Source organism: Podarcis vaucheri, assembly GCF_965113315.1.
Source record: "Podarcis vaucheri genome assembly, chromosome: 6".
NCBI classification, from domain to species: domain Eukaryota; kingdom Metazoa; phylum Chordata; class Lepidosauria; order Squamata; family Lacertidae; genus Podarcis; species Podarcis vaucheri.
This window is the reverse complement of record NC_138764.1, coordinates 83,319,806-83,463,984: the sequence shown is the minus strand read 5'-3', so window position 1 is coordinate 83,463,984 and position 144,179 is coordinate 83,319,806. Positions and strand designations below refer to the sequence as shown.

The 144,179-nt window shown below is 44.0% G+C and overlaps 3 protein-coding genes across 6 annotated transcripts; 2 read left to right on the top strand and 1 right to left on the bottom strand.

Annotated features, from left to right (window-relative positions):
* Positions 1–9,043: 9,043 nt before the first annotated feature.
* EMILIN3 (elastin microfibril interfacer 3) lies at positions 9,044–34,934 on the top strand. Its single transcript, XM_082225393.1, has 4 exons — positions 9,044–9,595; positions 20,475–20,597; positions 27,528–27,775; positions 29,798–34,934. Exons 1-4 carry the CDS (start codon positions 9,396–9,398, stop codon positions 31,690–31,692), a joined length of 2,466 nt encoding a protein of 821 aa, XP_082081519.1. The 5' UTR covers positions 9,044–9,395; the 3' UTR covers positions 31,693–34,934.
* Positions 34,935–37,502: 2,568 nt separating this feature from the next.
* On the bottom strand, positions 37,503–74,094 carry LPIN3 (lipin 3). 4 transcript variants are annotated; one of them, XM_082225907.1, is made up of 20 exons: positions 73,942–74,094; positions 63,156–63,356; positions 60,602–60,697; positions 57,539–57,789; positions 56,266–56,373; positions 54,983–55,100; positions 53,844–54,294; positions 53,101–53,200; positions 51,009–51,199; positions 49,178–49,274; positions 48,447–48,516; positions 47,342–47,434; positions 46,177–46,226; positions 44,967–45,099; positions 42,849–42,997; positions 42,230–42,316; positions 41,264–41,416; positions 39,866–39,980; positions 39,661–39,764; positions 37,503–38,916 (listed from the first exon to the last, which is right to left on the bottom strand). In XM_082225907.1, the coding sequence occupies exons 2-20, from the start codon at positions 63,345–63,347 to the stop codon at positions 38,769–38,771; spliced, it is 2,706 nt and encodes a 901-aa protein (XP_082082033.1). In that variant the 5' UTR covers positions 63,348–63,356; positions 73,942–74,094; the 3' UTR covers positions 37,503–38,768. The 4 variants fall into 4 exon arrangements, with proteins under 4 accessions (XP_082082033.1, XP_082082035.1, XP_082082034.1 ...); XM_082225909.1 differs by having other exon boundaries at positions 73,925–74,008; XM_082225908.1 differs by lacking the exon at positions 73,942–74,094 and adding an exon at positions 73,759–73,913.
* Positions 74,095–87,985: 13,891 nt separating this feature from the next.
* On the top strand, positions 87,986–143,788 carry ZHX3 (zinc fingers and homeoboxes 3). The gene is made up of 4 exons (XM_082225891.1): positions 87,986–88,195; positions 118,158–118,263; positions 132,194–135,128; positions 136,330–143,788. The coding sequence occupies exons 3-4, from the start codon at positions 132,341–132,343 to the stop codon at positions 136,338–136,340; spliced, it is 2,799 nt and encodes a 932-aa protein (XP_082082017.1). The 5' UTR covers positions 87,986–88,195; positions 118,158–118,263; positions 132,194–132,340; the 3' UTR covers positions 136,341–143,788.
* Positions 143,789–144,179: the final 391 nt, after the last annotated feature.

The window sequence follows — 144,179 nt, the reverse complement described above, 5'->3', positions numbered from 1 at the left end:
CCTTGGCCTGAAAGTGAGATGAGTGCTGCAACCCCATAGTCGCCTTTGACTGGACTTAACTGTCCAGGGCATAGCTGTCAGCATTCCCCTTTTTTTAAGGGAAATTCCTTTATTCCGAATAGGATTTATCACAAGAAAAGGGAAAAGCTGACAGGTATGGTCCAGGGGTCCTTTGCCTTTTTACCTTTCCCTAAGGACACTATTGCTTGCATTCCATCAATGCTATTATTACCTTCTAGTTCCAAAATTCATTCCCACTGATCCCGTTCATGCCTTCTGCTAGCCTCACTTCCAACCCACCACCTGGGATTTCATATTGCATTTGCCTTTTGCATCCACTTCATCCAATGTGCTGCTGCATGCTGCTACCCGAGCAATTTTGTGAATGACCATGAGAACCGTGAATAGGTTTTAATGTGGATTTGGACAGGCTCCATCCTCACTAGGACATGCAGTTAATCTTGACAAATCACAGGAGGAAGGTTTGCCAAGCCAGCGATAAGGCTGTGTGACCACCTCAAGCAGACATATTTCCCCCCATGAAGAAACAGGGGTAGGGGTGTCTTTCCTGAGGAGCTGAAATCTCTCCATCTTGAGACCCCCAGACAAACTCACATGCCTTCTGCGTGTGAGGGAGGGAGGGAGGGGGTGGCTGGCTACATATGACATGAGATGAATACTTCTCTTGTAGAGTGGCGAGCACCCATTGCATCCAGCTGCTCAGTCTTTATGGGTGTCTGTGTGTTTACATTCCTGAAAAGCGGGACTGGGCATCTATTCCAGGGTAAATCACAGAAAACCTCCCCCGTTCCCTGCTTTTTAAGCTTTCTATTGCTTGGAATGTTAGGGAACATCCCCCAAGGCTTCAAGCCAGAGGAGCTATTGGCCTGGGCCTCTCTTTCTGCCACCCACAAAGCACACAGATACCCATGAAAACAAGGCATTTATAAGGAGTATAAACATATGCTCTGTCTGTCAACGAACACTCGATTTGCACAAATAACTTGGGCATCAGCTTTGTTAACATTAACTAGCACTGTGTTCTCTGCCTGTACTGCTTAATGCCCCAGCTGTCCATTGAGAAGTCTGCACGGACAAAGTTATTTTCCCCAGATGCCACTTTTCATGAGAACATGGCATCCACACAAGGCTGAGAATAGGCTGCTGGATCAGACCAAAGGACCGTCTATTCCAGCATCATCATCCCTGAATGGCCAACCTGAAATGTCTTTGGGAAGCCTACAAGCAGGACATCAGCAAAACAGCCACCCTCCCACTGTTGTTCCTCAGAGGCAGATATTTTATTTATTTATTCAGTGTTGTTAGTTGTTTTCTCTTGCCCAAGGCAACTTGAAGCAACTTGCAACCAAACGATAAGAAGCCCATGTTGAAACATTAAAACCAAGGGGGGGGGATACATTTTAAAAAATCCCACGCACTCTAAAGGGTGACAGATAGAGGCCAAAGGCCTGGTTATAGAGAATCATAGAAACACTGAATTGTAGAGCTGGAAGAGACCCCGAGGTTTGTCTAGTCCAACCTCTCTCAATGCAGAAATCTCGACACATTTTTTCAGGAACAGAATATGAGAACAGGCAGTCCTTCAAGGTCACTGGTCCTAAGCCATGAAGGGTAGGAAAAGTCAGAACCAGCACTTTGAACTGGGCCCTGGAATCAGTGCAGCTGACATAACCCATTTGTGATATGATCATAAAGCATTCTGCACTAACCGCAGTTCCTAAACAGTCGTCAAAGGCATCCCCAAGTGAAGTGCTTTACAGTACTTCGTTTTCTGGCAAATAAGGAACACTGTGGAGATTTTTTGGGAGGCGGGAAGATGGTGCTGGTATCTTTCATCGGCTCTACAGCCGATGCAAGATAAACAAATCAATTGCCCCTGCACACACTTCCAAGAAAATATTTTACCCAGGTGGGAAGGGAGGTCAGAGCTTGCTGATTTGTTGACCCATGAAAAGAGGCAATTATTCAGGTGATTACTCTGTACAGGTGCTAATTAAAAAGCAGATCAGGGAGAGGAGGTCACTGTTTGGTGTCATTCTCTTGTGAAATTAGCCTCTAGGTGGCTTATATTGTGCCTCCTTGCACAGAAAATAACACCTTCTTGTCAAACCTCTGTAGCTGCCCTCTGTCAAACCACTGGTAATTTATAGCTCTTCTATAGCAGGGATACAGCAGCATGTAGTTTGGTGGCACCTAAGTCCATTTCTGCACAGAATCAAGCTGCCTATATTCTGACTTATGGGCTGACAGCATATTCTGATGTAGAATATTGGAAGTAGATCAGGCTATATGGCCGTCTACATGTTTAGAGATGCTCATTCTCTCCACTGCACTTCATCAAATGCATGGAATGTTGTGTTGAGTTGGCAGGCAGGTGGGCACAGGGGGTGGGGGGCAGATGGGTGGAGCCAAGGTAGCTGTGAGGTCAGAGAGAAATGAAATGCAAGAAATACAGACACCATTGAATACATAAATTGTTCAGACTGTGGCAGGAATCCACCTAGCACTCATGGGAAAATGTGACTTGATCTCTTAGAGCAATCAAATGAAACTTTAACACATGGCACGATAAAAGTCTGTGATTTTATCAGGACAAGTTACTTGTTGTTTACTGTTGTAACAATTGTTTTCTCAAAATTTATCTTCTGCACTATGAAAACAAATAAAAATGGAAAGAAAGAAAGAAAGAAAGAAAGAAAGAAAGAAAGAAAGAAAGAAAGAAAGAAAGAGAGCCATTGATAATTGTGCGAAAGGTTAAATGCACGGAATATAATTAAAGTGACCATTCACAAAGCAGTGTTGATGACAGCACAAACATACGGACATTTATGAATTAATAAATCAGCACATCAGGAAAAACTTTCTGACAGTAAGAGTTGTTCGACAGTGGAACGGTCTCCCTGGGGAAGTTGTGAACTCTCATTTTTCGGAGGTTTTTAAGCAGAGGTTGGATGGCCATCTGCCATGGATGCTTTAGCTGAGATTCCTGCATTGCAGTGGCTTGAACTAAATGGGCCTCAGGGTTCCTTCCAACTCTACAATTCTATGATACTCCATGATACCTGTTGGTGGAATAACAACCCATTATCCTGATTCAGGTCACAGGTGACAGAACTGAACTCCTTAGCATAACTTGAGTCACCCTTTGAAATCCCTTTGTTCATGAATGGCCACCATAGGTCACTAACAGTGTTCTGTGAAGTAAAAATGTTCTTCTACAGGTTTCTTAAAGGGCACCAAAAGCCTCGAGTTCCTAAGCAGTCTATGAGGTTTTCGGGAACCCGGTATCCAACCCCCACCCAAAATTTAGGACTTGATTACATCACTATGCAAAGTTTGCTCACACCAACTATTTTTCTGCAGCAGCCACATCAGATGAGGCTTACATCGGCCCTGCTTCTGTCTGCACAAAGCTGGGTTAATGGCAGTGTTAGATAATTTTGCAAATGATAGTGATACAATTTTAGGCCTGTTGTTTCATTCTATTGGAATAAGAAACATGTTTCTCCCCTGTTTTCATGTTGGGGAAGGACGTTTTATTTTGGTCACAGCCAAGGGAAGACTGTTGGATGCTATAGATTTGCATTCTCCCCCCCTCCCCCATTCTTGTTTAAAAGGGAGTATTCTATAACTGGTGTGCCTCCTATTCCTTCACCTGGTGCTGCAGCTAAAGAGTGTTATCAATTCTGGCACAGACACAGCCTTCGCCCTGCTTTTCAAAATTACTCACCTTTCTGGTGATATGGAGTGACCTCTGCTGGACAAAGGAGGCGATGTTGTCCAGTGATGACTTATCCTGGGATAGCTCACTCAAAAGACCCCCTGATTGGCTGCCCTGGGGGCCATTCAAAAAAAATTACATGAAGATGGCAATCAGGTACGAGAGAGGTCACGAAGGCCTCTCTGGATTTTTGTGGAGTAAACTTGACAGCCTTCCAAACACCTATAATCAACTTTAGATGTTGACTAAAAATAGGAGGAATAGACAGATGATTGTCCAAACACAAAGCTTTATCTGAATACTTTTATTTAATTTTTGTGTGCTTTTAGCAACTTGGCTAGAGTAGGCAGGACAAGTTTTCATTAATTTGTTTCAAAGCCGTCTCTGATCCTGAAGGCTCTTGGCTTGTAAATAATATCTGAAACCTGCAATCCCATGCACACTTACTAAGAAGTAAGCCCCAGTAAACTCAACAGAATTTACCCCTGCATAAGCATGCACAGGGTTGACTGTACAGCATATAAAACAGGCATTTTAAATCAATGAAACAGATAAGCCACAATTCTTTGGCAGGTAACAGAACAAATAAGTCTACCATGTCTACTCAGAATGAAGTTGCATTGAATTCAATGAGGCTTACTCCCAGGTGCTAGGATTGCAGCCTTAGTTCTCTTCATGCTGGGGGCGGGGAGTCACTCACTGACTAAACCCATGCTAGTAGAGAAAGAAGAAAGGCTGATCTTTCTTTTGAAAAATGTTACAGTTTGGAGTGAATTCTCTTCTCTTTGGATTGCCCTGGACCAGAACCTCACTGGTAGGCCTCAAAATGGCTCAGTGTCTACCCCATGAGACAAAAAAAAAACCTAAATCAGTAGCTGCACAGTTATGGGTAGGGGAGAAATTTGACCATGAGCCTACCTAATTCTCATTCCCTGAAACAATTTATGAGCTGAAATGCAACACACTTCTGCAATTTTCTGATGGTGTTCTCCAACCGAAAAAGTGCAGAAAAATGCTTATATTAGGAGAAAGTGTGGATAAAAATGCATATATAAGTGAAAATAACATGCAAATTGCATGCAAAAAAGTGTTTGAAAGGCAAATATGCATACAAGAATGTGTATGTTAGGAGAAATTTAATTAAAACCCCAATGAATTTAGAAAAAGATAGAAACCAAAATTGACCAATTTATCAATCCAATTAGTGATTCAGTGGATACAGTGCAGTTGTACCTCAGGTTAAGTACTTAATTCGTTCTGGAGGTCCGTTCTTAACCTGAAACTGTTCTTAACCTGAAGCACCACTTTACCTAATGGGGCCTCCTGCTGCTGCCGCGCTGCCGGAGCACGATTTCTGTTCTCATCCTGAAGCGAAGTTCTTAACCTGAAGCACTATTTCTGGGTTAATGGAGTCTTTAACCTGAAGCGTATGTAACCTGAGGTACCACTGTAGTTTGGGCCTGGCTTCATATGTCTACCTTGTGTGGGCAATCTTCTTCTTCTTCTTCTTCTTCTTCTTCTTCTTCTTCTTCTTCTTCTTCTTGGTTTATTATTATTATTGGTAGTGGCACCCTCCCTGTGGAACACCCTCCCTTCAGATGGCAAGGAAATAAACAACCATCTGACTTTTAGAAGACACCTGAAGGCAGCACTGTTTAGGGAAGTTTTTTATGTTTGATGTTTTATCGTATTTTTATTATTCTGCTGGGAGCTGCCCAGAGTGGCTGGGGAAACTCAGCCAGATGGGCAGGGTACAAATAAATAATAATAATCATAATAATAATAATAGCTATGGTAGTTAAACCATTATAGAATTGTGTGTGGGAATAGCTGTCACTGTACCATTAGACCACCCAAGAGTAAATGATGACACACACACATTTCGCCAAGGTGATGGCAATGATGGGGGTGTAGTTACTTAATCATCATGTCACTGAAAGGGACATTCCTGAGCCGCTGTGAGATCAGAAATACTCATGGTGCTTTGTGAGCATGTGGGGAGCATGGGGAAACATAGAGGGAAAGGTGGACTTCTGGGTTAGTTTAGCCCACACAGGGGACACTCAAATACTGCACAACTAGGCATAGTTCTTTATATATACATATATCTTCTGCTTTGCATAATTCTATCCTTCGAGCACATAAAGATCTTGTATAGGTATTGCTGAGAAAGATCACAGAGTGCCAAGAATGCTGGAACTTCTTGGCAGTAACTGTGACAAACCATAACGGTGCACAAGGTGAGATGATGGTGTTTACCTGACCTCCTGGCAGTGGAGCCACTGCTGCTTACCAGGTGGAAGAGTGGGAGGGACAAGGTGGCAGAGAAGTCAGTGCTGTGCAAACCCACTAGCAGAGCCAATGCAGCGCTCCTGCAGATGTGCTTGCACAGTGTCAGCCTCTCTACCGCCTTGCCCCTCCTACTCTCCCTCCTAGTAAGAAGCAGCAACTTTGCTGCCAGGAGGTCAGGTAAACACCACCATTGCATTGTTCACTACTGGTGACAAGTAACCCTTCCACTGACATGACTTGCTTATTGAGCATTCAACCTGATTCATTTACATGACATTGGCACTTCAGTTATGTGTTGTTGCTGTATAATGAGCATTAATTCTGGTTGGTGTGTGCACAGGTTATACGACATTTTCAGATGTTGCTATTATCCCACACTTTGCACATGTATCTGTAGAAAGTGGAAGTGAGCATTATTTTCAATTGCTAGTGCTGCTATGCCATTTCTGCAAACCTTACAGATCCAGTCAAAAAAATACAGTGTATCTGAAGAAGTGTGCATGCACACGAAAGCTTATACCAAGAACTAACTTAGTTGGTCTTTAAGGTGCTACAGGAAGGAATTTTTTTTATTTTGACTATGGCAGACCAACACGGCTACCCATCTGTAACTTACAGATCCAGGAAATGCAAAAGCCAATTTAACTGCCCTGTCAACTTTCTCTAAGCCACATTTCAAGAAAGTTCCAAACCCCACCCAGTATGATGTGATCTCAACATACAGAACAATCAGTCAGTATATGGCACTATTGCTTTAGTAGCGCTTTTAAGTTGTACAGTACATATTCTTACCTTGTTTATCTTCACAACTTACCTGAAAGGTGATCCCCATTGTCAGCTGGGGAACTGAGGCTGAGTATTGGCCATGTTTACACATGAAAGAAGAAGCGTGATATCTATTTGCGAGAGCAAATCCCAGTTTCTGAGGACAGTAGTCAATGCTAGTCTTACCAAGAGTGGATCCACTGAAATTAATGGACATGGACATCTTATGTTGATTCATTTTCAGTTAGTCTACTCTGGTAGGGCTTAGTTGAATACAACCTTAAGGCTGCGTATGCACACCTGTTTGTTCTGCATCCAGTGCGCTACCATCACTGGTTTGGGAAAATGTGTACACACAACATAAGCCACGATCCATATCTAGCCCATTACTTCTTATTAAAAACTTCATTTTGTTGCATTTTCCCCAAAACCAGCTTCAATCCAAACTGGGGGGGGGGGGGAATCACCTACTTGTGTCTTAAGCTGGTAATGTGTACACAGTGAAAGAATTGGTGTGTTCACCACTTGCAATACATTCACTTTATGCATGTATTGGAGAGGTACTGCAGGTCTGAGTAGCTGATGACTTGAACCCAGGTCTTTTAGGTCCAAAGTCAACAATATATCTAATGTTTCAAATGGACTGAGGGGGTCAAGGAAAGGGGAAAGTTCAGAAGATCAGGTCAGTATGCAAACAATTGTGATAATTTTACCACTTTGAACGTTTTGTGGAGACTAGATCCATGGGAATGAAAAACAAGTGTGCTTCTACTAACACTTAGTATCTTAAGATGAGATCTAGCAGAGGTCCAGTCTGTCCAAACTGCACATCCATTCTGGAAGCTGTTCTATAAAAGCCATACACACCCCAAAAGGCATTGGTTGTGTTTATTTGCTCTTGGTGGGAAACAACTTTGGAGAAACTAAAAAAGAAAAATGCATGTTCTTCTTCATCGTCACTTGTGTGCTAGGCCTGTGACCTGGTCAGTGGAAACAGGCCCTCCCCTAATCTGCCACACAGGTGACAGAAGGATGTAAGGTGTTGTTGTGTTCACTGAATCAGACATCTGGCCCAGAATGCTCTCCCACTAACACTGACTGGTGGGGCTCTCAGGCTGTGCTACCTAAGAGCAGGTGATTGAATCAGGTGGTGCAGCATATGAGGTTGGAGGCATCGGATCCCTGGAATTACAATGGTGGCTTGTGCCCATTGGGAGTGGTAGGGCTGAAGATAGGAATACTGGCAGTGGGTGAAGCCACAGTCAATGACAGACAGAGGCATGCTCTGGCTGGTTGCCTGTAAGAAGCCTGCCAAGTAGGGACTGGGCAAGAGCTGTCTGAGACTGGTGTGTAGACCAGCCTCCACTGGCTATAGTGCCTAGCCACCAAAGAGCAACCCATTTCCCTACTTTGATGCTTTGAAAAAGGAATAGATGGCAAAACCCCGAAAGAGCTCTGCGTCTTTCCCCAGTGTGATCTGTGACACATCGCTCCCAGAGGAGGCAATGATGACCAACAACCTGGAGGGCTTTAAAAAAGAGTTAGACAATTTCATGGAGGATTAGGTTCTCAACCTGTGGGTCCCTAGATGTTGTTGGACTACAACTCCCATCATCCCTGAGCTCTGGCCTTGCTAGCTAGGGGTGATGGGAGTTGTAGTTCAGCAACATCTGGGGACCCACAGGTTGAGGCTGGCAATCATTAGGCTATTAGCCATGATGGCGATGCTCTTCTTCCACAGCTGGAGGAGGCAGCAGTGCTTCTGAATAGCAGTTCCTGGAAAGCCCAGGACGGGACAGTGCTCTTGTGCCTGGGTCCTACTTGCAGGTTTACCACCAGCATCTGGGTGGCCATTGTAAAAACGGGATGCTGGACCAGACCCCCCCCCGTTTGTCTGTGAGCTACTGGGGTGCCAGCTGCACATGGCAGTTTACGCGGCTCAGATGTGCTGGATCGGGGCACCAGAGGCCTAAGAAATGCACAGCCCCCGGCCAACATTCCCCGAAGCTGGCATCCTTGCCTGGGGCATCCTCCTCTTCACTTTCTCTTGTCTCTCATCCCTGCCTTTGTTTCCCTCTTCCTCTCTCTCTCTTTTTAGAAGGCATTTGTTTGATGCTGCGCTGCGGGGGTTCGTCCCCCGATTGGTAGGGGTGCGCATTTCAAAGGCCCGCCGGCTGGAGGAGGAGACGGCTGGAGTATTATGCTAATCAGGAACGAGGGACCCGCCTCCTTCTCTCCGGCCGTACTAGAGCGAGCCGAAGAGCGAGGAAAGGTACAAAAAGAGAGACTTGGCTGGCGAGCGCGGAGCTCCAGCAACAGCGGACGGAGATCGTCGCCTTCGCTTGGCCAGTCTAGGTTTGGGGAGAGGATCTTTTCCCCGCGCGCCTTAGAAAACTGGATGAAGAACTTTGCGTAAAGGAGCAAAGCGCAGCTCATCTTCTCCCCTGTAGGGTTCCCCCCTCCAGGTTTTTCCCCACTTTGGAAAGCGAAGAGCAAACTGGCTCCAGCCAAACCTCCTTCGGCGGATCCTCGGTGAGGGGGGAAAAGGGGAAGAGTTCGTCGGAGCCGCGCATCTCCCTTGCTCTCCCGGGAGAACATGAACAGGGCAAGGCGATTCTCGGCGGGAGCTTTCTCTGGCGCGTCCATCTCGCTGCTGTGCGCCCTGCTTGGCCTCGCCGATGCCAAAGGGACCTATTACCGCCACCCCGTGCCCATCCCTTACGGCAACCGATACAACCTCTACACCTCAGGATCGAGCCCCCAGCTCACGCCGGGAAAGCCCATGGGGAAGCACAAGTAAGCGCTGCGCCTCCTTCCTCGCTCCTTCGGCTCACCGAGCTTCCTCGCGCTCTCTCCCTCCTTCCTTCCGTTCCTCTCTCTTTTCTTCTTCTCAAAAAAGACCCGGGTGAGGAAAAAGGATGGCGAGGGTCTCTTTATCCGAGGGAAGTCCCTAGCACAGTGGCGTTACTGGCCAATCGCACCCGGTTTGTGGCAGTTTCACCCACGGGGCAATTCCTTGGAGGGATATACGTCTGGGCGTGTATGCACAGATGTGCGCATAGATAGATAGAAACAGACATATGCATGCCGATATAAATAGATATCATGAGATATGTCCAACGTTAGCCTTGCTGAGAGTAGAGCACTGAAAATAATGGGCATGACTAATATAGACCTATTAATTTCAGTAGATTTGCTCTAACTTAGTTGGATACGACCTCCCACTCCTCACTTTAAGGCACAGCGATGTGGGACAAATGATGGAAGTTGGTTGTTTCTGCCTCTGGGTGTAGAGACTCGATCGAAATGCTTTTTTCTTCTGGTCAGTCGCGTATATACCGTTGCCTTTCCCCCTCTCCCTCACACACCCCTTTCCATTCTTTCTTCCACGAAAAGCGGATCTGCCAAAAATTCATATGGATTTTAGCATTCTGGAATGCTCAGGGAAGGGGTGGGTCGGCGGGGAGATACTGCATTGAATGGCGGGGAGGGTGCCCCTTTTCTGGAGAGTGTGCTTTGCACTGCTTTGCTTTCTGCGCAGGAGAGCTTCTTTTGCAAAGAAAAGGAAGGATGCAGATTGCAGGACAGAAGGAGATGTTTCTCTCTCCCCAGCCACGCCCTTCCACCCATGCATCCATCGCCGATGGTTTTTCGCTTCCTCTCTCGCACACATACCGGCAGCAAAGGGAGATTTTCCGTCTGGACGCCGTGAAAACACCGGGCCGAGCACTTTGGCGTCTAACTGCAAGCCGCAGGTGGGGAAGGATGGTTTCTCCAGCCAGCGCTGCCCCGTAACCTTTTGCCTGACTGGCTAAGGACCTCTCTCTCTCTCAGAATTCCTCGGTCTGAATTCATCTCCTAGCTGGGTGGAGCCAGGCAAAGTTTGCACAGTGCTGGAGGAGGAGCGAGCGCGTTGGAGGGGGCATTTAGCCGGGATCAGATCTCTCTGCCAAAGGCGGAGGGGATCCAGGCGGTCAAATCCAGGGGAGCAGCAAACCCTGAATTGGACTTACTTTGTTAGATATGGGAACAAGATAATTCCAAGAGAAGAATGCATTTGTTTCCTGGCGTCCCCTCCCCCTTACAGTGCTCAGAATTCTTGGAAGGGGGAAAACGTGTTTCAAATGTGCTTTAAGCTGTATAGTGTGTACTCAGCCCTAGTCCTGAAGGAAGGTCCCATTGATTGTTTAAGCAGAAGTCACCAACGTGGTGCCCATGGGCACCCATGGGCCCTGAGAGCTTTCCCCAGTTCTCATGAGGTCCCCTTCTGCCACTCCCTCTCCTGATGAAATAAGGCATGAAAGCAGCATTATAGCATAGCAAATAGAATCGGCTGTGCTTGGTTTCAGTGTATCTGTGGCACCCACAACTATTTCTCTGGTTTGCAGTGCCCCCAAAGGTTGGTGATTCTGGCCTTACAGTTACCGTATTTTTCGCACTATACGACACACTTTTCCCCCTCCAAAAATGAAGGGGAAATGTGTGTGCGTCCTATGGTGCGAATGCAGGCTTTCGCTGAAGCCTGGAGAGCGAGAGGGGTCGGTGCGCACTGACCCCTCCCTCTCGCTCTCCAGGCTTCAGGAGAGCCCCACCGCCAGCCCCACAAGCTCGGGGGACAGCAGGAGAGGCGCAGCGCGCCCTTCCCGCTGTCCCCCGACTTGGTTAGAAGGCTGGCGGGGGGAGAAGCCTGCTCCTCCCCGTCGCCAGCCCCGCAAACTCGGGAGACAGCGGCAGGGGCGCAGCGCGCCCTTCCCGCTGTCCCCCGACTTGGTTAGAAGGCTGGCGGGGGGGGGAGCCTGCTCCTCCCCGTCGCCAGCCCCGCAAACTCGGGAGACAGCGGGAGAGGCGCAGCGCGCCCTTCCCGCTGTCCTCCAACTTGGCTAGAAGGCTGGCGGGGGGAGAAGCCTGCTCCTCCCCGTCGCCAGCCCCGCAAACTCGGAAGACAGCGGGAGAGGCGCAGCCTTTATTCCCCCCCCCCCAAATCTAGGTGCGTCCCATGGACCGGTGCGTCCAATAGTGCGAAAAATACGGTACTATAAGGTTAGCTGAGTGAAGTCATAGATGGAGGACCAGTTCAATTCAGTTGTTCATATTTATCACTGATTTGGCCATTTTAAACTGGAAAGTGCTTCAAAACTTCGTTGTTTTCCTCCTTGAAACTATGTGAGGTACAACATTATGCTTCTCATTTAATGGGGAACTGAGAGCACTTTCAGGGCTGAGTGGAATCAGAAGGAATAAGGAGTGGGGAGAGATTTCCAGCCTAGCTTAATAACCTACTGGTAGATATAGTCAAGATTAAATTGCAAGTGGTCGTTTATTTTGGGAGCATTTGCTGCTGCTGCTTTTTATGCCACACAGTAACTTCAGCAGCATTATCTATATCTGGACAGGACAGTCGCACGCATGCTTTTTTAAAAAAGCAAATCAAAGGGGTTTCACAGAATCATCAGCCTGGAAGAGACTTTGGAGATCATTTAGCCTCCAGATCATTTAGGATCTGTGATGAGGCGTGCAAAGGTCACATCCCCAACATACATTTAAAGCACATGGTTTCCCACTAAGAATCTTGGGAACTGTAGTTTGACCTTCCCCTCCAGAGAACTATAATTCCCAGCTGCACTCTTAACAGACTACAGATCCTATGATTCTTTCTGGGGGAGTCATGTGCTTTAAATGATTTCTAAATGTATGGCGTGGATGTGACCTCAACATCCCTGACAGGTGGACATCCAGCTTCTACTTAAATATCTCTGGCAAAGGAGATCCCATCGCATCCCAAGGCTGCCAGCTGTGTGCTCACAGAAAGCTGCCTTATGCTGACCATCAGTCCATTTGCTCAGTATTATTGCAATGGTGCTTCTCCCAGGTTTCAGACAGAAACCTGGCAATGCTAGGAACTGAACCTGGGGCTTTCTACAGACAAAAAAGGCACTGTACATTATCGCTGGCATGTAAGTCCATGTAATAATTTATAGCAATTGCTGCTCATTGTGTAGAAAGCTTGGCAGAAGTGCTGGTAGTTCTGACCCATAGTCACAAAGGGTCTGAAATGGAGTCAGGTGATAACCCCCTGCCCTCCTTAAATGTCCAATGAACATCCTGGGATGGCGGCTGAGAGGTATGGATTTGCCTAAGAGGCCGGGCAGTAAGTTCTTTGAAGGATATGAAATTGTGGTTTGGAAGAGGGCTGCTTCTTGCCTTCCTCTCTTCCTCTCCCCTCCCTCCCTCCCTCCCTCCCTCCCTCCCTCCCTCCCTCCCCCATAGTACATAGAATGTGGGGTCACCCAATGGCAAGGCATTCACCAAGTTAGGCAAACTGCACAGAATTAATTTATGGAATTTCCTGCCCTGAGATATGGTGGTAGCTTATATGGCTTAAAGGGGGATTAGAGAAAGCCATGGAGGATAGGCTAATCAATGAATACCCGTGTGCAGAGGCAGCATGTCAATGGACACCAGTTGCTGCTGGCAACTGCAAGGGTTGGGGGGGGAAGCTGTGGGTTTCCTGGAAGTATCTGCTTGGGCACTGTGGGAAATGGGATGCTGACATAGGTCTGATGCAGCAGAGCTTTTCTTAAGTCTTGAGCATGGATGGATGGAAGTTGTGGGGGTTGTTATGTGTGGATGGCGGGGGGTGGATGAGAGAGGGAGTATGCCTTTGGAGTGGCCCATCTCACTGCTGGGGCTTGATAAGAACAGGAATGAGATTTCACCCTGAGACTTCTGATTTTGAGTCTGTCCATTAGACTGCAGTAGTGGTCACTGAGAGCGCACTTCCTCCCAGTGGTGTAGCGGCAAATTCGGAAATGCAGGGTCCATTCATGACGGTCAACAACCACATCCCTTCTGAGAGTATACAGCCTAAGATTATACTCACTGCTATTTTTATGGAAAAAGTGGTGCTGGAACTCACCATGAACACCTCCCTTGTTCTCTTATAATGGCAATGGCACCCACCTGAGAGGTGCTGGAACTGAGTTCTGGCAAGTTCCGGCTGAAAAAGAAGAAGCCCTGATCATATCATCATTTTGCAAGTATACAACAATAATAATTGGGGATGCATTGCAACAATGGGGTCAGATCTCCATGTGTTGCTTTTCAACTAGATCTACTATTTTCTGTGCACATATGTGGGCAAATAATTTGGAGTGCTCTCAGATCTTTCAGAATGACTTAAGCTGTGCTTTCCTTGAAGTTCCATTATGCATAACAGGACTTGCCCACCGTTCTCTTGAAACAGAAGCACCTTGTGTTTTCAGTGTTCCTGACTACTTAGGTCCAGAGCATATCGTGCCTAAAAGGCTCCCCATTAATTTTTATTAATTGGCTCTATGATGCTGAAGACAGGAACCGCGCTGCAGATATGGAAACACATCTTCAACCTCTTGTGACCCTGGACCACGACACCATGACTTCCTCCCTGATCCTTTCAACACTGAGAAGTTTACATTGTATTTCAAACTGCAGCAGACAATAGATATAGATAATGCTGCTGAAGTTACTGTGTGGCATAAAAAGCAACAGCAAATGGGATATGAGCAGACTGTAGGCGTGTAAGCCGTGGGTAGGGCTGGGAACTGCATGAGGGTATCCACTGGAATCCATGCCCTCCCTCTGTCCTACCCAACTATCATAATATTATTCTTGTGTTCATATTCAATTTCCAGCTGTACATCAAGTCTGCTGGTAAGCATCACATCTTGTCTCCTGCTGTAACAGCTAACCTCCTAAAGGCTCAGAGTGTCTCGCCACAAAAAGTGTCACACTTAGACTGCAACAATCCCAAGCATGCTTTTGTGGAAGTAAGTCTCATTGCAGTAAGTGTGCAAAGGATTGGAATATTAAGTCCATGGTTTCAAGTAAGCATGACTTTCTATAAGAAAAGAAACAGCTGGCTATCCCCAGCCACAACTGAGGAGAAGCTGACCTTTGCAGAAACCATCAAAGCAGACAAAATGGCCAGACAGGCCAATGAATGATATGAGCTTTGTGTGCTCACCTTACCCGACTCTCCCCTTCCTACACAATGTAATATACACAGCCAAAGTAGCAGTACCAACAAGGAGAAAGCAGGGCCAAGTTGGATGAAATTTGATGTCCATTAGTCAAGTGGAGGACAAAGAGCAGAGCTCTTCTTGAGTAGAAGAATAGGATATTGTTGCAAGGGGATTGGACATTTGTAGGTGTGTTACACATCCGTGGTCTATATATGCCAGTATTATCTGCTCTGACCATCAGCAACTCACTGAGGTCATAGACCCAGGGCAGGGAGCCTGTGGTCCTCCAATTGTTGATGGAGTACGGCTCCTAGCATATCCAAGTGTACTGCTGTTGATTACGTGGTTTGTTGTTACACCATCAGCATGCATGGTGCTTTACGGAATACATTCACCCCAGGGCTGGATTCACCATGGTGCAGCATACAGAACAATCAGGGGTTGTGTGGGTATTCGGCATTCCCACTGTGGGGTTTAGAAAAACCAAGAAGCTCTCAAGGAGCTGTGTAGAAGGATGTGAGGTGGGCAAACTGGCCATACCTTGCATGCCATGATTTAAAGAACCTTAACTTAAAGTTATGAAGCAAATATATGCAAATGGACTTGATTTGCATAATTTACCCAGGTCAACAAATCCAGCTTTACCTAGCATAACTTCCAAGCCTGGTTTAGCTTCAGACCCCTGGCATACTGAAGGTTGCCACTACTTTCTTTTGCATCTCTGAGAACTTAACATTGTGGAGTGTGGGGTTCTCCTACTCTTTGGTCTCCACTCCTCAGTTCAATTACTTATATATCTCATGTTAGAAGAGTGGGAGTGAAATGAAGGAACATGTGAAGGATGTGAGGTGAGCAAACTGGCCATACCTTTAATGCCATGTGGAAGGAACAGCCTGCACTGAAAGCCCACTGTCTACATGTAAGCCTGGGCAATGTATCACTACATCGTCCACCACTGGTTTGAGGGCTGGACCGCAATGGTGTCTTGACCTGGCAGTATATCGGGTACAGGCGGTGAGGGCAGTGGCGGGGGCTTCACCCTGGTGCCTCATGGGGCAGGGGTCAATGCTCCTTCCTCTGCCCAATGCATGCTGGGTCAGTGGCGGAGGAAGCCACTGGGGTGTCTGGGGCAGCACGCCCAGGGGCAGGGCAAGCTGCCCATAGGGGTGGGGTGAGGACAGGGCGAGCTGCCCGTAGGGACAGGGCACACCACTGGGCCTCAGGAGTCTGCCTGCCTCCTCCCACTCAGCCGCCCTACAGCTGGGGGAGAGGTAGCAGGCAGGCCGTTTGGGCAGTGTGGAGCCTGCACACACCCAAGCCACTGCGCCTCTCCCAGGAGAGATGCATGGCTCAGGAGTGCTGCAGGCCCCGCGGTGAGTGCCGCCTGGTATTTTATCACCCTGCCCCTCAGCGGTGACACCCAGGGTGGCCTGCACCCACCGCACCCCCTTCCTCCGCCCCTGCCTTGGGTGCCAACAAGGGGGCTTCATGCTGGTGCTTTGTGGGACCAGGACCGAGACCAGTGCTCCTTTCTTTTCAAGATGTTGAAAACCTGATATTTTCCAGCCCTGTCTACATGCTCTGGTGGACTATAGGTTCTCTCTCTCTCTCTCTCTCTCTCTCTCTCTCTCTGTGTGTGTGTGTGTGTGCGCGCGCGCACCCACATGCATGGGGCTTTCATAGGGGTCAGCTGTAACTGGTCTGCTGAACCATCATGTGCCCCAGCCAGTCCCTGGGTCTGCACTGCTCTTTTACCTATGAGGGAATCATAGTGAGTCCAGCATGACCCTTACCGCTTATATGGCAAACTACATAAACTGGTGTAGGATGCTACTGTACTATAACATACTTAATTTTGAAAAAATATAATTTCTGTGACAGGGCAGACTGTGTATGCCACCTAACCTGCCCTAACTTGAACCCCTTAAACTAACCTGCTGATCTCAGGTGCAGCCCGATCCGTCTGATCCGTTTTTGTATGTGGAACAGAATGCATGATATCTTTGTTCCAGGCAGCAAAGTGCTTTGGGATGGTTCATGTCCTGCTTGTGAGCATCTCTTAGGCATGCCGGACTAGGCAGGTCTTTGGTCTGATCTGCCAGTCTCTCCTTATGTTCTTAGCAAATAATACCAGTCACTTTGGTTGGAGTGAGGTAAGACAGTGGAGGTGGGCTCCTGTCTTTCTGCACTGCTTGGGGGCTTTGGGGAAGAATTCTGTTGGTGACCAGTGGTCTGATCAAGACAGGGCTGCTCTTGTGTTCCCTGAAAGTCTTCTTTTACCCTGGGACACATGAGGTCATCTGCTGCCTGCCATAACTAAGGGCTACTTCCTACAGCTGGGATGGGGATCCTGGGACACCCCAGAAGTTACTGGATTCCAGCTCCTATCAGCTCAAGCCAGCATGGCTAATAGCCATAATAATGTATAATAATTTCTATTAATACCCTGCCCATCTGGCTGGGTTGTGATGGGAGCTGTTTTCCAGCTGCATCTGGAGTGTACTTGGACATGGATGCAATTGTAAATTGGTTTGTTTTTATTACACTGTACGTGGCAGCTTATACATTATAGGGATAACTAAATAACTAAATAAAAATAGCACATGTGCTGCCCATGCACGTTTTGGCATTTTCTCCTTTAAAATGCAAGTGATCCCAGCTCCAGCCATCCCTTGTGTGAAGTGGAATGCATCGACACACTCTTCCTTCTCGACAGATGGTATTTGTGTTTTGTTTTGGGGCATTCATGCCTAGTATGCACACCCACACTAAAAGGGCCCCTGAGTGCCCTGCTGCATCCTGTAACCATCCCCATCATGTCGTCTTCTACTCAGTGTCCCATCTTTCCCGTGGGTGGGGAAGACAAAGATGCTCCCTCTGAGCCTGGCTGTGGATTGTATAGTTGACTGGAGCTATTTGTCACCTGTTGAGCCCAGCCACTCAAGGCATGTGCTCATTCGCTCTCATTCTCCCTCCAGTCTGATGAACTGCTGTTTCAGCTGAAAAGTGCTTGGACTACATAAAATGAAAAGTCCAGGCTCAGTCAGTGTATGCAGCATGAGAACCTAAACCTCTCTCTCTCTCTCTCTCTCTCTCTCTCTCTCTCTCTCTCCTTGGAAACTTTTATACTTGCAGTGTAATGAGTTGATTTGTGGAGAGATAAAAAGCATGAGTGAGCCTTCATTGTGGCAGTGAGCAGATGTGAAGATTGTTCGTTCCATCTGTCTATTCTATCACTCCCTCTAACAGCAAGCTCAGGTGGTGAGCGCTGACAGACATGGAGCCACAATGAGGTCACTGAGGAGAAAGCAGGCAGTATTGACAGTGTTAAGACACCCCAAGGTTTGCAGGAGTTAAGAAAACCCAAACCCAAACCCAAACTCTCTCTCTCTCCACACACACACACGGAGCAAAATCTTTCTCCCCAAACTAGCTCAATGAGGACTGAGCATGTTCAGTAACCACAGTGGCTTAAAGCACATTTTAAGCACATGACTTCTCCGAAGGATTCCCAGGGACAGCTGTTTAGCCCTAACACAGCTACAGTTAACACACTTGGGTTCCCTGGATTCTGTGGAGGAAGCCATTTGCTCCAAATGTATGGTGAAAATGCAGTCAATTTTGTTGATGTCTGTTGTGGGGTGGGGGGAAGCAGAAAATTGGAGTGAGTAGAATACAGTGGTACCTCGGGTTAAGAACTTAATTCGTTCTGGAGGTCTGTTCTTAACCTGAAACTGTTCTTAACCTGAGGTACCACTTTAGCTAATGGGGCCTCCCGCTGCCACCATACCACCGGAGGAAAATTTCTGTTCTCATCCTGAAGCAAAATTCTTAACCCAAGGTACTATTTCTGGGTTAGCGGAGTCTGTAACCTGAAACGTCTGTAACCTGAAGTGTCTGTAACCCGAAGTACCACTGTACAATGTTTATCCTGCAGAAGGGAATAGCCGGTTTGCTGAAACCCTAAACAGTAAGACTCTTAATGGAGATGGGGATGCCCTTGTTCCATTCTTTTCCTGTCTTCAATCAGCATCCTTTTGTCCCCAGTACAGCAGCCTCCACTATCCCACTCATAGTGGGCATCTTTCTTTGCAATGGCGTCATTATATGAAGCCCACCACATTTCTTTGGTGAAGCCTGTAACTTACACTTTTGTAAGAAATGCTGGGACCAATTTTAAATGGACTGGAGTTGGAAAAAATGTCAGGAGGGGAAAATCTCACCCAGACTCATTTTATATGTGTATCTTAAGAGTTCAACCTCTAAGCTTCAAATCTATTGTGTGGACTTTGGATTTGGGAGTATATTTTTTCCATTTGGTGGATGCAGGTTTGTATAAGTGTGTAAGAACTGCCTTAGTGGATCTCATAAAAGGCCCATCTATTTTGGCAACAGTGGATGAACCCCGCTGGCATTTTTTATATATATAAACTTTTAGCTAACTTCCCGCACTCAATATTCCCCAATAAATCCACTAAAGATTTGCAGCACTTTCTAATGCCGAAGAGATGTTCAGGATTTTTTTTCCTTGTCCTTTGCTATGCATGCCAATTTTCCTTTACTTTTTTTCTTTTTAAACTGAGTTTCGTTATTATCAAATTGCAAACACATGGCATTCCACTGGCAAATTGTTACAGCGGTTGCTCCAGTATTCCTAACTAGGATTGCAATGGATTTCAGAAGATAACATTGTATGTCAAACCCTCACATTTCAGATTTCCTGTATTTCAAATCCTCAGGTGTCAGATGCACTATGTATCAGGTCTGATAAGGACTGTATTAGCATTTCCTTTCAAATGATGAGATCTCAAACAGGAGACCTGTCCCTTATTCTTACATCATTGCCTACTAGAAACAAAACTACTACATTTGACATTTCCAGTGAGATCTTACACCTTCCTCTGAATAATATCTCCACTCTCAGCATCCTGAGCTTCATCTCTTCCCATCTGCCATGTCACAGGGACCTACTATCACCATCTTTTCCCTTTATCCCTGAATTCTTTCTCCTCTCATAGTACCATCTGCTACAGCCCTGTGTCCTTAATCCTCCTTTGCAGTTTTGCCATCTTTTACTCACCGCATCCTGAATTTCTCATCATATCCCATATGTTTTCTGTTTGCATCCAGGAACGCTGGTTTGAAATCCTGTCTCAAGTCTCCATCTGTCCAGCACTATACACCTGCAGTCTTCCCTCACTGTGACCTTTCATGCAGAATCTATCCTGCCTTTGATTGCTTAAGCATAGAACCATAAAAAGCCAAAAGATGATTTAGCCCCATGCTTCTGCAGCTGGGTGTGACTTTCAATGCAACTCAGCCAATAAGAAGAACAAACATTATTTCTTTTTTCCGTGGTGTGGTAGTCAGCTAAGTCTATAGATGATAAATTATTGGACCTAATTTAGTCATGCTCATTGATTTCAGTTGGTCCCCTCTGAGTAAAAGTTAGTTGAATATCACCCATTCTCTTCCCTTTCTTTGAGTTAGTGGTATGGCATCAGTGAACTGGTTATTCCCAGAGAGCCCTTTAGCTATTTCACCCAAGGAGAGATCACCCCGGCAAATAAGTGGGCAATTGCAGGCAATGCCTGGCCTGCAGTTTTTGGAAGGGGTTTGGGAACCAGATCCAGCAATCAGATGTTTGACCAAATCTTGCTTTGTTTCAAATGCAGGAGCTACTGTGCATATGTGGTGCAGAGGAATGTAACTTGCACCCTTCAGGATGGAGCAGAGAGCTACGTGAAAGCCGAATATCACAAGTGCAGCTGGGGACCCAAGTGTCCTGGGAAAGTCCTGTAAGTAAACGTTGGGTTGCAGTTGTAGCACAGAGGACTATTAGCATCTTCTGACATGGTCAGAGGAAGCAGTTGCCTCCATAGCAACTCCTGTGGATTAAATGTCATAATAAGTAGCAGCAGATGTCCGACACGCATGAACATTTTTTTTCCATTTTCCTATCAAATCTCCTCCCCTTATGTTCTCTGCCTGTCTGACCATTGTTTCTTTGCTGCCACAAGGGGCCCCTGTTGAGCAAATGTGCCACATGTAACCTTTCTAGGCACCATTGGTTTAGCTGCTATGATGTCACAGAAGTTAAATCTAGTAAACTAATTGCTAAGCGTGGACTTGGGGAACCTTGGGAGTGGAATTCTCATCATTCAGTGCTTAAGAACTGCCTATGCGCCATGCTCATTGTAGTTGACAAGATTGATTGAGTGGCTTTAGAGCTTGCAATGGAAAACCATTGAACAGAGACAGACAGCTGACACTTGCTGCTTGTGGTATGTGATGCTTTATTTAGGGCAAACCAGGCAGCAGCTTCCCATGCTCCCATTGGGAGTTTTGATTTCCCATGTCATATATTTAAGTGACAGAAGTGCTCTTGTATCGCGCAAGCTTAAAACTTGGAAGGGTTCTTATGCTTGCCTGTTTCCAGCAAAAGGCCCATGCTAGCCAAGAGTCCAAAAACAGCTCAGCATGACCGTGTATTTCTTGGAAGTTCACCCAAATATAGCATAAATCCTTCGCATGCTGTGGAGTAGGTCCAAAGCACCGTGAGTGGAAGGAAAATAGCCGTCAGCACCATTCCACAAACACTCGCACAAGAGAGTTCAGGCAGTGCTATCAGAGGTGGGTTCAATAGCAGTTATTGTGCTTGCGCAAGAGAAAACACAGTTAGGAGAACATCTTAGGAGTTAGCTTCACCATTTTTATCATCAGGTGGAATACAGTCCTTCAGTGAGCAAGCAATGTCTTCCATATGCAGAAAGGCACTTCCCGATTGTATATTTCCAGACAAAGGAATGGCAAACAGAGCTATGAACGTGAATGTATCAACTCAGTGCTGCATATTTAAGGCTGCAATCCTATACACACTTGCTTAGGAATAAGTCCCTTGGAACTTGGTGGGACTTATGGTACTTCCAAGCAAATTTGTTTAAGGCCAGGCTTCTAACAGATGCATTTCATTAGCAGGACTGAGATAGGGGTAAAACATGCAAAGCTCTGATAGGGACTTACCAAGCTCCAAATGGCTTTCAAAGTGTCTAGGGAGAGTTTGTGGGATTTGGGTGGCACTGTGGTCTAAACCACTGAGCCTAGGGCTTGCTGATCAGAAGGTTGTCAGTTCAAATCCCCGTGACGGGGTGAGCTCCCATTGCTCGGTCCCAGCTCCTGCCAACCTAGGAGTTTGAAAGCACGCCAAAAAGTGCAAGTAGATAAATAGGTACAGCTCCGGCGGGAAGGTAAACGGCTTTTCTGGTTTCGCTAGAAGTGGCTTAGTCATGCTGGCCACATGACCCGGAAAAACTGTCTGTGACAAACGTCGGCTCCCTCGGCCAGTAAAGCGAGATGAGCGCCGCAACCCAGAGTCGTTCCTAACTGGACTTAACTGTCAGGGGTCCTTTGCCTTTTTTTTCTTAGGGAGAGTTTGGGACAAGATAGTTTTTGCCTGGTTGTGTTAAAGATGGAGGGAGCTGATTGAGAAAAGCAGATCCAAGCCAAGTTAAACACTTCTAGTTACCCATCGGTGCCACCTCTGGTTGGGCAGTTATATGTACATATGGCATGCTTCCTAACCATTTGGCTATTATTATAATAATTACTGTTATTTATATCCCACCTTTTGGGGGTAGAAGTTTGTCTATAATACATCCAATGAATTAAGCCACTGAAGAAGGAAATGGCAGTCTTTCCACCCTGGCCAGTTAGGTAATTTTAGACTCTGGAGTCTTACAGAGAAGTGAGTCTCTCTAAAAGGGAACATGTTCACTTACTTCAAGCCAGCCTTGCTGCATTGGAGCCCTCTTGCTCATTCTCCTGAGTGGGATCCTGGGCTCCTGCTCCAAAGTCCTACTACCATGGCACCACCATCTCCACCCTTTCATAACAAGCACAGGGCATTTTTTAAAAGGATGTTTTTTCGAACCAAGCGAGTCCTGCCAGTTGAACTTTCTACATAGCTTGGAAGACTGAGAAAGAGATGTAGCTTTTTCCAGCCACCAGGGCCACTGGTAACTGTTTATCCAGCTGCAATAAATACTTCCTGTTGCTGACATGTGGAGTGGAGTTTTTTGCACTTTGAAAGGACTTTTTTTTTCCTGAAAAGAAGCAGCCTCCTTTCTAAGTGAAAGCAGCACTTAAGGGCAACATGGCACGGCCGAGGCACCTCTATGCCAACTGCCTTCCCCCTTTAACCCGCAAAAGGTTCTGCTCTCTTTACAAGCCTGACTCCCTGCCAAGAGAAAGAGAGGTGGGCGGGCAGTGGCACAGATGTCTGCAGAGAGCCAAGCCGATGGCTCGCGCCAATGTTGTTGTTGACAGTGGCTCAGCTGGGCAGCTTTCTCTGGACTCAGCAAGATTTCCAAGCGGGTTTATGCGCACCAGAGCTGTTTTCTTTTTTAAACTACCGCTGTAACTTGGAGGCTTCTACAGGGAGCCATAATCTGTAAAGGCCTGCACTCTCCAATCCCACTCATCTCAATCAATGACAGAGAGAACAAACAGACATTTACGGCAGGTTCTGGTACAGCCTGGAGTTCTGTGGCAGCTTCCCAAAAGAGGGCTGCCAGAGAAGGAGCCTCTTCCAATGTCCAGTGGCTCACCGGAAAAATAACAACGACTCATCCAGTCCTAAGCACATCACCGCAAACAGTTATCATAGGAACATTACATAAGAAGGGCCCTGCTGGATCAGGTGGAAGGACTGTCTATTAAGCCAACAAACCTGTTTGACAACAGATGCCTATATGTAGGGCTGCCTCTGAAGACAGTTCAGAAACTTCAGCTAGTGTAGAACCAGGTTGCTCACTGGTGCAAGATGGTTTGAGCATATTACACCGGTCCTGGCCCAACTGCACTGGCTGCCAGTTAGTTTCCAGACCCAATTCAAAGAGCTGGTTTTGACCTATAAAGCATTAAACAGCTCAGGACTGCAATACCTCAAGGACCACCTCTCTCCACATGAATCTACCTGGACCCTGAGATCATTACCTGGGGGCTTTCTTCATATGCCTCTTCCACAAGAGGTCTGGAAGGCAGCAACACAAGACCAGGCTTTTTCTGCAGTGGCTCCCCATTGGTGGAATGCTCTCCCAGGGAGGTTCAGCTGGTGCCTTCAGTATACACCTTAGTGCACCAGGCGAAAATGTTCCTCTTTAACCAGGCATTGGGCTGATTGACATCTGATACCCTTCTAAATGTGCTGTGGAACAGGAGTCTCTTGGGTTGTCTTTTTGTTTTTATTATGTATTTTCTGGTTTTTCTGTTGTGATTTTATGTTGTGAACTGCCCTGAGATCTACGGGTATAGGGCGGTATCCAAATTTAATAAATAAAACTAATTTTTAAAAATACAGCGGAACCTCGAATGTTCTGGCTCCCAAAAACCGGAAGTAATTGTTCTGGTTTTCAAATGTTCTTTGGAAGCCGAACACCCGGCTTCCGCAGCTTCTGATTGGCTGCAGGAAGCTGCTGCAGCCAATCAGAAGCTGCGCCTTAGTTCCCAAACTGTTTCAGGAATCGAACAGACTCCCGGAATGGATTAAGTTCAGGAACCAAGGTTCCACTGTATGGGAAACCCAAAAGCAGGACATGGGTCCAACAGCACTCTCTCATATGTTCTCCAGTGACTTGTCTTCAGACAGTGGTTTGGTGCCTCTGATTCTGGATGAATAGTGGCCATTAATAGCCTTATCCCACCCCTCTCACAAATTGGTCTAATAATCCCCTTTTAAAGTCATCAGATGGGGGGTGGGGCGGGGCGGTAATTCTTGTGACAAAATCAGCACTGAGATGTAGTGGGTTAAGCCAAGCCGTGATGCCTATGAGTGTGTGACAAAGTGGTCATATTTCCATCATGAACCAGCACCACTTAATTCCTGAAAAGAATGAAATGTTGTGCATCCGATCAGGGCTACATCCAACCTAATCCACAGCATTTTCTAGAGGATTACCATTAGCCTTACAGATATGTAAAAAATTAGCTTAATAGCATGAAATATGCATGTGTGACAACAAGGAGCGCCATATAATCTGGCTCAAGGGATCTTGTCAAGGAACCGCACAGCTGATTCGTTTTGTGTTCAGCTCACATTATTATTATTACAGTGGTACCTCGGGTTACATACACTTCAGGTTACATACGCTTCAGGTTACAGACTCCACTAACCCAGAAATAGTGCTTCAAGTTAAGAACTTTCCTTCAGGATGAGAACAGAAATCGTGCTCTGGCGGCGCGGCGGCAGCGGGAGGCCCCATTAGCTAAAGTGGTGCTTCAGGTTAAGAACAGTTTCAGGTTAAGTACGGACCTCCAGAACAAATTAAGTACTTAACCCGAGGTACCACTGTATTACTTTAGATTTCTTACCTGCTCTTTGCGCCTTAAGGTTCCAGGGCAGGTTAAAACAACGTAAGGATACAATATCAAAATCGGCTAAAACAATTTGCAAGCTGAACAACAGAGTGTTGGTCCTAAAAATATGCATCTTGGGGTCAAAGGGCTGAATAAACAGGTGCATGTTCAGCTGACAGCAAAAACTGCACAATGAAGGTACCAGATGGAGGAAATTCCACAGTTTAGGGGCTTCCACAGGTAACAACCTGCTCAGGCTGCAACCCCCCTAAAAAAACTTCTGAGGTTGGTGACACTTCCATGTGTTCTTGGCATATCAGAACCAGATGTAATTGGTTCCAATCATATATCACAAGCACTTTTGGGGTCGGGAGAACCAGTCCCTCAGTATATATGCAACATGCATACACAGGTCCACGAATGTTACAATCTATGCATCTTCAAGGGCCGATTCTCACATGAATATAAATCATAAATGTGGTGATCCTAAACTGATTTATTGGCAGGTAACGCTCACTGAAAGCAATGGGGCTTCTCAGCAAACATGCTTAGGATGTCTCTGGCAGTGTCATGACACCTGGTGATCTATCACTCAAGGTCTGGTAGCGGAGCGCATGAGCTGCCTTCACAGGAAAATATGACAGTGTTTTGAAGTCATGTTACATGAGATGAAAAGCTCTGCTTTGATCAGTGATAGCTGTTTCAAAGACAAAGCTCATCGCTTGTTATTACACTCATCAGGTGATGCACTTGGATGCTTTCACTGTAATGTCCACTACAGTACATGATTGTGGATGCCCACTGCATTTTAAAATACTTCATTTTATTTTATTTTATTTTAAAAAAAATGTGTACATGAGTAGGACTAAAACCCCAAACAACCCTAACTCATTTATTTGCTGCTGTTGCAAATTTTAAGTTCTGATCATTAGATTGGCCCTTGAAAGCTGGCCTGCAACTTTTGAATAGTCAATGCAACTTAAAGACCAAAATGGCTCTGGAGTGCTGATTAATGTTGCCTGATGCCTGAGCTCAGTGGGGTTTCATATTGGACTGTAAGTGTCATTTCTGCCTTTGTAAATCTCCAGTGAATCCAAACTTCAATGTCTAAAATCCCTGGTAGAGGACAAGGATCCTGAGATCATGTTAAGGGAAGCCAAATTCTGTGCAATTGCCATAAAACTTGGAACAAGCTGTGTTATCATAATGATTAAGGCCTTAAATGATAATTTTAGGTTATATGTTAGTGACTAAGTTTTGATTTATATATATTTTTAACTGTTGCTATATCTGTATTGTCCCTGTTATACCTAATTGCAAATTCAAATGTATCCCTATCGTGTTTTATGACTTCCTTGATATTATATGTGGGCTGGAACTGGTCTGTGACCAAAATAATAAAAATTCATTCTGCCTTTGTAGATCACATTCCTTTCCCTAAGCAGTGTAAAATGTGTTAGGCTTTATGGGCAAGCTACATGCACCTATGTAGCTGTGCATTTGAGTTCAAAAGACAAAATCAATAATTCAAAATCAATAAAATATTAAACACACATACACACACAATCCCTGCATTTAAAGACATATCTATGTACCTGTATATCTTTTTATCTGGGGATTATATATTTCTCTTTAAGCTGCTTTCTCCAACCTCTGGCTTATGAATCCCAGATGATTAAGTACTACCTCTTAGAGTGTCTTGAGATTCTCCACTATAAATGCAAAAGATTATCATTACCATATTCCCTGGGCAAAGGATCAGAAGAGTGATAGTACAGGCAGGACATACAACTGCTGGGCAGCTGCTGCCCTCTAGTGCTAAAAGACAGCACTTTTAAGATTTAATATCATGCGCGGCTTAGAGTGGAGAGGCAGATACATTTCCCCTGCAGAGAATCATAGAGGGTTTGATAAGAGATCAGCAATAGATAGGGATGAGTGCATCCATCAGTTTCAGCTTATCTCAGTTTCTCATTTCTCCATCCTTAAGTTCAGTCCTCCACATTTCCACATCAGGTTGCATTTTTTTTTCTTTAAAAAAAAAAAACCCTCCTGAAAATTCACCAGCATTTTAGTTTAAATTTCTCCTAATATACAAACAATTTCTCATAATATAATGCTGGGCCTTTGATCTGATCCAGCAGGCTTATCTGATACTTCCATGTGAGGAGAGATATCATTTTCCTATACAAATTACGGTAATTATTTCTAAATTTGCTCTATACATATAAATTACCAGGTGTGCACACTTTATGCATGTGTTACCTATCACTGATGCAAATTGTGTGTGAGTGCTGCCAAGATTTCCTTGACCTACACATTATGGAAGCTGGGACGCAGAGGTACAGCTCTTAATCTTGCCTTCTTTCCTTCAGGTACCGCACGTTCTTCAGACCCAGGTACAAGATTGGCTACAAGACAGTGACTGAGATTGTGTGGAGGTGCTGCCCAGGCCTCATGGGAGAAGGATGTCATGACAGTCCCACTGACCAGCCAGGACTTCTTCCCCAGCACCCCAGTCCCAAGTTGCCTCCTACTCAGAAGATGTTCCCAGGTCCTAGAGTTCCCCCTCACCCCAAAATTCATGCGGACTCATTTCCAGGACCAAAAAAGAACCACTACGGTGAGTCGCGGCTTCATTTAGGATTGTCTGTTGAGTTCCATTCACAGAATCCAATGGCATGGCTAACTCAGGAAGCTCATGGGCTAAAGATGCAGATAAAGAACACTTCTCACCCGTCAAGAAGGTCCCTGCAGGGCAATGCTGTTTTTCTAGCAGAGGTGCTGGAACTCACCATGAACACCTCTCTTGCTCTCTTAGAATGGCAGAATTGAGTTCTGCTTGAAAAAAGTCCTGCTGCTGTACAATGTGAATCAGGCCCTTGCTGATCCTTCTACCCTAATCCTTCTCCAGATGTCACTTTCTGGCAGGACTGGGGAACTGTGCTGGGCTGGGGGGTAACCCAAGTAATGCGGTCCAGGTCCTGTCCCAAATCCAAGGGTTTCATGAGAAGTCAGTCTGACAGGGCCAAGGCAGGACACGAGGCAGGAAACAGGATCAGTCTGACAGGGCCAAGGCAGGACACGAGGTCAGATACAGGATCAAAGGCAGGTTCTGGCAAACAACAACTTTGCTCCAGCAGCCTTTTATCTCTGTCGGGGTAATGGCCGGTCCTGATCCCCCGGTGACTCACCTCCTTGTCTCACCCGCAGGCGAGCACTCCTCCTGCGAGTACTCAGGTCTCTCCTTCTCCCAGACCTGAGTCTCTGCAGCTCGGGAGAGTTTGGTGGGTTACTAGACCCAGGGGCCGCCTCAGCCTCTCCTTACCCAACTGGTAGTGGAGCAGCTGTAAGTGACTGCCCAGCTGAAGGCAACGAGGTAATCCCTGCACCTGGAGCCAGGGGAGGCTCAGGCCCCTGACTCAGCCCAGCTGGTGCTTGTTGCAGGGGAACCTGTGCAGACTGGGGCTCTTCAGAATCAGACCCCAGTAGGCTCAGCTGCCGCCTGAGGCCAAGGATCCAGTGTGGACTGGGACTCCTCTGGCTCCGAGTCCGACCCTGAGTCCCAGGCCATCACAGGAACCTTTTTGAGCCCAAGGTTCATATTCCCTCAATAATAACCTTACTGGGGCTAAATTCCAATGATGGGCTGGGCGACTGGAGTCAGTGAGCATATTGATGGAGGTGGTGCATATTTTTCTACAGTAGGCTACATTTCAAATGGAGAAGTCAGATTACCTTTATTCTCCATCCAGGCAAGCAGGATTGCAGTTCAAGGACCCATTCCAGCCAGGCAGAAGCATTTGAGGAGGACAATACTGTGTGGATGTTGTGCAAAACTTGCTACTAGCTATGATGGCTATGGGGTGCCACCATGGTTGGAGGCAGTGATGCTTCTGAATGCCAGTTGCTAGAAACTGCAGGAGGGAGTGCGCTCTTGTGCTCAGCTGCTACTTGCAGGTTTCCCACAAGGCCTAGAAACGATGCCTTATGAGGAACGGCTAAGGGAGCTGGGCATGTTTAGCCTGGAGAAGAGGAGGTTAAGGGGTGATATGATAGCCATGTTCACATATATAAAAGGATGTCACATAGAGGAGGGAGAAAGGTTGTTTTCTGCTGCTCCAGAGAAGCGGACACGGAGCAATGGATCCAAACTACAAGAAAGAAGATTCCACCTAAACATTAGGAAGAACTTCCTGACAGTAAGAGCTGTTTGACAGTGGAATTTGCTGCCAAGGAGTGTGGTGGAGTCTCCTTCTTTGGAGGTCTTTAAGCAGAGGCTTGACAACCATATGTCAGGAGTGCTCTGATGGTGTTTCCTGCTTGGCAGGGGGTTGGACTCGATGGCCCTTGTGGTCTCTTCCAACTCTATGATTCTATGATTCTATGATCTTGTTGGCCACTGTGAGAAGAGGATGTTGGACCTGATGGGCCACTGATGTGATCCAGCATAGCTGTTCATACATGTGCTTTCCACACTAAGTGTGGGTCCAGTTTGATTCCAATAGGTTTATAAGCATTTTGTAAGTAACTTTCTTCATTTGTGATGAACTGGAAAGTCTAGGCAGCCGCCACTTGAACATGCCCTCGGATAGGGAAATTGTGCCCCTGATTATAACTGAGGTTTGCTTCTTCTTGTTTATAGGTCGAAAAATGCCTAGTGTGTTTGGAGACCGACTTGATCGGCTAGAGGATGAAATCAGACGTCTCTCACAGTCCTATGACACCCTACACAACATGGTGAATGGCCTGGGGGACCATTTGCGGCTTGCCATCCAGGAGGACACCAGTAAGATGATTGGATCGCTGATGAACAGCCCAAGTGTGCCTGATTCAACCATGGGGTTTGGAGTCATTCCTGATGGGATTGTGGATGCCGCAGACAAAGCAGACCTCTCCCCTTATCCACCAGTGGGTGAGATCCTAAGCAAAGTGTCTGAGATGAGTGATTCACTGAAAACCAAGACTAACTTGCTGGACGAGGTGCATGGCATGGTGCTGGACCACGATGGACAGATCAAACACTTGCTGGAGTCAGCCCGGCCTTCTCCTCTCACCTCCATTGATATGCTAGAAGAATATGTGGACAGTAGGCTTAGCAATTTGCGGGTGGAGCTGCTGGATGGCTTTGAGAAGAAGCTGGTGAACATTCAGAGCACATGCGATTACCGGATCAAGGAAGTCCAGCAACAATGTGAGGAAGAGAAAGCTGCCAATCTCCGTCTTCAGCAGACCCTGGATGGAAAAGAGCTGGAAATCAAGAAGGAGATCTCCCAGCTGGAAACCCAGATCCAAGGGCTGACCGTTGTGGAAAGCTGCTGTAGCAACTTAAACTACCTCACCAAACGGATGGATATCCTAGAGAAGGGCTTGCACAGTATTTCTGAGTCTCAGAAGAATCTACACTCCAGGTTGGACAATGAACTTTCCACTGTTACCTTGGGGAACATAGTTGAAGGGCGCTTTGAGGACTTTGAAGCCAGGCTGAATTTTACAGAGAGGGAAATGGGAAGTTGTTGCTCCAGTGTAGAGGACAACATGAGAGGTCTGTTGGGGTCAGAGCTGGATGGCACAAGGACATTGTTTGAGGACAAAATGCGAACCTTGGAGGAAAGATTTATAACCATTGTAGGAGATGTGAACAATGTCAGCTCCACAGTGGCCATAGATGGAGCTGTAATGCCCCTCTTGGAAGGGGAGCTTGCTATTATAAGAAAGGGAACAGATGAGAAGTTGGAAGTACTCCAGAGTCGGCTGACTACCTTAGAAAGCACATGCTCACTGGGTTGCATGGCCACCTCCAAAGACGTAGAGATTTTTCGCACAGAAATTGAGGACTGCCAAAGCAAGAACCAGGATTTACTGCTCAGAATGGACAGCAACTCTGACCTGCTTCGGAAACTTAATGCTACTATCCTGGAAATCCAGAGGCGGATTGAAGAGGAAGCAGCTGAGTCCTTGCAAGGTGAGATCACTCTCTTGAAGATCAACCTGAACACCATGAGCAAGTCCTTAACTGGGCTGAAGGATTCTGTTTCTCAGTACTCGGACACGGTGCTCCACGTCAACTCCTCTCTGGATGAGCGCGAGCGCAAGATAGAAGATGAGGTCCACTCCATTCAAGAGAAGATCAACAACCAAGGCTCCCAGCTTCTGTTCAGCAACAAGCGAGTCCTCAACCTGAAAGGAGACCTTGAAAGGCTCAAGTCCAGAATCATCAGTGATTTGAGCAACTGCAAGAGTGTGGCTCATGGCCTGCAGAAGGAAGTGCTCCAGTTTGATGACCGTGTGGCCCAGGTGGAGGACATGTGTGGCAGACTGGGCATGGTAACGGGAAGCCTGGACCACATCAAAAGTGAGCTGGAAAATAACGCAGGAAGTATGTGGGGCTACATGGACCATATGAACGCAACCTTAGCTGCCCACTCTCAGGAAATAACTGTACTCAAAGATAACTTGTTGGACTGCCAGGCAAAAGTCACGGAATTAGCTGAAGACATCAGCCTCTTGGAAACTAAGCTGCAAGGCAACCAGCATTAGCTATGTCAAACCCAAAGTACAACTAACTTATATCATGCAGACTCCAATGTGATGATACCAGGATCTTGTTTTATTTTTGCGGGGTGGGGAGGTTACTAAATCTTAAAAGCTGCTATAATCCCATATCTCATTCCGCCCCTGGAAGAACAACATTTTCCCGCTACAGTTTAAGGTGTACATTTGCCGTTACTGTATTCTCTGTGGATATTTAGCAGCTGTACGTATGTAGCAAAGTGCCTTCCCATAGATGGGGTCACATTGGGTTACAATTTCCAATATGCGGTTCAGTTCAGGAAGAAACTGCAGAGGAGACAGACCTATCTATAGGATTATTTGCTTTGGGAATAATGAAAAACCTGCTATTTAAAAGCTGGGGCAAAGAAAATCGGTTCTTGGCCATTATATCTATCTACTCGATGCAAAGGTCTGGTTCAGGGACCATTCTAAGCAATACTGCCAGCTATGAGAAACACTTTGGTTTTAGCTAAGACTTTCCCCCATTTCCGTATTATACATGTGTACAAAACCTGGACTGGAATTCTTCATGGCAGCGTTGATTGATACAAGCATAAGGAACACTCAGTTCAGAAATCAACAGGTATTGCATGGGTGCATCCAGGAAGAGAACACCCTATATTCACTATCTTCTCCTCCAGTGCATTCATTGCTACAAAGTTCAGGACAGTTTTCTGACAGTTGTTGTTCTCAAGCACTGTGAGTGCAGAATGCGCTTTGTATGAAAGAACCGGGGGGGGGGGCAGGCTGAATGCACCACCTGCTTAGGACCAAGGTAGCTCCATATCTGTGTCCATAAATGCATGGGACACCTGATCTGGATTCAGTCCCTGGGAGAGGCCATGGTTCTGCCTGATCCCCCAGCTAATCTGCAATGGGGAAATGCTCCCCCCTTGAAGCAAAAGGGGAGCAAACTGCTGACACAGGAAACTTGATCCTAACTGGAAGACAAAGGGTTAATACCTTCCCACTCCCACACAGAGGCCCTCTGTGCTAGGGATTGTGCTAAATAATTGCATTAAACCTGCACTGAAGGACACAAATATGAAGCTAATGTACCATCAAGTCTGGCCCTTAGGTGGCTTCCTGTAAGCCTAGAGACTAGCAGAAGGAAGCACATGAACTTCTCCATATGGTGCTGTAGGAACACTATGCTGTCACTCCCTGCCTTTGTAGAGAAGGAAGGAGGGAGGCACACAGATCAAAAGATAAAAGACCAACCTGTTTTGAACAAAGTTCCTCTTCAGGGACACTCTTGAACACACAATGGCAGTCCTACGGTTGTATCCAACTAAGTTCTACTTAGATTAGCCCCACTGAAATTAATGAATGTGTTAGTCAGGTCCATTCATTCTTGTGAGTCTACTCTGCATATGACTAGCACTGGGTGCAGCCCTCGGTGCTCTAGAAGCACTGTGAATCATTGCACGCACATCTGATGCAGTATTAAGGCAGTTTCTTATATTCCCCTTACGGGATGGGCAAGAAGGTTGCCTTCTAGCAGGTGGTCATATAAGTAGCGGCACATTGTGAGGGGCCTCCATCATTTGGGTTCTTGCCAGGTCCAACCTGCTTTAACTTGATCTCCCTGTACCAAAGGGAGAATGTCCTTAAAATGATCAATGATCATTCATCTAGCCCAGTATGTGAGTGGCATGAGGGGGAGTGAGGATCTCTTATTGGATCTGGAGTATGTTCAAGTGAAGCTATTCATTTGTCACCATCTCAACTGCAAAGGTTTTTGTTTTTTGTTTTAAAGACGTCAGTATTTCTTTAGACAAAGCATTAAGTATTGAGAGGGTTCCTAATGCTACCCATTCTATTTCATAACCTCTACCCTCAAGCATGGCAGCTAGGTGGTAAACACGTCTACTTTGAAATGAATTCCATTGATGAAAATTATATTCTCATTCAAGGAACTGAGCGTTTATCCACACCTCCATTTTGCCCAGCTGACTTTCGCTGGGGAAACCCGATATTTAGTGCTGGACTGGAACAAACGGCAATGGCAATCCAGGGATTGTTGTTTGTTCCAATTTAAAGCTAAAAAGTGAGTTTACCAAGGGAAAGGAGCAGGAGGAAAGCTTCTCCAACCCAGTTTCTGCCCAGTATTCTGTTTTAAATTGTGGCTAACCTTATATCATAGGAAGCTCACAGATTTTCCCCAGCATCCAGAGGCATCGTGCTTCTAATAAGGGAAGCATCATTTGTTTTTCTAACCTCCCCCTTTATTCAAAAGTTCTATAAGCCAGTGGCCATCACTGAATGCTGCAACGATGGACTCTGCAATTGACTCATTTCACAAAGTGCTTTCTTATATCTATCCCAACCTCCTCAGAACCTCGGCTTGGGGTCCTTGCATGTTGAGAGATGGAGAAATAAAAGCTCTGCTGAAATAACTTGCACCCGTAACCATCTCGGATGGTGAAGCAGTTTATCCATGGGAAGATTTCATATGCACCCTGTCGTTTCAACCCACTTACTGTGTGCGTCACCCAAAACCCACATATTAGCACAGCCATATACAGCAGGTGGGGCTGGCTCAAGACATTACCCCCAGCATCCATTGTGTGCAACTGCCCCACTTTGCCTAATGGTAGCACTGGCCCTATCAGGGGTGAGGAGGAAGAAATTTGCCCCACTGCCATACTAATACTATGGGCATACAGGGCAGCACAACAGCAGGTGCATTTAAATGTGACAGGCTGTGCATTGGATGCCTACACTGGTGTTTCACTAATAGGTCCATATTACATATAAACTGGGCACCAGTTTGAGATGTGGGATAGAGATCAGACGGGCTATGCAAATCCTAAAAAAAGAAACTTATTTAAAATAGGAGTTTAAATAGTATCACAAAATCAGAAGCTAACCTAATCTACAACCTATTTCTTGTAGACTGCTGGTTGGGAGTTTTCTGTGAGCAGAGTTTGAGAAATAATGGTTATGTGACTATCTCTCAGCAATGGTGCTAATGTCTGCATTTATTTCTTAGCCGGGAACTTGAATATTTCAACATTTTTCACAGTTATCTGTTTTCTTCGTTTAAAGACTAAATCACTCTGTGGTTGCTTTCAAGAAACAGGGCATTGTGTCACGTTTGAAGAAAGACTATGACATTCAGTTGCTGGTCCTGATGGGGTTTCTGCCAATGCTGGTAACAGATCCTGTTCAGTACAGTTTGTATTTTTTTAAAAGATATTGTACATTTTGTTCAGATTGTAAAAGTTGAATGACTGTTTGTATTGTTGGGCAGGAGAGAGAAAGACTCTCACCAAGGTTTCCAAGATTGGATTACTGTATCTTCTAAACATAAAGAGCCACACACAAAAACCCCCACCTACAAAACATGAGGTTTGAGTTACTGAGAAAATCAAACAACACCCGTCTAGAGTTTGTTTTCCAGATTGCTGGTGGGATATGTGGGTTGCTATATATGGATAAACAGGTGTAGGTTCGTAGCAGTTACAGTATCTACAGCTCTTTGCGTGCAACCACTGCCCAACATTTTCACCGCTTGTGAGAATGAAATCTTTGCTGCTCCTTGAAACCTGCAAGATGCCATTTCCTGAAGCTTCTTAGGCATTCCCATCTAGGGCTCAGTTCCTTAAGAGCCAAAATCCAAATTAGCTGAATGCATGAGCACTGTTTTCAGTTGTGTAGACCCAGTACTGACCTCCATATTGGCCCAATAGAAGCATAGTTCAAATAATCTCAGCCTTTATCAGAGCAAGGATTGCAGAGGGGCTAAAGGCCAAGTTACAGATGAAGAAGGAGATTATATCTACCACCCTGGGGTTTTTGTTTTGTTGGGCTAAAAGCAGCAGGGAGATTAGAGAAGGGAGAAAAACCCATTTGGATCAGGTCTGTAGCATGGATGGGAAAGTGCTTTAATTGTTAGCAAAACAATACTGAGCTTTAATGCAAAGTTAAATGTCCATGGCCAAAAGTATTAGCCATGCAGAAGGAAAGATTAATAGCATGGCTAATGGAAGCTTTGGCAGGGTGTTTGCGTGGGTGGATCAACCAGGGGCATGACAATTGAGGAAAACGGCATTATAGTGAATGGTTAGAGATGATGGGATTTCTAATTCAGCAACATCTGACTTGTGAGTTAAGCAGAAAGACCCCACTACAAATCTCACAACCAGTTAGCCTTTGGCAAGTCACTCCTCTCAGTTGCATTTTGTCTTCTCTCTACTAAAACAGCTCTACGTACAGCAGCAAAAAACAAAAACAAAACCAAAAAAACCCAACCACATATTGGGGAAAAGAGCATGTGCTGAACACAAACTACCACTCATATCTGCTTGGAACGTGAAGGTTTGGAGGCATGCAAAAGGGCTTTGAGGTTTCTTTCTACAACCAAGAGGTATATAAATTCCATGAAATAAATTATGAAATGAAAGGGGAAAATAAGTTTGCAGATAAGAGCACTTTCCTCATGCTTGTCGTGCTTGTTCTGTGCCCGCCTGTAGCTAATTAAAGGGCCAAAGTGTTTGTCCATTAAAAAACAACCCTGAAATATTAGATTATACAGATCTCAGCAAGGAAAGATGTCTTGCTGCTTTTTTTCTGAAGCAGAGGTAAATGCAACTTGGGAGAATGGGAAGCAGAAATGTTTTCAATAGAAATATGGTGAGAGAATCAGTCTTCTGCTTCAAATTGTAGCCTCAGAGGCTTCAACAAATATGATTTGAAAAAAGAAACGACATGGAACTGTATATAATGTAGAGTTCCATTCATAGACTGGAGGTAAAGCAAGTCAACCCATCAGATTTCCTCCAGATACGCTAGGATTTTGTGATCAAGGACAGGGCTAGGTCTTTAAGCTGGGTGGGTAGCAGCTGCTTATTATGAAAGCATCTGGAGTTTTAAGGCTAAGAGAGGTGGAAAGGTAGCACATTCTTTTCATATGACACTGGCAATGAATTAAATAGGGAGGCCATTGATGGGCTGCTATACCTGCCACCAATATGGACAGCCCCCCCCCCCCAATTGCTCTTTCTCCCAGAGAAAATTTCAAACCAAATAATCCATGCTGCACGTAATCTAGTTTTAAGATATGTTGGCCCTATAAATGAGGAAGCCATGGCTCTCCCAGACACTGATAAACTCCAACTCCCAGCAACCCTAGCTACAATGGCCAATGGCCAGGGGTGATGGGAGTTGGCTCCTATTGGCACACTGAGAACCCCTAGGAGCCAAGGTCCTTTCACCTACCCAATAAAATATTTGAGGGGGCCAGGTGCCCCCAAAGTTGATGAGCTTTGCCATTCAAAATGGTGTATGTGCAAAATGGTGTGTGGGAGGGCAACACCAATTGTCCCACATCCAGAGGGCCAAAGGTCCCCCACTTCCCTGTTAATAAATAAATAAATAAATAATTTATTTGCTGCCCATGTGACTGGGTTATCTCAGCCACTCTGGGCAGCTCCCAACACTCTGGGTGGCTCCTGTTATGGTGATATAAACTATTATAAAGGAGAATGAAGTTGCAACTAAGAAATGGAAATCTGTTGCTTGGGACAGCAGCAAATGGAAAGCCACTGGTGGCGGTAAACTGAATAGTTTTAAATATGGACGCAGGAAAATATTTTACAATAAATTCGGAATATTGGTTCATTCAGCAGAGTAACATTGATTCAGATAGGCAGTGGCTCTGTGTAGTGTGTCTTGGGCAGAGGCCTTTCCCATCTGATGTTTCTCACTGGATGTGCCCAAGATTGGAGTCCCTCCCTCATAGTTGGGTGGAAACACAGATTTGATGGAAACCATGAGAGATGCACAAGATGTTTCAGACATGCAAAAAAACTTTATTGCTGTATCTGCACAGTAGAGTCCTTTGGCTCCAACTTATAGTAGCTATAGTCTAATCCACCTCTTTGTGCACTGAAGTACCATCTAGTTTCACAAAAGGAGGTACGTAAAGGTGAGGTAGAACAAGAATTGGTGCCTAAGTTTAGAGACTGTCTTCACAGCAATGTTCAGAAGGGAGGGGAGCCTGCAGAACTCCTCCAAAGTGCCCCAGAGTAACTTGACTACTTCTCTACTTCATCATCTGTCCTTATGTGTTCCCTTCCACCTTTCCCCTCCCAACTGCTAATCCAAGTACTTTAAAATGCACATTATTTTGGGGTGGGAATGGAGGAAAGCATCATCATACATCTTTGGTGCCTTCCCATGCAAAACACACCCAGCAGCAGCAACAACAACAACAAAACAAAGAACCCCATAAGCTACACACACCTTGGGGTATGAGAACAATCACACCCAGTACTTCAGGTACTATTATAACCAGCTAAAACATGGGGCTCATAGTAGCTGAGTTGTCTTAGTTTCTGTCCAACTTTCATTGCTGATCAAACTGGATGTGCTAATTTTTTGAAATGCTAAAATCAATACCTGAGAACCGAGATGCCAGTAGAAGTTGTGTACAATAGCAAAATTAGCACCTTCAGCTCTTTGGGGGAGGGAGGGACACACAGCGAGACTCAGACAGATAGACCACCCCATCAAAGATCATTAAGGCACATTAGTGTCCAGGCACATATTGATGCCATTACTGAATACTGACCACAATCCAGAGAAGAGCTATATGACAAAGCCAGAGGTATTCATTATCCCAACAGGCCGGAGCTCCTAAATGTCTATTGGGTGAGTATTCTTCTCCTGTTCTTCCATCCAAAGCTTGTGGTTTCTGCAGCCATCAACTATGCAAGTCATCAGGCAGAAACAGGAGGGGGGAGACTAGCAGCCATTATTAATATTCAGTCAAATCCACTGTCACCAACTCTTAAATGCACCCAGGTTTCAAGGTTGCAGGTAAAAAGCATTCTGTCATATGGCATAAACACATTTGTCGAACCCTGGGTTGGGAAATGTATCCCCCCCCCCCCCACAAATGGGAAATGGAGTCCTAGGTGTCCCCCCTCTCCCTGCTATCTGAATGCTCAAGTATTGCACATTGTGGAAAAGATGCTACAAGAGGTGTCTGCTGCCTGTCCGTCATACTAGAGGACCAACAGTGAAAGATGCCTTGGAATGTTGTTGGCTCTGCATCACAAGACAAAATCTTCAAAGTCAACAGTAGCCAATGGAGGTCTCCAGTAAGAGAACTGGCTGAATTCTGGGGAAGCCAATGAAATGCTCACATCCTTGCCAATAGGTGGAAACAGGAGCTCTACCACCTCACTCAGTCGGTCATATCTAGAAAAAATAGAATATAAAGGATTAAAGACAGCAAGCCTCCTTCCTTGCACTCTCGCCCACTGCCCTGGAAGCACACATCTCCCTTGAATTTCAGTAAGGCAACACACACAGTTTTATCCACATACAGGGCAGGTATAAGCAAGTTGTCACACTGCCAGTTGGGGATCAGGACAAGCAAAAGGGTGGGAGCAGACATTACATCCACACTGGGGATGCCATTTTCAGTGGTGAGTTCTTTCATCCACCTATTACTTTTAGTAGTGCTCATCAGGTGACTCAATGACATTGCAAGCTTCCACTGTCACCCTCCCCCATCAATGACTGCTGTTGATTAAGGGAAGAAAACCCAAACATCACACTGTACCATGTGGCATTTAAATTTTACTGGGGCAGGGGGGGAAACTGCTGTTCTGGCTGCAGAGTTTGCTTTTCATGGATTTTTTTAATGCATACTGGTGTGGTATAGTGAGTAGCGTGTCACACTGGGACCTGGGGAACCAGGGCTCAAATTTCCACTCCATCTTCAGGCAATCAAAGGGCAGTCGCCCTCTCTTAGTTTAACCTATTTCACAGAGTTGTCTCGAGGATATTAATGTGGAAAACCATGTATGCCACCTTCAATTCACTTTAGGAAAGGCAGGATATAAATGTAACAACAACGTTAAAAGCACCGTGTCTACAGTCTTGCAAAGAGCTTCAAATTCAATACAGGAAATGCTCTGGATAAATTTGAAGGCTTACGTTGACTTGTGGATTTTTATGTGCTCCTGTGTCAATTCCCCCTTGGGGTTCACAGTGAATATACGAGTTTCTGGTAACGCCACTTCTTTGTAGGCATGGACATCCTGCTCAGGAGAAAATAGAGAAAGACCAAGGTCATGGCAAGGCAGGAATTCCCCACAAGGAAGACCCCCACCCCCTTTACACACTAGGTGACCCCACTCACATTTGGTCTGTTCCCAAAAGCAGCATGGAAAGGCTGCTTGTTGCAGCCAAAGAGGTTCCGGATGTCAGTCAAACAAGCAATTTTGAACACCTCTGGCTTCTTCTCAATCACTTCCCTATAACAATGGTGGGCAGACATCTCATTAGTACATAAAAATAATAATTTATTATTTATACCCCACCCATCTGGCTGGGCTTCCCCAGCCACTCTGGGCGGCTTCCAAAAAATTATTAAAATACTGTAATACATCAAACATTAAAAGCTTCCCTAAACTAGGCTGCCTTCAGATGTCTTCTAAAAGTCTGGTAGTTGTTGTTCTCTTTGACATCTGGTGGGAGGGCGTTCCACAGGGTGAGCGCCACTACCGAGAAGGCCCTCTGCCTGGTTCCCTGTAACTTAGCTTCTTAGTACCACGGCGGGGTGCTGCTCCCGCCCATCCCCTGGCCAAATAAGGTAAGAATATAAGAGAAAAGAAGAAGAACTGACACCAGCTTTCTCCAGCCTGGTACCCTCTAGATGTTTTGGACTGCAGGTCTCATCTGCCCAAGTCAGCACTGTAGCTTGTAACAGCTGGAAGGTGTCAGGCTGGCAGTAGCTGATGTACCATTCCATAACAGAATCTAAAAAACTAAACCAAAGGGGGACGGGAGGTCAGACTGACTAGGTTTTAGCCTACATACACAATTGCACCACATTTTCTCTCAATAAATCAGTGGCTGCCATCAGTTATTTTGGGAACAAGTAAAAGTTCTTCAGTTCAAGACACTTGTAAGTATGGTTAAAACATTAGTTAAATGAAGGCCATACATTTTAACACCTTACAAAACAAATTGCAAGACTGGAGTGCCTGGCATGCTCTGGTCCATGGGGTTACGAAGAGTCGGACACGACTAAACAACAAAACAAATTGCACATTTACAGTTTGGATACTTTTGGAAATCCTCTCCCTTGCAAGATGCTGTCTCTCATATTTCATGCACATGATATTAAATGTCAATAGGAGACCTTTGTGGCTTATTAAGGATCTATTATCTGAGTGTTGGTATGTATGGAGAATTGTTTTATTGCAATAAAGAATTCTGTTTTGTTAACACTTTCTTTTCTGTTTGACTTGGTTTTCAGTTGCAATCTGTGGGTGGGTGGGCAAGCGCACTAAAGATCGTTTGTGTCTTTGTTGGTTGAACCTCATATTCCATGCATTAAACAAAAAGAATGCATTCCAGTGCATAAAATGTTCCCCAAATATATCCCCATGTGCTTAATTAGCTGCCTGTCCTTCTCTACATTGGAGAAGACAAAGCAAGCAGAAAATGGTGAAACACCAAAGTCCAGCTGCATAAAGCAAACAAGCTGTGTTGCTGATGCGACACATGGTGAGGGATGGAAAAGGGAACTTACCTATGGAAGGCTGAGATGAGACTGCTGGGCGCCAACAGTATGGGACCTTTTGGGAGCACACAGCCCTGGTCATTGACACATGTCAGGTATCCTTTGGTGATATGTGCCATGCCAATGGATCTGGCTGAACAGTAGAGAAACTTGTATCCGTTCCTGGAACAAAGGTATAATTAATACAAGGAAAATATCTGCATAATGCCCGGTCCCTTTGGGTCACATCCACACCATATAAAAACACTTTTATACCACTTTAACGGTCATCGCTTCTCCCAAAGAACTCTGGGAACTATAGTTTGTTAAGGTTCTCCTAGCAGCTCTCAGCACCCTATACTAACTATAGTTCCCAAGATTCTTTGGGAGATATGGTATGAATCCATGCATGTGATCTTAGTGTCCACCTCCAGTTTCAATGGCTTGACTTTAATTACTCACATCCATTCCTTACTCTTAGAGTAAAGCAAGGCTGTAGTTTGGAGCACTGAAATATTTCTCAAAGACCCCTCTAGTGCCAATAACATTTGCCTTTTAAAAGTCATTGTCACCCCTCTCCCATTCTGCTGCTGCTTCATTGCCTTTGTCATATTGGAAGAAAGTGGGATATAAAAAAAGAATATATGAAAACAATAGTAGGGACATAGGAAAATAGTACCAGCAGAATACAGACATTGTTTAAGGGAGAATGGTTTTTTTCAAAAATCACTTCCTAGGAGATGAGTTGTCAAGAAGTATAAAACCTCTTTAACCAACTGAGCAAGAGGAAAAGAAGAAAATAACATTTTTTCCTAACTTGCAGAATTTGATATGCTGAGCAGTTGCAAAACATATCTGAATAAAAAAGTATATCCTACTCTCCAGTGATTTTACATACTTGGCACATTAATTTGGCGAAACCCGTAAGTAGACCCTGCTCTCACCTAAGGGACAAGTTTACCACCAAAGATAGACTACAAAGTAGCTACAACTTACAAGTGGATTTTGTGGAAGAGCTTTGCAATGCCTTGGTGGGTCCAGTCTTTCCCAAGGTGTGGCAAGATATGCCCTAGAGCATCAGACCTAATGGGAAGAGGCATAATGAGAAACACATATGCATATAAAACAACTATGAACTCCTTGCAGTGTAGCTCATGGTTCAGGGTCTACCTTATAGTGAAAATCTGGTGACCGTTATATGTTGTTATGTGGGATTGGCAACAAATTGTTACAGAGCTTCTTCATTTCCTAAGGGAAGAGCTTCTGCTTAGACTTTCAGTCCGGCACTTAGCCATGCCATCCTCCAGGACAGCATTAAAAGGCCCAAGCAATCCAATCTAACCACCCACCTTCCACTAGTTTTCCATTTTTCTTTTCCAACTGATACTTAACATTCCATGGCTGCTGGAAACATGTGAGCCTGCACAGTCCTCATTATTATTAATTAATTTTTTTTTTTTGGGGGGGAGATTTCCCTGCCCATTTCAGTATTTTGTTTTTGTCTCCCAGTGCATGTTGACACTTTACTTTTGTTTCTCAGTGGCCCCATTTTGCCTCAAATCCTGCTGCCTTGACAGCACCATGTTCAATGTCATGTGATGCCAAAGGGACTTACCTGGTGATAGTTCCATCAATGTCAGAGATCACCACCTTGTCATCCCAGTTCCATAGATAGATGTTGGCTTCACAACGACATGTGCCCTGGTACTGAGTGGTCACGCTGAACACTACCTCATTGACACCATCTCTCAGGTTCAGACTTTTCTACAGTAAAGAGAGAATTTTTTAAAAAAAACACACACCATGTTCAGCATCTGTCCATTGCTGTTAGTGTAGATTAGCCATCACATAGTGGATAATTATTATTATTTTATTTTTTAAAAAGTCAGGGGAATAGGGATGCAATTGGTGGCAATGATGAAGGATGATCTACACCATTCTTATACCGCTAGATCTCTAAGTGACGTATAGAAAACTGAAGCAACCAGAGACAACATAAGCAAAAATATTACAAAAAATACATGAGGTTATAGGGAACCAGGCAGAGGGCCTTCTTGGTAGTGGTGCCTGCCCTGTGGAATGCCCTCCCATCAGTTGTCAAGGAAATAAACAACTGACTGACTGACTTTTAGAAGACATCTGAAAGCAGCCCTGATTAGTGAAGTTTTTAAATGACTGATGTTTTAATGTATTTTTAATCTTTTGTTGGAAGCCAGATGGGCAGGGTATAAATAATAACTTATATTATATAAAAATGTTACTAATATATAAATGAATCAATATCAGTTCATTTTCCTTCTGATACACCCTCCCTCTCAGCCTCCAGGTTCTTACTCCAGGTCCAAACAAACTTTCAGACCCCCCACAAAAGTCTCATAACAAGAAGTGTTCCTAGTAACAGCAGACATCACCCTAGTCTCTCAGTCTAGACTTGCTTTTTATGAGCTGCCCCAAGGTGGATGGTATGTCCTCAGCCTGCCAACTGCTGCGTCTCATTCAACTGCACTCTCCACACCAAGTTCCAGATAAAGCAGGTTTGTTGAATTTCTCAGGGGGTCCAAAGGCTGGGGAAAGTGCCCTCCTCTCCTCATAGCTCTTTCTTCACCCTCTGTACTCTCCTCCTTCTCCAGCTTGCAATGATAATGGGAGCTTTTTTCTAAGGGCGATTGCCATGTCCAGCCAAGATTGCCATGTCCTTACCAAGATGGTGGGGAGCAGAGAAGGCTTTAAATTTATGGTCCTCACATGCTGCAGTTCCAATGACAATCACTCATAACCTTAGCCTAGTATTTATTTATTTATTTTAAAAAACTACAGCTGCTCATCTTACGCCATTAACACCTGGCTTGAGAGCAGTACATGTGAAAAGGATCTAGGAGTCTTGGTTGACCACAAACTTGACATGAGCCAACAGTGTGACGCGGCAGCTAAAAAAGCCAATGCAATTCTGGGCTGCATCAATAGGAGTATAGCATCTAGATCAAGGGAAGTAATAGTGCCACTGTATTCTGCTCTGGTCAGACCTCACCTGGAGTACTGTGTCCAGTTCTGGGCACCACAGTTCAAGAAGGACACTGACAAACTGGAACGTGTCCAGAGGAGGGCAACCAAAATGGTCAAAGGCCTGGAAACGATGCCTTATGAGGAACGGCTAAGGGAGCTGGGCATGTTTGGCCTGGAGAAGAGGAGGTTAAGGGGTGATATGATAGCCATGTTCAAATATATAAAAGGATGTCATATAGAGGAGGGAGAAAGGTTGTTTTCTGCTGCTCCAGAGAAGCGGACACGGAGCAATGGATCCAAACTACAAGAAAGAAGATTCCAGCTAAACATTAGGAAGAACTTCCTGACAGTAAGAGCTGTTCGACAGTGGAATTTGCTGCCAAGGAGTGTGGTGGAGTCTCCTTTTTTGGAGGTCTTTAAGCAGAGGCTTGACAACCATATGTCAGGAGTGCTCTGATGGTGTTTCCTGCTTGGCAGGGGGTTGGACTCGATGGCCCTTGTGGTCTCTTCCAACTCTATGATTCTATGTGATGTGCAGTTAGGCCCTTAACATCCAAAAGCCATTGGGATCTAACTCATAGTTAAGGGGTTTGAGCTGTAATTGGGAAGGACCATCCAGAAATTCCAGTGAGACAAGCCTGTTTGGAGGCCCATCTCTCAAAGCAAAGAAATCATATTAATACATGCAAAAGGCAGCAAGGGGGGGGGAGAACCCCTTAAAACTACGTACAATTTGATCTGAAGAGAGCCTTAAGGATTTCTTGTATGTTGGAAGAAACTTCTGGGTGAGAGCATCTGGTACGGGTCTCTCCCCTCGGCCTGAGGATATAGACTCGTCATCACTGGATGAACCATCATCTCTTCTGCAGTACAAAGAAGCAGAATGAGAATTCAAGAGTGAAAATGGGGCAAGGATCAAGAATAGCAGCCAAATCCCAAAGAGCGGGAAAATGGCTATTCACTATTTGAGGGAAAACAGAGGTGTCACCCTACATAATTCTGAGGAATCTGAAATGAGTCAAGGTCATCATCTAAACCACTTGTGGCCTTCTAGAGGGTGCTGGATTCCCAGTTCCCACCAGTCCCAGCCAGCACTGCAAATGGTCATGGATAATCAACTCCCATAGATAGTAAACTCTAGCAACATCTGGAGGGCAAAAAGTTCTCATTCCTGTCCTAAGCAGTTACCAGCAAGCATAGACTTGCCTAGATGTTAAGTAGTAGATGCTACGTAAAAAAGTGTGAAAAAATTCATGGAGGATGATGCAATCAACGACAATGGTGGCTATGCTCTGCCTCCGTGGTCAGAGGCAGTGATGATTCCAAATACCAGTTGCTAGAAGCCACAGGAGGGGAGAGTGCTTTTGTGTTTGGGTTGTGAGTTTTCCACTGTGAGTTTTCCACTTGCTTTGTGAGTTTTCCACTGTGAGAACAGGATGCTGAACTAGATGGGCTACTGGCCTGATCCAGCATGCCCTTCTTACATTCTTAAGCATTGTTCTCCAGAGGCTATAATACAATATCCAGAATAAACTTGGCTCTAGAAAACACAGCAATCTTCCTGAAGGGAGGAGAAACAAAGAGCAGAAGCATTTCATAGAATCATTCTCAGGCAAGTTTCCATGTTAAACAATGAAAGGGAAGGGAAGGAATGTTTGTAGCTCAATGATGCAGCATCTGCTTACAGAAGATCCCAGTTTCAATTCCCAGAATTTACAGGTAAGGCTAGGAAAGGCTCTCTGTCTGAAACCCTGGAAAATTGCTGTTAGGAGATGCAGACAATACAGGCGTATATGGCCCAATTGAGACAGGGATTGAGGGCTTTGCAAGATTTAAAAATAAATATGGATTTCCTCATTATAACTTTTTAAAAAGCAAAAAACAAAAGCAGTAACTTTGTCCTGAACATTGCTTCAGCTCAGGGCATGCTGACATCTTACCTCCGCAGTGAGGAATTTGCTCTCCTAGATTTCTGTGCGCTGGATTCATGCTGTGGACACAAGAGATTGAAAATCACTAATCTTCTTTAAGCAACAGTTCGAGCAGAAAACCGAGGTCTCAGGCACACCACAAAGAAGCAGGTGCAATGGCATCTCCAAGCACAGACAAATATACCTAAGAAAATATTCTTTCCTCAGGGGTGAAGGAACTCATGGACCTCAAGCTATCGATGGATTCTCAACAGCCTTAAAGAGGAATTTCAAGGAGCACAGGTCCCCTATAGTGTTCACAACGTGGAACATTTTCATAGGCAATAATCCTAATTTTAACGCTGAGGAATCGGTGGGAGGAGGATCACCCAGCCAAGTATGGCAATGTGAGCTTGGGTATACTAGGAGCACTTTGACTAAGTATCTCCAACACACATGGAAGGAACAAGTCTGAAAATGGGCCCTCAGCACTTTTTAATAATGCAGAAAGGTGAAAGTGAAAAGGTGACAACAGAGGGATTGCCTATCTATTTCTGGTAGACAGAATCATATTGGGTTCAGAGTCAGCCCTCCTCTGCCAGAGGATGTTTGCAATTCTAGCAGCTAAGCTGTCATGTTGTGGGGAAGCTAGGCCTTTGTATCTGGTATTTTGACATTGTAATGACACAGACATTTTATTTATTTACTGATGTCTCACAGGACTCGAGTCAGGAGGTGCTGTGTACTATTTTGGGGGGTGGGGGAGGAAGGAATGCTAGTGAAGCTGGTGAAGAGACAGGGTGACTAAAGGAAGTTGACCTGAGAAGCAGGAGCCAGAGGAAATAATGGCCAGTGGAGACAGAAAATTCCCAGAATTATTTGGACAGGGGGGAGCCAAACCTGATTAAAGTGGCATATCAGCACTTTAAATGTAAGGTGTGAATGTGGCCTCCTCAAAATCTACCTCTGCAGCACTGAAGAGACTGTATCACACCTTTTTCCTGTGCTTGAGCAAGTGTTAGAATTTTATCCAAAGGGAAAATATTCCACTTTCACATTCATGTTAACTAATCCCAAGTTGAAGTTCAGCTCCAGATCAGTTGCCTACAGAAGTTCAGTCCAAAATGTTGCAATGCCACAGAACAATGTTTCCTTTTTGCAGCGTAACTTCATAGAATCACGGTGCACAAAGTACCTCCTCGTGTGAAAGTTCTCTTCGCCGCCAGGAAAACCACCACCTGCCACCCTTCTTGGGCATCTTTTCCTTCATGAGCCTGTCGACAGTACTCTGATGACATGAAGAGAGAACGAGTGGTGAATTAGGTTCAACCCCAAATGAGATCATCCACATACCATGACAGGATGTTCTTACTACCTTAATTAAAAACAGCAATTGATGAGTCATACAGATGTAGGATATGGCCTAGATTCCAGAGCAGCCAGTATCAAATGCTTAGGCCCCTTCCACACAGTGGCGTAGCGTGGGGGGTACAGGGGGGGGCCGGCCGCACCGGGCGCAACATCGGGGGGTTAGGGTTAGGGGGCGCAAATCCACGGGTTAGGGGGCGGAAATTACTTGCCTTGCCCCGGGTGCTGACAACCCACGCTACGCCACTGCTTCCGCATTGCACATTTAAAGCAGTATTATTCCACTTTGAAATAGTCACAATTGTCCACAAAGAATCATGGGAGCTTCAGTTTGCTAAGGGAGTGGAAAGAAGACCCCTATTCCCCACACAGAGCAACAATTACTATCCCAGGAGTAGTAGTATGACCAAGCAGGCAGAGAGCCCCCAGAATGAACAGCTGATCAAGAACTAGCACCAGCTTGTCTTCCAGACCAGAAGTGCAGAGAATTATGATGTGTTATAAAGGTTTAATAAAGTTTTGTGGGGTGAGAAGCTGCAATTTAGCCAAAGAGAATGCCCATGCATATAGAGATGGGACATGTCAAAGTCAGCTTAGAAATTCTTGCTCTAGAATACAGGTACCAGCTTGTCAGTGATCTGGAATGAAGGAGGTAAGAAAAGTTCTGCTGTGTCAAGACTCCCGCTATCAAGGTGAAGTGAAAATAAAAGCTTTTAAAAGGCTGGTAAACCAACCAAAGTCATAGCCACTGTGGCCTGTGACAACGATGGATCCAGGAATAACCCCATGCTATGCACTTGCTCCTTTCCATCTAGAGTTGGCTGTCTCCAGATATTAAATGTCTGTGCCAAAGCATTCTTTGAGTTTTGAGGCCTATGAGCTTAAAGAAGGCGTTTCAGTTCTCCAAGTTTGTTTAGACTACTTTAGCTTACCTTGGGAAGGTCCTTTTGGAAAGCTTGTAGGGAGAGGAGCATAGGGGCTGCAACTGCCCAGTTATAATATCTGCAAGCAAAGAAAGGGGAAGAAATTTCACTCTGCCTATAGCCCCATTCATGTGTTAGCAAAGCATTGAGATATGGATGTACCGGCGAGGATACAGCATGAAAAGGCATGCATTCAGAACACTCCTACACACACACCTGGGCTCACTGACACCTTATGGGGTGCCCAAACTGTTATACTTCCACAACATATAGAAAGGTGAAATTAGGCGTGCACTGCCCAAGACGACTCTGAAAATGGCATATTGGTAAGGTTTTCCTCTGTACAGTGCAGCATGAATTCTACCCCATAATTGCAGCCATCCACGCATGCACTACAAGCACTACAAGCCAAGCCTAACCCAGCACACCTTATTTTTACTGTTGTCAGTGACAGTGAGCTTATAATGAAGGGCTGTGGGACTTCATACATGTCAGCAAACTTTAGATTGTACAGGGAGTATTTTCAGTGCAGACAGAACACAGCACACACAGCAGAATAAGAGAGGAACGAAAGTCCCACCTTCATCTTTGATGGATGTGGGCAGTGGGAGGCAGATTTCTAGGAATAGCCAATAATTTATCTAGGCTCACATAATGGAATCTGGTTAATGTGTGCATGCATGTTTGCACCCGTAAAACAGTTAGGGGGGAGCAGAGCAGAAAATGCTCTTTCTACTAACTTCTTGTGGATCTGGATCACCAAATTTGGGTCCTCGAGTATTGCTGGGTTCTCCATAAACTCTTGGTAGGAAACTATGTGCTTCATGAACTTCTCTGCTAGAAATGGAAGGGAGAGAGAAATACATGCCAGTTGGCCAGCAACCCTCCAGCAACTTGCAAAGCTAGTGGTGGCTGCTAACTAGAGGATCATGACAAACAAGGAGCCTCTCCACCTTGCCAGCGGTAGGGTGGAGCCACCCTCTCAACTCCAGCATCACTGCAGTTTACTGAGACAGTGCTGGGGCAGGACAGCACTGAGGATGGAGATACACAGGCACACCCATGAAGCCAATCTGGCACTCCAAACAGTGCACTTGTACAATCCCGATTGTGCTGCCCCCTCCCCAGCCCCTCCAGGTAAGCTGCAGTGCTGACAGTGTCAGGAGGGGGGCTTTTCCCCACCACACCGGCCACTGCTGCCCAAACTTTTGTTGCTGTTATGACAGTTATCCTGCCATGGTTTCCCGGAAAGAATCCTGCAAAATACAGTTCCCTAGGGAGGACAGACACTTAGACCTAATAAGGTTTGTAGTGTAGATAAAGCTAAAGGTAAAGGGACCCCTGACCATTAGGTCCAGTCGTGGCAGACTCTGGGGTTGCAGTGCTCATCTCGCTTTATTGGCCGAGCCGGCGTACAGCTTCCGGGTCATGTGGCCAGCATGACTAAGCCGCTTCTGGTGAACCAGAGCAGCGCAGGGAAATGCCGTTTACCTTCCCACCGGAGCGGTACCTATTTATCTACTTGCACTTTGACGTGCTTTCGAACTGCTAGGTTGGCAGGAGCAGGGACCGAGCAACGGGAGCTCACCCCGTCGTGGGGATTCGAACCGCCGACCTTCTGATCGGCAAGTCCTAGGCTCTGTGGTTTAACCCACAGCGCCACCCGAGTCCCTTTGTAGTGTAGATAAAAAGGTAAAGGTAAAGGTACTCCTGCCCGAACGGGCCAGTCTTGACAGACTCTGGGGTTTGTGCGCCCATCTCACATCTATAGGCCGGGGGCCAGCGCTGTCCGGAGACACTTCCGGGTCACGTGGCCAGCGTGACAAAGCTGCATCTGGCGAACCAGCGCAGCACACGGAACGCCGTTTACCTTCCCGCTGGTAAGCGGTACCTATTTATCTACTTGCACCCGGGGGTGCTTTCGAACTGCTAGGTTGGCAGGCGCTGGGACCGAGCAGCGGGAGCGCACCCCGCCGCGGGGATTCGAACCGCCGACCTTTCGATCGGCAAGCCCTAGGCGCTGAGGCTTTAACCCACAGCGCCACCCGCGTCCCTTGGGTTATATGTTTCCCCAAATTCCAATTTACTAGGGCTCTTGTTCCACACAAGCATATTTAAGACACAGCCGGGCAAGGAGTCATAGAGCAAATCCACTATGGAGTGTAGACCACCAGCTGGCCTGCCATTCAATTTCACGTTTCCAGCAACTTGAAGCAGGTTTTCTTGTTTTAAGCCTCAGCTGGGTTCTGCATAACCAGCTGCAAGGAAGGTGGGTGGGTGGGGATGTACCATGCAGAAACAGAGTGTGCCACCCCTGCCTCCTGCAGTCACCACCCTCTCCTAGGAACAAGAGCAGCAGTGTGGGGCAGACAGTGCTCCCTCCTCCAAAACAAAAAAACAAAAACCGGGCAGCATCAAACACGCCCGCTCCCCGCTCCCCAGTCAACCAAGGAACAAAAAGCCCAAACCAATCTGTTTTGTGGGGCAGGAGGCCTTAGTGAGCACAAAGATGTGCCTGAAGGCCTTGTGAGGCACCACACACTAGAATTATTCCCTCTCCTTCAGACGTACCATGAGATAATTCCCCATCATCCCCAAGACCTCCACAGACAGACAGCAGCATGTGAGGCACCTGGCTGCTTTCTGAAGGCTCCGAGAGATTATCTGCGCTGTTGTCAACAGTAGTAGCACCACCACCATGCGGGTGCTCAGAAGAGAAGCTGCCAGGGTCAGATTGTACTTGGCCACTCAGCTCAGCATCACTGACAACAGAAGAACAAAGCATCGATACCATGCAGGCCACTCAGTTACTACATTTCTTTCAAGAATTGAACAAAAGTGAGAAAGGAGAAGGCAGCAGGACCCTGGTATTTTAGGAAGTTCTCCCTGGTTTTAATTATCTGGTCGGTAATATTAAGGTTCATTCTTATTTCAGAATGTTGCAGTTACACTCAAGCGCACAGCTTTCTCAAGAGCTGTCAAGCCACCAACTCAAGAGAGCCACTTTGACTGACATGGGTGGTGCTGCAACTGTGGGTGCTCCCATTTCAGCCCAGGTATCACAGAGGCTTCTGCGCACGTGATACATTTCAACATCATGCGGATACTGCTTATAAGGTATGTAATCACATAATCACAGGGTGGATAAACATCCAATTAAAATATATATAAATATTACTCTTGAAAAAAAGAAATGCAAATGCCACATTTCCCTCAAAGAATAATTTGGCGAATATTAAATGATCAGAATATAAACTTGTCGGTAAAGAGCTGGTTTGCTCATAGTGCGAAATCATGGTTTAGCATTATGTGCATGGCCCCTGGGATTCTGCATTCTCCTTTCCTCTTCCCTCTTGCAGCACAGCCATGAGGAGACGGGAAGCATTTGCTGCAGTTTGTCATGATGTCCAAAGCAGGGCAAACTACAGTTGGTTTTTTACTATGGTTTGTCCAAACAAGCTAGGACAGGGGTCAGCAAACTTTTATCTCTCTCCCCCTCTGCTTTCCTACCTCCTCTGCTGCTCTGCCTGCGGTTGGGAACTGGCAGTGGTGGCGGCACCTCTCCTTTCCGGGCCAGCTTTCCCAAGCGCCAGGCTCCAGCCAAAGCCCCATGATGCACCTGTCACGATGCCCAAAGCGAGGCCATGGACGGAGAGGCCGGTGGGCGGGTGGCGAGTCTGGGCTGCGCCTCAGCGCGCAGGTGGTGAGGATTTGGATTGGCTGGCTGCTGGCACCAATCAAAGCCCAGCTCCCTTCCTCTGCAGGGCGGGGAGAAGCCAGGAGGAGGGAGGGAGGAGGTGCTGCTGCGGTGTGTGTGTGGGGGGGGGGAGAAATGGCACCCCAAAAAATTGCAAAAAAATTGGCACAGCCCGAACGATCACGCCAATCCAAGCAGCAATTCCAGGACCGCCCACGGGCCAGATCCAGAGGGCAATTGGGCCTGTTCTGGCCTGCGAACCTTAGTTTGCTGACCCCTAAGCTAGGATCATTAATGTTTTTTAAAAAAATAATTCCATCCATGAGTTGGCACAAGACATTGTGCTACCTGAGTTAGACGGGCGTCCCCTCCACCATAGTTTAGACCCCACACATAAACTGCTTTTGCCTCGTGGCTTCCTGAGCTTGTTCTAAGAAAAGGGCCTTTCCTCAGAGGGAGGCACAGAGATAAGGCAGCGTGGGACAGCTCCAGCATCACAGCTTTTCTGCAATGGCAGGCAATATTGGTCAACTTACACCATGTGGCTCTCTGTGACTTATATTAGAGCTGACTCTCATGCAAATGAATAGAAATTATTGTGCAAACTTTTCTTTATTTAAGAAGGTTAAGATACCTTTTAAAACAGTTCCAAAACTGCTCAGGAGAGGATGCTTTCTACTTGGTCTGGACGCTATCTAATAAAATGTCCAAGACAGATGCAGTAGAATATGTACATATTTAGTGTTGGTCATGTTTGGTGGAGTCTTCTTTTAATTTTCCAAGAGAATAGTTTTAAGATACGTTAATTTCATTAGGAACCATGGTGAAAAACATACAGAAATGAATATACCAACTCAGGCATGACAGCTTGATGATGCAATAGCCATCAAGCATCTTGAAAACAGGCTTCTTCATACATCCTTGCATATACTAAGCAAGAATTATTGAACGAATCATGCTTCATACCTTTTAGGGAAATAAAGTGCTATTTGCTCTGCATCCAGGCTTGAGAGATCCTCCAAGTAAATATCTGTGGGTCCCAGATGAGAGCTTCTCCTCATGGAACCTGATCCAACAAGAATTATCATTTCAATAAGGAGACCTTGCTCAACAGCCATTTCTGCAATCATTCCCTCCAACAGCAGACCTCAGTGGTCAGAGCCTATCATTTAGGAACCAAAATGGGTGATCCAGAAATAAGTCAAGTGGTTTGTACATACTTCAGGGACTCCCTAGATATGGGGAAAAAATGTACATTGAAAGAAAAACCTTTTTTTTAATCCACAAAACAAGTGAACAAGCCGCTGTCTAGTTTCTTCATTGTTTCTGTGGATAGCTCACTAGCAGCTTACAATATTCTGGAGGTGAGCATTAAGGTTAAGGGTAGGAGGAGAAATGCCCACCGTTGTTTTTCTTTTAAAAAGCAAAAGTTCCTCTCCAGAACATTACACACAAAGAAAGCTATATGGTGGCAGAGTTAGTCCCAAGCTGTATTCAGTGATATAGCACAGTGGGTGACAGTTTTAGGAGTAGGAACAACAACAACAACAAGTCCTGTTTGTGAACTGCAGGTAGAACTACGAACCTTTTGTTCCAGGCTAGCTGGAGCCATAAACAGAAACACTCTTTTAGGGGGTGCGGATAAGCTGCAACATTTTGTTGTAGCTCCCCACTTGCACACATTTTACATGTCTTCAAACTTGACTTACCCCTTCTCTTCTCCTGTTTCAACTCTGGGCTGCTGCAGGGCTCCGGGTTTGTCAAACTAGCTTTCCTTAAGGATGGCACTTCCACATCCAAAACTGGCTCAATAATCTCCTCAATTGATGCTATTCCTTCATTCTCTGCAGCAGTTGCTAGGACTTGCATATCGCTTGAAAGGCCGGGAGTAGTTTGTAGAGCACTGCCAATGGGTTGAATGGAAGAACGGGTCTCTTCACTCACTGGGAGGCCATTTCCAGAAGGAAAGACTGGTGTCGGCCTAACTACAGGAGCAGCTGGAGAACACGAAGCTTCATCAGAGTCTTCCATCTCAAGGTCACTTTCTGAGTCTGGTGTAATGGCAGCGAAGTGAGTCGTCTCACCTACAGGAATGGTTGCAGCTGTCATGGAGACACTTGTGGCAGACTTTGCTGCTTCTACTCTGTCAGATTTGCTCACCTTAAAGGAGGAGAAACGTCTTCAGTTTGGATCACAAAACAGCACAAAAAGAGGAAATGTAGGATTGTTTTCAGAGGCTAGATATGTGACTGAGGCTAGATAGAAATCTGTGATTTCGATGGCTTCCACAAGTGTCTGTGGGGGGGGTAGGTGTGGGCGCACAAATGATTGGGATTTTTTGTTTGTAATAATAAACAACAGTGTGCTTAATCAATTTATGACATTTCAAAACAGATAACTCTTACTAGAACTCAAACAAAGGAGGACCAAGGATATTAGAATCTGAAGAGCCACAGTGGAAGGAAAATGAGAAATTTATTCACCTCTAACAACAATGAGAAATAAGGGGCTCCTGAGGAATAATCATGTGGTTTGCAAAAACACACACACAATCACATGTGCATTCATTGCAAATGGTACCCTTTTGCTTAGATCACTTTGTAATAGAAGTCATTTGAAGAATACCTCTCTTCCACTACAGATTACACATCAAAGTAAATACTGCATGCGCAAAGCAGAGAGGCCCAAAAGGCACTCAAAGTGTCTAAATATTGTTTCTAGAGTAGGAATTACACTTTCCCAGTTTGGCAAGGGCAATTTAGTTAGAAACAATATAGCCAATGCTAATAGCAGCATATGAAATACACAAAGTGGCGCGCACCAGAGTTCCCTTTCGAACCACGCTCACCTCAGGCAACCTTCCCCATGACCACTGCATGTGTGATTCAGAGCAAAGTGGCATTTCAGGATTTCGGATCTCCAACTCAGAGTCACTTTTCGGGGCTGATGCGCAGTTTGGAGGAAGGCTGTAAAAAGAAGATGAAAGCAAACACTTTTTACTAGCTGTTGTGGAGAAGTCTACTGGAGCAAGCAGGGGCAGGGCATCAGCAAAAGGAAAAGGGGCTTAGCCCAAGGCATTTCTCACCCCAAGCAGTTCTCCTGACCTGAAACTCATCAGGATAACATAAGGAGAGCCAGCAGGATCAGGCCAACAGCCAAGCATCCTGCACTTACAATAGCTACAGGGCCATCTTTAACCGGGGGTGCCGAATGTGTCCCCCCCCCATCGCTCTGTTACTCCGTAGCGTCAAATATTCCCAATGAGTCAGGAAAGAAAAGCAGTTTTTTTCTGCTGCATCATTGTTACAGGTGAGCCCCCCCCAAGAAAGGTCAACAACTTTGACTTCCCCCCTCCCCAAAAAGCTCAATAAAAGTTAATAAGGGGGTGGCTAAACTAAATTTGGGACGGGGGTGGCACTGTGGGTTAAACCACAGAGCCTAGGACTTGCCGATCAGAAGGTCGGCGGTTCGAATCCCCACGATGGGGTGAGCTCCCGTTGCTCGGTCCCTGCTCCTGTCAACCTAGCAGTTCAAAAGCACGTCAACATGCAAGTAGATAAATAGGTACCATTCCAGTGGGAAGGTAAACGGCATTTCCATGTGCTACTCTGGTTCGCCAGAAGCAGCTTAGTCATGCTGGCCACATGACCCAGAAGCTGCACGCCGGCTCCCTCGGCCAATAAAGCGAGATGAGCGCTACAACCCCAGAGTCGGTCACGACTGGACCTAATGGTCAGGGGCCCCTTTACCTTTTAAACTAAATTTGGGGGTGCTGGGTGGATCTTTGCACCCCAGCGGCACATATGCTAAAGACAGCCCCGAGTAGCTAACCATTACTGCCTTTGACCATGGAAGCATAGTCATTGTGGCTAGAGAGATGTATCCTCCTTGAATTTATCTAACCCTCTTTTAAAGCTATCCAAGTTGGTGGCCATCAGTACTTCTTGTGGGATTGTATAACATTTGGGCTCCCATGCTTCTGGCCAGGCTAATGGAATATCTCACTCTACCTCCAAAACCTTTTTCACATGTGCTCAAGGGGCTGTATTAACGCGTGGGCTTTTGGAACTTTTTCTTTTAAACAGTTTAGCCTTTGGCTCTCTGCTGCATCATGGAGCATCAAATACTGACCTCTGTAGGGGAGCTAGCTCTCCATCAGAATAGGGATAAGCTTCTTTAGGTTGCAGACTTCCAGCTCCTTCATTCTGAGTGTCAGTGAACGAGTAATACATTGTGTTGCTGGTAAGGAACATTACAAGGAAAATTAGGTACAATGACAAATAAATAGTTCTTAACTGATTGCTGAACTGTCTCCATAGGCCCTATTTCCACGGCTCTGTTTTACATTGATTTAGCATTACTCCCACGGCAGAATGCAAACTCAGAGCATGTCATCTGCAAGTTTCTTGCATGTATTTCTTCTATGCAGCCATGGCATGGGAAGTTCATGTTTTGCTTTCAAGCCACATTTCCAGTCCTCCAAATAATTACAGTGGTACCTCGGGTTAAGTACTTAATTCATTCTGGAGGTCCGTTCTTAACCTGAAACTGTTCTTAACCTGAAGCACCACTTTAGCTAATGGGGCCTCCTGCTTCTGCCGCCACGCCACTGCAGAACGATTTCTGTTCTCATCATGAAGCAAAGTTCTTAACCCGAGGTACTATTTCTGGGTTAGCGGAGTCTGTAACCTGAAGCGTCTGTAACCCGAGGTACCACTGTATGGGGAATTTGGACAGACCTCTAAAACAAAACCACATAGCCTGTTATAGTTTCTTGACATTAATCTTGGATGATCACCCAGTATGTTCTGAGATACCATATGGGAAATTCATCAGCATGGCAATGCATAAACCACCTATGACTCTACAGTCTAAATGATGTCAAGAGAAAAATAGGATGTGGTCAATATGCAAACATAGCACATGATCAGTAGCCTAGGGAGTCCCCTTACTGTTCTGACAAGCAAAATACAAACCAATTAGCCACACAGATATCCCAAGGAAAGACCCCGCAAATGTCCTAATCATTATACTATAAAAAAGCTGTATGTTTCCTTTTCTCTTAGCTTAGCCTTCTAATATGGCTATGAAGCTGGACAATTAAATTTAGGGTGTGCACACAATGCATGATAATATACTGTACATTCAGTGCAGGGTACTTTTGACAGCATTGTACAAACACAGCATTATCCTCATGTTGTTCCTGTCCCATGCCATTTGTCAATCAAAAGTGCATTCTTATATGGTTATAATCCTGTCCAACCCCTGAACTCCCAGCAGCAAAGCAGCAAAACAACAAAATGTATTGCACAGCTGCAAAGCTGGTGCAAATACCAATGATGGCTGGCCTTTGCAGGAATTCAACACATGATGGCAATCCAAGTTTTTGTTACAACCTACTTACTTGGAAGTCAACAGCTTTCGCTTCTCCTCCAGAGATTTCTCACTTTCAGTCGCTCCTTCTTCTTCTTCTGAAGTGGAATCTCCCTGTGACACCCTCTTCTTTGGTTTCTTCTTGTGCCATCTTTTCTTGCGAAGGGCTGTTTCTGAGCCCAAGACTTCAGGGTTTCCATGCAAGCTGGACGATCTGGACACAGGCTCTGCATTTTTCTCCAGTGGGATGGGAGATGTGCACATGGAAGTGGGGATGCTTTCCTGGAACAAGGGGAGGGGCACACACAAAAAAGCTCAACCTCTGACCCAAGTTAGGAGCTGATTAAACTATAAAACAGAAACAGGGAACCTGTGACTCTCAATGTTGTAGAACTTCACTCCCCATCAACCCCAGTCAGGAGTGATGGGAGTTGTAGTTCAGCAGCATCTGGAGGGCCACAGGTACCTTGTGACTACTATAAAACCAGGCAAATGAATACCTGGAACGGCAAACAGAAGGAGAGTGCACTGTGGCCTCTGCAACTGGTCTTGAGACAAAGGAATGCTGGGAGGTTGAACCCCCCTCCCTCTTAGGAAACAAACATCACAGCAAGGGGAAGAACAGCCTAGCTCAATGGCTCATCAGCCAATGAAAGAGTAGCTGTAGGGAGCCTTCTCCCCCACTCCTCCCCACCAGAAAGAACATTTGGCTTTAATGGTATGTTGCTCTGAGACTATGCAGTAGAAATGAAGAACACTCAGGACCCCATATATTGACTTGAGGAGTAAGGGTATTGATGTGCATCTGTTATTGCAATCTCTTGTAATATACCCCGGGGATCATTTCATTGAATGCTAGGTATAAACCCATAGAAACAAACAAAGATAAACCTTGGATAAAATTGTAAATTTATGCGTTAGGGCTCATCCTGACTTTCTTTTGTGGTGTGCTTTCCAGTGTTTTTCCAAGCGCATGTCTGAACAAAGGTCCGTATAGTTAAAACTATGGTTTTCCCAGTAGTGATGTATGGAAGTGAGAGCTGGACCATAAAGAAGGCCGATCGCCAAAGAATTGATGCTTTTGAATTATGGTACTGGAGGAGACTCTTGAGAGTCCCATGGACTGCAAGAAGATCAAATCTATCCATTCTGAAGGAAATCAGCCCTGAGTGCTCACTGGAAGGACAGATCCTGAAGCTGAGGCTCCAATACTTTGGCCACCTCATGAGAAGAGAAGACTCCCTGGAAAAGACCCTGATGCTGGGAAAGATGGAGGGCACAAGGAGAATGGGAAAACAGACGGTGAGATGGTTGGACAGTGTTCTTGAAGCTACCAACATGAGTTTGACCAAACTACATACAGGAGGCTGTGAAAGACAAGAGTCCCTGGTGTGCTCTGGTCCATGGGGTCACAAAGAGTCGGACAACTAAACAACAACCACCTCTGAACTGGAACAGGTGTCAATCTGCAAAAAACCTGATTGTTCTGATTCAGCGGTAATCAGCAGGTTTTCCCAGGGAAAGGTGTAAGGACAAAAAAAAAAAAAAAACCCACTTGGACACAGACCTGGAAAGAACAGTGCAAAAGAGAGACTGGATGAGCCAGTCAAATGCAAAGGATCAGCAGGCTTTATCATCTATCTGGGAGACCAGTGCAGGAAGAATTCGGAATCCCATTCCTTGCTTCATCCCAGGGATTGAGGTGCACAGACTATTAAGTCAGAATTGCTTCTCTCATTTGTTATGGTGAACTTTGGCATGATGGGAAGTTAGCGATGAAAAGGCAGGGGCATTTTAAGAAAGGCCCTTCCTTCCTTCCTTTTTTGGCCACTGTTGTAGGACCAAATTCTTGGAGTACTATTACTGCCAGAGAGTGGGAAAAGCCCAGGATATAGAAACAGGTAATGAGGATAGCAACTGAATAGAGTGCGGAGAGAGAAAAAAGAGGATAACTCCAACTTTTTTCATGTATTCATTAGGGGACAATGAACATACATAGGGGTGGGTCATTGCTTGAAAGCTGCCCTTCCTAGTTTATATTGTTGGTAATGAACAGCTGAAAGACATCTATAAAATGCTTTATCAGTTGCTCCACCTCTCTGAGTGAGCTTAGAAATACAGGAAGCCTACTATACAGTGCCACAAAGTCAGAATTCCACACCCAGAGAATTTCAGCGGAGAATGATGGGCTTTTCTCTGAGCATGTTTCTCTGAGGATCCATTTAATAGATGAACTTTTTTCTCATGAACTTTTTCCCCTGAAGAGAAGCTTCTCTTTCACACAAAGCTTTGGTCATCTATTGAAATGTGATCACTTCTTGTTGAATGAGCCAGAAGAAGTACCTGGCAAAGTCTCAAAAGGTGGATAGAGTTGTCCGATTTCAAGAGAACAGGGCTTCAGAAACTAGCCAAAACAGACAAAATATATCTAAAATGAGAAAATATGTGCAGATGTTCTTGATTTGCTATGCTCCAGAGAATCAGGGCCTTCTCAGTGCCAACTTCGCACACATTGTAGTGGTTTCGAGGAAGAGAACAGAAAAGCCCTGTCGCAGGAGATTACCAAGATCACACCCGCAAATTTGCTTCCCCCCCAAAATGTAATTTGTTAGAGGAATTGTAACTCTGATGGGTAAAGTTCCCAGGATCCTTTGGGGGAGGGAAAGCAATGTGTTTTCAATGTGACCCAAGAAAGGGCCAAGCACTGGACTAGCAAAAAATAAAATAAAAAGCAAGACAAGAAATCCAGTAGATTATGGTCTGAGATATATGTGGAATTTATCAGGAGGAATTTATCTAGATTGTCGAGAGGCATGGCCAAGGACCTGGGTAAGCTTTTTGTGATATGGTGCCCTGTGTGAGGCAAAAAAATGACACCTCTGAATGGATCTTCTCAATTTTGTGCCCCCTCTGCTTGTTGCCCTGTGCAGGAGAACTGCCCGCACTACCCTAAATTCAGTGTTGAGGACTTCAGGAGTGAGAAGTAAGGCACAAGAGTATCTGGAAAACAACAAGCCTTCAGTGTAGTCTATTTGGAAGCTGAAAAGTTGAGGAGTGGTTTTTAATGTCTTTTCTAATGTTAATATCTTCCCACCTTGCATTCCTCTGACTCCTGGACAAAAAAGGCTTCTCCATTGTCACCCAGCTTCATATGCAGATTGACTGGCTCGCCATTAATTTCAATGTCAACCTAAACAAACAAAAAAAAAGGTTAATTGCTTTTAGCCTAGGAAGCAATCCCAGAAAAGGCAATGGTGAAGTTAACACAAAAAGCATTCTAACCGCTTTCCATATCTGGGACTTAGAAATGCATGAGGAATTTGATCTTTGTGAATTCCAAGACCAAGCTGACCTCATCAGCATTGTGAGGAATATTTATCCCCTACCTTTCGCACTTCCAAAATATTCCAGTGCTTCAGCTCAAAAAACAAGAAACCACACAGGGAACTTTATGCATTGGGATGACATGCAAATATAGTGCAGCTAATTAACAAACGCATTAAAAATAATTTTAAAATGCACATTTTGAAAGACGATACAACAGAGAACTATGTATTTTGATAGATGTTGATGAACGTTTTCATTTTTCATTTCTAAAAATGAATTTTCATGCAGGTTATTCATAAACACATATTAGATTAGTGCAGAAATAGCACAGCATGGAATCGTGTAATGTTACCTCACCAACTTTGATATGAGTTGCTGCTTTTCATAGCAAGAGAATAAAATTAAACCAGGCACTGCTTAGTTTATAATCTCAGTCGAAACACATGCACATGCAAATTCATAATTGTACATGCTAGACTTTTTCAGGCTAAGTGAAAGAAAAACAGTCCAGCCTGTTTTTTTTGTTTTGTTTTTTTAAAAAAGATCAGCCTGGCTGCAGGCCTGGTTTTACTGTGAGAACTTTTGACACAGCACATTCCAGTGATATAATTCTAATTTAAATGGGGGCTTGCTTTCCAAATGGACAACTGCCTCTAGCGTCCAAGAAAGCACCTCATCTCTCCATGCCATAAAACTAGCCTTTCTCCATCACGAACCCTCTTTAGCGGCCCATGCTTCCATTTTGTCCCCTACCCCCTACATTAACAGGACTTTGGTCAGAGACAAGGGAGAAAATACACTTAGTCACATTTCCTTTCATAAATATTATGCCTCACTTAAACCCCGTCATCACCAATGAGCATAGCAGATTTGAGATTGCAGGAAGCCAGTGGAAAGGTTGAAGTACATGTTGTACCTCATTGTGTATATATATTTTTAAAAGGTCAGGAACAATGTGGCATGAGATAAAGCAACAAACAAGCTCATCTCCCCACACAACAGGCACATCTTTGTGCAATAGGGATCACTTGGCTGTATTGTGCAGAACACAGGCCCATTTCAAAAATGGCCCTCAGCCTCAGGATGCATGGCAAGTACCCACCTCCACTGTAAAACTCGTAGCAATGATAATAACACTACTACTACTACTACTAATTATTATTATTATTATTATTATTTATTATTATTTCTACCCCAGGCACTCTGGGCGGCTTTCAACAGAACATTAAAAACAGAATAAAACTTCAAACATTAAAAACTTCCCTAAAGAGGGCTGCCTTCAGACATCTTCTAAAACTTGGATAGTTGTTTATTTACTTGACATCTGATGGGAGGGCATTCCACAGGGCGGGCGCCACTACCGAGAAGGCCCTCTGCCTGGTTCCCTGTAACCTCACTTCTCACAGTGAGGAAACCGCCAGATGGCCCTCGGAGCTGGACCTCAGTGTCCGGGCAGAACAATGGGGGTGGAGACACTCCTTCAGGTATACTGGGCTGAGGCTGTTTAGGGCTTTAAAGGTCAGCACCAACACTTTGAATTGTGCTTGGAAATGTACTGGTTATGTTGTTTCAGCCAATGTGACCTTGGACCAGTGCGTTTCTAGATTGTGCTTTTGTGGCTTCCCATATGTCTCACAGGAGACGAGAGGACAGGTAACAAATTTGGGCTCAAGGGTTAATGGAAGATCAACTCTTTCCTATTTGGCAGGCATGTTTAGAGAATTTTTAACCAATAGTCAATTTTTATTTTGTGAGATAAGTCTGAAGTTCTGAATGGCACTTGAAAACTATGGCCCATTCATACAATCTTTTTAGCATGGCAGTACTGTACACAGATTATGAAATTTGCTCAAATGTCACAAGACCAGTAATCCATAAGGTTTTGTGCTGAGAAGAATGTATGAATGGGCATCCTCCACACAAGTTACTTATTTTTTTATTTAGCAAAATAGTAAGTGATATATACATAAAAGTGGTTTGCAATGCTGTCTACAATACACATTTAAAATACCAATAAAAAGCAAATATTTTAAAGAACTAAAAAAACACATACAAAATAAAAATAGTAATTTAAAAATACTCACGGCTGCTAAAATCACCTGCCTGGATAGCCTTGCTGGGACTAAAAAGTGGTTAGTAGATGCCAAAACCAAAATCAACTTCCCAGCAATAATCCATAACCCACATCCTGCAACATTAAGGTTACTAAGCGTAACTTTGTGAGAATTGTTGATCGTGGTGGAATTTGGTAGTTTCCACATTTGACCTCCTTGATCTTCAAGCATATTAGTCCTTGTCAACACACATCAGGTGTCACTTACCACTTTCTCACTGGAATGCAGAACACGTAGCTTCCCAAAGCGCACATGGAAAGGTGAACAGAGGAAGGAGCCATCTGGTTGCCTCACCACAATGACATCAATGCAACCTGTCAGGGTGGCTGGGTTCAGGCCCTTATACAGCTCCTTCACAGTGCCAAACACCGTTTCAGCGAGCTGCCCCACATAGTTCATTGTCCGAGACTACAAACAGAAAGAAGGAAGAGACAGATTTTCAAAAGTTTTCGCATAATCATGTAATACAGGGTCCCCAACCCATGGCTGCCTTCTTGTCTAGGAATGCTTCCATTGGTATCACTGGGCAAGTCCCACAGACACTGAGCTTCCATTTTAAGAAAAAGAAGTAATGGCTTATCCACACTTACCCTTCCTCTGCTCTTTCCAGGCACGGTCCACACTTTAAAGGTCTGTGTCTGTGCACCCTTTCCTTGGGAGCTCTCCTCGTGAAAACCTGCTCTTTAAAGCTCAATCAGAGCAAACAGCAATTTGTGGAAAACCTGAATTGACGTTTGCTCCGATTGAACAATAAAGAGGGTTTTTTGCAGGGAAAGCTCTGGGGCAAAAACAAAAACAATGCCCTCAGACACAGAGCTTTTCAGTGCAGACCTCTGCCAGGAAAGAGCGAGGCAGAAGGTAAGTGTGGATAAGCCCTTTGTCTCTAGCCTCCTAGAAAGAAAGCTACAGGACAAAATGTGCACATACCTTCTAACCAATTTATGTGACATGAGAGTGATAGTGATGTATATTTTTTCTGGTACTAAGGAATGCTCCCTGTTATTAACACCATCAGAGAGAGAGAGAGAAAGAAAGAAAGAAAGGGAGAGGATGAGGATAATCTGTATTCTGTAATCTCCCACAATCAGGGCATAACTGACTTCCTATAGCAAGAATGAAGTTGTCAGGATAGTTGCCTCTCTAATTTTGTGTTATGCTATGCTCTCCATAATAGCCAATTTTGGGTTATGCTTTGCCCCCATGGCAGCCATTTTAGGACCGGCACCCCCAGCACTCCTCCAAAATTCAAAATGTCCCCACAGGTCCAAAAAGGTCAGCAACTTTTAGTATATGGCACCTTCAATCCAAAGGCGGTGTTATGCCATTTCTGGACTACTTTGTGTTCTATATGATACTATCTGTTCTGAGGAGGATCTGGAAGTTCAGCCACATCCCAGCTCTAATTTTATGAAGTTTGCAGTGTGGGCAGTTACCACTTGGCAAACAGTCATCTATAGTCAGCCATTGTGATATGACTCCTGAAGCCTAAGGACACCACCAATGAAAGCAGACATATTAGGCTTTCCTGCTTCCTAAACTCATTCTACGGAATGCATGATGGATGATTTTACACATCGGAAGTTACTGATTCCAGGGTTCTGTGTCACCCAAGATAACTAGGAGATTCAGCTGGTAAGAAGGATATCATCAGTGACATATGAATAATGGCTTCCTGAAAACAAGAGGTTGCAAATGCCACAGAGCCAACAGATACATGACTATCATAGAGAAACCAAAATAGTTTCCCCTAAGCCATCTTCCCGGACAGGCTAGTTTTCCATTTTAAGAGCCACTGGGTGTGTAGAGAGGTTTAAATCCAGTTGGGCCACACCTGCTGGGTAGAATGACTAGCTGAACAACACAACACAATGGCCAATAACAATGGCACTAAACACTATTTATAGACTAATACAAATGATCAGGGTAGAATGACTAGGTAGGAGAACATCTAAGCACCCGCTCTTACTCACTTCTCCCATGCAAGTATCTCCCACAAACATTTTGCTGTTAAGAGGCAAACTCAAGTTTCGGAATCTTGTGCTTCCCTTGTAATGTCTAGTTCTGCTTTCAGGATACAGAACCAGCAAGTGGGTTAGAAATAATACATGTGTCCCTAACTAATATTCCTAGGTGTCTCTGAAGCATTGCAATGGAAGGAGACAGAATTAGAACCACTTGTGTGGCCCTTTGCTCCCTAAGGAGAATCAGCAAAGTGAAAATTCATTGGCTAGGGGTAGCAGACTGATGTACCTATCCTAGCTTCTATTTTCTGCCTAGATCTAATGCCCTCTCTCTAAGCATGAGATTTTTAACAGACACCACAGAAATGAACATTCAGCAACTGTATCGCCAGCCAATTAATTATATGGGTTTTAGCTGATAAATCACTTTTACTGATGAAATTTTCATATAGGTAAAACATTGGTTCTGAAGCAGCACAATTTGATTTTAGAGGATGCACACAAATGCCATAGGAGGCATTGCAGGAAAAGGCATGTCCACCTATGCAAGAGAAAGGGGAAATGCCCTTTGGTCTTCTATTTTTTTTAATGTTTGTAAAATTTTACTCAAGGGCACCTTTCTAGTCAATTAAATTTTATATATATATTAATCCATTCAATTCAACCAATGTGACAGCCTTGCTCATTAGCTGAGTTTCCATCCTTGACATCCAAGAAATTAAGATCAGGAACAAACAGAATACTTGAAGAAACTTGCACCTCCAGTGTTGATCGATGTTACAACTTTGTTTTTTATATGAGTCACCCGGTGTGCACTCGCGTTATACATGGGAAAAGCTTTGAACCTTGTAATTAAGTCACGAGGAATTATTAAGAAGACTTCAGATGTCTATAGTAACCATGCACTGATGCCCCTTGGCTGTGCCAGTACACTACACACCTACGCAAATTAAGTAATCATGATGCACTCTTCTTACACTGAAGATGTCATTACAAGCTTATTTTACATAAAACACATAATGGACAGCATAGGCAGAAGCCTTAGTCGTTATTACAGTCTATAGCAAAATGGACAAAGAACTGCTTTGACCTTGACTGTGGAAGAGCTAACGGGCAGGAAAATATGTGGCATCCTCCATGGGGCTCCCTGTAGAATCAGGAGTAAGTCAGCCCACCACCACTCTTACTCCAGACACCTATTACATAGGAAACATAATGCTCTCTCTGATATGAGCAGCCATCTACAACAATTTAATTTCGTCTAAAAATGAATGGGGGAACTAGTGAAGGGAGATGGTAGCATAAAAGTCACTGGTACATAGGAAGTTGCCCACAAATGGAACCAGAAAGTTACCACTGCCAATTCATGCGGAAACATTAAGGTAAACCAACACTCCCAATTAATAGGTAATAAGATGTACAATTAAAATAATAATCCAGTGCTGAAATAAGGCATAATGTAGGAAGAGAATCATCTTGGCAACTGATTTAATAACTCAACATCCAATCGTAATCAAAAATACTTCAGTTATCCTTCAGTGTGTGAAATGGCTTACTTTCTTTTTTGTATGAAGTGGCCGCATGGAATTATTTCATAGGAACTGGCACAGTCAAATTAAGTGTAGTGCTATTTGTACATCAAAGATGCAATATTCATCTTTGTTCAAATCCTTGGGTCTCAGGTCATCCACTTGTGCACACAACTTTTTCCTCACGATGAGATATACTACAACAAAGCAGCCATTAAAGGCATGATAACAGAGAGCAAGTCAAGACCACTTGCCAAAAGGCTGAATAGTTACTGTATTTTTTGCACCAGAACACTCACTTTTTTCCTCCTAGAAAGTAAGGGGAAATGTCTGTGCGTGTTATGGAGGGAATGCCTACGGGTGGCGGGGGGGGGGGATCTGCTGCAGTTGTGAGCAGAGGATCCATGGTTCCCCTTCCTTCCCTCCTCCGTGGCTCAGTTTGAAACAGCAAAGCAGGAGAAGAGCTGCTGAGTGGGGAGGAGAGAGGGACAGAGACCCTGCTTCTTTAAAGGAGCAAAGCGGGAGAGGAGAGGAGCCACTTACACGAGTGTAAGCGGCTCCTGTTCGGTTGGTTCCTTTAAAGCAAGCAGGCTCTCTGTCCCTCTCTCCTCCCCACTCAGCTCGCTACATAGCAGCAAAGTTTTTCAGTTCGCTAAGCCGGGGATGAGCGGGGAGGAGGGAGAAAAGCAGAGCCTGCTTGCTTTAAAGGAGCAAAGTGGGAGAGGAGAGGAGCCTTCTCCCCTTATACCCCTCTTCTGCATTATTAGCAGCATCCTTCTCCACCCACCCCACGCGTGCTCCTTGTCCCTTGAGTGCTTTTCCTTCCCTCCCCACTTAAAACGTGGTTACAAAGCACGGATCCACATGGATCCTCAGGATTTTTGCATTGGGCTACTCCAAACTCACTGTCAGATCACATGTCTGTGGCCACAGCATGAACCACAAAAATCATACATCCACTGTTTTGTCTAGAATATTTTTTTTCTTGTTTTCCTCCTCTAAAAACTATGTGCGTGTTATGGTCAGGTGCGTGTTATAGAGCGAAAAATGCGGTACCTACCAGGGATGCTGGAGCAGCGCATTTCCTGCATTGTGGAAAACTAGATGACCTTTGAGGTTTCCTTCAACTCTGCGATTCTATGACTAATTCTCAAGGATGTCATCTGGCAGCAGTTCATTCCCCCAACAGCTACTAATGGACACCAAGGTCCTAACATTTCCATTTCTTATTAAAGAGCCTCATTGAAAGCAAACTCTAAATAATGTCTCTGTGTGTTTCTGCCCCTTTCGTGAGTTCATCTTTTTCAAATGGCTCTCACTTGACAATCTATAAATGGTCACTGGGGAGGAAGTAACATCACAGGGACTTGATTTATTTGGTACACAATGTCATTTAGCAGTGCTCATTTAGACTTTTCAACCCTGCAACATTTCATAAAAGAAAATAAGAACAAGTGTGTATTTTGTAACATCCTGTGTGCTGTGCTCATTTGTTTAGCCACAGTCGGCAATGTACTGATGTAAAGAAAAAGAGGGTATTTGTTACCCACATTGTCCCATCATATTTAAAAATGAACACTGCTCCATTACACTACATAGAGTATGGGTCTGGTGTCCAAAGTGTTTTGAAATGGTCAAGGAGAAAGGAGAAATTGGGATTGTGCCTGTCATGGGCATGACCAAGATTTCTATTGAGGGGGCAGAACCTCAGTTTGCTATGTATTTTTATTGATTGGGGGGCAGCAGCCCCCCCTGCCCCGCCTTGGCTATGTCCTTAGTGCCCAGTTGCTCCATCTCTGACCTCCATTTTTGTGCAGGAGCTTACATGAGTGCTAACACAAAGTGCTGGGCACATGACTCTGAAAAAATACAGAGTGTTCTAGTGTTACCCTAAATGTGTGGCTCAAGAAGTAAGATACGCAAGAGTCCAGCCAAGCTCGGTGGGGCTTACTTGGGAGGGTCAAGAGAACCCCAGGATAGAATTTGGGGGGAGAAGAGAGGGTCATTCTATCAGCCAAATGCTTGCACTGGGGGATTTTTCTTCCTAATGCTACCATGAATTAATTACGGTATATGCAGTGCTTCAGAATGCAATAGCCACAGCAAGCAGAATACAAAAAGACACCCTCTAGCAGCAAAATTTTTGTATCCTGAAAAAAACGCCATTTACCTACGACAGTGATCCTCTATTGGGAAAAGAATGCTCCACTGCAACTATTATACAATTACTGTATGTGAACACAGACAAAATCCATGAAATGCCCACAGCCATGTGAAGAGCATCTCACACACACACACACACACACACACACACACACAGCAAAGAAAGCTGCTTCTTACCCAGCAAATTTGGGGCAGTTTCACATTGCCTCCCTCCCTAGAAAGAAACCCACCTCTGCTGAGCAATTTGAGAGAGCCGATCTTGCTCCCAAGCATCTCATAAGGCCCTCTGGAATCTACACTGAGACAAACTGAGTCAGCATGAGGACCAGGCTTCTCTTTCTAAGCAGACAACAGAAGAGTTTGCAGGTGTTTACCTTTCCTATCCTGCAAATATCAAGGATAAAGTGATTCCTAGAGAGGCAGGGGGGAGGGGCCCTGGCTGACTCTGGAAACTTCATTGCCTCTGTCAGCTCCATGCTGTTCAGAGCCGAGAGAAGGTCATGAGACAGTCCCCTTGCCACAGTAACCTGCTGAGCTGAGCATTCTTTGGTGCAATTTAATTGGCAGCTATGCAGGCAAGCTCACAGCCCATAGCACAGAAATTGTTAGAGCTCCCCTCTCTGTCCTCAACAGTTATGTTCACCTAAAGTCTTGAGGGCAGCTTTGGAAAGCATTCATAAATAGTGTGCATATGCACAACTGTGTAAAATCACACTTTGTTGACACAACATTGTTGTGGACAGGGTCCTGGGACAAGCAAAAGTCAGCAGCAGGGGCTCTTTTCTCAGATCTCCATGCTGGACAAAGCTATCAGAGGCCTGAAGCTTGCACTCATAAAGAAAGCAACATTCATTTGTGGCAGAACAGTATATTTGTGAACTTCCAGCAGAGTACTCTAGAACAGTCATCTTCAACCTTTTCAGATCCAGCGCCCACTTTTAACCCAAACATGTATTTGAGGAACCATTTCTTAATCTTTTATCATATAATTGCATGGTGGTCGTGCTCCTGTTGTGACCCAGTTTAAGAGAAACAGTGACAGTGGCCAGCTGAGAAACTGGCAAGCTTAGTTGCAGCTTCAAGTTCAGCCATAGGTAGATCCCAGGCCTGAGGTTATGGGAAGACTGTCAAATGACACGATCCAACACCAAGAGCTAAAAGGTGGAGGGTATACTCTTAAACCAGGGGCTGGTTGCCAATCTGATGCTCTCTAGATGTTGCTAGACTGAAATTCCCATCATTCCTGGCTATTGGCTGGGGATGATGGGAGTTGGAGTATAACAACAACAACTAGAAGACACCCCAATGAGCTACCCCTCTCTTAAAAAGTGGTAGTGGTTCATTAGAGCAGAACACAGGAGCAGAGAGACTGTAGGCCTTCTGTTGCTACAGGATAGAAAGTGGTAGGAGTCAGAATAACAGGTCCCAAGGCCCACTGTAATTTCTCAAGAAAGCCACCTCAACCTTCTGCATTTCTGACTTTTTACACAGGCAGCTGATGATGTTGTCATGAGCTCATCAGTGACTATAGTTCTGTATCAACCTTTAGATAAAACAGGAAGGGAATGCTTCCAGTGAGCCAGAGCTATGAAGTCAGTGAATCACATTAATAAATGATCCGCCTTCAGAGTCATGGAGTCTCGTGGAAGTCGGACTTTAGAACTCTACCCAGGCTCAAGAACTTTAGCTATATAAAAGGCTCAAAAATTTTGATAGGAACATTGTCTTACCTGGCTATGAAATCTTACTAAGAGAAAGTTACATCTGTATGAGGAACATTCTAGACACATTGTAAGGCCGATCAGAAAAGTGTAAAAACTGATCTGAAGGCCTGTAAAGCCTACTGGGAGGAGGAGTTTGAACTTGATATCCTGCTTTATCACTACCCGAAGGAGTCTCAAAGAGGCTAACATTCTCCTTTCCCTTCCTCCCCCACAACAAACACTCTTTGAGGTGAGTGGGGCTGAGAGACTTCAAAGAAGTGTGACCAGCCCAAGGTCACCCAGCAGCTGCATGTGGAGGAGCGGAGACGCGAACCTGGTTCACCAGATTACGAGTCTACCGCTTTTAACCACTACACCACGCTGGCTCCCAAACAACCACCAGAAAGAAAAGCTGACATGAAACTACAAAGTTTTTTTTAAAAAATGTACAAGCAAGAATACACACCATTTGTCTGCTTCTTAATTATTTTAAGGTAAGAGAGCAAGAGACTCCCAAGCCTCCCACAGTGGATGTTGCAACAAAAAGGCCCTGGACCAATTACCCTGCAATTTGGTATGTTTAAACCACTTTGAAGGGGCTCCTGTGCCCATAAATTTCATCTACTTTGGCCAAAAGGAGAAAAGGATATAACCTTTTTTAGATTTCCTGTTATACTGAATTGGGAAACACAGTGCTTTTAGTTTATAAAGAGTTACACAGGAGCTGAATTGCAGATCAAAGGGATAGCACACAGAGTGACTCAAACAGGCTGCAAATGCACAGATAAGCACACCTAGTATTTATCTCGGACCTGAGAACACTGAAACTTTACATTCATTGGAGCACACACTTCTCAGAGGTAATACCCAGGGCTCCAAATTTTAAAATTACCTGGTAGAAGAGGCCAATAATTCAAATTCCTGAAAGTTGTTTGCAACAACACTCATAAGGGAACTTCAGATCCACGAGGGTCATTGCTGCTTTCTAGTACAGCTCTACCAGAGAAGGCTTTCCCTGCTATTGCACCTCTACGCAGTAAAGGGAGAGACAGACACACCAGCTGGGCTTCTGTCTGTCATTAGTAATTAAAGGCACAAGTGCCCTGCCAGGAAACAAAGCAGGAACTCTAAAGCCAGCCCCTGCTAACAAGAAATTCAGCTGAGGCTTGTTCTCCTTCCTGAACTGCTAAGTAGGCCAGGATGGCAAAGAAAGCATCCTGTACCCTTATCAGTGTCAATGCTGTGAAAGCCACCATTATTTTCTTTACCCCCACACTAAGTACCTGCAGGACAGCCACATGATAAAGCATTCTTCTCCCCAGCTAGAGTACACTGAGAACAACTACATTTTGTCATGATCATGCACCAGTATTTCTAAACTGCTCAGCCCTTTCTGCAGTCGAGTACTTCACTCCTAGGCTACTGCTGTCCTTTGCATTTGCCACCCATCTTTCCTTCACCTGGTGACTGGCACACCTTAGAAAGAAGCTCTACTCCGATCTCCCTATCTCCACTTGCAACTTATTAAATTGGGTTTCCGTACATGCTCGGTGTATTTGACTCAGTTCTCCAACATTGCTCATAGGACATCTGTAGCAACTTTACACACCACCCAACAGCTGAGTGGTAACAACACAGCAGGTAGAAACATGCAATTTTTATCTGCTGTCTTTCAACAACTCCCACGGAAATGAGGCTGGCCTGTCTCACTCATGAGCTATCAAGCCAGGTGCAGGCCACAAGGAGCTTAATAGCCTTTTTGCTGCCTGGCCATGAGCAGAAGAACAGGCTAGCTGTAAGGTAGTCGGCAAGCAACAATGCATAGCTTGTGAGCTACTTGGTGAAGGGCGATGGGTCACTCATCGAGCATCTGCTTTGCTTGCAGAAAGGTGCCAACTTCAACCCCTAGCAACTTAACTTAGAGCTGGGAGACATCCCATCTGAATCTCTGGAGGGCTGCTGCCAGTGTAGGCCATATTGAATTAGACCAGGGATAGCCAATGTGGTGCCTTCCATACGTTGGTCTCAGCAGTATGGCCAATGGTCAGGATTAATGGGAGGTCCACCACACCTGGATGACATTATATTGGCTACACCTGAGCTAGATGGACCAGTGGTCAGACTTCCTATGGTCCTATGTTTGGATTCATGTGTCATAAGATGTGAACAGACCTTCATTAAGGGATGCCATACAGTTGTATTAGAAATTGCTCCATAAACTGCTTGTTAATCCCATATAAAACAGTCATAATATTGCTTTAGTGTATTTTTGGTTTCTATGGAAGCCGACCAGAGTGGCTGGGGAAACCCAGCCAGATGGGCGGGGTACAAATAATAAATTATTATTATTATTATTATTATTATTATTATTATTATTATTAATGGTTACATGCTGAAATAAGGGTACAACATTGTGATTTATATTCTAATAGTAAAGTGAATTGTTCCCGTTAATATTGTTTGAAAACAATTATGAGAAGAGGGCTGAGGTTGAGACCCTGAGAGGCATTAAACTAATATAGTGACTAGTGCTAGTGCAAGAGGATTTCCCCATCTTCTCCTGCATGTACCTCATGCCATTACCATATCTGCTCCAGAGGCTTGAAGGAATCACCAGACCAGATTTAGGGGGTACATGGGGAAGAAGATGGAGAATGCTACACCTCACAAGGAAAAAAGCTTTTTACTACCTTCGCCTTAGTACTATGTTGAATACAGCCCCATTTAAAGTACATGACTTCCCCCAGACAATCCTGGGATCTGTAGTTTGTTCACTGTGCTGGGAATTGTAGCTCTGAACAGGTAAAGCCAACCTGTCAATCTGGCATAGCAGAAGTGCTTTTTCTGAAGGGATGGTGGCGCCTAGGCACAGCTGAAGCTGGCATTAATATTGCACGAAGGGAACATAAGAGGATGCAGCCAGAAAGGCAGCTTCAGGTCAGGACCGGAGCTAAAGGCAAGCCAACAAGGTTTAGATGCAATACAGAAATTTAGTTCTTCCCACAGAACAGAACAGCAGACAGAGGAGCACCAGCGAAAGGATTAACAGGATTCTACAAGAGGACAGTACATAAAGACAACTTTATTTTTATATTTCTATTTCACCAAGGAGCACGGGGCAGGCTTAAATGGTCCTTCTGTTCTCCATCCATTCTATTTTCACAACCACCTCGTGAGGCTGGTTAAACTAAGACAGTAAGCTGAAATTCCTTTGGCCATACAGATCTTCAGCCCTACTGAATTTATCCCCCACCAAAAGAACCTCAGCTTGCTGTCCAATTTGCAAGCTTCACTCCATTTATGCTATACACATAAAGAAAACATCAAGCAAACAGAACTGTTTCCTCATTGTCCAATATACCAGACAGTTCAGCGAGATACTTCCTGCACACCAAAATCCCCCACCCCAGGCCGTGTGCCACAATCTTCAAGCTGCAATCCTATACTCACTTACCTGGAAGTAAGATCCTCTGAACTCAACAGGTCTTATTTCTGAGTAGGCATTATAGGATTCCACTGTCTGACTGTTTCCAAACAGAGCACTACTTGCTTACATTCTCTGCCATAACAGCTCCCCAAATGTACACACAAAACAACAATAGTCTTCTCGGTATACTTGCCAGCCAGCTTGCATTACCTGGATAGGACCTTCAACCTGACTCCAGTGGTTCTTGGACTTTGAAATGAGCACAGTCTCAAGATTCCAACAGGTTGCTACCTACAGACACATCTTTTCTGTGCTCCACCTACTTACCTGGTGCTTCCTGTTTTCCTCACACCTGAATGAGGGGAGGAGTCTGTATAACAAGCATTACCAGGTTACTGCGGGCTGAGCCTATGGGGACATCAGAAATCTCTCCTGGGCTTCCTTGTATTAAGCCGCAGATGAGTGTTTGAGCTGCAGGTATTTGACAGTTCAGCCTCTCTCTCTCTCACCGGCTTATCAGACCTGACAGATTGCCACTAATTAGCAACAAGGAGCCCCCTGCTGTTTGATTGATCATTCATTTTGCCGGCAATGGATTTTGCTATGTGATTTCCAAGAGCTGGATTTTCAAGCGGCTTAAGATTTTGCAGAACGACAGAAGTTGGACTCACTTGACTGTGAATGTTTTCGTGGAAGGACTAATTCCGTGTGAGTGTTGCAAGCAAGGTTTAAAAGCTCGGGATTGTGTTCAACTGGGCAACAGTGTGTGTCTCCTGTTGTGTTGCAAGGAAAGAGTGTGGACCTATGCTCTTGTAAAGTGAAAGTGCTGAGAATGAGGGTTGCGTTTTGAGCACACGATACATGTAAAGCACATATCTGCCCCCTCCCCAAATCCTGGGAACTATAGTTTATTAAGGGTGCTGGGAATCGTAGCTGTGTGATGGGAAAAGTATTAGTTCCCAGGATTCCTTTTGGGGGGAATGTTTCTTTAAATGTCTTTTGTGCATGCAGTCTGAAACAGAGAAATTAAGGAGGTGAAGCTTTTAAACCCATTTAGCACCATCTCAGAAAAAGCTCTGCTAAGGGAATTTCCACTAAGCATTAAGATAGTTCCATCTGTCTGTCAGTAAAACAGATTGCCTTGGAAGGCAATCTATTCTCATTCTTTAAAAGATGTTTTTAAACAGAAGCTGGATGGCCACCTATCAGGAATGCTGTAGTTATTGTAGATTCCTGCAATAAGCAGGGGGTTTGGATTACCAGATGGTTTTCAATGGCCTTTCTAGACTGGTACTTTATTACAGGTGTATTCTGCCACATGCTCCTTGCCCAGTAATAGTGAATTAATTATGTTTTTGCTTTTTCTGCAATGCTTCCCCACATTGTTGATGTCCGGAGGGACTATAGTGCAACAAAAGCAGGACAAAAATAAACAACATATGAACTGATTGGAAATGAAACAATGTGATCAGCCCAAAAGTTTTGCAAGCACAAACAACATTGGAAGTGGGGTCGCATGTGATGACACCAAGAGCATCATGAATGTGCAATAAAAACGAGGTCAGGGGGGTCCCCAAGATTCCTTCACATTGTGTTATTCTATTGCTTTCCTTCTAGATTTACCTATCTAGGCCTATTAGGAGTAGATTAAAATTCATAGGCTTTTGGCTTTGAATAAACATTCACAAACTTTTTATTTATAATAATCAGCTAAATAGTTTGAGGATCTATACAACTGTGTAAGATGCAGAAAACAGCATTTTTAGAGAAATCAAAGATGGGAACTGAGGGAAGTTGGGGGGTGGGGGTGGGTGGGTTCTGTGGGGGGAAGGAGGGGAGGGAGGGAAAATGGGGGGGAATAAGGATGATATGTTTCTGGATAATATGTTTTGTTTTAATTTTGAATAAAAAAAGTTATTAAAAAATAATAATCCATAGGCTTCAACTGGGATAGTTGTCCTGTTCCTGTTATTCTGTAACATTAATTTTGTACTGCATGTGATGTCATAAAGCCACACTTTTTTCTTTTCCTACATTTATACTGTTCTATAACAGGAGTTCTCCAAGGGGACACAAAGCGTTCATGAATGAGCCCAACACTTTGTCAAATCCCACCTGAGCGAAAAAGTAATGCACAGCCATCTACCAACAATGAACTCATTTTCCAAGTGTAGGATCCTTATGCTGTCCAAATGCGCCTTCTGTGGACAGGGAGGAGATATCAGCACGGCAGTCTTGAGCAATTTTCACAGTTTGCAGACGTACAAAAAAAATCTTTGTACGGGAAACCATAGAAGGGAGGGGAGAAGGAATCCCAAAAGAGCCCGATGAGGACTAAACACAGTGACTGGCTCATGGAGGCATGGGAGAGAAATGGAATGGTGCATTCTAGGAAAGAGGATGGCTGCTGGCTGCTCAGAACCTTTAACGTGAGCCTTCCAGACTGCAACATTTAGTTGCAGCTTGCAACGCCACCACCGAGGGAACAGCAAGTATTTCATTTCACCACAAGATGGCAATGGTCTATCTCTACCAAGCTATATTGTGGCCTCAACTTTATTGGTTCTTCCCCTCAATTATGTACATGCCTTCATTTTCGAAAGAAATCTGACACACGCAGAGGAATGCTAAGTATAGGAAGCGGGCAGAGATGCCTGCTTGCACCACTGTCTGGCTTAGATTTCTAGCTTTCATTTTAAAAAGAGAAAGAGAAAGAAAGAGATATTGTAGAACTGAACACACGAGGCAAAATGTGCAGACAGTATTGTGCCCAGTGGTTTTATGAAAAATGACCACACGCCTGCCTTTTAGTGTTTTTGCCCATGAGTGAAGTCTTACTTATAAATGGTTGCTATTTAGGGCAGTGGTACTAACCATAAATATTTTTAAAGTGTACATACTCATTGCCCAAAGCAGGGACTTACTGGTTCAGTTTGAATTCCTTTATTTGGTCTTCCCTGGTGGAGAAGGGGAAGGAGACATTCACAGCTCAGCCCTGTACATCAGGGATAAGTAATTATACTTTTCTGTCAAGGGCACATTTCTTCAAGGTAGAGATCAGGGAGAAATTTGGTTTCATTAAAGTTATGCTTCCCAAGATGATAAATGAACAAACATGCATTTTGCAATATTTATATACTGCTTAATCAACAAAACCCTCCTTGTGATTTAGATTTTAAAAAACCCCCACAAAATATTCATAAAAATACCAATAATATCAAACATAAAAAACAAATTGACCCAAAAAAGAATCACACTATAAATCAGCAGATTCAAAAACAAATGCACAATAAAATTATATGTTAAAGGTGACTTGTCTGGGTAGGCTTGCAGCAGGCTCCAAAAGCAATACAATAAAGGAACACGACAATACGCAAGGAGACGGGGTGGGCTGTGGCACTGGTGCCTACCTGAAAGGGGGCAGAGCTGACTCCCACCAGCTGAAAATGATGCTGATAGGTTTTGGTGATGCAAGGTTTGGAGTTTCCTACTGCTGGTTTTTGTCATTGAAAAAACGAATTAGCACCCCTACACTGCTGCTTTGCAGATTAGTAAAATGGTGCTCTGGGGTCCTTCTGAAGTCTTTCTTACTGTGTTTTTCCATATCCCGCCCCCCATGGAAACTTCCTCTCTATTAGTTGGGGGGGGGCAATATATATGCCATACCTGCCTCCCCCCTCCTTCCCCTGCAGAACCAGTGCCTCTTTTCTGGGGGGATGCAGGGGTACGTATACCCCTAAACATTTTGTGAATCTAAGTTTGACCTCATTTAGGAGTAGAATTTCAATATGAGTAGGAAAATGAGAGTACCTGATATGGAAAGGGGGGGCATGTCTTCTTCACCCCTTCTGCCGGTCACCAGAGGGTCCGAGGCAATGACCTCAAGGGCACCCGGCCCCACATGGACCCCTCAGCCCCCACACTGTTGCATAAGCACCAATTTTCTTGCTTTTGGTGCCAATCTGCTCAATTTCTCTAGGACTCCATGACACCTCCACTGTCCACCATAACCCCTCAAGCGAGGTGTCATGTACACACAGGAAGACCCTAATCCCGTCAAATCACTCTGCCAAGCCTTTCCTCCGGGCAGTGCCAGGTGGCAGACTATGCATACCTGGACCACTGTTCTTTCATCACCGGTACTCAGGATGTACTTATCTGTGCATATCTTCAGCTCTGCATATTCCCCCTCCCTCCTCCATATGTTAATCCTCTGTAACCCAACCTCTCCCTAATATATTCATGATGTAACCTGTGTAACCCAACCTCTTCTTAATGTATTCATGATGTAACCGTGATGTATTTTGCACTGTATCCTGGGACATGGAAGGAAGTTTTAAAAGTTCATGTCACCCCTTCCTCGCTGTTCAATCTCGCCTTGAACCTGTTGCGCAATAAACTTGGATCTTCTGCATCTTGCTCCTGTCTCCGGCTGAGCTCATTTTCCTCCACAGGGACCCGCGGACTTAGTCCAACAAGCTGGGTGGCAGAGCAGCCTCGCACCCAGATTTTACCGTGACAGTACCCCTAAACATTATTTTTTAGGGGAGCACTGGCTCTAGGGGAGGAGTGCAATTAAATTGTAGAAAGGGCAAGAGATGAAACAGTTGAACATTCAATCCCCAGCCCTTTAAAAAACATTTAAAAAAAAATGAAATGTTTTCAGTATGACAAACTGGTAAGAAGTTTTCAGTATGGAAAGCTTGAGAGATTCTAATCAGACATCATCCGTGTCATGTCCTGTTTGGCTGAAACTGAGGGAAGTTTTGTTAGGAGGAGGAGCCGCACACACACACAGCTGCAGGGCTTTCCAGAAATTGTCACCACCACTGCCAATACTGTTGTTGTCCATATGTAGGGTGTATGGAAAGGGGAGAAACAAAAATGAATGCTTGATCTAACCCCAGGGAAAAAACCGAGACAACCTACCCACTGTCTCGAGTGCCATGGCTTATAGTTGCATTTTTCAAAACCTATCCAATTATCCCTGGGTCAAGGAAACACATTTACAAAGGGAAACTAGAGAGATAGGAACTCTTTAATGGGGGTGTCATGTGGACAATGCAAAATAGGAACACAATCAGCTTCAAATACAGGTGTGGGCAAATCCTACACAAATGTGTCTGAGTTGCAGCTGTTCTGTAATTACAACAGGATGAGACTAAACAGTCTATGAAACAGTCTTCAATTTGAAAAAGGGAGACAGTTGTGTTCTGTGTTTCTAACGCTCTGTATTTTCCAGACACTAGCTCAGCAGGAAAATCCACTTCAGAATACAAGAAGTGGAGAAGTGTCTGCCTAATGTAATGGCTAGGGATGGCTAATATATTCCCCCCAGATATGGCTGGATTCCAAATCCCAACAGCTCCAGCCAGAATGGTCAATGTTCAGGGATGATGAAAGTTGTAGTTCAATAACATCTAGACCCCAGGTCTGCCAGCCCTTCTTCAGGAACTGGTGTGTGTGTGTGAGAGAGAGAGAAAGATGGGGTGGGGAATAGAGGTATCATAAGCAAAACTATTGAATCTAATTGGCTGGGGTGACCCACATGCTTTAGAGTCAATGACAGTGTGGGCCAATGAGGACAAAGAAGATGAAGAAAGAAAACTGCAGAGAGAACAGTGAGGTGTAATCAATGCGATGTCCAGATGTCATGGACCTCCCATCATCCCGGACAATTGGCCATGCTACTAGGGCTGATGGGAGTTGCATACAACAACATATAGAGGGCACCAGGTTGGTTATCCCTGATCTAATTCAGTATTGTCTATGTTGACTGGCAGCAGACCTCCACGGTTTCAGGCAGGGGTCTCTTCCAGCCCTACCTAAAGGTGCCACGTGCGGAACCTGGAACCTTCTGCATACACGCAGATGTTCTCCCACTGAGGCCAGTGTCCTTCAAATGAACACAAAACCATCTGGCTCAGCTCTAACTCCAGCTTAATTTCCAGCACACACTTGGCAACCTATCTGGTTATACTGATGGCATTGCTAGCATAAGCTAAACTTGGGCACTTCAGTTTCTCAGTATTGTAAGAGTATTAGTAATGGGGGAAACCAAGGCAACACCTCTCAAGAACCTGTTGTCATTGCTGTCGCTATATCCATTCCAAAGTGGCCCACAGTACAACAGCAAAATATCTAATAACATGCCATTGCATGTCAAATGCTGGTTCCCTAGACAGATACATGGAATATAAACAAGAAGACGGCAAGATATATAGAAAGAAAGTGTGAGTGTAGCAACTGTGGGTTTATCCACACTTCCTCTTCTCCTGCTGCTCCCCCCCCCCGGGGGGGACAGGACACAAACACTTTAGTGCTCAATCTAAGCCATGGGTAGGTAAACTAAGGCCCAGGGGCGAGATTCAGCCCAATTGTCTTCTAAATCCGGCCCACGGACGGTCCAGAAATCAGTGTGTTTTTACATTAGAAGAATGTGTCCTTTTATTTAAAATGCATCTCTGGGTTACTTGTGGGGCCTGCCTGGTGTTTTTACATGAGTAGAATGTGTCCTTTTATTTAAACTGCATCTCTGGGTTATTTGTGGGGCATAGGAATTTGTTCATTTCCTCCCCCCCAAAAAAAAAGTACAGTCCGGCCCCCCACAAGGTCTGAGGGACAGTGGACCGCCCCCATGCTGAAAAAGTTTGCTGACCCCTGATCTAAGCAAACGGCAATTTGAGTTTACTCCAGACTGATGTGTGCTCCGATTCAGAGCTAAAGAGTGAGTTTTCCCAGGAAAAGGTGTGGGGCAAGGGCACAACCGCTTGGACTTGTGCCTAGATAGTGCAGGGCAAGCAGAAAACATCTCAGACCCATGCTTCCTAGGCATGGGGCAAGTGGGAGCATGGATGAGTCCACCATGCTTCTTTAGCAGTCAGTCCAGGAATCCTGCTTTGGCAGACAAATAGCAAGCAAAAATATACAGTACTCGGAGAGGTGGGGAGTGAGACATTGTTTTGGGTTTGAACAAGTTATTGCTGCTGCTGTTGCTTCCACATTGCATTGCTGTGGTCTAGAGTAAAAAGGAGACACAGCAGCCCTCCCTTAGCAACTGACTCTGTGACACCCTCTCCTTCTCTCTGCTTTACCACACTGCTTCAGGTCAGAGGGAATCCCCAATGAGAGGAGGAGGGACATTTAAAGGGATTTCCCAGCCTGCCCACTCTTCTCTCAGGAAGAGCGATAAAGAACCATTTAAAGACGCAGAGAGAGACAGAGGGAGGAAGCCTGGCAAAGTGTGCTGTTTCTTCTCTCTGCCTCCTCTCAGATGGTTCTCTGAAAAGGGGGCTCTGGTTTTCCTCAGAAGATCAACAAAGAGGCTTTTCAAAAGAGGTGATTCAGCAAACAGTAACACAGGGTTAAAAAAAAATAAAAATAAAGAATGACTGAAACTCAGTGTCAGTTTCCCTGAAGAATGTAAATTCCCATGCAGTGAAACAAAACCTTAGGCAAGCCTGGATGGATTCACTTTCAGGGCTGACTGATTTCAAAATGCAGTGATCATGGATTGTGTGCTTTGGAAAACATCAGGCATTTGTCCACAGTTTTGTTGGGGGTCTCTGAGAACAGGGCAAAGATAAAAAATGTGCACTCAGGAGATGGCCAACTCAGTTTGCTTGGATGTATCAAATGTCATTTCTAGCGCCGAATAGAAATATCAATTAAAACTCATTTAATTGATGAAAAAGATAGCAATTAAATAATAATAATAATAATAATAATAATAATAATAATAATTTGTAATATGTTTATAAAAACTGTGAATGGCAAGCAAACATGTCCATACTCTACAAAGTAGGTTGAAATTTTGGCCTGTTTTTTCTTTGTGGGAGTTGTTACAGGTTGTAAAGGTGAAATCCCCAGTTCTTTGCAACATTGTCTTGTACTCAGAAATAAATGGGGCTATTTTATCCAGCCCACAGCTTTATGGGCTTTTCAAGGGAGGTGGTTCAAAGTTGATTTAAGTAGCTTTAAGGGGGAGGGGAGGTTTAAAAGTCCACCCGACAGCTCCTGGAGTCTTTTACTGATAAAAGTTGGCAGATATTTTCATAGGTTGAGTCTTTTTATCAGGGTAATTTGATCACTGGAGCTCCTACTCATGCAGCAGAGACTCAGTTGAGACTTGACCCGGCGCCATCTTCCCCGGAAGTCCTCTACAAAGTATGATTTTGCTTCAGAAATATTGCTTTTACCTATATGTAAATATAATTTTTAGCTTAGTCTATTAATTCACATATGAATAACAATTTAAAATGTCTTTAATAAGTATAAAAGCCTAGACATTTCACATATCATAAAATCTATCAAACCGAATTACTCTCTCACATGCATTTCCACAGAAATGTCTTCAAAACCAACAGAGACACTTGTGGCACCTTAAAGACTATAAAATCTATTATGACATACATTTCTGCGAACTATAATCAGAAGCCATGAAATGCTTATCCTGAGTTACAGGTGCACACATGGTTGTGGCATGGTGGAATTATAAACAATGCTGTCAGAGGGAAATTAAATGCAGAAGGTGCAGACTAAATATAAAGTCACTCAGGGCACATGAGCGATCTCAACTAGTGGGTCATGGGATTTAATGGATGAGTCCTGTGGTTTCTGGTTTCAAGGCTTAGAATCAAATCAGCCTTCACCAATCTAGTGTCTTCCAGTTGTTTCCAAACTACAACTCCCATGCTGGTTGGGGTTGATCAGATCTGTAGTCCAAAACATCTGGAGGGCACTAGGGTAGTGGAGACTTATGTAAATCAACACTTTTGTTTATATGTTCCTCCCATTCCGTGGGGTCTGATATTGTCTGAGGAGGTTTGGTTGATGGTTCTGCCACTGTTTGAGCTATGAGGCTTCTCAGTGTTGGCTCTCTATCTTTGGAACTCACATCCCCAAGCTCAATGTCAACGTTTCAAATGACAGTGAAGACTATTCTGTTTGGAAAATGAGCCTTTTGCTTTCCTGAGCTGGTACTGAAATTTTAATATTTATTATTGTGTTACCGTAAAGTTCTGGGATTGTGGCCAACCGGCAAATTCAATCTGCTACAATTCTCCCTCAAAGAACATAGAATTGTAGAGTTGGAAGAGGCCATGGGGGTCTCATCTAGTCTAACCCCCTGCAATGCAGGAATCTTTCACCCAACTTGGGACTTTAACCCACAACCCTGAGGTTGACAGTCTCATGCTTTACCAACTGAGCTATCCCTCATCTCAGTAGTTACTTGGCACCATATTATTCAGCTGAATTCCTGTAGACTTGGGGTTGTAGCCAATGTTAGTTTACTCAGAGTAGACCCAGTAAAATGAACGGACTTCATTAATTTCAATAAGTCTACTATGAGCCTAACTTAACTGGCTACAACTCTTCCCTGAGAGATGGTTTACTCATCTGCTGACCCTGAGTGTTGTGTCCTCTTCTCCCACTGCAGTTATTTTAAAAGGAGTCACCCTCCAGTTGCTGCTGCCATCTAGGCCAGAGGCTGCTTCTTTCCTGCTGGTGACAAAATTATTGTAATTTTTGAAAAAGAAAAGAAAAAGATTGTTATTGCTTTATTACATACTTTTCTTATTATGACATTGTTTTGCATGGTTTCATATGCAGTTTTTTGTGTGGTCATGCTTTTGTTGTAAATCACTTTGAGTGCATATTAAAAGTGGCATAAAGTGAGTAGTGATTATGGCCTGTTTGGTTTTTATGATTCTGTTGCCTCATTTGCTTATTGCCCTTTGTTGTTGAAGCGTGTATTGGCATTTATTGTAATTTTTTTTAATGACTTTCATTCCATAGGGTTCTTTGGAAGCTCTGCTGAGAAGTGGAGCAACAGAAGTCAAACATCCACACCATACATTTAATGCACATTGAAAGCACATGACGTCCCCCAAAGAACCCTGGGAACTGTAGTTTGTTAATGGGGCTTGGGAGTAGTAGCTCTGTGAGTGGCAAACCATGGTACCCATGATACTTTGGGGAAAGTCATGTGCTTTAAGTATATGGTGTAGAAGTTAAGTCTCAGTATTTATGTTATTAATTTTAAGTATGGTAGCATTGAATTGATATTTGACCCAACTCAAAAAGCTGCATACACACCATGGATTTAAAGTGCATCATTTCCCCCAAAGAATGATGGGAGCTGTAGTTTGTTAAGGGTGCTAGGAATTGTAGCTCTGTGAGGTTCCCAGGATTCTTTGGGGGAAATTATATATGGTGTGCACACAACCTTGGAATCTTAAAAGATATATAGGTAAAGGTAAAGGGACCCCTGACCATTAGGTCCAGTCGTGACTGACTCTGAGGTTGCGGCGCTCATCTCGCTTTATTGGCCGAGGGAGCCGGCGTACAGCTTCCGGGTCATGTGGCCAGCATGACCAGGCCGCTTCTGGCAAACCAGAGCAGCACACGGAAACACCGTTTACCTTCCCGCTGGAGCGGTACCTATTTATCTACTTGCACTTTGACGTGCTTTCGAACTGCTAGGTTGGCAGGAGCAGGGATCGAGCAATGGGAGCTCACCACGTCACGGGGATTTGAACCGCCGACCTTCTGATCGGCAAGTCCTAGGCTCTGTGGTTTAACCCACAGCGCCACCTGCGTCCCTAGAAAAGATATATATAAATATTTAAAAGATACCCTTTATATACTGAAAGCCCCTGGCATCCCCAGCTAAAAGGATCAGGTTATGGGACAAATCTTTGAGAGATGCTGTCAGTCAAACTAGACAGTATCAGGTAAGCTGGCCTTGTATAAGGTAGCTTCCTTTGTTCCTCCAGCCTCCATACAGGCACAGCCCCACCTGTTAGGTGTGGTGGCACATGCTACTGTTTGCACCATCATCTAAAGCAGATCTTCAGGGTGAGGCAGTTAAATATTGTTGTCCCATTGAAATCAATAGGTGCCATTCCGGTGACTCAGTGCAGGGTGAAGACTGTAGTCAGGTGTGCACAAATACATCATTATCTAAACAGGCTGTACTGGGAAGCAATCCTGAAATGAAAATAGCAGGAGTGCAGGAAGTATATTGGCACATATTTTTATTTATAAAGTCACACCCGTATGTATGAAACAAGTTTATGTTCTTTTTGGCCTGAACTCTGCAGGAGAGATAGCTTGAAGCCTGATAAATTGTACCTTTAAATTAAAAATCGTGAATACATTGTTGGTAACAAAAGTAACTGGTTGTAAACTGATGTGTTACTTTCTGAACCTACTATTTTCCCCCACCCCCAAGTGTTCTCAAGATAAACAGTGTCTGTTTTGGTTATTTTAGTGTGTGTGTTTTGTTTCATAGACATCGTATTTATTTCAATAATTATAATACTATGTTACGGTTCTATTCTCACTTGACTGGAACCATTATGCACAGTGGGGCTTACTTCTGAGTAAACCTGCATGGTTTTTGCCCTGCATTCATAGTTAATCCCTTCTTTTTGAACCTTGCCCCAATGAGAAAAGTTTGCATTTTCGAAGCCATTCTCTGGAATATGAATAAACTACAAAACTGTCCCTGTGTTGTCACATTGCTTGGTCTCATTACACAAAAAGTGTCCCTGAAGGATGCATTGCCTAAACTGCTGTCCTGTTGAAGTTAATAGAACTTACTTCTGAATAGACATGCATAGCACTGCACTGCTTAGGAAGCCGCAAGCTCCTGTTCTCTGAAGGTTTTTTTTTTAAAATCATTTGACAAGTACAGTGGTACCTCGGGTTACATACGCTTCAGGTTACATACGCTTCAGGTTACAGACTCTGCTAACCCAGAAATAGTGCGTCAGGTTAAGAACTTTGCTTCAGGATGAGAACAGAAATCGTGCTCCGGCGGCGCAGCAGCAGCAGGAGGCCCCATTAGCTAAAGCGGTGCTTCAGGTTACGAACAGTTTCAGGTTAAGAATAGACCTCCGGAATAAATTAAGTACTTAACCCGAGGTACCACTGTACTGTATCTTGCAAACATATGCCTTGAGACAGTACACAGCAGAAAACAAAACAAAAAACAGACTATTTTGTGAACATTTCTGACAAATTATAATTGTTTCAGAAAATGACACAGTTGCTTACAACCAGCTACAAACTACCATATCTAGCCATCTTTTTTAAAACAACAACACTTTTTGCTAGGCTTCTCTAAATATCAGCTGTATCCAGTTCTGGCCCTCTACAGAACTGTATGCACTCCATGTCCCTACTGAGACCAGAGTCTGCCTCCCAGTGCCCTGTTTTCAAGAGGTCTTTCCCCTGGTTTGTGGCTTATCGAAAGTGGTGATGGAAGGGGACACAACTTGGCCAACCACGTCCCTGATGAGATAAGCAGCCAATGGTACTTCCCCTTGCTTCTACCAGTTTATAGTGCAACCCTAACTTACTCCCAGGTTAAATCTGATGTCAATTGAGTAGCTATATTTAAATAGCCTTGTTGGTGGGTGGGTTACATTGTCACACTGCAAGTCAACTAGGGGACAAGTACCGTAGTTGAGACCTGTGTCCTATGCTAATCCCTGCACTCATCCACATGGCAGTGCATTCCAAAACTGTCCTTTCACAAATCCCCTTTTTCTTGCTCCCTTGTGTCAGGTTTTAAGACCATGTGCTGTTTTTTACCCTATAAAGGTAAAAAGGGTTGTCGTCCTGTGCACTTCTGCTGCCTGAGGCAGCCACCTCAGGCTGCCTAATGGCAGAGCCGGCTCTGGGTCTATGGGCCTGGTTTGGAAGTTCCAACTGGTGCAAAACCCTGTGGCGGCTATATGGCTTTAAAAGGATTTAGACCAATTTATGGTGACAGTGGCCAGACGAGTAAGTTCTACCTCCACTGTTGGGAGACAGTATGCCTCTGAGAATAAAAGTTGTTGGGAATCAGAACTGGGGAGAATTCTGCTGTGCTCTGGTCCTGCTGGCCCACAGCTTGGCCACTGTGAGGACTGGAGGAGCCCTAGTCTTGATCCAACAGGGTTCTTCAGATGTGAAGCATTGTGCCCCTTTTGCCATAGCTTGCAGGCAGGGTCAGATCTACTATGAAACCAATGAAGCTTAAGCTTCAGGACCTCTGATCCCATAGGGGCCCCATAAGCAACTCTGGTCCACATTGTTCAAAAACATTGGGTTTAGTGGACCCAATTTGAGTTGCATGGCTGAAATTGATTTGTTGTTGTATGTATGTATTTCAACCACCCCAAAGTTTGAGGGTCAGCAGCACAGACGTTGTAAAGGCGTGATCTGTCATGGAACAGCCCCATTGAAGAAGATAGCAGTGGTTACCCAGAGACCTCCTTGCTGGCAAGGGGTACCAACTTGAATAAAATATTTGGGGGGGGAGGGGCAGATAAGCTCTACCCCACATAATCGATCACATGACATGGAGCACACACACTATTTGAATGGCAATGAATGCCCAGAGACCTCCTCATTGGTCAGGGGTGCCAACTTGAATAAAATACGGGGGGGGGGGAGACCCCTGGACCCCTATGTTGCTGGTTGCGAACGGGTCTCCCAAATGTAGGTCCCTCCATTGCAAATTTCTGCTCTGGTGAGCTGAGGGCCATCAATCTTGCTTTCTTTTAATAAAAGGAGGATTTAAAGACTATTTAGCTAAATATTTAAAGACTATTTAGCTAAATATGCTAAGATAACCTAAATAGAACTACTTGCAAGAACCAGATTGGCCTAGGGTTTAAATATGTGATGTTATAGAATAATATGTCTAAAGTTAAAATGAAAAGAAAGATGTTAATTGACTAAGTAAATTTTATGTGAAAATAGTTTTGGAAAACTGTTACAATGATATACATTGCAACTCAGCTAGGGGGAGTCGAGGAAGTCACCCAACAATGTAAACAAAAGTGGAATTAATACACTTAAGATTTATGTTTGTTTGTTTGTTTGTTTGTCTGTTTATGGAAAATCAATAAAAAAACTGGAAAATAAAAATAAGAGGAGGAAACGTGGAAACAACTGCTGAATTTGAGGGGAAAGGGGCGCAGAAAAATGAGAAGCCGAGGGAGAAAACAAGAAGCAATCTCCCCTCTCGCCGGCTGAGCAAAGCAACGTCGCCCAACTCGACTTTACCCAGCACGGCGCATGCGTACGCCCCGGCCCCGACTCCGGTGACGTCAGCCCTCCCCTCCAGGCCCAGCTCCCTCCCTCTCCCCCGCCCTCCTCGCGGCCACTCCAGGGTTGCCAATCGGCGCTGTTTGCTGCGCCCGCCCGCGCCGCGCTCGCCACTCCGCCCGCCCCCCGCGCTCCTCCCCACTTCCCAGCATTGCGAGCCCGCTGAGTCCACTCCCTCCCGAGCCTTACGTCGGTTCGGCAGCCACCCCCCCACGAACCGTCCCTCCTCCTCCCTCGCACAGGACGGAGCCGCCGTCGGGGCCTCGGCAGCTGGGCAGCAGGACGCGCCTCCTCCTCCTCCTCCTCCTCCTCCCGCCTCGCTCGGGACCCGGAGCCGGCGAAGCCGCGACGGCAGGAGGTGAGTCCCGCCCGGCGGCGACCCTTCGGGGGCTCGAACTCAGCCTCCCCCCTCCCACGTCGGAGGGGCTGCCCATGGCTGGTCCCACTCCAGTAAGTGCCACCTGGGGGGCTCGCACCCCCTTAAACCCCCCCAAATTTCCTTCCCTCTCTCCATCAGTGGCCCCCTACTCCTCGCAGACCCTCCCCGTCCATCATGCCCTCTTCTGTCCCCTGGGACAAGCATAGGACCCCTCCAAAGTCCTCCCCACCACCACCACCTTCCACCCCCTCGGTTCCCACTCATGCCCTGCCCCCCTGACCCTTTCCTTCCCCAGGACCCCCAACCTGGGCTCCCAGGCTGTCATTGCTTCTCCCACCCCTTTCCGGGAACTCCCACCCTGCGCTTGGGGACACATCAACACATCCCAGGATCCGTGTCCCTTTGTCTTCCGAGATCCACGGCTTCTCTCTCTCCCCCCCCACCCCCCGTCGCAGGATTCTCACTCCCCACCCACCCCGGACGGGGTGGCCACCCTATCACTCCATGCTTCGAGCCTGCTGTCGTTGATCTTTGGCTCTCCTGACTCTCTTATTTACGCAATCCATACCTACACGTTCTTGTCATCCACATACACACACACCCCTCTGGCCCCTGGACTTTTTAGTAACTTGTCCAATCCATCCTTCAGTTTCCCACTCCTCCATCTCAGCCGGGAAGCTGCCTCTCAACTCCATTCCTAAAATAGCTTTGCTTTTGACAGCCTGCCCCTTGCCTTAAGGAGAATGGCGAGAATTAGAGAGAGAGACTTGCTACCTTTGCTAAACTTTTCTAGGTTTCTGACTTCTATGCCCCTTCAGAAAGTTTTTTAAAAATCTTCTCCATTGGTTTGTTTACTTTTCTTTCCAATCACTGCAAGGGCTATATTTATGGTGACTCTGGTTTCTTCCAGTGCAATCAATTCTAACTACGTCTACTTAGAAGTAAGTCCTGTTGAACTCAATGGGGCTTACTCCCAGGTGAGTGAGGTTAGGGTTGATCATTGTTTCTCAGTCCCACCAGGATGTTCACTCCTACCCTAAAGTCTTGCTGGATAGCTCATTTTCTTTTGATTACCTGTACCTGGCTAAGGGCTACCCAGCCATAATAACACTGACTAACCTTACAGCAGGGGTGGGGGACCTACGATGTTTTTAGATTGCAACTCCCATCAACCCCAGCTGGCATGGCCACTTATCAGGAATTGTGGGAATTGTAGTTGAACAACATTCAGAGGGCCACAGATTTGCCATACCTGCTTTACGGGATTTTAAAGGATTTCATCTAGATAATGCTTATGAAGCACTTTGAACACTTCCATGAGACACTCGAAAGCACTATACAAATGTTGTTATTGATAATATTTCGTCCCCTTGTTGGGTTCTGTCACATTGCCTTCATATTTTCCCACTGACTTCTTTACTTCTCGCACTGTGTTATTTTGCTAGGAAGGAAAGGAAAGCCTTGATAATTTTTTTTACCTGATCTCTGAGACTGCCATCCCTAGCTATGTTACTCTCCATGTGTGTGTGTGAGTGTGTGCGTGTGGCAGGGGGGGACTGCAACAGAATGTTGTAGCACCTTGAAGACTACAAATTTAATGTGGCCTACGCTTTTGTGGCCTGGAATCTACTTAGATACCTGGAGTATTGTTCCCATTTGACAAGGGTGTGTGCATTTATCAGTGTTTATATAGCCACATGGACAAACATACATAGGGGAAAAAATATAAACTGAGGTCAAATGACCATGAAATAGTAAAAAGTACGGTCTGTGGTGATTATATATATATATATATACACACACACACACACACACACACACACAGTGGACATTGTATATTTCCTGGTTTTATTGTACTGATTTTTATGAAGATTATTGTAAACTGCTTTTGAATTCCTAATGAAGGATAATCTACTTGTTTATATAAACAATATATGTTTGTGTATATACACACACATGTATGCATACACATATAAAAATATAAAATAATCAAGCATCAGCTTTATTTGATGAAGTGGACTCTATTCTATGAAAGGGATTCCACATTAAATCTGTAAGTGTTTCAGGTGTCAAAAGATTTTATTCGCTGTTTATTCCAACAGGCATCTCTTAAGGTCAGAAAGCTGTTTATCCTGGAAGTTGCAATAGTAGGAAGGTGTTTTGAAAGTAGGAAAACATGATGCAGAAAAATATTTTTGCAATGTAAAGATTCACTGTGTATTGGCATGGCTGTGTTGACTCTTGTTAAAAACAACTGCTCTATTCAGAAGTTGCCTACATTACGTACAGTTAAAATATATTGTGTAAACTACCTTGTAAGACATCAGTTTAGTACCAAGTTTCTGGTTTTCATGGAATGTGGATGCTTTCCCCCTTCCGCCCCAACACTACACACCCTCTCCCAAATATTTCTGAGGACTAGAAATGTGGATTTAAAACATGGAAGCTAAGATTTCCTCAGTGTGTCAGAAGTTGGTATTTGTTTATTGAGGTGCAGCCTGGAGGTGATACTCATATGCAGTGGGCCGCAGTTGAGAGCAGTTGGTATGTGTGTCACAACAGCATTGAGTTGCATTGTGCATTGCACTTTTGCTTGGCCCTGATGTTGCGTTCATGCCAGCTTGTGGCAAACAGTGTATTTACCTGTGTCATTTCTCATTTATAATCCTGCGCCTCTGTAACAAGCGGCTGCCAGCGCAGTCTGTTTTTGCAACGTGCTGCTAACTTCAAACCGGACACAGCATGGCAGCCGCATTTGGTATATTAAAATAAACCACTGGCATTTTCTCCGGAGCCTTTTCTCCCTTTTTGAAAACAACACCACGTTAAGTACTTAGCTTGACACTGATGCATAAACATAACAGGTTTGTTTTCTTTCAAGTGGCTGTAGCAGCTGCCTAAAAAAGTTCATGATACACTTGGTCTTTGTTGCTTAGAAATTCAAAGAAAATGAATGCTTTTAGCCCTGCAGCGAACAATGGACAGGGACAGACTTAAACTCCCACAGGCCCTTCCGCTGCTCCCAATTGTTGCTTTTTCTTTTCTTTTTTTAAGGCAGAACAAATTTACTCACAATTGCATATAATGAGTAGACTGGTTGCATCCGTCTGGATTCCTCACCTGTATATTAGGAATAATAGTTACTTGCCTTTTTTTGAATTACTGTGATGACAGGTAAGATAATTTTTTTTTTACAAAACACATTATGGGTTTTGTATAAATAACAGGGAACAGCAGTGATAAAAACCAACAGAAGCAACTGCTGTGAAATGATTTGAAGATGATCACTTGAAGAATTTGCAGCAATTATTGGAAGCAACACACATATCTTCCCATCCTAACCTAAGACCTAGGTTTTTCTGCTTCTCCTGATACCGGGAACCAAAACTAGTATGTCACTGATAGGAGTAGTGTTGTAATCAGGCCTTCTGCAAGACTTGCGTTGGCAGGCAAGACCTCTCTGGGCTCAGGGACCTCTTATTTGCACTTAGCTAGCTGCAGAGGATCTTGGGAACTGGAAATGTTTGAGTGGGATGCCAATCCCAGATGGAAAGAGCGTGTGCTGGGGTCTTGCGTCACTTTCACTGGGATGGTTAACATTTCTGGGAAATGACTGGTCTGGAATTATTATGTTTTAAAAACTCTCCTGCTGGATTTTTTTTTTTAAAGAAAGGAATAAATTCTGAAATCTAATGCTTTATGTACTCCCATAACATTTCTCCTTCCCCCATCAAATCTTTACTTTTTAACCTTTTCTCAGTCTCACCCCTCAAGATTTCTAATTGCAGGTGTTGGGAACAAACACAGTGTAACCATTTATTATTTTGGGCAATATTTTCCCCCATCTGCAATTTTAATTTAGATTTTAGTTTACTCCATGTTCTTTCCATGTAAGCACTTGTATTCTGTTAGTCCCAAACTTGGGATCATTGTGTCCTAAGAAACTTTGCTGGCTAATTCTCCATGGATAGGCAAGAGCCAAAAGTTTTCTCATGAACTGGAACTACTTATGGCGAATTAATTCGACCCCCCCCCCCCGTAAGAGCATGAAGGATTACAAAAGAGCAACAAAATCAAGTGGAGCAGAGAACCTGCGAGGAGAAGGAAATGAACTGAAAGGAGAATTGTGTTTATAGCAGCAGAGAGGCCTTGCTTAATTGTTGCTGTGTTAATTAAGTTGGCTGTGTGTTGAAGTGTTGCATATTCCCTGTTCCCTGACCATCAATTTTACAGTGCAGTCGTATGCATGCTTACTCAGGAATAAATCCCACTATAGCCAATGGAGCTTGTGAACAGCAGGACTGCAGCATGAATGTGCAAAGTGCTTTAGGAAAATTTCTTTCGTAGCTGAATGTATGAACATTCCCATTGATACGTTTACAAATCTGTATACATCTGTGCAGGATATTGCTTCAGTTTGTTTGTCATGGACTCCAGTCGAAGTAAACAAAAATGTATGTAAAGCTGCCTTATGGGGTTAGACTCAGGGCTTTTTTTCGGGGGGGGGGGGGGCTCACAGGAACTCAATTCCGGCACCTTTCAGGTGGTTGCAATTGCCATTCTAAGTGAATGAGGGAGGTGTTCATGGTGAGGTCCGGCACCTCTTTTTCTAGAAAAAAAGCACTGGGTCAGACCTTATCTAGCCCAGCTTCGTCACCTTAGACTGACAGTGGCTTCCCTAACTGGGAATACATGGAATTGAACAGGGGACTTTGTGATTGCAAATGCATAGCGGTGGCTCTCCAAGGTTGTCTAGTCGCAAAGGCTGGATTTATTTATTTATACTCTTATCTCACACATTTTCTTCAAGAAGCTCAAAGTGAATTATTTAGTCGTCGTCCCCTACATTTATCCTGCACAACAACTCTGAAAGGTAGGTTAGATTGTGAAAGAGTGAATGGCTCAAGATCACACAGTGAGCTTCATGGCTGAGTGAGGATTTGAACCCTAGGGTGGTATTCAGCTAAGGGCAGTTCCACACCATACAATTAAAGTATGTCCAGTGCACATTTAAAACACAGAAATCCTGGGAATTCTAGATTCCCCCCACAGAGCTACAATTCCCAGTACTCTTAACAGGCTACAGTCTCCAGGATTCTTTGGGGAAAGTCATTCACTTTAAATGTATACTGCATGTACTTTAAATGCATGGTGTGGCTCTGCCTTTTGTTTTACTCAAGAGTAGACCCAATGAAATTAATGAAGATAACTAACATAGATCCACTAATTTTGAAACTCGGCTGAATACCACTCCTGGCCTCCCAAGTCTTAGTTACTCTATCACTATCCTATGCTAGCTCTATATGCTATCTCCAGAATAAGAGGTACAGTGGTGCCTCGCAAGACGAAAAGAATCCGTTCTGTGATTTTCTTTGTCTAGCGGTTTTTTCGTCTTGCGAAGCAAGCCCATTGACGGATTAGCGGATTAGCGCTATTAGCGGCTTTTAGCGGCTTATCTGCTGATCGGATCAGCTGATAAGCGGCTTAGCGGCTTAGAAAAAGGGGGGAGGAACCAGCAGGAACTCGCAAGACATTGTCGTCTTGCAAAGCAAGCCCATAGGAAATTTGTTTTGCGAAGCACCTCCAAAACGGAAAACTTTCATCTAGCGAGTTTTCCATCTTGCGAGGCATTTGTCTTGCGGGGCACCACTGTATTATAAAGAACAGGAAGAGGAGCAGCAGCAGCAACAAGTTAGATATATTGCAAGCTCATGTCCTGTTTGTGGGTTTCCCAGAGGCATCTGGTGGACCACTCTGGGAAATGGGATGTTGGACTAGGCAGGTTTCAGTCTAACCCAGCAAGACTCTTTTGTTCCTAAGGAACAGAACAAAATAATAACTCTCCCAGAGGGCACTGAAATAGACACACAATTTGTCTTGTGTTGTTCTTGCTAATAGCATATAAACATTATGTATCATTTACATAAGAGCCCTGTGAAGAAGATATTCAATGTCTGTGTTATGCTCATTCTGGAACATAGGTGCTTTGGCACCTGAACCCATTTCTGCTATTTTTGTTTCTTCATCCGTACTGCATCTCATCTGTCAGCGAGAGATGAATTGTTAGAAACGATTGACGCCGCAAGACAAACAAGTATTTGTGTTAGGCATCTTATGAAATTTAAATATATTTTCCTGTTGGTTTTAATGTCTTTATAACAGCATGGTGGGACTCCTTTATCGCAAATGAGGAGCTGAAGTGCACTGCATCCTGACAAACCTTGGAGCTGGCATTAGGACGCAGGTCTGAATACAGTTTTGCTGCTGGGTATCGCTGGCTGCCAGCATTCACGTTTCAGAAGATTGTAAACTGGGTATATGAGGTGTTGCCAGCCCTGGGGTTTCAGCCTCTGAGGAGCTATATGAGCTTTGGTTCTCACTGTGCATTTAATGAATACTTAGAAATTCCTTTCGTGTTACTATGAGGTCAAAGGAAAGGAAGGGTGATTTCCTTGCTTGCCTCAATCAGCCTTTGAAAATCTCAGTGAAGTCGGCTAGAATTAGTCCCTATTTGCAGATGAGGGACTAGAGCTGGAAGAGTAGATTCTCTCATGGGATTTGAACCCTGATTCAAAGTAAACATTGTGCCCACACCTCGCATGGAAGTTCTCTGGGTTAATTTTGTGCCCTGTAAACAAGGCAGTGTTGGCTTCTGAAAGTAAGTAGTTATTGGTATTTCCACAATGGTTGCCAACTGGTACATTTTTCCACTGTGACAATTGGTTGTGTTTACTGTCTGTTTAGAAGTGGCTGCTTTTAACAGGTTGCCCGTTATACAACAGGTTAGAGGCAAAAGCTATATCATTTATTAGTAGCTCTTTTTACCTGTCCTTTATTGCTAACTTTAATATTGTTGGGGTTTTTTGTAAACCACTTTAAGGTCTGTTAAATAAACAAATCCATTTTACTTAGACTGGGAATAATTGTAACCCTCATTTATTGGGTAAGGGTAGTTAGAATAGGAACAGAAAGGTGAACCCAACACTTTACAAAGTTTATTTAAAAATTTAGGCTTGTGATTGATTGGAATGAGAATTTTCTTTATTGGACCAATGCTTCTATTGGGCTAAGAATATACAAAACCTTTTACCTGCTGAAGCACTGTGTTTAGTTAAAAAGTTGGTGAGAAACTCAACAAGAAAAATGTTTATTGTAGAATATCAGGATGTTCATTCTTGCTTCATCAGTGTCAAGCACCTAGTAGGCTACATACACAACTGTTGGGCTGCAGTTGGTTTTGTGGATCCCATAGGTATTATTGAGAAGTATAGAATCTCAGAACTCTCAGCATGGGATAAGCCCATTTTATTGAACACCAGATAGCCACTGTAGAAGTGTGAACCTTTAAGCGAGAGAGGTGCCTTTACTTTTCTCCAGCACAGTTGAAAGCAAGTGTGTTCAGGTAGACAATGAAATATTAAAGGCACCAGCTATGACAGCAATAAGGCCTGATTCAGAAAATCAGTGGCATAGGTCACCTACAGGCAGCACCACACGGAACAATATGTCTATTTGTGAAGCGGCCACATTTTCACCGTGACATTGCGAGCCTTCCATACATCTTGCTTTTAGTTACTTGTTCATTTCATTGTTGGCAAAAGCGTCTTCCCAAACAGAGTTACCTCATTTCTCGGAAATATGGGTTTGTTTTACTCCTCACATTGGAGTTAGTTTGCTCTGAAGATGTTTGTACACCTTTGTGGCAACACCAAAGCTTTGGTGGTACTGGAAAAATACTAGACACCAGAGAAAAGTGCGTAGGAAAGTTTTTTTCCAAAAAAAATTCGGCCCAGCTAAAGGACAGATACCTAAAACTTGTCATCTAGTTCTTGTCATTTAAAACCAGGCATGACTTACTTATTTTAAGGAATAGAAAAAACATTGTACTATGGGTCCATATGCACACTTATGGTGATGGATTTATATTTATTCCATCAGATTTTTCCCTTCCAGAAATATAAACAAAATCCAATAAGGTGAGTTGAAGTTGCCTGGAAGCATTTCTTATGCTCAACAATAATCATTGTGAGCACAGTAGAATATTACTATTGTTTATTAAATTTGTATACCACCCGAAGATCACAGGATTGTTCACAACATAAAAATACCAAATGAAAACACAAAATACATAAGAAAACAGAAACAAACCAGTAAGCCTCCCTCCCCCCCCCCCACATTTAAAAAACCATAAAATGTTGAACAGCCAAAGGCCTGGTAATGGAGAAGAGTTTTCACCTGGTGCCTGAATATATGTAATGACGACTCCAGGAGCTCCTCACTGGGGAGAGCATTCCACAAGTGGGGAGCCACCACAGAAAAGGCCTGTTTGTGTGTTGCTGCCCTCTGGGCTTCTGGTGAATGGGGCACAAAAAGAAGGCCCCCAGTGTTGATCGCAGGGTCAGGTTCGGTTCATATGGGGAGAAGCGGTCCTTGAGGTAATGTTGCAAGATGCGTTGATATCTGTTTCTGAATTCTTGTTTCTTTACATATTTGTGTTTGAAAATGGTTAACAAAATAGCCAATGTATTGTAAGAGGGCTAATTTGGAATGGGCTCTAGCAGTAGAGCAGTAGAGCATTGCATGCAAAATATTGTGGTTTAATTCGCAGCAGCTCCAGGTAGGTTTTGGGGGACCCTTGTCTAAAACTCTGGGTGCTGGTGCCAGGCGGTACTGAGCTGTATGAACTCAGCCGCCTGAGTTATATGAGAGCAGCCACCTGTGTTCTCAGCCTTTTAGTTCTCTTATCAGTTTGTTGCTTTTTCTTCCTTTTTAAAAAAATCATCCTTTTGGTGCAGCCAAGAATGGTTGTGCTAGTCTGAATAGTTCATTAGCAGTAACCCTCTTTTTTTGTCCCTCCTCCTCCCATGTTTACTGAAAATGTGATGCCAATTTAATGTCCTCCCGCTGTGCAGGAGTTTGGGGCATTTTTTAATTGCAGCAGGAGCAGGTGTGGTCAGTCCTAGGTTCAGAGGCTCTGTTTTAAGTTTCGTTTTACTTGTGATCAGTCAAATTAACCGCACTGTTCTAGCTGTGGGAACAAGAAGCAAGCATTATCTCTAGTGTGATATTAATCTTCCTGCCTGCTATTTTGATATACAAGTCTAAACCACACTCTCTTTCTGTATTAACAGTGCTGCTTACTACTACTTCCTGGGCACTGTTTTTTTTTTTAATTATATAAAAAAAGTGATGTCTGTAGCTTGTCTTCTAAGTTCAAGGGGGAGAGCTGCTAATATTTGGGTTGAAGAATTTGTAAGAAAATGAAATCACTTTGGGAAGCATGGAGGCAACATGGAGTGTTTTATTTTCTTCTGAGTCAATAATGACTCAAATGTTCTAGCCCTGTGCTGCAGTCTTGGTGTGCTAATACTGAGCCATCTGGCTCGTAACAAGCTTCAAAACTAAGATATTAAACACTTCCAGATTTGTTAGTTCTCTTTTGAGAATAGTCATTAGTAGGACTGATTCTCCTAACACTTTTGAATTTTGCGTACCTCATGAGATGGCTTGTGTTTTGGGCTATCTTCTTGTTTACAGTCTAGTGTTTGAAAAGAAAGAAGATAAGATTTGCAAGAGTTCAGATGTAGACTGGATTGACTTGCCAGAGTTCAGAAGTTCAGCATTTGGAAAAGGGAGTTATTGTTTTGTTGTTTCTGTTTTAAATATTTGTGTTTTTATATTGTGAACAGCCCTGAGAGCTTCTGAGGAAGGGTGGACTGCCAGTCTAATAAATAAAATAAATATATAAAAATAAGTGTTTCCTGACTATCTGGTTAGTTTAGCTAAGGGGACAACAACATTTTATGATAGAGCATCCACTGGGTAGCTGTAAATCAATTTGCCAGCAGTAATTGGAGTGGATTCTATGGTCGTTCCAATGTTAAGTCAAACCTAAACTGTCAGCCAACCTAGCAGTTCGAAAGCACGCCAAAGTGCAAGTAGATAAATAGGTACCGCTCCAGCGGGAAGGTAAACGGCATTTCCGTGTGCTGCTCTGGTTCACCAGAAGTGGCTTAGTCATGCCGGCCACATGACCCGGAAGCTGTATGCCGGCTCCCTCGCCCAATAAAGCGAGATGAGCGCCGCAACCCCAGAGTCGGTCACGACTTGACCTAATGGTCAGGGGTCCCTTACCTTTACCTTTATTTTTTTTCTGATAAATATTTTATTAGTTTTCTAAAAGTAAAGAAAAAAGAATGAAATACTAAAGCATAAGAGTAAAGAACAAGAATAACAACACAAGACAGATATACCATATATGCAAATAAAAAGTTTTCCACCTGTCAAATTAACATAGTCGTTTCTTCCTGGACTTCCTTCAACCCGCCCGTAAATCTTCCGCAATAAAATTCTAAGATACACATTACCTAGTATGTATTGTCATTAGACATTCTTCTACCTCTATTTACCTTGGACAATACCTCTTCCTCTTTCACAGTGCTTCTCTGAATCCCCTTAACGTTATTTGACCTTTACTAAGATGCTCCAAGTAGTCCACATATTTCCCCCAGTCCTTGACAAACTTTTGGTCTCTTAAATGTCTGATCTTTCCAGTCAATCTGTCCAAATCCGCGTAGTCTAGTAACTTCGATCTCCACTCCTCTATTGTTGGCATTTCCTTTTTTTTCCACTTCTGAGCAAGGACTATCCTTGCTGCTGTTACTGCATAATACATAAATTTGTGGTCTTTCTTCTTAATTTCATTCCCTAGTATTCCTAGCAGGAAAATTTCGGATTTTTTGGTAAACGTATATTTTAGAACCTTTTTTAATTCAATATATACTTCCTCCCAATATTCTCTCACTCTCCTGCACTCCCACCACATGTGATAAAAAACACCCTCCTTCTCTTCACACTTCCAACATTTGCTGTCTACTTTGTACATTTTTGACAATTTCGCAGGTGTTATGTACCACCTGTAAAACATCTTCATGACGTTCTCTTTCACCGTCATACACGCAGTAAAATCCAGACCCTCTTTCCATACATTCTCCCAATCTTCAAATTGTATAGCGTGGCCCACATCATTGGCCCATCGAATCATTACTGTCTTAACTTCTTCGTCTGCCAAATTCCAATCCAGCAACATCTTATACATTCTAGATATTATTTTCACCTCGCTATTTATAATTTCCGTCTGGAATTTTGATTCTTTATCTGCATACCCTCTATCTTTGGCCTCTTTTCTAAACATCTCGTTAACTTGGACATGGTGCAACCAGTCATACACGTACCCCTTGATCTGCTCATACGGTTTTAGTTTCCATTTCCCATTCTCTTTCGTTAGCAGTTGTTCATATGTTGCCCAGTCTCCACTCATATTGATTTTCTTGAGGCTCATCACTTCGAGGGGTGAAAGCCAGTGTGGGATCTTAGGTTCTAGTATGTACTTATATCTTTCCCATACTTCGATAAGTGGGCCTCTAAAAATGTGATTTTCAAACCCCTTGTGCATTTTCCTCTTACCACACCACAGATAGGCATGCCAGCCAAATCTGTTATTAAAACCCTCTAAATCGAGTAACTCCTTATTCTTTAGCTTGGCCCAATCTTTTATCCAGCAGAGACATACTGCCTCATAGTAGAGTCCCAAATCCGGTAAGGCAAAGCCTCCCCTTTCCCTTCTATCTGTCAACAGTTTATATTTTATACGGGGTTTTTTGCCCTGCCATATAAATCTTGATAGAACTCTCTGCCATTCCTTGAACACTCTACTTCCCTTAATTATGGGAATGGTCTGAAATAAAAATAATACCCTCGGTAATACATTCATTTTAATAGTATTGGTCCTTCCCCAAAGAGACAGTTTCAGTCTTCCCCATGTTTCCAGGTCTTTTCTTATTTCTCTCCACACTGGCTCATAATTATTTTTAAATAAGTCTATATTTTTAGGCGTAAGCCAGATCCCCAAATATTTTATTTTCTTAACCACCTGTATCTGTGACTGTTCTTGGATTATCTCTATTGTTCTTTGATCTATATTCTTTACCATCATCTTTGTTTTCCTCTTATTTAATTTAAAGCCTGCTATTTCTCCAAATTGGTCTATTTCCTTTAGGATTTCTTCTATTGTAGTTATTGGGTCTTCCGTCATAATGACTAGATCGTCTGCAAATGCTTTGGTCTTATAAGCGTGTTGTCCAATTGTCACTCCTTTAATTTTCCCGTTTTGTCTGATTGAATTCAGAAGTACTTCCAATACCATTATGAACAGCAACGGGGAGAGTGGACATCCCTGTCGTGTTCCCTTCTGTATCTTTATTTCTTCTGTCACCATATTGTTTATGATCATTTTGGCCTTTTGATCTCTGTATATTGCGTTCACTCCATTAAAAAAATATCTGCCTACATCCAGGTGTTCTAGGTTCTTCATCATAAAGTCCCACGCCACGTTGTCGAACGCTTTTTCCGCGTCTACAAACATCATTATCGCCTGCTTATCGATTCTAACCGATAGGAATTCTAGCATATTAACTATATTTCTTATATTGTCCCTCATGTTCCTGCCTGGAAGAAATCCGGCCTGGTCTTTGTGAATAATTTCCACCAATATGGACTTCAGTCTTCTTGCTAGAATACCTGAAAATATTTTGTAGTCCGTGTTCAACAACGAGATTGGCCTATAGTTGTTAACCTGGGTTAAATCTGTGTCCTGCTTCGGGATGAGAGTAATGAACGCCTCCTTCCAGGTCTCTGGGATTTCTCCTTTTCTTAAAACATTATTCATAGTCTCCTTCAAAGGATTCACCTTTACCTTTAAACTGTCAGTGTGAGTTCACAGGTAGCTGCTGCCTTATACTGAGTCAGACCACAGGTTGATCTAGCTCAAAATTGTCTACTGTGAGGCAGGAACTGTTTCCAACCAGGAGATACCAAGGAATGAACCAAAGACCTTACACATGCAGAGCAGATCTCTACTACTGAATTGTTTGCTTGTGTTGCATTCACTAAAGATTAGTCTAGCATTCTGAAAACATGCACGGATTCTGTCAGAAAGCTAAGACTCTAATGCTTCAGATTCATTATCATCATAGAATCATAGAATCATAGAATCATAGAATCATAGAGTTGGAAGAGACCACAAGGGCCATCGAGTCCAACCCCCTGCCAAGCAGGAAACACCATCAGAGCACTCCTGACATATGGTTGTCAAGCCTCTGCTTAAAGACCTCCAAAGAAGGAGACTCCACCACACTCCTTGGCAGCAAATTCCACTGTCGAACAGCTCTCACTGTCAGGAAGTTCTTCCTAATGTTTAGGTGGAATCTTCTTTCTTGTAGTTTGGATCCATTGCTCCGTGTCCGCTTCTCTGGAGCAGCAGAAAACAACCTTTCTCCCTCCTCCATGTGACATCCTTTTATATATTTGAACATGGCTATCATATCACCCCTTAACCTCCTCTTCTCCAGGCTAAACATGCCCAGCTCCCTTAGCCGTTCCTCATAAGGCATCGTTTCCAGGCCTTTGACCATTTTGGTTGCCCTCCTCTGGACACGTTCCAGTTTGTCAGTGTCCTTCTTGAATTGTGGTGCCCAGAACTGGACACAGTACTCCAGGTGTGGTCTGACCAGAGCAGAATACAGTGGCACTATTACTTCCCTTGATCTAGATGCTATACTCCTATTGATGCATCCCAGAATTGCATTGGCTTTTTTAGCTGCCGCGTCACACTGTTGGCTCATGTCAAGTTTGTGGTCAACCAAGACTCCTAGATCCTTTTCACATGTACTGCTCTCAAGCCAGGTGTCACCCATCTTGTATATGTGCCTCTCATTTTTTTTGCCCAAGTGCAATACTTTACATTTCTCCCTGTTAAAATTCATCTTGTTTATTTTTGCCCAGTTCTCTAATCTGTCAAGGTCGTTTTGAAGTGTGATCCTGTCCTCTGGGGTGTTAGCCACCCCTCCCAGTTTGGTGTCATCTGCAAATTTGATCAGGATGCCCTTGAGTCCATCATCCAAGTCGTTGATAAAGATGTTGAATAAGACCGGGCCCAAGACAGAACCCTGTGGCACCCCACTAGTCACTCTTCTCCAGGATGAAGAGGAACCATTGATGAGCACCCTTTGGGTTCGGTCAGTCAGCCAGTTACAAATCCACTGAGTGGTAGCATAGTCAAGACCGCATTTTACCAGCTTCTTTACAAGAATATCATGGGGCACCTTGTCAAATGCCTTGCTGAAATCAAGGTAGGCTACATCCACTGCGTTCCCTTCATCTACCAGGCTTGTAAGTCTGTCAAAAAACGAGATCAGGTTAGTCTGACATGACTTATTTTTCAGAAATCCATGCTGACTATTGGTGATCACAGCATTCCTTTCTAGGTGCTCACAGACTGTTTGCTTAATGATCTGCTCCAGAATCTTCCCTGCTATTGATGTCAGACTGATTGGGCGGTAATTATTTGGGTCCTCTCTTTCCCCCTTTTTGAAAATAGGGACAACATTTGCCCTCCTCCAGTCCGCCGGGACTTCGCCTGTTCTCCAGGAATTCTCAAAGATGACTGCCAGTGGTTCTGAGATCACATCTGCCAGTTCTTTTAATACTCTTGGATGCAGTTCATCTGGCCCTGGAGACTTGAATACATCTAAACTAGCCAAATATTCTTGTACTATCTCCTTAGTTATTCTGGGCTGTGTTTCCTTTGCTGAATCATTTGCTCCAAATTCTTCAGGTCGGCCATTGTTTTCTTTATCGGAGAAGACTGAGGCAAAGAAGGCATTGAGTAGTTCAGCCCTTTCTGTGTCCCCTGTTTGCATTTCACCATCTTCTCCTCTGAGTGACCCCATTGTTTCTTTGTTCTTCCTTTTGCTACGAACATACCCATAAAAGCCTTTTTTGTTGCTTTTAACCTCTCTAGCAAGCCTGAGTTCATTCTGTGCTTTAGCTTTTCTGACTTTGTGTCTACATGTGCTGGCTATTTGTTTGAATTCCTCTTTGGTGGTTTCCCCCCTTTTCCATTTTTTGTACACATCCTTTTTTAATCTTAATTCAGTTAAAAGTTCTTTAGATAGGCACCCTGGCTTCTTTAGGTACCTTCCATGTTTCCGTCTCATTGGTATTGCCTGACGTTGTGCTTTTAGTATCTCCCTCTTAACAAACTCCCAGCCATCATGAACTCCCTTTCCTTTTAGTATTGTTGTCCATGGGATCTCACCCAGCACTTCCCTAAGTTTTATGAAGTCAGCTTTCTTAAAGTCAAGAAATTGAGTCCTAGTATGCTTGGCTGCTCCTTTCCGCTGTATAGTAAACTTCAGAAGAGCATGATCACTCGCGCCTAATGATCCTTCCACTTCTACCCCACTAACCAGGTCATCAACATTGGTTAGGACCAGATCTAAAATGGCTGTTCCTCTTGTTGCTTCTCCCACTTTCTGGACAATGAAGTTGTCTGCAAGGCCAGTGAGGAATCTGTTTGACCTTATGCTCTTGGCTGAGTTTGACGTCCAACAAATATCCGGGTAATTGAAGTCCCCCATTACTACTATCTCCCTTCCTTTTGCATGCTTGGCCATCTGTTCCAGGAAGGCATCATCTATGTCCTCCGTTTGGCTTGGGGATCTATAGTAAACTCCCACAATGAGGTCTCTGTTATTCTTCTCTCCCTTAATTTTGACCCCAATGCTCTCACTTTGGCTTTGAGGATCTAAATCTTGGATCTCTTCACAGGTATACACATCCCTGACATATAACGCCACTCCTCCTCCTTTCTTGTCTGGTCTGTTTCTCTGAAATAGATTGTATCCCCCCATTATTACATTCCAATCGTGGGACTTATCCCACCAGGTTTCAGTGATGCCTATTATGTCATATTTAGTTTGCTGTACCAAGAGCTCAAGCTCATCTTGTTTATTTCCCATGCTTTGCGCATTAGTGTACAGACATTGAAGTCCATTAATCATTCCCCCGTGTCTCTTATTTAAGGATTTTTTCCTCCCACCACTAGGTCCGCATGCTGTTTGCTCCATTTGGTCTATCACATTTGGATGATCATCTTCATTAATTGATAGACTCCTACCTTCAGGAGCACTGTCTGCCTCCCCCACATTAGTCAGTTTAAAGCCCTCCTGATGAGGTTTCTGAGATTTTTGGCAAAAACATTTCTCCCAACCGTTGTGAGGTGCAGCCCATCACTTGCCAGAAGTCCATCTTCAAGAAACTGCAGTCCGTGATCTAAGAATCCAAACCGTTCCTGTTTACACCATTTGCGAAGCCAGCTGTTCACTTCCGCTATTTTCCCCTCTCTCCCTGGGCCACGTCGTTCAACTGGGAGGACAGATGAGATGACAATTTGTGCATTTAGTTGCTTCAATTTCCTGCCGAGAGCCTCGTAGTCTCTTTTGATCTTCTGGAGGCTATTGCTTGCAGTGTCATTGGTTCCCACATGAACCAAGAGGAAGGGGTATTTGTCAGTGGGTTTTATGATTCCTTGCAGTCGTTCAGTTACATCTTGGATCTTAGCCCCGGGGAGACAGCACACTTCCCGAGACATCTTGTCAGGCCCACAGATCACTGCTTCTGTTCCCCTCAGTAGGGAATCCCCTATCACCACTACACGCCTCCTCTTGGGTTTGGTCGGGGTTCTTCCATGAGCTGTCCGTTCCAAGGTCGTCTGCACATTCCCTGAGGACTGACTTTGCTGCTCGTCTTCATATACCTGATCGACTGTAATGAGGGAGAGATCCTCAAATGGAGTCTGCTCTTCGTCTTCCATGCTAGGGGAGAGGACCTCAAAGCGATTGTGTATTTCTAAGCAATCAGAGTGAACCCTGGGCCTCCTACTTCTTTGAGTCACGTTTCTCCATATATCTGGCTCCTGTGTTGGTGAACTAGCCTCCTTCTCAGGGGAGTCCCCTGTCTCCTCCTTGGTGGAGACGGTGTGCTCTGTTGCTTCCAAGAAGAGCTCCAGCTCTCTAATTCTTTGGAGCGTAGCTACACGTTCCTCCAGTTGCTGGACTTTGTCTTTTAAGAGGGGAATCAACATGCAATTGCTGCAGGTAAAGCTGCCTGCAACCTTTGGCAAGATGGCAAACATTGCGCAGGAATCGCAGGCGACTGCAGCTGTTCCCTCCCCTTCCATCTTGAGATCGTGTCGTTGGGGTTGGCTACAGAGGTCCTCCATCATAAAAAGCTTGAAGACAGGACAAATAACTTCCCCCACACAAAAAAACACCTAGATCTTCCCAACAAACGTTTGAGACTAGCTCCCCTAAATCTAAAAGATGGGTCTAACTGCGCGCGCCGCTAGGCGCGCGCCGCTGCCCTGCAAACTCTGATAAGCTCCTCCCACAGCTAATCCCCTGCCTCAACAGAAACCCTGCCCCCTCTGACCTTTACACAGGGAAAACAGCTAATCAGCCACAAAGAAACACACAGACACAAGAAAACCCTTTTTGCTCCTTCTTCAACTGATGCCCTGCAAACTCTGATAAGCTCCTCCCACAGCTAATCCCCTGCCTCAACAGAAACCCTGCCCCCTCTGACCTTTACACAGGGAAAACAGCTAATCAGCCACAAAGAAACACACAGACACAAGAAAACCCTTTTTGCTCCTTCTTCAACTGATGCCCTGCAAACTCTGATAAGCTCCTCCCACAGCTAATCCCCTGCCTCAACAGAAACCCTGCCCCCTCTGACCTTTACACAGGGAAAACAGCTAATCAGCCACAAAGAAACACACAGACACAAGAAAACCCTTTTTGCTCCTTCTTCAACTGATGCCCTGCCAATGACATGACAGTTCTCTCACTGACAGATGTTGCTGAGATTACTTCTTTTCAAATATCAGGTTGTGGTCTAGGGGGCATATGCTGACAATTACCCTCAAGTTTCTTGCTGGCATCAAATTGCAAAACTCTTTTACGAATGCGGCATTAACAGAGGGCTGTACACACACCAGGGCAATAATAGGTATGTGGATTGCTGTTCCATTGTGTGCAGTTGTGCAACTTTGTTCACACACAAGTGCTTTCAATTTTATGCCTCTAAAATCAGTCTTGATGTTTCCTGACCACACTAGTGGGTGGTCCTTCATGGAATTTATTTGTTCTGTATGCTGTTGTCCTCTCCCATCAAGTAGTATTTTCCTGTCATCCATAAGTTCTGGAAACCTGTCCAGCTGTGGCCATGCACACACATATTTGCCTTTCCTTGCAACAGCAACTTTTACATTTTTTTAATTTTTATTTTTGAAGAATAAGTTTTCTAGTACAGTGGTACCTCGGTTTACGAACTTAATCCGTTCCAGAAGTCTGTTCTTAAACTGAAACCATTCTTAAATCAAGGCACGCTTTCCCTAATGAGGCCTTCCGCTGCTGGTGCCCTTCAACCTTTCAAAGTTCGCAAACCAGGACACTACTTCTTGTTTTGCGGAGTTCGTAAACCTAATCGTTCATAAACAGGACTGTTCTTAAACCAAGGTACCGCTGTATGCCAGATTTGCACAAAAGAGCAGTCAGAAATAATGATAATAAATACACTTCAATCTCTCCAAGTGCCATGGGCCACTCGGCTCCATCAGAATCTGGAATGCTTTGGCAGACTCAGATGGATCAGTAGGAAGGCAGAGAAGATGGTGTGGTAGTGGAAGATTGAGACCCAGGGTTGGAGAAGAGAGGTCCTTCCCATGTGATTCTAGATGTCAGAGGGCTGGATGACAGGGGTGGAGATGCTCCTTCAGGTATACAAAACAATACCCTAATATTGACGGTGGGGGAGGAGTCTGAGCAAGGAGGAATGCCTGTATGTATTCTAGGAGCTCTACTGAGCAATGAATTACTGCAGCCAACCTAGGAGCTTTTCACTTTGTTGATATTATGAATTCCCTTCTGTGTAGAGCTATACCCATTTAATTTATATGACAGTACAGTGAAATACAGACAGACATCTTTGTATAGCTGCAGGGATGGGAAATGCAAACCAAATATACAATACTTTATTTAGCATAGTTCAGCTGAAGTACACAAGTGATAATTGTTTCAAGAGTGTAATACTCAAATTGCTTTTCAAAGCATTATTTGGTATTGAATTATTAGGAATTTTGATTTCAGCTCACTCCCTCCCCCCACCCTGGTGAATAGGAACTTCTTCTTTTTTCAGTTTTTCAAATTTTATTTATACTTTTCAAGTTTATACATTTCACTAGTTTTATACATTTCACTAATTTTACAATCATTTTAACATTTCAAAACTTGAATTCCTTCCCCTCTTTCTGCAGTTCCTTAAATTTATTTTTAATAGCCTCTGCATATCCAAATTAACTTAATTTGCTCATTTATTCATCTACTTTAAATATATACTCTTATAAAACTGCAGGTTATTACAATAATCGTGCCAATGATCTTATCTGTTTACAATCTATCTGTAAATATTCTATAAACCATTTCCATTCTTTTATAAAAAGTTTATAAAAGAAGGCAGAGGGCCTTCTTGGTAGTGGCGCCCGCCCTGTGCAACGCCCTCCCACCAGATGTCAAAGGAAAAAACAATTACCAGACTTTTAGAAGACATCTGAAGGCAGCCCTGTTTTGGGAAGCTTTTAATATCTGAAGGACTATTGCATTTTAATATTGTTGTTGTTGTTGTTGTTATCTTGATTTCTTATTCTTCCGGTGAATAGGAACTTCCGTGACTGTGAATAACAGAAAGTTTCTCTAGGTTCTAAAATAAAGCTAGACATTTGACCGAGAGTGACTGCCTGCATTTGCTATTATCTTGTGCTTGATATTTGCTGAGAACCATCAAGCTAAACCAACTTATTCCCGAGACAGAATTGTGTTTAATACAGTGGTACCTCGCAAGACGAATACCTCGCAAGACGAAAAACGCGCAAGACGAAAGAGTTTTCTGTTTTTTGAGTCATTCCGCAAGACGAATTTCCCTATGGGCTTGCTTCGCAAGACGAAACGTCTTGCGAGTTCTTGCGAGTTTGTTTCCTTTTTCTTAAAGCCGCTAAGCCGCTAATAGCTGCTAAGCCGCTAATAGCCGTGCTTCGCAAGACGAAAAAACCGCAAGACGAAGAGACTCGCGGAACGGATTAATTTTGTCTTGCGAGGCACCACTGTAATCAGATTCCACGTACCTGTCCTTTTGAACCTCTTAAAAATACTGGGGAACGAATACTCAAGAGTCACCCCCTGTAAAATACTTTATCTTTTCTTTGAAAGAAAGAGGACCTCTTATTGCCTGGTAACCTTATGAGGGGGAGCTGAATGCCACTTTCTCCCCCCCCCCAGTCACTGATTATGTCAGATGAACCCCATTCCAAAGGGCCCTGTACCTCAGAGCTGCTTTCTGTCTATTTTTTTTATAGATTTTTTATTGATTTTACAATTTTTTTTAAACAATACAAACATATAAAAAAAGGTTATGAAATTATACGTGTTTGTATGTCAGAGCTGCTTCAAGACTGTCAGCGATGGCGGGCACTCTCTCTTTTTTAGAAGACAAGCTAAATATAGACGTAACTAGCATACAACAGCACAGTGAGCACCGGTCTTAAATGTGTATATGGGAAGCTGATTTGGGCTTTTAAAATTATAAATTGATGAAGTACAGTGGCACCTCTGGTTGCGAATGGGATCTGTTCCGGAGGCCCATTCGCAACATGAAAAGCCGGCAACGTGAAGCGCCGTATCTGTGCAGGTGCGTGGCGCAATTTGGCGCTTCTGTGCATGTGCTATTTAGCACTTCTGCGCATGTGCAAGTGGCGAAACCCGGAAGTAACCCTTTTCGGTACTTCCGGGTTGCCGCAGGACACAACCTGCAAAATCGTAACATGAAGCAAACGTAACATGAGGTATGACTGTATAGTTATGGTGTAATATATTAACATTGAAGAAACTTCTGTATTTCTTTTTTTTTTGGGGGGGGGGAGTAAATTCTCTTTGAACCTGTGAAGGAGACATGAGCAAATGGAGTGTGTGGTTTGTTCATAGGAAACCTCATGTAGATTAAGGCAGGTCATGTCCACATGAACATTTGCCTCAGGTTCACAGCCCTTTGACACATCTCAAATGTTGTTGCTACAAAAGGGCACAACCAGGAAAGACAGGAATATGAGATGCACCAGAGGTAGCAGCTGGGGTTGGTGTGTCCGCACAGCCAAATAACACCTAAAAGCAATAGGTGACTAAGCCTATTGCTCTTTAAAATAAGGGGGGAAACCAGGGGGAAGCAAGCTAAAAACACCTTCATATTAGTGGTCAAGCAAGATCAGCTGAGGGGAGTAAACAAGGTGACTATTTTTTATTAACAAAATAAGTCAGCTGTTTGAGATCATGTTGTGAACTGCCTTGCCTACAAAGTTTCCTTTACTTTCTGCAGTAACTCTTTCATGCAGTCCAAACACCTTTAGTAAGAAGCCTGTAATTATCTGCAGTTGCTTAGGTTTCTAGATCAAATAAAGGTGACCATGCTCAGAATGGGTGTGTGTGTGTAGAGTCCATAGCCAGAAAATATAAAGTGTCTCCTCTTTTTAATGGAGAGTCAATTAAACTGACCTAGAGCCAGATTACTGATGTGAATACTTTAGGCTAGGGGCTGTCACTTGAAGAGACTTACTGTCTATATATAACAAATTAGGAAACATAAGCATATTTATTGTACAAAAGCAGACCTTTGGTCAGGGCTCATTTGTGCATGTAGGTTTCCTCATATGTGGATCGCTGCCTTTGGTTATATTTATGTAATACCCTGCCTTTTCAAGTATTTCGGCCTGTTTCACATGTAATGGTAAGCCTAACCATGGCTTAGTATGAATTAGCAAACATGCAGGCTCTTGGAGAGGAGAACATGACAGCTTTTCTCCTCCCCAGTCGTTCTGCTGTTGCACATAGCTAAACTATGGGTTGCTTTAATCCAGGCTTCCTCAACCTCGGCCCTCCAGACTTTTTTGGCCTACACCTCCCATGATCCCTAGCTAGCAGGACCAGTGGTCAGGGATGATGGGAATTGTAGTCTCAAAACATCTGGGGGGCCGAGGTTGAGGAAGCCTGCCTTAATCCAGTTCTGGGTTTGTGGTTTAGCTCTCTCCAGACCAAACCATGAGCTGCAACTCAGGTTTGTGAAATAACTGCGGATCTGTTGCCTTTAAATATAGAGAAGAGATGCAGCCAGATCTGGGTGGACCATGTTACTAATGTTGCTAATTTTCCCCATAACTTTAGTCCAGAAAGCTGTCCAAGGGCAGGTCCACCATAGGTACCAATAAGTCCCTATGGCTCTACAGTGCCACCAGTAGGATGTATTCCTTGAGTTTTGAATATGTATCATTCACACATGTGTGAGGAATCATTCATGAACAATTTTCATGGAATTTTCTTTTAGACTATAGAGAATGGTTTCATGGACTAGAGTTTATTAATGGGAAGCGACCCTGAAGTTAAATGTTAATTTGAGGGGTTGGGAATGAAGCTTACTGGAAACCATTTTCCCCCCTTTGTGCTAGGGCAGGTCCCAAATCATGTACACATTTATACAAATATGTAATTCATTATCCTCTTTTCAGCAGAAATGTTACTCTTGGATCCAAGTAAGCACAAACTTATTTCACAATCCAGAATCTTCCTCTTCTGTCCTCCCCCTCAGTTTTTATTGGCACAATATTTTGTTGCAAAATTTTATATTGTTGAAAATTACAAAGTAGATTTCAAATTATGCTATTGGGTGCAAATTCTCTGGAGCGTTCCCTAGAGGGAATAGGATTGTGGAATGAAACATCTGCATGTTTTAAAGCTGTGGAGAAAAATAACTCTCCCCTCTTTCCCCATCCACACCCATTTCTTCAGAAAACAAATTTGGATAGATTTAAGCCATAGCCCTCAAAACAAAACTTTCCATATTTAAGATAAAATATTTCCAACAGCTTTCTTCTTGCATTTTCAAGAAAAGCTATTGATTTTTAAATTTATTTTAATATTGCCATTTGTGGCTATTATTTTAAAATGAAAAATTCCCCATCTACCCAAAGTTCTTGTTTTTAGCCTGTAAACTTCTGAGTAGGGAAGAAATGCCCTCTGCCTTGCCAGGCAAAAGAGTTTAGTCTGAAGTTATAAGATCAAGTGCAGGTCAAGTTTTTTGCCACACAAGCAAAAGTTTAAGGAGAAGGCAAAGTGATTGAATTTCCCACTGATGAGAACAAATGATATGTTAATTCTGAGACAAAAGGAATGTGGTGTACTTTGCTGCTGTATATGTGAATTGACCTTCCTTTCCACAGCTGTTTATCTGCCTCCATTTGAAGCTAAGAAACTGCATTTCTAAGCCTAGTATCCAAAGGAAAACTTGTTTTCTGAAAATTGCAAATGCAATTTCTACTAAGTTTTACTTCGCCAAATTAGATTTTAAAGGCATGTCTTTACAGTATGGCATTCTAACCAATCAATTAGATATATATTTTTAAAAAATCCTTCCCTTGCAACTGTACACACAGTGTCTCAGTTGTAACCTTCATCCGTTGAGAAAGACCTATAATGGGATTGAGCCATTGTGCCAGAAAAATAATCTGGAATTTCAGTTTTCTTTATTTAATGCTCTGGCACTTAATTTAAACTTGCTGTATTTAACCTACAGTGGTACCTCAGGTTAAGTACTTAATTTGTTCCAGAGGTCCGTATTTAACCTGAAACTGTTCTTAACCTGAAGCACCACTTTAGCTAATGGAGCCTCCTGCTGCTGCCGCACCACCGGAGCACGATTTCTGTTCTCACCCTGAAGCAAAGTTCTTAACCTGAGGTACTATTTCTGGGTTAGCGGAGTCTGTAACCTGAAGCCTATGTAACCCGAGGTACCACTGTATTTGCCACTGAAAAACTTAAACTTGTGTGGTTAAATAAAATAATACAGTTTCACAATATAATGAGTCATTCAACAATCCAAATTGTTACATCCAAACAATGATCACTTAATCTACTAATTCAGAAGATGCTAAATGAATTGGGCGGAACCAAAGTAAAGAAGCCAGTTCAAAAGGTATTTCAAGTAAGTGCTATAAGACACACAATATACAATTACAGGAGAACATTTTATGTGGCTATTATAAGCTAGTCAAGTTGCTGAAAATACAGGCAGTAACTGTGCAATCCGGGCATGTCTACTCAGAAGTTAGTCCCATTGAGTTCACTGGGCCTTCCTCCCAGGTAACCTCATGGTGGCCTCATGAGCCTTCAGGCAATTAAATACATTATAGCTGTTTTGGAATGCCACATATTTGTTATTGCAAATTGGTTTTTGTTTCCCTCTTGGTGTGGTGCTTAACGTTGAATGGTGGTCTGTGAGGAGTCACGATTTGAAAAAACAGGTTGGGTGCCTTCATGTATTCTTCTCCCATTAGAATTCCATCACAGATTTGTTCCAAGGGACTGAAGAGAATGCAACTGTCCTGGTTATGATGGTTTCTGTCCATGTCTTCTGGTTGCAGATGGTTGACCTGCTCTGATCACAGAATTGTCAAGTTGGAAGGGACCCTGAGGATCATCTAGTTCAGGAATGCAGGAATAGGCAGCTGTCCCATATGGCGATTGAACCTGCAACCTTGGCTTTAGCAGCACCATGCTATAACCAACAGAGCTATCCAGACAGTAAGAATGGATAGGTGAAGCAAGAGTCTAAGAGAACAGAGAAACAGGGCCAAGGATCTGAGAAGAAAACATGCCAAGGGAAGTGAGTTGGGATACAAAGCAAGTGTTGACATTTAAGAGAGGAAGAAATTCGGGGGAGTAAGAGGGAGAAAAAGCTGGAGGGAGTGGGGAGAGAATGGGCAGAGGAGAGAGTTGTAGAATCATATGGTGATTTGAAACAATCAGCCAGATATTTGGCTACAGGACCTTAGTCTACTCTAATTTCCCCTGTTGCATAACAAGAATTAACAATAACTAGCCCAGAAGAATGTAAGGCCAGGGCATAGTATGCTCCAGTAGAACGTTTGTGCAGCTTTTCAAAGCAAAGCACCCTCACTCAGCACTTTTCACCACTTGTTCTCTCATTACGTATTAAATTTTTCCTGGCAAATTCCTGGTAAGCAGGTCAAGGACTTGGCATTCAGCTCTGATCGCTTTCCAAAGTGTGTTTGAAATCTTAACCCCATAAACAATAACAAGAATATATGTTTTGTAGACTCTTTTTACCAGGAAACTTTAAGATGCAAGCTTCAAATAGTTACTGTCTTGTTGTGGGAGCCAGACTTTCTAGTATATCTCATCTTTATCTGCGAGCTAATACAGAAATGTGGGCTTGGGCGCCTTTTGATTAACCAAAACATGGAAGAATGACTGTGGGCTGGGAAACCTGAATGAGCCTTCGTAGCGTCTGCTGTGACGTCACAAACCACATTCTGCTGTTATAGTTACCGAAAGGTATTGGAATCCTGCGTATGGAGGTGGGTTAAATATTGTGAGAGTCAGAGCTGAGGTGGGGGGGGGGGAACCACAGGAATAGTGGCATCGGTACATTCGCTGCAGAGGTTTAATGCAGAAGGGCATTTTGGCTTTTAAGGGTAGAAATTAAGACTAATAAAGAAAAAAAAGGGCCGAGTGAGTTTGTAAGCTGTTGAAACATACTCCTGAAAAAGTGGTAAGATGCATTTTCCCATCCACTCTGCTTTTAAAAACACTAATTTATTTTTTTTTGCTCTTGTTTGTGGAGACATGGGATAGCTGCTTAGATAAACTTGCTCTAAAATATCTGAGACTGCATTATGACCTCTGTCCCTTCAGTGAAGACAACTGCTGCCATACTTTCATTTTACTGGCAACTTTGGAAGGGTGGCAATTTATAAATATTTACAAATAGGTTTATTATATTTTACAAATATTCTTATGCTGGGTTTAACCAAGGTTGAGTGTGAGAGAGCTTTGGTTTTTATTCCCATTTATATCTTTTGTAAGCTTGTTGTGCATGCTAACCGGCTAGCATCTTGACCCACGCTGTAATATTTGTAAGCAGCTTACCATGAGGCATTTGGCCATCAGAATCCACTCCGTTTTTTGTTCCTTTAATGCTTCACAAGAATTTTGTAAGAATAATTCTTGGTACTTCCAGGCCACTATACAATATATTGATTAACTAGCTTCCCTACAGTTGAATTTGACTGGACTTAACCATCCAGGTGTCCTTTATCTAACTAGTTTCTGTCCTCATTCTGCCTCCCTCTTCCCCACCTCCCAGTTAGTAAGCTGTTTCTGAAATGGATATTATTGGAATACTTTTGTAGCATCATAACACCAGCACCTAAGCAGCAATTGAAATAATGGTAAAGGTAAAGGACCCCTGGATGGTTGAGTCCAGTCAAACTTGACTATGGGGTGCAATGCTCATCTTGCTTCAGGCCGAGGGAGCTGGCATTTGTTTGCAGAAGAGTAGTTATTATTCTATACAAAATGTTTCTGGGAATCAACCCGCGCTAAGGGTGCTGCTGTGTGTTAACACTGAAACTGCCTCCTGCAACAAACACATGGCATAATATATGAATGTTCGGGTCTTTAAGCATCCATGTTCACACTTCATGGAATACTGAATGGGCCAGTGTTCCTTCAAACTTGAATAAAGTTGTACGATGTGCACATTTCACATGTTTGCTGTTGGAAACACTGGTATAATTTCAGTGTCTCAGAGCAATCATTATGTGTACCGCTATCCGGAAGACAGATATAGACAGCAGTAATTTGGGGAAATTAATTGGACTCTTTGGATACATCTGATGCCTGGATTCCAGGCCTGGTTTGTAGGCCAATTTAGCCCACACGGGTTTCTTGTTGGTCCACGTGGCCTTTAGGACAGTGTATATATAGTACAGTACACAATCTGTGTGCCCTGATTTCTTAGGATTAGTGCAGGGGTCTCTCCTGGGGAAAGACATCTTTCTTGAGTCCTTTCCAACCCCCTACTGCTTCTCACAATGTGTGTTCCAGTTACACAGTATAGCACATAGCTGGCAGCATGGGGAACTGTTGCTTGGATGTCTGTTCTTATTAGGGATGGGCAAATGTGTCGGTTTCGGTTTCTCACTATTTGTCATTTTTTGAAACTTAAGTTCAGTTCTCGACTTTATTTATTTATAAGAGGTGCTCATGATCATTTGTCTGCAAAATTTGCCTAACGTGCACATTTTAAATGTAATTTTACCCAATATGCACGTTTTTGCAAGCACTTTTCATTAAAATGCATTTTTGTAAGTTGTTTTCACTAATAATGTTCATTTTGTGCATGATTTACCCTAGCAGATGCATTTTTGAACATATTACTCCGGTGGTGAGCTGAGTTGCAAAATTCAGAGAAGGACGGTTTTGTTTTGGTTTGCATATTGCCTTTGAACGTGAACCTCTTTGAATTTCTCCCTACCTTTTAGTGACACAACTGAGAACCTCTCATTTCCTACAAGGACATCTGGTGTCCATTGTCAATTAAGAGGTTTAACTTTTAAAATTTGTGCAGATGTAGGTTTTATTACGGCAACTGCAGTTTGTGCTCAGTCACTAGAAGTACCTGAAACCTCTGCCACAGTCCTTTAGCCCATCAGTTTTCCTAACAAGAGGCAAAGCATGAGTATCATGTGTTGCTGTTTGAACAGAAGCGACATGATGCTGAGAATAAGTAAGTCTGGGTGTGGTTGGTGCTTGGGTGGGAGGCTTCCTATTAAGTTGACTTATACTGAGTCTACAACAATAATAAACTAGGCAGACCAGTTTGCCTCAGGAATGAGAATCCTATGCAAACTTCCCCGTGCTCTTGGACTCCAGCTCCCATCAGCCCCAGACATCATGGCCAGTAATTAGGGATGATGGGAACTGTAGTCTAGGAACATCTGGAGAGCCTTATATTCCCAGGATTGACTAGTGCAGTATGGGGAAATCATTGAGTTAGCTGACATGGGCTGGGGCAGGGCAGGGTTATAAAGAGGTTGGAGCTGCAAAGATGCACCAACAGAGCCAAGCCAATGCTCCTGCTGGTGAATTTGCACAGCCCTGACCTGACTGCCACCCCGCCACAGCCCAGCCCTGTCCGGGTAAGCTGCAGTGACAGTGCTGCCAGGAGCGAAGCCCCTCCCCACAACACTGACTGCCACTGCCGGTTCCTCATTCCTGGCAGCAAATAGCCAGGTTTTCAAACAAGAATCTTTCCCAGTCCCTTTCTTCAACCTTTAGAATGGACAAAAATCTCAATATTCTGGCAGGTGTATTAATTTGGGAAGTTTGAAGTAAAGCTGATTGTTTTCTTCTTTTCATTTTATTATATTGTGGATTTTTCTTAAAAGAAATGAATTTATCTTAAAGGTTTCTTTCCCTGTATTGTGTGCATTCTTTTGTGTGTGCGAGTTTTACATTTGGTTATACATCTGTCTTTGAGTTTAAGTCTCAATCTTTTAAAGGAAACTGTTTTAAGCAATTTACCAGTTCTGAACAGATAGAATTGACTTGCCACTTCGAAGAGAGGAAGCCTATAGTGGAAAGTCAAGCGGAAGACCTATATATAGCCATTGGTTGTAACGGTGTTGGTTTGGTGGTTGTGATTGCTTCTCTAAACAATTTCCTGGCTAGTTGATTGTGGCATTTGGAACCTTTAGCACACAGATGACACAGTGTTGCTCTTGATCAGTATCTGAGTGATTAATGCTTATTCATTTTAATTTTTTCTGGATGCTCCCAAATGAATTATCTGTGAAAGATAATTGGCCATCATGGTAAAATGGAGCTCCAGTAGCCTTCATTCGCACATAATATTAAACCATAGTTTAGCACTACATGGGTGAGATTCCATGAGGCTTGAGTGAAGTGTCAGGTTCACACATTCCCCCTACATAGGAACATAGGTAGCTGCCATGTACCAAGTCAGAACTGTTGGCCCATCAAATTTAGAATTGTCTACACTGAGTGGCAGCAGATCTTTATGGTTTCCAGTGGGACATTCCCAGCTCTACCAGGAGAAAACTTATACTGAGTTTAGTTTTGCTTTCAAAGAATCTTGGCTTAGTGTTAGGGATTGCAGTTTACAACATGGGTTATGAATATGGCCTGTTTAACCATTGTTTGTTGTACTCAGGATTGCTTACTGCTGTGGGTCTAACAATATAATTTATAATGGATAAAAGTAAAGGTAAAGGGACCCCTGACCATTAGGTCCAGTCATGACCGACTCTGGAGTTGCGGTGTTCATCTTTCTTTATTGGCTGAGGGAGCCAGTGTACAGCTTCTGGGTCATGTGGCCAGCATGACTAAGCTGCTTCTGGCGAACCAGAGCAGCGCACGGAAACGCTGTTTACCTTCCCGTTGAAGTGGTACCTATTTATCTACTTGCACTTTGACATGCTTTCGAACTGGTAGGTTGGCAGGAGCAGGGACCAAGCAATGGGAGCTCACCCCGTCGCGGGGATTCGAACCGCCGACCTTCTGATCGGCAAGTCCTAGGCTCTGTGGTTTAACCCACAGTGCCACCCGCGTCCCTTATAATGGATAGTTACAGGAAAATAACTATTGGTCATGCCATGATAAAAAGATGGATTCCTGGAGGCTGTAGTGGGGGAAAGAAGAGGAGGCCAGAACCTCAGAATGGATGAAACAAACTCTGATTCTTAGGCTAGGATGCTTCTCTCTCTCTCTCTCTCTCTCTCTCTCTCTCTCTCTCTCTCTCTCATGCAGGGATTAGTGTTTTTTATTGAATCATTCTTTCTTCTCCCACCAACTCCCACCTCCAGTATCCTGAAGTGATGCAGTGCCAACCAGGAGGGCCAGACTGCGTACTTCTATAAAAAAGAGATCTGTCTGCCGCAAAGTGTCCTATGAATATTCCAAGGGGCTGCAGGGATGTGCCTGATTTTTCAGACATATTGTATCCTGAGGGTCTTGGTGGTTCATTTCAGTTTCATTGAAATTGGCAGAACTTAGCGCATGCTCTTAAAAAGTTGCCTAGAAATTTACTAATGCAATCACGGTCTCTTTATTACTTCCAGGGCTAAATCGGGATTGCAGCTGTCTGGACAAAATATCTTATGATGCCTAAAAGGAAAGAGAAGGAAATGCAAAGTGATGCATTAAGAAAACATTGACTTTTTTCAGGTACACATTGATCTTGGTATTTTTTTACTTGGCTCTCATACATAGGGTCATTGCAGCCTTTTAATGTAAAGGTCATGTATGCCAGTGGTGCAGCGGTAAAGACTTTGGAGCATGAGCTCGTGATGACACCAGCCCCATAGCCATGCCCCTAAGGAGAGTTCAAAAATGTAGGCCACAGTATATGCACACCCACATCCCAGCAGCACTGTAGCACAATGCCCAGTCTCAGCTCACAGTCATAGACTTAGCACGAATATGTAAGCATCAAGCGTTCTTGGAGAGGCGATCACAGCCACTGTACTCCTTCCCTGGATCTGCTGCTGCTGCAGCGCTGTGATCTCAGCCATGATTTGGCTTTGTATGTTGCCCAAACCTGGGCTCATGATTTGTCTCTTCCAGGCGAACCATGAGCTATAAATCCAAAAATCAAACATGGTTTGGTTAAGTGTTGTGTCAGTTCATAGAAGAGAGCATAGGCGCCAACTCCCTGGGTGCCTGAGCATCAACAAAATTCCCTATGAAGGGGCTGGGTGCCCACAAATTTTTGTGCCAGGGCCATGTTGCATGGCACCCACGGCCCTTGGCACCCATGGTCGTGGGGCCAAGCTGGCACTCCTGGAAGAGAGAGATAGTGTTGTGTTTAGCACATTGGACTTCGTCTAGGAGTGTGAAAGAAATTTGTTTCAGTTTGCATTTAAATGCAGTTCACACTTTCTGAAACAATATACACTGAAATACAGCCGTCCTTCGAAAAGTGTACTAAAATGCACAAACCAGGGTAAAAATTGTCAGGAGCTCATCCTACTCTCGAGTAGAACCTTGGCAGAGACACATGCTCGACTGGCATGTTCCCTCCCTCTTGGTCAATTGTTTGGGAGCTTCAAAAGCTTTCTTCTGCCAGAACATCACAGCGACCATGCCAACAGACATTGGCACACTTAGGGATCCGCAGAGTCTTCGCAGTTCGCGTGACAGACCTCAGCAACTCAGCATTTTGGCTAATTTACTTTATTTACATATAAATACACACAGAACACTGCAACATGGCTCCCTCTCTCTCTAGCATCAGACAGCAAAGAGAATGAACAAAGGACAATAGTCCCACTTCACAGAACACAGTAACACAAACCTCCTGTCTCCATCACTTCCCACTCTGTGGAGTCAAAACATACACCATCATGTGAAAGACAACAATTCCATGACTGCAATCACACAGCTGGAATTCTAACAAAAATGTGCATAAAAATTAGTGGAAATAACATAGAAAAATACAGTGGAACCTCTATTTGCGACCATAATCCATACTGGAGGTCCGTCCAGAGGTCGAAACGGGTCGCTGGGAGAGGCGCCGTTGTGCGTAAGCGTGGGCGGCGATTGCCCGCTTCTGCGCATGTGCGAACGGTGATTGCCCGCTTTGCATGTCCAAACGGCGATTGTCACTTCTGCACATGCGTGAATGGCGATTGCCGCTCCTGCGCATGCGCGAGCGGTGGCAAACCCACCGGTTACTTCTGGGTTTGCCGCGGTCGCAACTTAGGATGACCATAAGAAGAGGTGGTGGTAAGTAGAGGTACAACTGTACATTATATTGGGTAAAATTGGCTTTCAAAAATGTGTATATTGAATAGAAAGATGTGTACATTAGGGAAATTTACTCAGAATGCTAAAGAATTTTTCTAAGGATTTTTTTAGAATTACAAACTGATGTGGATATGTGGCAAAGCAAATTTAAACTAGGGACAATGAGAAAGGGAGTGAACCAAAGTTGACAGTTCCTTGCACCCCTAGTTTGCAGACAGAGCTATATATATCAAGCGACCCACCTGCTCAACTGCTGGAGAACTGGAAAAAACATGAACACTAAAGTCCTGTCATGCACAACCTGCCATTTCAGATGCCAGTGAGGCTCATTTGACCTGTTTAAAACAGACTGTTGGATAACTGTGTTAGTTTCTAACATAAATTTAATGTAAAGAACAGACCGTTAAATGCTTTTTAAAACAGCACAGCAAAGGTTATTGCCAGTAAAGGAGTGAACACAGCATGTTCTATATTCCAACCTTCCCACCCTCAGCCAAACTCACAATGCTGGCAATTACAGCTCCTGCAGATGATAGCATCATTCCTTCGATGGAAAAAGTACAGGAGATGTCCTCCCCTTTGCTGCACCAGTGAAATATACTGTACTACACAGGTGAAATGCACACAAATATTGCAGTATATCAGCGTTCTTGTTATATGTGTTTCCCCCCTTTTTTATAGTTGCTATATTCCAATATATTCCTGTCACGGGGATGGATTCAAACTGCCGACCTTCTGATCGGCAAGTCCTAGGCTCTGTGGTTTAACCCACAGCGCCACCCGCGTCCCGTTCCTTTCCTGTACAAAGGTACCGTATTTTTTGCACCATAACACTCACTTTTTTCCTCCTAAAAAGTAAGGGGAAATGTCTGTGCGTGTTATGGAGGGAATGCCTACGGGTTGCATGCCTACGGACTTTCCTCCTCTAAAAACTATGTGCGTGTTATGGTCAGGTGCGTGTTATAGAGCGAAAAATACGGTAATTTCTCCTTTTAAGATGCACTGGAGGAACCCCAGTTATGAAATTATCCTCCTGGGAAAGTATGAACAGGCTCTGTCTCTCCCCCCACCTCCCATTTTTTGGTAGTATTTAAAGGTTTTATTAAAAAAAAATTCGGAAGATGTTTTATGCACTTAGTAAAAGGTAAATGTAAAGGACCCCTGACAGTTAAGTCCAGTCGCGAACCACTCTGGGGTCGCGGCGCTCATCTTGCTTTACTGGCCGAGGGAGCCGACATTCATCCGCAGACAGTTTTCCCGGGTCTTGTGGCCAGCATGACTAAGCCGCTTCTGGCAAAACCAGAGAAGCACACGGAAACACTGTTTACCTTCCCGCCGGAGCGGTACCTATTTATCTACTTCCACTTTGATGTGCTTTCAAACTGCTAGGTTGGCAGGAGCTGGGACCGAGCAACGGGAGCTCACCCTGTCGTGGGGATTCAAACTGCCGACCTTCCGATCGGCAAACTCTAGGCTCAGTGGTTTAGACCACAGCGCCACCCGCGTCCTGTTTTTATGCACTTACCTGAGAATAAACAACATTGAGTCCAGTGGGATTCACTTTTGAGTAAACAAGCTTAGAATTGCAGTTCATGACTGCTGCTTTTGGGGGGTGTGTGTGTGATTTTTCATGCCCACTAAATGCTTCAAATGTGTTTATATTGTATTTCCTCCCCTTTATCTTTGGTTTATTTTAATGGCTTTTTACTTGGTATTCTGGTTATAGTATTTCCAAGAGGAAAGCTCCGGTTTATCATTTAATCTACCACTTGTGTGAATCATCGGCTGAAAGACTGCTCAAGGTCATAGTGGTGGTGCAAAAATCAAGTTAGTAGCTGCAGCTGCATTGTCTTCCAGCGCGTATACCCTCTAGTGCTGGGGAAAATAGGCCCTAGGGCTTGATTGGCTAAAGGGAAATCTAGCAATCTACCCTCCTGTGTCTAGGCCTTTTGGTATATAAAAAACCTGGCCATTGACTTGGTTCTGGGGTCGCATTCAGATGAAGGATCGTGTTGCTATGTAACCATGTTTGTCTGGATGCAGTTTGCTGGTGCTCCTGTGATTCTAATGGTTGGTGTTAGGATGAGGCAAGTAGTTTTGGTCTGTACCTGAAATGTCGGAAGGGTCTTTCATTTCTTAAACCACAACTTCAGTATAAAAAGGGTTGTCTTTGCTGTCTCTTAATAATGCATTCGTCTTTATTGGTGTGGTTCCTTACTGTAAGCTCTGGCACCTGCCTGCTTTGCTTGGTCTGAGTACCTTGAGTACTGAGTACCTTGGGGGCTTGGAAGGCAAGGAGTGGATCATTGTCTCTTGCCTGGCTGAATCCCAAAGGGTGTCCACAAACAGATCTGAGTGTTCCCTGACTCAGATTTGGGGGTTCAGGGCTGGTGGCAGTACTAACAGGCAGGGGTGGTTTTCCCTGGGCATTATTTGGTTAGCTAACTCCCTCCCTAAGCAGCCTCCAAATCTTACAGATGCATTTTGGGATTCTGTATGGCTTGATAATGTATCTCTGCTACACTCCCTTCTGACACTTCCTGTCTTGTTGTGTGTTTCTCTTCTGGGAAAAGAAATCCTCGCTTCAGGTGCAAACGGTCTTGGGTGACCTCCAGCTACACACCTGCACTTTCATTTGTTTTATATCAGTTGTTTGCATTCAGCATTAAGCCCTTCCAAGGATATGTCTGCTGTGGGAAGCAAAATTTACTGGCAAAAGCTGCCGATCCCCAGTTAGCCATGAAATGCACTGGGTGACTTTGGGCCAGTCACTTCTCCTCAGTCTAACCTTCCCCACAGGGTTGTTGTGAGGATAAAATGGAGAGGAGGAGAACTATATACGTACAGCACCTTGAGCTCTTTGGAGGAAAGGTGGTATATAAATGCAATAAGCAAATAACTACCGGTACTTTTTTCCAGTAGACAAGTTGCTTGTTAGGAGAGGGAGCTTCTTCAGAGAGCATGCCTTCCATGCTCCATAAGAATTTAGGTATTCTCATTTTACACTGAGTGAGCAAGGTAAGCCAAATGAATGAGATCACCTAGCAAAAGAAGGTTGTATTCAGTGCAGTGCTATGCAAACTTTACGTCAGTGAAAGGATTTCTGCTTGCACAGTGGACCTCTTCCCCTGGTACAACCTCTAAAGGGTTTTCCCAACCCTCTGGAGCAGAATGGTAAAAGGCATGGAGGGAGGAGAGCGGGGAAGTCCCATTGTACAAGCAGAAATTATTGTTATCATGGGATATGGTAGTTGCATACCACCCAAAGACACTTACAACAATACCCTTTTCACACTTTAGATTAGATCAGATTTATTTCCAGTTCCAGAACCAGCCTTTACAACCTCCTTCAAGTGTGTTTATTCCGCCAACCAAAAATACTTCTTTTTTTTTGCATATACATGTAAATCTGTACAATGCTTGTCCATCTATGCTGACTGTATAGCACATGCCCCTTCTATTCCCCTGATATTGGAAGCATGTGTCTCCATGGTTTTCCTCTGAATGCAGTTGCTGTATATTTACTATAGTTTATAAAACCTGACTTAGTATCGCATTGATGCAATACCTGCTCCTCCACACCCCACCTTTGCTTTTCTCTTCCAGCTTAAGGGGGATGGGAGAACAACTGGTATCTTAGAAAAAACAGAGTTAATTTAATGCACTGTTTTTATGTTTTTAAAAAACCAAGAAGCTGATAACTGAAGCACCCAAGCTATTCCTTCCCGATGTTCAGCATGTTCTGAATAATGGAGCATTACTCTGAGCACCATCCCATATTCCCAGGACTTGAGTAAATGAACTTACTGTTGTACATGTTGAAAGTTGACTTTGTTTCTCGTAAGGTGATATTCAGTTTTATCACCGCTTGTGATTTACGGAGAGTAGCTCATTGCCAGAGTTCATTAAATCCCAAGCGGGAGATGAGAGCAATGGCAAAGAATATTTGGCCCCACTGGACAGAACCAACCCATTCAAAACTCTCAGGTTCCTTAAAATCTCCGCAGCTTGAGGTACCCACATCTCAGCCCCAGAAAGAAGCATGTATAGCTGAAACTGGGAGTAAATAATATTTTCTATGCCATGCTGATCTTCCACAAACCAGCAAATGCTTTAAGGCTCACAGGTGATACTTTTCTTGTTCTGCCTCAATAGCTATTCTGAAAAAAATGGGGTACAGTTGCTCCCCCTCTCAATTCACTTTGCTGTCTGCAACACATGCTGTAGCGTATACCCGTTGTTTGGCTTGACCCCTTCTGACCTTTTGTATCTTGGCACTGGAAATGCACTAGGTCTTTGGCAGAATGCTATCAAAAGTAGAGGGGGGACTCTTTTGTTAACACAGTGCCAAATCCTGCTTCAACATGGAACAGTTTGTTCTGCTAAAAGAATGAGCCAGTTCAGTGAGCAGAACAACTCAGAGCGGCAAACCAGCATATTCAGAAAACTGAAAAAGTGTTTGGCTATAATGAAGTTGCCTTGAAACCAAGCTCTTATGAAAAAGAGGGGGAAATAATTGATATTTTCTAAGGGGACAGTTCTCCCCCCCCCCCAGTCATTTCAGCTAACTGTAGCATGAAATACATCAGAAATAAGTTGTGCATGCATTCAGAATAAGAATGGGCTCTTTTCTTATTCCCAATCTCAACACTTTGCAGAAAGCATTCAAACTTTTCTAACTTGGGTGTGCCAGACCTTCTGGTTCAAACCTCTGTGGTGTGATATATACAAAGCGTGTGCAGTTAATGAATGCCCACTAATAATTGGTATGTGTAATTTGCATTTAAAATGTGACTAATTTCCATGAATGTGGCGGATGCTAGGATCTGGCAATGAATGCCCCTGTTGCCTCATGTGAAATTTCTGGCATGGAGTCTGCAAATTAAAAGATCTTAAGCTGGCTATGAAGTTCTAGCCCAGAATTCTTTCTTCTGAACTCACTAAGCTTCTTGTGCACCTCCGCAGAAGGAATTAGTTTTAATGCTGCTATCAAGATTGTCCTCTCATTTGATCGGTGTTATAAAAGCCTGCCACCACCTGAGTCACCTGGATTTTTGTTATTGCTTATCTTCAGTGTTCTGAAGCTTGAAACTGATTGTGAGCAAAAAAAAAAAAAGTATCACAGCAGATTTTTTTTAAGGGAGGGTGGGTGGGAGGCAGCAATAAGAGATGCAGAGCACTTGTTCAGAGAGTTTGTTAACCTAAGCTTTGTAACCCTGTACCTGGTTGTAGGATGGAAGGGTGAAATACTGAATCAAATGCCAATAGCAAAAGGTATAGAATACTATAAGCAGAGGTGAAGTTTTGAGATAAAAGTTGGGTGGAGGGAAAGAACGTTGGGTCTACCCACAATTCCCGAGAGCCTCTGCATTAAAACGGTACTTGTTCTAAACCAGAAGTTGCATCAGAGTTGCCTTTTAGAAACCACAGGAGGGAAGACTGCTCTAGCACTCAGGTCCTGCTTGCATAGGCATCTGATTGGCCTGTGAGAACAGGATGCTGGACCACTGCACCAGTTGCATCCTCCAAACCAACCTCAAGGGTAGTCCTACAGAGAGATGCAATGACAGATCTATGCAAATGAAAGAAAACGGAAATTTGCTACTTTCATATTGTGCTCTACAAAGAATTGATTTAACAAGAGCAAATAGAGGCGAGCAGCTCCTAAATATTTATGCTGCATGGCCCAATTGGACAAAACGCATCTCTCAACAGTTTGATCCAGATTAAAAAAATAAACGAATCTCCGTTCTGCCCTGGTTTGGGAAATGAATGTGATCCTTCACTCAACTGGTCTTTCTGTGCCCATAAACCATCCAAGCGTTTTGAAAGCCAGGCAACATCTACAAAGCACAATTGAAGGATGGGCACAATAGAGCCATTCTTGATACTGATGCAAACTGTGTGGGGCTGTTTTACAGATTAAAGTGGCAGCAGTTCCAGTGTTTACATTTTGATAGTATTATACAAACACTTTCTTTCTTTCTTTCTGTCTTTCTGTCTTTCTGTCTTTCTTTCTTTCTTTCTTTCTTTCTTTCTTTCTTTCTTTCTTTCTTTCTTTCTTCGTGGGTGATTTGTTTGTTTTGGGTGAGCCCCCTGATTTTAACCTTACTAACATAGCAGCTAAATGCTAAGGTTCTCACCATATTTTCCAGTAATCCTTAAAAAAGCAAGGATATGCTGATATTACTGCCCCCATTTCACAGAGAGAAGGCTGAGGGAGGCTAAGGGTACCATGAGTTCTTAGCAGAGCTGAGAGGAATTGCCTGCACACAGCAATTATGTCACATACACTGGCTCCTTTAAATGACTGTAATGGTGACATAGCAGAGGAGGTATGTCTTATTAGAGTAAATGCATCTTTTGTTTTGTTTTTTTAACCTGATCTGCTTCTGAGCCACTTTGTCCATTTCAACCTGTAATTCAGGTTCTGAGATGCTCTTTATGAACTGAAGGTTCATAACTTTATGAACTGTGTTCCGCACGGGGAATCTAAAAATTGCAGTTCAGTTAGGCTTGCCACTTGATTGCTTATTCCCCTGCTTCTCTCCTGATGTAATTTCTCGATTCGTCAAACTGGAAGCCCTTAGCTCTCTGAGAGCAGATAAAACATTTGAACAAGGAAGGAGCTACCTCCATATAGGTGTTTGTCCAAGCTTGTGGTGTGATGTCAGGCCTTAGTTTACTCGTCAACATTATTTTTCAATTTAGTTTTTGGCCTGAAATAAAATTAAGATTTCAGCCCTTCATCACTTGATCACCCCAGCAACATATTCAGTTGGTAGATCATGGGATAATTAAGCTGAATGGTGGAACTGCTGCACAACAGTTTGGCAAGCACTGATTACCAGTGCAAGGGAAATGCTACTGCCTTACTTACTAGAAGCATCCTCAGATGTCTGGATGTAAGTGTGCAAAGCTGCATCTCTTGCCCACGATTGGTCTCCCCTTCTGAGTACTTAACATCTGAGCTTCAGGCATTGCAGAAATATTGCAATGAATAAGGACGCAGAAGTGGTTTCTTATTTAAAAGATTCAAGTCTTTGAAAGTGGCGCAGTCTATGTAGAATTTCTGCAGTCTCCATATTCTTAAAAACAAGAAAATGGATGAAGAAGCTTTGTGATGTGCAGTTGGATAAAAATCCATTACCAATCTTCCCTCTGCAAAGCAGTTTCAGAGGATTATTGGACGTGTTCTAGCATACTCAGTTTATGTGGGTTGATGACAGCTGAACAGGTGTGGCAGTGGCTCCAGGTAAATTGGAAGCTTCTCCTGAAGTGCACCCCAAATCTTTTTTCAAAGATTCATGAGCAGATAAATCAATGTGGATATGGTTCTCTGCTGTTAATGGTTCTCTGTATTAGCAAACAGTGATCCAACCAGCTCGGAGACATGTCTATCAATGCTGTGATCTAAAGATGTATATTTGCCAAGTTTGCATGTGCACAACCACTTTCAAACCTGGGTGCAGGTGATAGGAAATGTCTGAGGACATTCCATGTCTTAGGGCTGCAGTTTGAAGCCTCAACCCGACCTCTTAAATTATGCCATTCCCCCACTTAATCTAGTTGTGCTGCTGTGATTATCTTTGTTCTAGTCTGTGAATTTTGTTGGGGATTTTCGTGCAGTTGTTTTTTTTTAATGTTATCATAAGTTGCCTTGGGGGTTTTTTTAATGACATGAAAACAAATACCTACAGCATTCATGTCAAAATTATGGCTCATTTAGTGTCCCTTTAATTAGATGTTGTTTGAAAGCAGCACTTTGTCATAGTTTGTTTCTAAAAATTAAGGTTACAAGGAATTTCTCAGCCCACATGCCTGCCTATATTTGTGTCTGTGGGTGTTATAATGTAATTATAACTTTAACCGGCTTAATACTGATAATTTATTTGATTTTATTTATTAGATTTATATACTGCCCTTCATCATAACATCTCAGGGTGGTTCACAAGATAAGGATACAAGGTAAAAGCACAAATAAATAGTTAAAAAAACAACAAAATAATAACCCCCCCCACAAATGCATTTAAAAGGCTTCCTTACCACCTCATGGGAGGGCACAATGCTGACCCACTCATACGCAGTCTATATTTGGACGGGCCTTCCATATGGTCCCAGCAGAAGTAAACTTTTCACAAGATATGGGTCCAGCTGCTTATGGGTGCTGCAGGGAATCTGCCTTTGCCATCTGTGCCAGTTGCCACTAGCATGGCAATGAGTGTGCCAAGCAAGCTGTCACCAAAAGCTACCTGTGGATGCTGTTGGCACTTCTGGGGTTATTTAGTACACACACATCCATATTCAGAGGTCAGAGGACTTGATCACTCATGTCTTAATTGTTCTTTGCTTAGTATTCTCCCACCCTAGTTGTGTAGGTAAACTGGTACTGAAAGCTCATTAAAAGGAAAACCTTATTGAGTATTCAGTGGTCTTAAGAATCTACGCTCAAACATGGCACATGTTCAGTTTTGGTTGCTAAGCAAGCCTTGGGTGAAGATCACACTTTTAATCTTCTAAATGTAGACTTTGGCATTGACCAGACGAAATGTTTTGCATTAACAACCCTGCCTTTATTAATTATATGAAAACAAGCCATTTACAAGCCAGCCGAAAAGGACTGGGGCACTCTTACCTAACGGTACTTATTTAAAACTTAATTACATTAATGTATAGATAACTTACACTTACCCAGAGTTGTGCTTTCCATAATAAGTGTTCAAGGCCATCAAAATAATTTGGGTAGTATCAGCTGTAAGACAGCTATGAGCTCTGTAGGGTTGGTACATCTTAGAGGACCTCTAATATTGTTTCTTAAAAGATCTTATTGTACTTTACTTATACCCTCCCCCTTTCAACTTAGCTGTCTCAAAGTGTAACAGTTAGTAGGTGTGATGTTAAGTGAGTTTTTAAAAAATGAAATTTCAACCTTCCTAGAATATAAATAAAATCATAGTACACAATGGCTAACACCATCTGAATGTAACTGCTGTTGTTAAATAGGATTATTTTAGCGAGATTAGAATTTGGGACAGGATAGGGAATGAAACTACCTGACCCCAATGCCTATATAAAAGTACAAACAACAACATTAAACATAAACTTTCTTTAAAACAAGGTAAAAATTAGAGGGAGAAAATATTAGGGAAAGTAAAGGTAAAGGACCCCTGGATGGTTATGTTTAGTGGACAATTAGTGAAATTGCCAAACTTAAAAATAAAATAAGAAAGTTTTGAAATATCCCTGAGCAATTGTGATGCTTTTACTGTAGGAAAACAATGCGTAATATAAATTGGCACTGGTTAAAGCAGTTTTAAGTTGTTTATTTTGGAGAAGAGGCCATAGGAAATGGGTACAGCATTTTTTTTACATATGAAAGGTCCCAGATTCCTCCCTGCTGTGGAGGGTAGGGCCCAAACCAATGGATTTAAGATACAAGAAATGAGATTCTGAATAAACATCAGAAAGAACTTTCTGAATGTAAGAGCTATTCAACAGTGGAATAGACTCCCTTGGAAGGTGCTGGACTCTCCTCCCTTGGAGGCTTTCAAGCAGAGGTTGGATGGCCATCTGTCATGGATGCTTTAGTGAAGATTGCTGCATTGTGGGGGGTTGGACTAGATGACCCTTGGGGTCCCTTCCAACTCTACCGTTCTATGATTCAACCCTTGGGACCTCCAGTTAAAAGGATCATAGCTTGCAAGTGATGAAGAGGAACTGTCTCCCTGATACACTGAAAAGCTGTTGTCAGACAAGACAGTGCTGGAACATATGGTGGTCTTGGCTCATTGTATGACAGCGTCACACACTTGTGCTTAAATGAACAAATTCTGAAAATTTAGAAATTGGGCCTAACCTGTTGTGATTTGGAATAAGAAGTGTTGCTCCTGAGCTTGGCTCTTTCGCAACTTGTAAATACGCGAGCCCCGTTTGCTTAGTAATCTAAAACATCCTGTGGTCTGCTCAGTACGCAACTCAAGTTGCAGATGCAAGTGTGCACCAGCCTTCTGCATAGTGCTTATATAACTGTTCTAGAGGGAAAAGAAATGTACAAACAGTCCCTTCGATTACATTTTGTCTGGTGTGTTGTCACTGTGCTTAAACTCCAGCTAACTTTACATGAGAGGGCCAAGCAAATATTAACTTTTTCCTCTGGGAATAAGGTCAGGCTGCCACAGTATTCCAGATCTGGCCTTTTTAGTGGTTCAGCCGAATCAAAACAGCTTTCCCTGCGGTTGTTCTGTAAATGACACACTCATCACTGCTTTTCATTTTGGAGATCTAGCCTTCATGGAGCGCTAAAGAACTTAAGGAACATTTAGTCAATCAGTAACTCTTCTTTAGCAAACCAGAATGTTATTTAACTCCTCTTTCTTTCTTTCTTTCTTTCTTTGCACTGTGGGGCTCTCTTAAACCTTGCCACATGGTTGCCACTTTACAACCCATACAGGGAAGACCCCTGTGCACATCACAGGGTTATTTCAATTGGGGGTTTCAGTCCCTTGCATTTCCAGTGAAAAAGAACCCAGTGGTAAGGGACACTGTCTGGAATCTTGGAAAACATTACAAGTAGACAGTAGTGGGTCAGTTTCTGCACAAGGTAGCTCTGTGTTTTTGTATATCTATCCCAACCATCAGAGTAATGGACCCTTTCCAAGTTGGAGTGATGTCTGAATTCCCGTACAGCTTGTTTGTGTGAAAGTGCCATAAGGGTTCGCTCTTCCTTTGCAATGTGCCTCTACCCACCACAAGGAGCATGGCTGATTGTCTTGCAGCAGGCGAAGTTTGGGAGAATTATGGGGTGCATCCACTTTGCATCACCAAAAGTGATCCTCTTAAGGGTATAGAAACTGCATTATGTCTTCCTATTCCGAATACAGTCGAACCTCCGTTTACGTAACCTTCTGGTTACGTAAACTTTGGGATGCGCGCGTGGTAAACCTGGAAGTATTTTACTGAGTTTCGCCATGCGTGTATGCACAGAAGTGGTACTCAGGTTGCGGAAGCCTTGGGATCTGACCAGGCCTCTGGAATGGATCCCGTCCACAACCGGAGGTACCACTGTACATGCATGAACACTGTGGGAATCAGGCAAAGCCCTCTTTAGTTATTCCTATGGATATATCCAGTGCAGTTTAATTATGTTCACGTGCATACAGTCTGGAAAAGGGGCTAGGGAAACTTGCATAGAGAAGCCCTTTTTCTAATTTTCAGCTTGTGTATGTTGACTTTGCTCAGCTGTCAACATCTCCCCCCACCCTCCATGTCCTTATCCCCTCTAGTGTAAATCAGTTGTGGAGCTTCTCTTTCACCCTCATAGGCATATAAGGTTCTATAAGTTTGCTTCTGCTAATGTTTGTGCTAGAAACCTGTAGCTTATCACCTAATTTGTCCTGCTTCCTTGAGTAATGTGTCAGACATCTATCAACAAAACAAGAAGTGTTTTCCTCCTTTTAAAATAAAGGTGTCTTTGTGACCTGCATTTGCTACAAAAACCGGCATGTATAATCTCTGCAACACCAGTTTCTGGAATTGTTTTTGGTTCCAGCATTGATGGTTCCTGCATGCACACTTGGCTGGCCAGTCTTATAGTGATTTTTCGTACATCTAATGCAATTCATTAGATGAATTGCACCCAATGGATGGTATCCAATATTAGCCATACTCTGAGTAGACCCACTGAAAATCAAACTTTGACTATTATTCCGTCTTTTGTTTAGATTTAAAAACTGCATTGAACTTTAATGAAAACCAATATAGTCATCATTACCTGGCGGGGTTGGTAGAGGAGAATCAAAATTATAATACAGTGGTACCTTGGGTTACATATGCTTCAGGTTACATACGCTTCAGGTTACAGACTCCGCTAACCCAGAAATAATACCTTGGGTTAAGAACTTTGCTTCAGGATGAGAACAGAAATCATGGTCCGGCGGCACAGCAGCAGCAGGAGGCCCCATTAGCTAAAGTGGTGCTTCAGGTTAAGAACAGTTTCAGGTTAAGAACGGACCTCCGGAACGAATTAAGTACTTAACCCAAGGTACCACTGTACCTCCATGACAGTTTTAATTTGGGTAACTTTAAATCTTTCCTATATTGTAGGTTGTGTTTTCTCCAAAATATCAGCTATGCCATGATGTGTGGCCAACATATCTGTCTCTCCTTAGCTCTATAAAGACAACTGCTTTCTGTTTCTCAGTTGACCAACTGAAATACTGTTTCTTAGTTAACTATCTTATGATATATATGCAACACAGTATATAACTGAGTAAGAAACAGCCTGCGGTTGTGCTGGTGAAAATGTTTAGCATAATATTTTGCTGATATGCTATTCTTTTTGTTTCCTCAGATTCAATGGCCGACTTAAATGGTTGTCAAGACTCCTGACACACACATTTTTCTGGGCATCATGGATTTTTAGGAATATAGCCTGCAAAGCAGTCTCAAAAAGTAGCACCTGTCCTCTAATCTTTTATTATCTTCACTGATTGTAAAAATGGCCAGCAAAAGGAAATCCACAACGCCTTGCATGATACCACCAAAAACACTGGCACTGCAGGAGTCGCAACCAGGCTCTGTTGGAGTTGATCATGAAGGATCTCAACAGTCTGTTACTCCTACAACTCTGCCTATTAGTGACACTGTTGTTCACAATAATCACAAAAATGGGCTGTTGTCCAATGGACATAGTGGTATCTTAGATGGTGATACTTACAGATGTATCTATTGCAATTTTGGCTCTCAAGACATTAATCAGTTCCTTGGTCACCTTGATTCTGAGCACATAGACTTTAGCAAAGGCCCGTCCTTTGTGTGTGTGCAGTGCAGTTTCCTGGTCAAGAGTCACAAAGAGCTTTCTTGCCACAACGCAGAGTGCCACATTGGGGAAACTGGCTTAATCTGGAATGTCGTGAAACAAGGCAAGCACGTGATTGTGGAGCAAACCATTGGAGATGCCAGCAGCAGCCAGGACCTTCTGGGGGACCTCCCTGAGGAAGGTCAAGACAGCCAAGCTGAAATTATTATTACCAAAACACCCATTATGAAGATAATGAAAACGAAACCAGAAGTGAAAAAAATCCACACGTTGAAAGAAAACGTATCTAGTAAACCGGTCAAGGATCTAGAGAAAAAAGTTGGCGAACAGCCATTCACCAATGGACCGGTGCCAGTGAACCAATCATCAACAGGAACAGTTAAACCAACACATGTTGTCAATGGCTCAATAATAGGAAATGTACCTGTTTTGCAGGCAGGCCTCACTCAATTTGTGCAGCTGCAGCAGCAGCAACAGCAGCAGCAGCAGCAACAACAACAACTTCACCAGCAGCTACCCACTTCAAAATCCCTTCCCAAGGTAATGATTCCCCTGAGCAGTATCCCAACATACAATGCAACAATGGACTCTAATAGCTTTCTGAAAAACTCTTTCCATAAGTTCCCTTACCCTACCAAAGCTGAGCTTTGCTATTTGACTGTTGTGACCAAGTACCCAGAAGAACAGCTGAAGATTTGGTTTACCGCCCAGAGGTTGAAGCAGGGTATCAGTTGGTCACCAGAGGAGATAGAAGATGCACGGAAGAAAATGTTTAACACTGTGATTCAGTCCATACCCCAGTCCACCATTACAGTGTTAAATACACCCCTAGTTGCAAGCCCCAGTAGTGTTCAGCATCTCATTCAGGCCAGTTTACCTGGCCATTCTGTTGGGAAACCCGAAGGAGCGGGTGGTGTATTGGTTACGCAACCAATAATATCAAATGGACTTCAAGGGACAACCTCATCTCTTGCAATAGCAGTCACATCCATTCCAAAGACTCAGATAGCAAAGCCGCCTGCCACTGTGTCAGTTTCTAGCACTTCGTCCCCTGTGAAAGTGGTGAGTGCTGCTCCATCACAGCTCACTGCTTGCCCAACTATAACTTCACAGGCCTTCTTAGATCCCAGTATATACAAAAATAAGAAGTCTTATGAGCAGCTCTCTGCATTGAAAGACAGCTTCTGTAGGAACCAGTTTCCTGGACATGCTGAAGTGGAGCGGCTTACAAAAATCACAGGCCTTAGTACAAGGGAAGTTCGAAAATGGTTTAGCGATAGGAGGTACCATTGCAGGAACATCAGAGGTGGCAAAGCTATACATGCTGGAGATAATACAATAATAATAGATTCTGTGCCTGAAATTACCTTCACCTCTTCTCCCAAAGCAACCCCAGAATTAACTTCCACGTTGGCAGCAACACCTGCTGTTCACACCCCAGCCCGTCGGCAATCCTGGCATCAGACACCCGATTTCTCCGCTACAAAATATAAAGAGAGGGCTCCTGAGCAGCTCAGAGCGTTGGAAAGCAGCTTTGCACAAAATCCCTCTCCTCTAGAGGAGGAAGTGGACCGTTTGAGGAGCGAAACCAAAATGACGAGGAGAGAGATTGACAGCTGGTTCTCGGAGCGGAGGAAACGGCAGGTGATCAAAGACGCAGAGCGGCAGAGGGACGATGACGCCGAAGACGACTCAGGGGAAGACGAAGGCTCCTCAGACGACTTGAAAGCTTCCAGTGAAAATGGCTCATTGGATGCAGCCACCAGGTCTCAAACGCCAGGAGAGCGCAAAGTAACCCCTATAAAAATCAACCTTAAGAACTTTAAGGTGACTGAGTCAAATGGCAAAAGTGAGGTGCTAGGCTTGAGTGAAGATGTCCAAAGAGAGAACCCCCGGAAGCCCAAGCTAAGTTCTAAAAAGACTGCTCAGCAGAGACATTTGCTCAAGCAGCTCTTTGTGCAGACCCAGCGGCCGACAAATGAACAATATGACCAAATATGTTCTCATACAGGACTTCCCAGGACTGAGGTGATTCGTTGGTTTGGAGATAGTCGCTATGGTTTAAAAAATGGAAATTTGAGGTGGTATGAGAACTACAAGCATGGTATCTTTCCTAAAGACCTATCGACCTCCAGTGAGGCCAGCAGGGTGGTCCTGCAGGACTATTTCCAAAAGAACAAGGTGCTTTGTGAAGATGACCTCCCAGGTCTGTGTGAGAGAACTCAGATGACTATTCAACAGATCAGGCTGTGGTTTGCCAAAAGGCTAGATGAAGAAAACAGGGGAGTGTCAGACACAGGAAGTGAAGATCAGTCCTCAAGTGTTGGTGAGCCAGCCAGCAGTCAAAAAGGGACAGTCGATGCCTTTTCTGAAGTTTCTGAGAACAGTGAATCCTGGGAGCCTGGAGGTCAAGATGGCAGTTCTGAGCTTGGAGATCCGGAGAGTCATCTGCCTGCCGTTCACTTTGGTAAGTGATTTCATCTTAACTGTTTCTGCTAATTTGGCCCTTCACATTTCAGCATTAAAAAGTGGTTTAAAAAAACAAGTGTTGATGATCAGATGAAACTTCAGTAGAAAATAACTTCCCTCCCCCTTTTTAGAGGGGGCTAAAGATTTCACAGAAATGGAGAGCTGAGAGGTATTTTGGGGTGGGGGGGTGGGGATGGGAGATGTTGGCACATCAGTGTCCTGAAAGGGAATTTCAGTCATAATGCGCAGCAAGGGCCATTGTTCAGTGGTAGAGCATCTGCTCTGCATGCAAATGAGGTCTCTGGTTCACTCCCCAGCATCTCCAAGGCATCTGAAACCCCGAAGAGCCACTGGCAGCGGTTCTCAACCTGTGGGTCCCCAGATGTTGTTGGATTACAACTTCCATCATCCCTGAGCTCTGGCCTTGCTAGCTAGGGGTGATGGGAGTTGTAGTTCAACAACATCTGGGGACCCACAGGTTGAGAAAGGCTGGTTAGACAGTACTGAACTATGCAAGAAATGGTCTAGATTCCTATGTTCCGAAAGGGTAAAGGGGCCGTAGCCCAGTGGTAGAGTGGAAGGCGACAGGGTCAACTCCTGGCATCTCCAGGTAGGGCTGTGGAGAGACTCCTGTCTGAAACCCTGGAGAGCTGCTGCCGGTGAGTTCAGACAGTATTGAGCTTGATCAGCCTTTCTCAACCTGTGGGTCCCCACAGATGTTGTTGAACTACAACTCCCATCACCCCTAGCTAGCAAGGCCAGAGCTCAGGGATGATGGGAGTTGTAGTCCAACAACATCTGGAGACCCACAGGTTGAGAACCGCTGAGCTAGATGGTCCAGTGGCCCGACTTAGTTTCCTGTGTTTTAAGACTGCATCATTCAGGAGAGGGGAATTCTGGTCTGTTACAGGTAGAAAAGTGAGAGGAGGGGAAATGAAAGGGAGCTACATAATACAGATAAGGTCAGAAGATAGGCAGGTAAAGAGCAACTTCTTAAGCACACAGACTGGTAGCATTGGGCAGGCATTCTAAAGCAGTTCTCAAAAAACAAACAAAAACTTCCTTCTCAAAATAGCTGAGGTCATAATGACTTTGTGGGTCCATCCCCCCCACTCCACAAACTCACTCTTGGCCTTTCTGCCTGCTTATTCTTTCAGTATTGTAGAGTGCATTGTGACACCCCTGTGTGTTGTTTTCAGAAATGGAGTGAACCAGCCCTGTCTCCTCCGAAGGATCTGCTGCTAACTTTGCGAAGACTCAGCAGCTGTGGGCCTCATTCTGAATCTCTGAAGGTCCTGAGGAAACACTGCCATAATGCCAAGATCATACTTTTGTAAAGCACATTGGGGAGTTAAGCAAGAGGGAACCGATTACTCAAGAAGACCTTATTTTTGTGTGTGGGAAGGGGCTCATTTTTGTATGTTTAGTTTTAGTCTAGCAGTCTGCTGCCTCGTCGAGCATGGGAGCAGAACTGCCACAGTGGCAAAAATTTCCTCTCTCTCAAATAGATTCTCCGTTTTTGTTTTCCAGTGGACAATTTCTTTCACACTTCCTATCGGTTTTTCTTATATTACCGAGTGGCCTGCAAACAGGATCATGAATCTGGGGCATTGTGTTAAACGTTATTGTTTCATAGAACTGGACTATCATTGGCATAATACATTCATAATCTTTCAGTGTTTGTTCTCTGAAGGCTGAATCATTGCATATACAGAAAGAAAGAGAGAGACAGACATCCTTTCACCATTGAATCTCTAGGTATGGAAATAAAGGCTGCAACTTGCACCCACTCACCAGGGAGCAAGTCCCATTGAACTCTATGGAACTTCTGAGTTGACATAGGGTTGTGCTGCTAATCATGTGTGTATGTTTTAGGGACAGCTCTGATGAGCAGTATTCCTAGTTTTTGTGCACAAAACCAGGATAATAAGAATATGGCAAATTACAGCCATTCTAATTGGGCATTTGATGCATGCTAGTAGGGTGAAAATCTGGGGGGGGGGGGTCGGACGACAACGACGACCCCGAACTCTGGCATCTGTCATTCATTCATCTTTTAGTGACAAACAATGTGAGACTTTTCTGCAGCAGAATCTATTACTTGAATTAATCTGCAAGTATATGAATCAATGCACTTTTAAAACACATCTTTATCCAGATCCCTTGTTTAAAGCAAGCAAACTTAATTTTTTTATTAAGAAGACTATAAGGGGGGGGGGCGGCATGAAAGCATTTTGTAGGCAATCATCATATTTTGCATACCCCTACCTTACCTCTGTGTTTGGACCAGAATTGTGTTTTATCCCATACCTTATTTCAGAGGGATGATCTGTTGGAAACTTTTGCCATTTCTCCCAGACTTCCTAGCCATTTATGAGCTGCTGCTCCCCCCCCTTTTTTTTTGTCAAGCAGCTTTGCGCTATCTTAATTGCACAATTAATCTTACCTGGATATAGTAGGTATGCTTCTCCCCCTACCGACCCAAGTCTTGGCCTCTTGTTGTTTTTTAAGTATTTTATTTAATTATTTTAATAGTATGGAAAAAATATAATTTAATGCGCTGGAGTTTATTTGTAGTGGCTGAAAATGTTTAAGTGAGTCAGTTTGGTGGCACTAAGTAGGGGAGTTTTCCCTTCCTTAGAACCACCTCAGGTATCTTCTCCAGAGGTAGCACTGGATCCAATCCCAGCTCTCTTACTGCACCTATGTTGCAGCCACCCCCAACCTAGTGCCCCCAGATGTTTTGGACTACTGTCTGCTCCAGATGGGCAGGGATTATCGGAATCGTCCTCTCAGAACATCTAGAGGGGCACTGTGTTGATTGAAGGCTGCTGTACTGAGTGTATCTCAAGTCTCTGGTTCAGAAAGGTTGTCTTTGTGTGATACTTCGTTCCACCTAAATTTTGTTAGCATGTGGCTATTGTGTCCTCATGAATTCTTTCCCCAAAAGCATGACTGTATCTTGAGCCTTTAAATCACAAGTATGTTTGTGTTGTCCAAGCCCCCCAAAGCACAACATGGTATTTTTCAGTCTCAGAATTCAGCTGTGCACACATTGCGTGGAGTTCTTGGATTCTTAGTTTGGATCTTTTTCACAATGCAACCACTGATGCTACAATTTGAAGTGACAGCTCATCATGTGAGGAGGGGGACGGTGTCCTCTTAGCCCTTTCTCTTTGTATCATGTTTCTGTGAAAACCACGCCTTCCAGCCTGATTCTACAACTCCCCCCCCCATCCCACCCCAGTTCTACCCTTCGCCATACAAAATATTTTTGCACACAATAGGAGATACTTTAGCACAGAAGGGGGGGAGATGTGCAGGTCCGCAAGCTCCGCTTATATTAAGCAACAATCCACATATTAAAAGAAAAGGCCTCATCTTTCTGCTTCTGCTGTTAGGTCCAAAGTGGGGACTCATGGCTCTCCCCTTCAGTATCATACCTGAAGGCCATCTATGGCTCAAATATATTTCTATGAAAGAGGTCTTGTGAGTTCAGCTTCTGCTCTTCATGCTCAAGTAGGAAAAGGAGCCCAGCTAGCTTGCAATGTTAGAGCTTCAAACACAGGAACCTACTCTTAAGACGTAGATAGATTTGCTGGAGTTTCTTTCTGCTTTCACAGGAAAGAAGCGTTATGACCCTATTAGCACTTCCATAGCTCTTTTGAGAAACAGTGTGGGGTAGCTGCTAGAACCTACTGATGGCATGGCCAGGCCTGTTTATGGTTTACTTTAAAAGCAAGGGGCCTGGATCCAAGGAAAGTTTGTGCAATGAGCTTTGACTAAAATATTGTAGCTTCCTTTTACTGCAATGCCTTCAGAGAACAAATGTGGGTAATTGTCTTGGGGTTCAGTCTTCAAAGGAGATTGTAGGCCACTGCTATAGGAGTGAATGGGAATGAAGCCAAAGCTCTCAAATGAAAGAGCAACCTCATTCACTTCAATGGGGGTGGCACAGGAACAGTTCTTGGCAGTCTATATCCTTGCTTTTCTATGCCTACATACATACAGGTTTGTTTTAAGTATACACATATACAGTACATATATGCAGTTATTTTTTGCATAGCATCAATATTAAAAATGTACATGTACAGATTGCTGTGTAATTGGAAATCTCACTCTGCTCTTAAGAGGGAAAAATAGTTCTGTGAGCAGTTAAAAGGAATTAGCATCAAATTTGAAGTGGGTGTCTTGAGGTCTACCTAAGGATGGCAGGGTGAAGGGATTCCTAAGGCTGTGATGTTCAGCATCCTTACTCAGAAAGCAGGATGTCAGAGAGACCCAGTTCCATGTAACTGGGTGTACGATTAGAGTAGCCAATTTTAATAGCAGATCAGACATTTATATGATGTACTTGGTTTGCAAGCCTTGAGTTCAGGTTTGCGGTTTGCAGACCTGCAACTTCAGTGGACTCTGCATTAGCTTGTAACTAAGTAGGTATTTAATTTAAATTGATTATCATTTAGGCTGGAAGTGAGGCAGAGCATCCCTGGTGTATGCAACAGTCACACACCAACAACACTCCTAAAACATTGCAGGCACTAGCCATGTGGCTGTACCAGTCTGCAGTGCAGTCATATAGCATGGATCAGTTGAACGCACAGTTCATGGTGGTTCCTACCACATTGGTGTCTGATCCAACGACTGACTAGCTTTGGGCATGCAGATTCCAATGGGGGCACACAACTCCCTCTCTCCAGAGCAAAGGTGGACAGAGGAGCATAATTGGGACTTGACTTGCTGACCTGTACCCAATTTAAAGCCATATTCAGTACCTTAATTTGAGTTTGCAAGACAGGACTGATTCCAAAGAGAGGATGCTGTGAGCTAATGCATCCTCTTGCTTCCTCTCTCTAGCAAAACTGTAGAGTTTTAGTTGATCTCCCCAGTGGTTTCACAGCTGTGTTTCATGTCACAAGAAGCATCACCACAATTTTGCACAGGTTTTCTAGTAAGACGTTCCAACTCTTGAACTATGTAGAAAATTTGGAAGAGGCTTTGCATACCGAAGGGACCCTGGAGAGCTGCTTAGATGAATCAGTGGTCTGACTCAGTATAAAACAGCTTGTCATTTTTGTGAGTCTTTGTCTGGAGAATGAGTTGTAGGTCTCTACCCCACCCCACAATACAAAAGCTAATTTTGACAGAGATTGGACGTTTGGTGGTAAAACAAGTCTTTTTTACACTGATTTATCTACATGAATCAGTCTCAGTTGTAGCTAGGAAATTAAGTCCCATTGTAGAATTTTCAGTGGAAAAATGTTATCCTCACACCTCTCCTAAGGCTATTGGAGCACTTTGGTTGGAGATGTGGCTGCTTAGCTAGTTGTAGACACTGTTACATGCTGGGCAGTAAGGCAAGGCACTTAGGAGCTGGGTTTCTTGGTGCACTGATGATGTTTTATTTATGCGTTTCATTTTCTGAAAGCATTTATCTGCTTCTTCACATTGCATTCTGCTCCTGCCCCCACGTTTCACAAGCGCAGGAGGGAAAGTACTTGGGTAGGAACCAAAGTACTCAAGCCCGTCAGTCAGCTTTGCAAACGTAATTACATTAATTTATTTTGGCTCATCGGCTTATTTTTGAACTTGCATTATGACCTTACGTTTACTCTTCCTCCTCTGTCGAGTTAGTCCGTGTGCATGTGTGTCTCCCCTCCCATCACAACAATCCTGTAAGGCGGGCATGGGGAACCAATCTCTCTCCAGATGTTGCTGCACTACAACTCCCATCACCCTTGACCATTGGCAAGGGCTGATGGGAGCTGAAGTCCAACAGCATCTAGATGGCCACTAGTTCCCCATTCAGGCTTGGCATTGTTTGCTCACTCTAGGTCACCTCTTGGGCAGGAATCTGAACCCAAGCCTCCCCAGCCCCAGTTCAATGGGGTGTTCACTACCCCACACTAGCTTTGAGTTGAACAGAGCCACACCACCATATTAACACAAACTTGGCGTCTGTATTGGCTTAGTGAAATCAGGATTAATACTAGTGGTACAGCTTTTGCATAAACAATAACTTGTTGACTGGCTCTCTTGGCATTGCTCAAGATGTGAGATTAGGAGGTGCTCAGTAGATGCTTTGACTTGACAATGAGACTCCATATGGCCATCTCATCAAATAAATATTGACATGATGATGGCATAGCATTGCAGCTAGTGCCATCATTGACGGTTTCAGAGTTTGGAAATGGTGCCAGGCAAGATCATACATACACAAGGTCTTAGAAACCATTGTTCATAATTGAAACCTTTTTTATAAAAATCCCCTCCCCCCTCCATTTATACAAAATAGGCACATGACAGATGAAATGTGGAGATGCAAAGCATTCTGAACCAGAATGCAAAATGTTTTTAGATCAAGGGGAGGGATTGGAGTGTGTTCAGCTGCAAGCACACAGTGTCTCTTCATGTGGTATTTATTAGTCATACTTGAAATCTTAATTTCATCTGTTCCTGGTTCCTAGTGAAACTTCTGCTAGTTGTTGTTTTTAAAACTGAAAGCCAGTTGAACCACCCTTTGGAATGGGAATAGCACACTGTAAAATTCTTAATAATGGGCTGGTGTGCGTGAGGCTCACCAGTAGAATGAGCTCTGCTTGTTTAGTCTCTTTACAAAGAGGCAAGCCCTTGTGAGCTGCTAGGAATTTATCCTGTGCGCCCTCTGTTGAACTGAATGAGATCTGTATGTAGGAGAAGACCCACAGCTCATTGGTAGAGTGCATGCTTTGTCTTCAGATGGTCCAAGATTCAACCCTTGCAATCTCAGATATGCAGCAGATGCTGTCAAAAGACCTTGGAGAGCTACCACCGATGAGAATAGACCAAACTGAGCCAGATGAGGAAATCTACCTGATGAGGTATAAGGCAGCTTCCTTTGTGCAACTTTCTCTCTCTATGGGGCTAGCAGGAAAGCTTCTAGGTCAAGGAATGATGTAAACATAGTGTCAGTGCATCTCTTCCATTAACTAGCAGTAAATGAATGGCTCCCTCATAGACCTAAGGAAACCCCAACCCTGAAACCAGCTTTGAAAATGCACAAGCCTGTCAGAACTGGATTCATGTGTTAATAATTCAGTGTGTATAAAAGGGCTGGGTGGTAGATCGATAGATCATCCAAAACCATATTGAAGACCATATTGTGATATCAGTTTCATAATTTTTGACATGGCAACATATTGTGAATTTTGTGTGTGTGTGTGTGTGTGTGTGAGAGAGAGAGAGAGAGAGAGAGAGAGAGAGAGAGAGAGAGCTGCAGAAGGCAGCGAATCACAACAGCAGGCACCAGCAAATATCACAATGCAGGAAAAAATCATGAAGCCAGCCTCTGCCTCTATAACTGTAACTGCATTCTTATTTCAGACATCGTGATATATTGGTATATCGTGATGTGTAGCTGAAAACCAGATATTGCTCAGCCCTAGTGTATAAGCATTGTTTCACTTGTCTCAGAAATCTAATGTTTGAACTGGCATGCACAATATGGAGAATGCACCCCCCCCCCCCCCGCAGAGCCTCTCCATAGTTTGCTCTCAATTTTCTCAACCTGCGCTCCTCCAGCTGCCATTGGGCTGCAACATCCATCATGCCTGCCCATTGGCCACACTAGCTGGGTGCCTCTGAATCTGTAAAGCAAATTGGAAAGAGACAAATGGCAGCTGGCCTACTGGATGGTTGTGTGTGTGTCTGTGTGTGTATAGAGAAAAGTCCATAAAAAATTAGGGCTCCTACTTTTACTTGATGCCATTTCGCCCGTTTCTCATTTCCAGGTCTTCTGATAATGGCAGATGATGTCTGGATCATGTTGATGAAGGATACGTTTTATTTAAAAAATGAAAGTTAATATAAGGACATGCAAACAGTGGGGTTTTCTCAAGTGAAAAAGACCTCTCAGCAGTCTGTGCCAGAGCAAGCATTGTTGCTCTTACTGAATTAGAGCTCCTTCCTTTTCCCCACCTCTTGGTTTTATCCCTACCATGCTTTTCTTATTATGGGAAAATCCTAGCAGGTAACCTGAATACCTGGAACAAATGAGTAAGAACATTTGCAGATGTTCCTGGATAGTTTCTATCTTTAGGATGTTTTTGCTATGGGTACCCAGTCAGATGGGTGGGGTAATAACTTATTATTATCATCCGTTTTTCTTCAACTTCGGTGAAATTATCTCATAAAGCAGACCGCAACACTTACTGACTTTCAAAGCTGATGGAAAACTGTTGTAAATTGCACCTTCTAATGCACCATAGAAATTTGGTTTATCCACAAGGTTGCTGTAATGTAGCTGAAAAGGGGCCCTTAGCACCAAGCTTTGGATGGGTGGTGGTCTGCTTTTGTATTGGGGAAAGAGGGGGGGGCTAACTTACAAACTACGTGAAGAAAAATTGGATTCTTTTTGTACTTTTGGTAAAACTTTTTGAAGAGGAAAAAGCTGAAGGTGTTGGTGCGGGTGAATGCCAGTTCTCCTTTGGCCAGAGGGAACTGGCTCCTGGTATGATGGCACTCGCTCCTTTTCAGCAATGACGCCACTTCTGCGAAGTGAACTGCAAGTTTCCCTTCATTTTGTATATGTGGCTATGAGGGTGGGAAGAGCTTGCTTGTACAGTTTGGTGATATGAGACCTTTTTGGTTGTTCCTAATAAACAACAAGGGGGAAAAGCACATTTGTAGCTTGTCAATCTTGGTGGGAGGGGAAGGGGTATAACAGAGAAGCGATGCCTGTTGCATTGGGCTAATTTTCTCTGAATTTGTCTATTTCATTATTTACCACCTTTGAGGAGTACCAGTTTACATGGGCCTCACCCTCCAGTTTACCCTCACCCACAGCCCTTTGAGGTAGGTCCCAAGGTCATCCCATGAATTATATGTTGGGTGTGTACTTGAATCTGAGTCTCCCTGGCCTTAGTCTGACAGTCTATTAACACTACAGCCACAGTGGCTCCTTCCATAAAGTTGTCACTATGTTGTGGCTATAATAATAATAATAATAACTTATTATTTATACCCCGCCCATCTGGCTGGGCTTCCCCAGCCACTCTGGGCGGCTTCCAAA

Coding starts and splice junctions, on each gene's coding strand:
- LPIN3 (XM_082225907.1), bottom strand. CDS start 63,347: ATGAACTATGTGGGGCAGCTCGCTGAAACGGTGTTTGGCACTGTGAAG. Junction 41,417..42,229: donor CTCTTCCACAAAATCCACTT/GTAAGTTGTAGC, acceptor CCTTTGTTCCAG/GAACGGATACAAGTTTCTCT. Junction 38,917..39,660: donor ATAAAAATCCACAAGTCAAC/GTAAGCCTTCAA, acceptor TATTTTTTCTAG/ATATGACCGACTGAGTGAGG.
- EMILIN3 (XM_082225393.1), top strand. CDS start 9,396: ATGAACAGGGCAAGGCGATTCTCGGCGGGAGCTTTCTCTGGCGCGTCC. Junction 9,596..20,474: donor AAGCCCATGGGGAAGCACAA/GTAAGCGCTGCG, acceptor TTTCAAATGCAG/GAGCTACTGTGCATATGTGG. Junction 20,598..27,527: donor AAGTGTCCTGGGAAAGTCCT/GTAAGTAAACGT, acceptor TCTTTCCTTCAG/GTACCGCACGTTCTTCAGAC.
- ZHX3 (XM_082225891.1), top strand. CDS start 132,341: ATGGCCAGCAAAAGGAAATCCACAACGCCTTGCATGATACCACCAAAA.